The sequence below is a fragment of the Ylistrum balloti genome, unplaced genomic scaffold (genome assembly GCF_031769215.1).
Source record: "Ylistrum balloti isolate Yb309-2 unplaced genomic scaffold, AGI_CSIRO_Ybal_v1 Utg369646, whole genome shotgun sequence".
Taxonomy (NCBI): Eukaryota; Metazoa; Mollusca; class Bivalvia; order Pectinida; family Pectinidae; genus Ylistrum; species Ylistrum balloti.
In genome coordinates, this window is record NW_026781904.1 from 740,166 (window position 1) to 864,238 (window position 124,073).

The 124,073-nt window shown below is 34.5% G+C and overlaps 6 protein-coding genes and 1 non-coding gene across 9 annotated transcripts; 2 read left to right on the forward strand and 5 right to left on the reverse strand.

The window, feature by feature from the left end:
• Positions 1 to 2,218: 2,218 nt before the first annotated feature.
• LOC132555124 (chitin deacetylase 1-like) lies at positions 2,219 to 4,388 on the forward strand. Its single transcript, XM_060219471.1, has 2 exons — positions 2,219 to 2,224; positions 3,207 to 4,388. Exons 1-2 carry the CDS (start codon positions 2,219 to 2,221, stop codon positions 4,386 to 4,388), a joined length of 1,188 nt encoding a protein of 395 aa, XP_060075454.1.
• Positions 4,389 to 8,164: 3,776 nt separating this feature from the next.
• LOC132555020 (uncharacterized) lies at positions 8,165 to 31,885 on the reverse strand. 3 transcript variants are annotated; one of them, XM_060219358.1, is made up of 4 exons: positions 31,787 to 31,885; positions 17,842 to 17,903; positions 15,291 to 15,959; positions 8,165 to 14,866 (listed from the first exon to the last, which is right to left on the reverse strand). In XM_060219358.1, the coding sequence occupies exons 3-4, from the start codon at positions 15,949 to 15,951 to the stop codon at positions 14,730 to 14,732; spliced, it is 798 nt and encodes a 265-aa protein (XP_060075341.1). In that variant the 5' UTR covers positions 15,952 to 15,959; positions 17,842 to 17,903; positions 31,787 to 31,885; the 3' UTR covers positions 8,165 to 14,729. The 3 variants fall into 3 exon arrangements, with proteins under 3 accessions (XP_060075341.1, XP_060075356.1, XP_060075348.1); XM_060219373.1 differs by lacking the exon at positions 31,787 to 31,885 and adding an exon at positions 31,473 to 31,579; XM_060219365.1 differs by lacking the exon at positions 31,787 to 31,885 and adding an exon at positions 25,020 to 25,107.
• Positions 31,886 to 34,446: 2,561 nt separating this feature from the next.
• Trnal-uag (transfer RNA leucine (anticodon UAG)) lies at positions 34,447 to 34,527 on the reverse strand. Its single transcript has one exon. It is a non-coding gene; the product is annotated as a tRNA-Leu (tRNA).
• Positions 34,528 to 40,286: 5,759 nt separating this feature from the next.
• Positions 40,287 to 50,763, reverse strand: LOC132555131 (uncharacterized). The gene is made up of 4 exons (XM_060219483.1): positions 50,676 to 50,763; positions 43,798 to 44,063; positions 42,934 to 43,135; positions 40,287 to 40,381 (listed from the first exon to the last, which is right to left on the reverse strand). Exons 1-4 carry the CDS (start codon positions 50,761 to 50,763, stop codon positions 40,287 to 40,289), a joined length of 651 nt encoding a protein of 216 aa, XP_060075466.1.
• A 7,722-nt stretch (positions 50,764 to 58,485) lies between these two features.
• LOC132555141 (acanthoscurrin-2-like) lies at positions 58,486 to 61,398 on the reverse strand. The gene is made up of 2 exons (XM_060219493.1): positions 61,326 to 61,398; positions 58,486 to 59,090 (listed from the first exon to the last, which is right to left on the reverse strand). The coding sequence occupies exons 1-2, from the start codon at positions 61,396 to 61,398 to the stop codon at positions 58,486 to 58,488; spliced, it is 678 nt and encodes a 225-aa protein (XP_060075476.1).
• A 4,461-nt stretch (positions 61,399 to 65,859) lies between these two features.
• Positions 65,860 to 71,492, reverse strand: LOC132555152 (uncharacterized). Its single transcript, XM_060219503.1, has 4 exons — positions 71,429 to 71,492; positions 68,009 to 68,196; positions 67,063 to 67,176; positions 65,860 to 66,405 (listed from the first exon to the last, which is right to left on the reverse strand). The coding sequence occupies exons 1-4, from the start codon at positions 71,490 to 71,492 to the stop codon at positions 65,860 to 65,862; spliced, it is 912 nt and encodes a 303-aa protein (XP_060075486.1).
• A 34,569-nt stretch (positions 71,493 to 106,061) lies between these two features.
• On the forward strand, positions 106,062 to 117,668 carry LOC132555163 (uncharacterized). The gene is made up of 5 exons (XM_060219514.1): positions 106,062 to 106,130; positions 106,218 to 106,269; positions 109,799 to 109,932; positions 115,725 to 115,938; positions 116,489 to 117,668. Exons 1-5 carry the CDS (start codon positions 106,062 to 106,064, stop codon positions 117,634 to 117,636), a joined length of 1,617 nt encoding a protein of 538 aa, XP_060075497.1. The 3' UTR covers positions 117,637 to 117,668.
• Positions 117,669 to 124,073: the final 6,405 nt, after the last annotated feature.

Consider the following 124,073-nt stretch of genomic DNA (forward strand, 5'->3'; position numbering starts at 1 on the left):
ACGGTGAATTTTTATTTTGCATTACAAGTGAATATCAAATATTATAAACAAGAAACCATTATATTTTTTTCAGCCCATGTCTTCTGTGTTGCTTATCATCTCTAGTGTAGTGTACCTTGGATGAAAAATTTTATCCATGGTTAAAATAAAATGTTAGATGCAACCTTCAAAGTACCGAGGACGCCATTTTATTTAGCTTCTATCTGGATTTAAATGTTAAAACCTGTCTCGGTCAACTTATCCGGATTTTTGCACATACTAATAACAAATACAACTAAATTCCGGAATGGAGTTATTTCCCCTTATGCTGTAAAATATGATACTATTTGATATCTCACAGACCAGTATAACATTTGCATAACACTACTTAATTTTTTTTTTAATCCGGGAAATTATGCTATGCGACAACATATATATTCTATAATGTTTCTAAACAACTCAAAGTATTATTAAAAATTAATATTTTTGATAGCTAGATGACTGAGATTAACGAGACAGTAATTGAACTTTTATGAAACAAAGAAAAAAATATTCAACATTACAGGTATGCCTGTTATTTCTATAAATAAACATAATCCATTTTCGGTATCCTTACCTGTTGAACCTGGCATGTCTTGCTACGTTCTATTTATAGACACGCGCGCTGCTGACATGTAACCAAACCATGAAAAGAAAACTGAAGATATTTGTTTGTAAAATATCTCGAAAAGTGTAGGCTTCAAAAACACTGTAGAGATTTTATTTTTTTCTTGTAATAATTTCTTCAAAAAGAGTTCCAATTTGGGTAGCGTCACGTTGCTTATTGTTACAGTTCGTGGACAAATCAATTCAAGGTTTTAATTTACCTACTAAATCAATATAAATAAACACCCACGAAAATTAATAATTTTGCGGTAAGTATAATTCTATGACATATTACAGATCAGAACATGTGTATGAAAATGTATGTGAATTAATCTCAGTAATACGGGGGTACATTTATAACATGTACAATATTATTTTTTATATTAAATATTTTTTAATATTGTATCTCGAGCGCTCGCAATATTTAATATGAAATATAATATTTTGCCTGAATGTACACACCGTACCACTGTCATTACGACTTCAATAAGAAACTATTAATTATCTGATCATATATTTACATAGTTGTTGTATATTTCTGATAAACAAGTATTCATCATCACTTCCAATAAGATATATGTACAGCGAAAATGTAATTATATTTTTGTACGAAGTCATCGTTTCAGCTGTTACAATGTGTCTCTCTATGAATTGTTTCTATGGTGACACCGCGTGCACTATTTAAGTGGATGCATAATTCCGCTGTGACAGCGTAAAATGACTAAGAAAAGCAAGTCACACGTAAGTTGTGAACATCCATGTGTCTGATGCACATTGATGTCACTTTATTGAGACCGTTTAACTGGATTTCTTTTTATTAATCAATTTTATCATTTTCGAACACATTTCATTTAATACTGTATCAAATAAAAATTCAAAAACTAAGTCATGTTAACACACATTGTCCTTATCCATAGGCAACATGTACTTGGTGTTCGTACGTTGTCGACGGCACTCCAGCCAAGTACTTTCCAGGTTTACTCGAGGGCATATGTTTAGTTATGCGATCAGATGATAAAATCAGAGGCATTCCAGATGGTTTCATCTGAAATTCCTTATTCAAATATAGAATGTAGATAAAGGATTAAAACTGAAGGCTGGAAACGTATTTGCCTTTTTTCCAGATTTTCCAGACAACCCAAAGGAAAAAAAGAAGATTTAAAGGTGACGTGACTATAACTTCCTATTATGACGTTTGCACTCGGGAAATTCTTACATTGGGGTTACTTAGGACATGTATTGTGTAGCAGATCATATATAAAACAGAAAGTTGAGAGTACCGCTGTCATTTTAGGTTTTTTTCTCTACACAGACGACACGGCATGTTTATTGCTAACCCGATTCACCGTCCCACATATAAACGTTAGTGCGAAAGGACTCTGTTGTTAAACTTGGTCACGTGGTACCGTGTTGCCTCTGGCCAAATATTGCATTGTCAACAGGTCATCTGTATGTGTTGACCAGTGCGGAACACACAAATGTACTTTTTTCCGTAATAAGTAAGTAACAAGCTGGCACAACAGAGATGTGATCGCATCTATAGTGTAACCTGGACATTAGCCGATTCTAAAGCTAAGGGGATTGAAAAACTAAAATGGCGGTAAGTGTTTGTATTTTATGATCTAGCTATTTATTGCATATCATTAAAAAAAAGAGTAGAAAATGCTATATTTGACATCTGCATATAAACAAAAACTACAAACATTTTCAGAATCTACAAAAAATTGGGATTTGTATAACACTTAAATCGGCAATTCATCACTAACATTGTGTCTTTTCTCGAACAATGAGCATCCTTATTTGTTTGTAAAATGAACAGATGTGTACTTTGTTTCATGATATAACATACAAACTGATATGAGATCATGATATATGTTATATTTCGTTTGATGCCACAGAGTTCTGCATTACTTATAACTAAGGAGAAGTCAATATTTAAGTATCTGACTCCAGAACGTTATTTTGGATGGAATACAGTATTTGACTTCTCTGGTTCTCTGTAGATATTAAATGAGCTGTTCAGTTTAACTGGTTATGTGTATTTTATTACAAATGCAACAACTAAACATTACGACAACACCATAGGAAACACCTCCTTCAATAAGTCACAGTTTTCAGTTCCATCTATGATCACACAATGTGTTCACTCATTATAAACATATCTTCCGATACTAGTACAGACTTTACGTTTCACAATTTATTTACGTAATATGTTACCTGTTGTTTTCATAACTTGAACTTTATATATCAAACTTTTACTTACATTACCTTTATTTACCTTGACACTGATACTGATTACGGAAATAAAGGAATATGTTGTATAAAAAAGGAGTGGAGCACTAATAAATCGAATATATAATCCAATATTTATAATATATCTGTAGCCAGATCTAAGATAAATGTTTTATACAAACAGTGATTCGATTATTTTATTAAAACTATCATTTTCAGTTCAAATTACAGGATTTACGATATATTACACAATGATTCAAATGTAGGTGTACATCAAAATCGTTATACATGAACAACACGTGCGACCTAAATAACATGTATAAACGATTCAAAATTGTTGTTCATTTCAGACATTCCTGAAAAAAGTGGCAATCTTATTTGCTTCCCTCCACGTGATTTCCATGGTAACGTCAACTGAGGTATGTAACCAAGGCGTTAACTGCCATCTTCCGGATTGCTTCTGTGGTGGGAGCGGTGATCCGGGAAAGTTTTCCAAACCCTCGGATATCCCTCAGATGGTCCTGTTTTCTTTTGACGACGCTGTAACTGATGACATAAGGGACATGTATGATAAATTATTTGCCCCCAACAGGCTTAACCCGCATGGCTGTCCAATCAGCATGACCATGTTTGTATCTCATAATTTCACCAACTACGATAACGTGCGCGCCCTCTATCGACGGGGAATGGAAGTGGCGGTACACAGCGTCACACATAGAGTGCCTATAACTTACTGGAAACTAGCTACGTATGATGCGCTTACTTTTGAAATTCTCCAACAGAGGAAATATTTGTCGGAGAATGCGGGTATACCCCTTACACATATCAAGGGCTGGCGGAGTCCATTCTTGCAGCCTTCTGGGGACCAGCAGTTCTCCATTTTGAAAGAAGAGAATTTTGAGTACGATTCAACGTTTACATTGTCAACTAAAGACGGAAACAGCAGTAGAATCTGGCCTAATACACTTGACTTTGGCTGGAATTCTGAATGTAACATCCCCCCGTGTCCTCGCGGGAAGTATCCAGGATTCTGGGAAATCCCTGTACAGATGCTGGAAAACCCTTCTGGTACATCCGGGTGTCTATACACAGACTCCTGTCGACCAGCAACAGTTGACGAAACTTTCCAGCTCTTTTGGGCAAATTTCCATAGTCACTACACGACTTCTCGTTCTCCTCTCTTCTTCACAATGCACCCTGCATGGCTGGTAGATGAGAAGAACTTCCAGGCACTGGACTACTTTCTGTTAACGTTACTTCACTATTATGACGATGTGTATTTTATCAACTACCAGCAATTACTACGCTGGATCAAAAATCCTCAGAAACTTCAGAACATTTCTGACTTCTCGCCGTGGGATTGTAAGTGGGTTGACGACGATACGTGGTGGCCAGCGACAGCAGACCATAATGGAATTAATGGCGGGAATGTGACTAATCCTGGGATATTTATAATAATTTTGATAGCTTCTTATGCAGTTTTGTTTAACACATTCCGTAAACACATTTTGGATGATCGTACGATTATATGAAGATGTCAGTGTGTATCTTTAACCTCTTGATTTTACATCGTTAAGTAATTCGAAATATTTAAGTTATCATATGACTGACAAATGAAAAATAACTCGTAATGTATTCGTAAATTATCTTTTATTCTAATTTTAAGTGTTTAATTTAATGCGGTTGGCAGCCGACGGATTTGATAGAAAAAAATCAGCAGTAATCTTCTGCTATATTCAAATAGATGACTATACGGTTTGTCACACGGCATACGGTATAGTTATATAGTTAGATTAGTGTCATCATTGTGGGAAGTACTGTGTGGCCAAACTATGGGCTTACATTAAACGGCCAGTTAAACTTTCACTCAAACAGATACATTGATTGGTTTCCTAGTCTTAACAAATAACAAAAAACAAAAACTAAACCATGATATAATGATTTACGTTCCTGCTATCGATTTATTGATTTTAACCATGTCGATGTTTGATAACTTAAAGTGCGCGTGGATAATTCATAGCCTTTCGTTGTGTTGACCTCATTATTATCATGTAGGTTAATTTAATTTGTTTAAAAAAACTTGCCGTAAATCATGAAAGATATGTACACAGGCGATGCAGTAAAACGTGTTTATTTTGCAATTTTAACTTAAAGAAAGAAAAGTAAAGCCATCATTTGTATGTCAGGACGTGAGGCAAAGTATTTTTAATGTTTCGATAATCACATTTTTATTATATATAAGATAAAATTCATGATTGGGAAAGTACAAAAAGATGCATGTGTATTACGTAGCGTTACCTGTGGGTCTTGTTTTCTTTATTTTGTATTTGGAAATGTCTTATGATGTAATAGAAACCTTTGATTTGTATTTTGTAATGAGTATCAAACGCAATATATCGTTGTGTTACTTGATGAAGAATTATGAGTTAACATATACATATTTATGTATGAAATTATTACTTAAGTGCTATAAAACATTATTGGATGTTTAATATACTGGTATTATTTGTCTTTTGATCGCGTTCATGAATATTAGTCTTGTTCAGTGAAGAATCTTCGCAATGAAAGCATTGAAATACTTCACTGATGGAATATCTAATTTGTTTTTCCATTCACCTTCCTTTCATTCGATTTATCTTTATTCTTATTTATCTGTAGACACGGGAACCCCATCCAACGGACTGTTTCGTTTTTTTTTTTTTTTTTTGTTTATTATCATTTTCATGTTGACACGCAAAATACACTTAGTGTTGCTAATTTAACCTTTTAAATATCTAGTGAATGTCTTCCCGAATCAGGGATTGTTTAAATACATTTCAAAATCAATCAAATATCTTTCGATTTTTACATTTTTCATGACTTGAGCAGGTACCGATAGCTAATACCAGTGTGAGCTGTTGAGTTATTGTCCCGACAGCTTGTAAATCTAGATTTGTCATGATGTCACGTGGTACATTGATCTTTATCGATATATATAACATATGCGACCCCCTAGGCTCAAATACCTGGATGTAAGATTTCCCCGATATGCGATATTTGTTAATAAAACGACGATAAATATTTGTAAATATTTGAAATGATGTTGTAACGTTGTTATTGGGCGGTTAAACGCCAAACGCTTTACACGCGCGAGTTAATGATGTTATCGCTGATGGGAAAACAAAATAAAGATAAAAATTTTTAAAACATCTAGAATCAATATGTCCGATGATTGATGTATGCCACGGGCAAGACTAGTGCTTTCCATTCTATAGTTTTCCATGTAAGATATGGTCTATGTAATATACAGTGGATGTGTTTTGTTTCTATTTTGATATTGTTTGTATTTCACGAAAAAGACTGTATAATGACGTCACCAGATCACTGACGTCAGTCGGCGAAACGAAACCGGACACAGGAGTCTCGGAGAGGAAAAACCTGTCAACCAGCCAACAAAAAAAACAATAATTGTTTAACTATTGTTGAACGGGGGCGAAGGAACAAGTCTACAATTAATACTTTTTCTTATAGAAGGTTACAAATTATATTCATGCAACACTAGCTTTTGCTTTGATATTAAAATGTCCGATGTCTTCCGATGTTACTGGTCCAATACCATCAGGTTATAGACCTTTTGTTTGTTAAGTTCAGTTTATTCAAGAGATGTACAAATTTGACTTGTCTTTGAATTCCCAATCTGCTACTAACAGTATTCAACATTGTACAAGCCATAATACATTTAACGCTGGCCCTTTCTTTACTAGAAATAATTTGGAGGGTTAAATCAGGTCAGATCCTTGTGACATTGGAAGAGAATACTATTTTAAGGTCCCTCAGTTAAGATGGAAATCCTTCATGCATTCCAACTACTGGCCAAATGTATTTTTTCTCGGGGTTTCTTATTGACAATGGAGAATAATCCTTTAAAAGATGTTGATGCTGGACAAGACGCAACAGGGGCCTCTTTTTTGTGTCAGAGCGACTCCCCCCGCCAACGACAAATGAGATTTGTATTCACAACTCATGCAATGAAATTGACGTCCTGCCTGCTAAATATTGTAGTAAAAAATCTGACCCTGCCTTACAAGGACCGGAACCCACTGTTTATACACAACCTACTCCCCATTACTTCAGACCAAATTTGGGCAAAATTCCAACACACCTACCGTTGGAGTGGGATTTTATAGAGCCGGCCAAGACCCACCGTTTACCAAAAACTGATTCCTCTTCACCAACGAATGTTTCAGGCTAATATTTGGAAAATTCCATTAATTACAACTGGAGTAGAAGATTTTACTCTATTACCCATATTGGGCCCCGCCTCTCCTGCCTTTGAGGGGAGAAATCTAACGTTTATACAAAATCGATTTCTCCTTATCCAACAATACTTCTGACCAAATTTGGGCAATATCAATTCATTCCTACAGGAGAAGTAAATTTCAAAGAATTTACTTTATTTGCCCTATCAGGCTTAGCCCCTCCTGCGCCAGGAGCCCCAAAACCTTACATCTGTACGATATTGACTTGCATTTACCTGAGAATGCTTCAGACTGCATTTTGGCAATCCCCATTCATGCCTACAGGAGTAGGATTTTAAAGAATTTAATCTATTTCCCGTATGCTACCCCATCTCCACCTCCGTTCCCCAGGAGGCCGAGGCCTAACGTTTACAAGACTGATTCCCCTCCATCAATGAATCTTCAGACCACATTTGAGCAATATCCATTAAATCCTACAGGAAGACTAGGATTTTAAATAATTTACTGTATTTGCGCTATTGGGCTCCACTCCAGAGGTCAAGACCTTACGACTTTACAAGATTGATTCTCCCTTTCATCTAAGAATGCATCAGACCAATCCTTTAGACAAGATCCATGCATTCCTGGAGGAGTAGCATTTTAAAGAACCAGAAAAATTTCCACTTTTGGGCCTGGCCCTCCGACCCATGAAAACAAATATTTATTTCAACTTGTTAAACCTTCCCCAAAGGATGCTTCTGACCATATCGGGTTAAAATTGTTTTGGTAGTTCAGGACTAGTAGGGATTTTCAGTGAATTGTAGATTGGCGCCGAATGACGCACCATGGCATGGTCCTTCAGACCAGGTGAGCTGAAAATGCCGTAACCACATCAGAACGTGTCCTGCATATTATTAATACACAGCTAGATATTTCATATTTCTGTATCTGTATCCCTGAATAAATGAACAGAAATAATACCAGAATGACACACAAGGGAAGCAACCCTGTATGAATGACACACAAGGGAAGCAACCCTGTTTGACTCTGACCATAAAATGATGAGGGATCCTAAATAAAGGACAACAATGTTATGCACCATGTAATATTTTTTATTAGACGAAACCACAAAAATAGATAAAATATACACCACTTATAATAACGAACATACATTCTATAATACTATACATGTATATATTCTACCAACATAAGGAAAGGTGTTAAGGAGAAATTGGAACACCAGGTGTGCATATGTGCACTGACTAGATGGTAGAGATTGACTAGAAGTATCTGTGACACTGAACCACTGAAACACATGAAGAGGCAAATTATCAGGATCATTATCTCAAGAAAAATTAAAAACAAAATGTTTTTTGTAATGTACATGTAAACAGAAAGTAATGTTAAGGACTACGCAATAACAGATCCAAACATTGAGTTTAACATATCAAATGAAATGGATTAATACAAGCTACAAGTTTTTTCTTGACGCTGACAAGTAAAAATTATCATTTCAGAAAGATTTAGATTTCAGCTCAAGGAGACTTCCACAGGCTTTACAATATTTAGCAATCATCATATTGCTATGAAAAGCCTCTATGTAAAATGAAGTTTCTATGTTCAAGCTCTTAACTCGTGACAGAGACTATACAACACAATGTTATAAACATCTCTGACTGGGACAAGATAAGGTCATCCCTTGTCACACTAAAATTTATCTAAATAGGTAGAATCAACTGCAATAAGGTCAAAGGTCAACATTAAGTCTGATATAAGACTTTGTTGTCCATCAGGGTCTTGAAGACCAATGAAGCAAAACTACTCCACAATGAAATCTAATAGTAAACTTACTACTGACACTTAAACGTGCTGTAATTAATTCTACCAGTTTATATATTAATCATTTCATTCCACTAAACAACCAACCTTTAAACTCTATTTTCCTGTCTAAACGAAAATTCATTCTTGCATTCAACTATACATGGTTATGTTAGCCTATTTTCTTTACAAATATTTCTAAATGCTGACCTAATAACAAGATAATATTTATTACAGCACTATTATAAACAGTGATAAAGATCACTCCTCAATTAGGCTCCTCATAGAACATGTAGAACTTGTATAAATCAAATTGAACAAAATGATGTGGTGATTTGTTTCTGTATGCTTCACAGAAAAAGTCAACAGATATACTGAGTATATAATCCTGAACAAAATTCATGGTCAGTCTTATCACAACATCAAAAAGGGTTGTGGTCCTATACAGTAGACCTTGGCCCTGAAGTATTGTACACATGTTAAATATAGGACTGTGTACTGAAAATCCCACTGACTTTTAGAGAGTGGATATTCAAAATCCAAATTCCAAAGAAAATACAAATTGTTCACAGCCTTGGATAGCCATTGTCAATATAAAATTGACAGTCTAAATCTCACAATAAGTTGAATAGTTAAGGTTAGAAAGAATGAAACACCACAATGCAGTCTGTTCACAATACTTAGGATAATTGTTCTTGGATAGACAGTCCCAATTCACACAGTGACAGGAGCAATGAAAGGATTCTACAACTTGGAAATGATTTAATGCAAGGAAAAGTAATGACCAGTAAATCTTAAACTGGTTGCATTCTATTACAAAATTTCTCACATAATATCATCAGATTTGAAATCATAGCTATAGAAAATACTCAAATATTGCTTTTAATATTATATCAAACCACAAGGCATGACCAAACTTTACAGACACATAATAAATCTACATAATGTTGCCTTGTGTTTCAGTAAGTAGGCTTTTAAGATGCCCAGAGTCCCCTAAGGTGAAGAAATATTAGTCATACATAGCTGGTAACAGATGATATTAAACATTATCAACTCACAAAACTTTACGTCATTATACACATGCATCTATATCATTAAATAATTTCAAAATGAAGAATAATGTTTAAGAAATATAAAAAGATTTGTTTTAAAATTGTTATGTACATAAAAAAGTGATATGTACTTTATTCAAAGAATTTCTTCGTTGTAAGAAACATCCTGTCCATTTTTCCTTACCTACAGCACTTTTTGCTATTAAACATCCAAGAATAGTTGCCCTCTCATTGATAATCTGTACTTACAGACAAATTGATAAGATATGTAATGAAAAATTACATCATTTTTGATAAAACACATTCTGTGGACTCTAAGATAAAATATAAAAATCTGTTTGAAAAAAGAGTTACCTCCCTTCCCACTCTACAGATTGCGGGAATAGAACCTGCATAGCAGAAATTTAAGTACTTCTGAAGTTTTAAGAATAAATTTTCTAATTTTGAAGTTTAGATAAAATACACTTGTTAATTAAGCAGTAAATAAAACATTTTGTTTATTGTTATCAAAACAGAAGAAGAAAATTAAAATATGAAAATGGGCAGAGTTTCAGGTTTGTGGAACTGTGGTTTTGGGAGAAATTGGTAATGGATAAATTAAATTTTCATGCAAATGCTATGTTTTGTGTCATGACTTTATACATATTAAATGAATGGAAACTGAGTAAACACACTGCTCTTGAAGTGTTTTGTATTCCTGTTTGTGAAATAATATTACATATATGTACATCTGCATTGTGTCATATGAGTACAGCGATAGTGACCTATGATATATAGTGATGGTGAATTACACACACACATATATATATATATAAGAGAGATTAATGATCATCACGATTCTAGAATAATCAAAATCGAAAAAAAAAAGAAACATTTATAAACAATTTAACATATAAATGGAAGTGAATATATGTATATTGCACATAACAAGACAACACTATGTCCTATAAAACATAGATATACAAATTGTTGGTGATATTATATTGCAGAATCCTTGTTATTTGTATGGAATCTGGGATGGACATATAGAAGGCACTCAGTCACAATCAACAATGACAAAATTTCAACATTCAAAATTGCTTATTAGTCTAGATTGTTATACGTCCACATCAAAATACTTGATAATATTTTTTCCCCCATTCAGATGAGTCACCCATATCAATCAAAACAAAACAGATCTGGCGATTTATAGTCATCCATTGCTACACCCCTCTTGGTGAACCCTTACCCCAGGAAGACAAACCATCTTTTTTTTTAAAGGTGTAAATGAAGGTCAGAGAAACCTACAACTGATACATACTGCCTCACCAAGGTGAACCCTTACCCCAGGAAGACAAACCATCTTTTTTTTTAAAGGTGTAAATGAAGGTCAGAGAGACCTACAACTGATACATACTGCCTCACCAAGGTGAACCCTTACCCCAGGAAGACAAACCATCTTTTTTTTTAAAGGTGTAAATGAAGGTCAGAGAAACCTACAACTGATACATACTGCCTCACCAAGGTGAACCCTTACCCCATGAAGTTCCAGTGACACAAGGCAAAGCTAGAGTACCCCATACCCCTCCTCCCCGGTTCTTGGTGGGGTCTACTATCCAACATCATCTGATAAGTATATAGTTGTACATTAATGTCAGCACTGTAAATTGTCAACATTTTGAAACATTAACTATGCAATTTACCAAAAATGTTCAGAATTTGAACAAATCAATTTTTGGTATTGCACTTTGTCAACATTTGAAGTAAACAATGTACTTTGTCAACATTTTGAACCTTTCAACACTCAATAGTCAAACATATTCCTTCAATCTTTAAAAAGTTTTTGATTTTACAACCAATAAATATTTCATAAGAAATATCAATGCACTCAAAATCGTATCCCTAGAGACAAGCACGAGTCAGAACTGCTACACAGGTTACAAATCTCACCATGGTGATATCAACAGAGATATATTCAATATCACCAATCATCTCCAAAACCTGACACTTTCCATCACTATCAGAAAATCTCATCTCTACCACATGGAATACCATGCAAGATTTTAATTTGCCATATAGAAATTTCCCCATATGATATCAAAACCATGATAATGTATACACTGACATTTTAGTGGTCTTTTTATCTAGCATGTTTTATACTTAAAGTATAGGGCTAGAACATGATTGTGCTGATTGCTATTTTTGCAAGTTATTACAGTGGACATGAGAATTCAATGTTATCTTACATGCCAAAACATGATAAAAAGCTATAACTTTCAAAAAGTAAGCATGTTTTACAATTACAGTGCCTTATGTTGGCCTGTTTGCTATGTCTTACGGTATGTTTACAGTACCTAATGTTAACCATGTCTTACATTTACAGTAATTGTTTTAGCCAGGTCTTATTTTCTCCAATAACGAGGTGGAATTGAAATAACTTTTTCTCAACAAATTCAGCCAGATGATCAGCAAGCAATTAAAGGGCATAAATGGCAAAAAGTTTACAGGGAAAAATAGCATGTTACACAGTAAGTTACGGCCAAATATGTAACTCACACTAAGCCATTTGAAATTTATCAGAAATAGTAAACTGATCAATCAAATCTGTTGATACATGTCTTTGAATTTCAGAAAAAAGCCTATATCTAAATCAATGATATGCTTGCACTCTTTCCTCACAGTTACTAAACTATGATAGTCAACACATATCATTTGCAATCAGGCTACGGAATCAAGAGTAGAGCCTTTGAATTTTGTGATATAAACAAAACATTTTCAGTTGAGTGGGAACAAAATATATGACAATCAAGAATGAAGAACAAAAATATATGGTGGCTATCTGCCATCAAATCACAATCAATGTACATGAGTCAATCATACCAGATTTAACTGCTTCCTTGTGTCGCACACAAATAATATCAGTATTAAAAAAATCATGAACGGGAGTAAAATAGGTAAAAAAATGTATGAAATATACATGATAAAACAAGTAAAATATACAGAGAATTAAGTGGTGTTGAAAATACAGAATTCATGTTCAAGGAAATGAAAAGTTTTCACTCACACTATGTATTAATATTGTATTAGACGACAAATTTATCGTCTCAGTTGATACGATACTGTACAGTAAATATTCGTGGCATTCTACTCCATTCATACATGGAAGTTGCTACAGCTGAGAAAACAAAAAAGGATTTTGAATTAATTTGATCATACCCACTTAATACAGCGTATGATATTTGATACTTCCCTGTCTCTTGTTATTCAAACAAAACAGACTCATGGCTATAGAAAAACATAGCAATACATTATTTAACTGTATCTATCAGAGTGGAATATGACATCTAGTAATCTGAAGTGCAGCTAATCAACTAGTCTGCAATCCTGCTTAGTATATAGGGGAATATTGTTGTAACATCAGAAATACTGTTGAGTTCTACTGAAATGTCTAGTATGTGCATTATTTGATAAAAACTTTTTTTATGAATTCAATGCCATATTTCTTGCCAATTTTAACTATAAAATAAAAAAAAGAATTGAATAATAGCTTTTTTAATTGTAAAAACAAAATTGAGAATCACTAGTAAAATACAGATCCAAGTACAAGAAAATCTCCCTCTCATATCTTAAGATCTTAATTAAATATTTGTGTCTTGAAACTTTTAAATGATGAAAAGAAACCCTGCACAGTAAATTAATCAGTCTGTAAATCTGAAGATGAACTTCCTATCGAGCCTTGGTCCTCATAGTCACAGGGCAAAACTACCATATCTTAAGCTGTAAGCCAGTTATTCAAATTGCTTAATTTTGTATGAAGGTTTATCCCAATAAACTTTAAATGTTATACATGTGATACCATATACAACAGAAGAAAATAGATGTTATCACACTGGCGAGATGTAAAGTTTCCATCAGGCAGCAGCATATTAGTATTAAATTATTATTGATAATTATTGATATCCAACAGACAGAATTGTTAAAGAATCATTACAACATATTGGTTCATATTACATTTCAAATGTAATTGGCCTGGTGGAGTATGTTCCCCCTTGGTACATGTATCTAGAGATTGATAATGTTATGGTTTCATATGGCATACATATTTTGTATGAGTTACAAAACAAAGTACATATATATGACCCCTGACATTAAAGGGGTTACCAAGAACATCTATAAGACCTCTGGATATTACAGGGGTCACCTAGAACATCTATAAGACCTCTGGACATAACAGGGGTCAGTGATAACATCTATAAGACCTCCTGACATTACAGGGGTCACCTCGAATAACTATAAGACTTCCCAATCATATGGAGGTCATCAAGATCACCTTTGAGGTCATCAGGTACACAAATATGACCTGTTGAATGACCTTATTGAGGTCACCAAGTATACCTACATGATCATGAAACATACATTATGCAGAGGTCATCAACACCCAGTGAATACCACAGGATATTTGAAAACCTCTACTAAACAACAAAACACTATCGTGACTTCGTTTAAGGAACTTTAACTAAATGAGAATGAAGAATTGTCACAAAAGATTTAAGACTCTAAGTGACATATACTAATCATATTTGATTGATGACTTTGAGTGATGACCTTGACTTATGTCCTTGTTTTCTGACCTTGAGTGAAGACCTTGATAGATGACCTTAATACATGACCTTTATGATAACCTAGATTGATGACCTAGTGTCAAGTCCTTGTGTGACCTTAATTTATGGCCTGGAGTATATATACAATTAATGATTTTTGGGACTTATGAGTATAATTTTTTGCATTAGTAATTTTTGTGAGTATTCTAATTCCTCTTCTTCTGTCGAGTAGGTGTTTGGCCTGTTCTCTGCCACACATCAGATTGTGAAACACTCCGTACAAGTACCATGAAGATGAATATTGGAAATAAAAAGGGCAGGAAAAAAATAGATTTTGGATCATCTGAAAAGGAAAGTAATCAATATCATAAAACATCCATGTACACGGAGACAAAATAAGCATATACATTTATAAAAAATATGCAGGTGATAAAAAATTTGTCTTTGGAAGGAATATTTATGAAACAATAATATAAGAAGATGTAAGTTTATAAAAACATATTTTCATAGCCTGGGGCTGGGTGGTACCAATGTGTTTATATATGTTACTTTCACTGAATAAACATAGCGTAAAAATAACATAAATGTTATAAAGATAGTAAGCAGCACAGTACACAGGATATCTTTCCATAAACTCAAGACATTTTGTTTAAAGGCACCCAGAAATGAGGCACGCATATTCAAGGTGAGGAACCTTGAACGTTGCAAATTTGTTAAGTATTAACAATATAATTAATATAAAAGACATAAAATTATGTGGTACTTACTGAGATTAACAGCACCTAGGGCAGGGAGATTTTGTAAATAGTTTGGTGGATCAACCTCTTCCCTGTCAACAAGTTGTGTCTCTGTTGCCACAGTAACAGGAATTATCTCCCCTTTGTCTACCTCTTCATTATGTGATGTGTTTTTGGAAGAAATATCCAAGGGGGTATCACAGGTGCTTTGTTTGAGTTTATCCTTTGCCTTACATAACAATTCACGTGTGGGACTTTCTTTCTTTTTCGCCTTGAACAAATGAGCATATTTCCTACGTTCTGCTTCTTGCATAGCATGTATACGAATCTGTGACATTCTTTCCTCCATTTTTTCTAATCGTCTATTTTGTTCATTTTGTAACTTTGTTAGTGCTGGATGGTCGTCCACATTGAGCCGTTCGTAGCTATACGAGTCCTTCATGAGATTCAAGTCTTTTGTGACATTATTGTTTCTATTCAAAGACATGGTTTTCTGTTTGAAGTCTGACCCCAACAAAGAGTCACGAGAGTGATACCCACTGCTGAGAGAAAGACGTTCTAAGTCTGCTGACAGGCGATTAAACTTGATTTGATGAAGAGAATCCGCATCTCCTGAGATAATACCCTGTGAACTGTAGTTTACATCACCCACTTTCTTAGTTTTTTTCTTTTTGGACTGAACATGTCCCATTCTTAGGTCTGAAAATCAAAATAAATCAATTAACAATTTAATATATACTGATTGCTTTACATCTGATGTGCAATAACCAACAGTAAAGTTTGTATTATTTCCAAGTTATTTAAATTTAGATAATCTTTAATAAAGCCTCATGATGTACATGAACCCTAAATCCTCTCCTTGCTTGTAGATATAAAAGTCTATTCATCGATTTGAATGTAAATAAAATGCATCAATATATATTCTATCGCACTTCCATTTGACACTTGATGGACAATTATCAACAGCACTTCATGACATATTGTTTAACTTGTGCAGCGTATTAACGAACATGTAAATGTATGTACAGCTAGATCTCAATTAAAAAAAAAATCTGAGTGATGCTTTAAACACACAATGTTTGCCAGTGACTATAATAAGAATCATTAATTAACAATACTACAGCTAGAGTGTATGTAACGGCAACATCTATTGTACTGACTACGCAAGTGAGTTCATTCATCAGACGTACAGGAAATGTCTACTTTGGAAAGCACTATGTGGCGCCTGATAAAATTTAGGGAAATGTAGCACTTTAGTGACGCCTGCTCTCAAGTATGCATTGTACTCCAAGGGCCAGCATTTATATAAAAACTTCATTATCGAAGCAACTGCTTTATATTTTCAATTTTTAAAGATATTTTAAGATATATATTTAACAATTGAGAAATGAAGGGAGGTAACTCTTACAAGCCTACAATGTAGATAACCTAAAATAAATTTAAAGTACCCTTAACTTATTTTCAAAAAAAAAATAAATAAATAAATAAATGAAATACACACGTGATGTCATACTGAGCTATTCTTGGGCCACTTTTCAACCTATTTATCAACTATAATGGTTTGAAACAATGTTGACAAATTGACTTGAATGACAGAAAAAAATATTGTATTGGTGTTAAGTTGAAATATTTACACGTTAATTAATATTCACAATAAAATCTATATATAAGCTATATTTATATTCCAAAAAGTATGAAACAAGCTATCAGCTTACATTAATCACTCTTGCTGGCCTGGATGAAAGTGCGAGGGGTGAAGGTGTCTTACTCTGGGAGGAAACCAGAATACCCATCGAAAACCCATGTGGTCAAACAAGTGTCCCCATACTTATTCACATCCATTCTGGGAATCAAATGTGCCATCAGACCAACCATACCACTTGACCATCCAAAATGGCTTATGTGTATATAATATACATAAAGATAGAGACAAAGCCAACAGTGTTTCTGACTGCTATATACTCTGTATAGTTAGTGTTTATTCCAATGATATTCTACAATGGCCACATCAATCTAATTATATGTTTCCAAAGAGATCTTAATTGGCACCTTATCATTGTTACAATTAATGAATGCTATTTGTTTCATCAGTGAGATTTTTTACTTTCTTTTTTTTCCCCTCTCCCCCAAGGGACTAAGAGATATCTGCATGTGAAATTGACCAACGATCCATCTATAATTTTGAGAAAGACACATCCATTCTCTCTCAAGAAATACATTACCAAACTTTCATTGTCAACATTCAAGATGGCCACTTGTCAGCCATTTTTTTATCAGATTCTAAATTCATAGAGCACAACAAGGAAAGATCATCAAGGGAAACCTATATAAGAAATGAGAGCATCATCCGGTCTCCTTCAAGAAACAGTGATAACAAGAATTCTTTATTAGGGACTCACAACACATACAAAAGAATTCAAACAGCCTCCACACCTCCCCACTCCTAAATTCCATCAGATATTAGAGGGCTAAATTTAATCTTACATGTATCATGTTACATAAATCATTTACAAACAGTTGTCAATACATTATTGTATAGTAAACATGTATATAGTATATAGAAAACTCATTATGTACTTACTCCTAGGTTTTACTTCTAAGTGCTGTGGAAGTTTGACACGTACAGCTCTTCAGTCTATCCATCTGTAAAACAGCACACAGATTTGTTAACATCAGATTAATCTCAACTCACAGACACATACAAAACATCAGTTAATCTTATCTTACAGTCACATACAAAACATCAGTTAATCTTATCTTACAGCCACATACAAACATCAGTTAATCTTATCTTACAGCCACATACAAACATCAGTTAATCTTATCTTACAGTCACATACAAAACATTAATCTTATCAGTTACAAACATCAGTTAATCTTATCTGACAGTCACATACAAACATCAGTTACTCTTATCTTACAGCCACATACAAACATCAGTTAATCTTATCTTACAGTCACATACAAACATCAGTTAATCTTATCTTACAGCCACATCAGTTAATCTTATCTTACAGCCACATACAAACATCAGTTAATCTTATCTTACAGCCACATACAAAACATCAGTTAATCTTATCTGACAGTCACATACAAACATCAGTTAATCTTATCTTACAGTCACATACAAACATCAGTTAATCTTATCTTACAGCCACATACAAACATCAGTTAATCTTATCTTACAGTCACATACAAACATCAGTTAATCTTATCTTACAGCCACATACAAACATCAGTTAATCTTATCTTACAGCCACATACAAACATCAGTTAATCTTATCTTACAGCCACATACAAACATCAGTTAATCTTATCTTAAAGTCACATACAAACAGTTAATCTTATCTTACAGCCACATACAAACATCAGTTAATCTTATCTTACAGTCACATACAAACATCAGTTAATCTTATCTTACAGCCACATTATCAGTTAATCTTATCTTACAGCCACATACAAACATCAGTTAATCTTATCTTAAAGTCACATACAAACAGTTAATCTTATCTTACAGCCACATACAAACACAGCTAATCACAGTCACATACAAACATCAGTTAAATACAGCCACATACAAACATATCTTACAGCCACATACAAACATCAGCTAATCTTATCTTACAGTCACATACAAACATCAGCTAATCTTATCTTACAGTCACATACAAACATCAGCTAATCTAATCTTACAGTCACATACAAACATCAGTCCAAAGGCATATTAGATTTTTCCATTTGGAAAGGGTATTAAAACAAAATAATCTAATTATGTGCCTGCATCATGTACTTATTTTTTTGGTAAGTTACAGGGTTCCCAAAACTTTCATGCTACCTAACTTAAGTTTTTGGATGCCAAGGTGTAAGTAAACATGTAAATAGATTATATATGACATCCTAAAATTTGATAATAACCAGCATCAGTTGAAAGCATAATCCTGTTATACTGTACATTGTACAGTACGGCATCATTTAAGTCTTATATATAAACCTTAATAATCTTATATTCTTGTATTTTGGTTGCAGAAATATACTATCAAAAATGGATCAGGATTTGAGAGAACTTTTTCTTCCTGCACACATTCTAACAAATCCAAGACTGCAGTACAATGTTAATTCTATCAGTCTTTTTAATGTACAATCCATCAGAAGTAAATACACTGATATTATATTACGATATGCATAATGATATTCAATATTCTAGATAAAAATATAATAAATAAATAAGTTACAGTCAAATCTTAAAGTGATGTAATATTAATGGATATTGCCTTTCATATTAATTAAAATAATCAGAAACGAATTCATTAATCAATGCTGATTAATATCTATTTAATTATTGTAAGCTCATTTCTAACATCAGATGATTTCTACTTTCACTTTTGGTTTGATTTGCTGAAACTTTTAACTAGTTACTTTGTATTGATGTGAAAGAAAACATTGAGTATCATGAACATCTCGCAAAACAAATAAAATACAACACTGGTGTGAATATTGGGTGGTCGGGTGGCGCAGTAGTAACACACTCGTCTTTCACATCGGGTTTGATTCCCGGAATGGATGTGTAAAGTGTATGGGGTCATCTGCCCGACCATGTGGATTTTCCCCCGGATACTCCAGTTTCCTTCCACACTAAAACCCCTTGGGTTTCCATCCGAGCCAACAAAAGTGATTAAAATCAATTGGAAAAACCTTGCTTTGCAATTGTTGTAAAATAAATAAAGTTGATTATTATATTGAACCTAAATCAGAAACCATGCTCTTGCTGTTAATACAAAAACATTTCACATGTGATGTTTTAGGGTTTTTTTGACTGCTTATTTAAATTCGTAAAATTAGAGATAAATATTACTTTGACTTATTTGCTTGTAATTAATTAATTGTGATCTTGTAATTATGGTCTCTAATTGCCTAACACTGTCAATAAATTGTGATCTTGTAATTATGGTCTCTAATTGCCTAACACTGTCAATACCAGACACTTTTGTGTTGTCCAATATAGTATAATTGAAAACGTATCTTGTGAAAGGGTTGGCTAAACTGAAATTAGTAAAAAAAGAACAACAATTTCTCTATAAAGAAATATCATAGATGTGGCATTTAATATAGCATTGCTCCTTTCACATTCAATTGTTGCAGGGATTTTAAATATAGAAGACAATGTTTACAGAGTTCAGTTGAGTATACAATGTAGTAATATCTTTCAAACCATGTTGACATGAGTCACCATTTGGGATGGGATCCAAATAAACTATGAACTAAAGGAGGAATCTTATAAAAGCATTAATTGGTCTACCTCTCTCCAACCTGTCAGTGACATCATCCCTAATGGCTCATACCCAAGTCTCAAGCTGGCTAACACATGAAAGAAGGGAGATAATGCATTCAACATTAAATCTATTAATAAATTTCAGTTATAGGATAATGTCTTTCACTAGCTTTTCTTTTTTCTTCTTTTGTGAATATTTTTTTAAAAAAATAATTGCATTAATATATTGATGATGAATATGTATACATCTGAGAGCTTTGACAAAAATCTACTTATTTAATCACATGATGGATATGTTATGTTATTAAGCCATGTGTATATAAAGTGACATGCCATAAGTCTTTCACATTTTTTAAATTTTGGATTTTGACAATATTTGGCTATTTTGTACAATAATATTCAGAGTTTCCTCTTTTCATAATATTCATTTAATTTTCTACTGTTAATTTCAGGAGTAATACAAAATTGTCCACGCTCACTGCTGATTTTAATGTGACGCCATTTTCCTATAAACGCTTACCAAAATGAGATTCTGAAAATCACATGTTGCAAATGAAATATTTCTCTGGTAATGCACAATGGTAAACAATGGAAACAATATAAGATCGAGTAGGAAAGAATTCTCCAAAAGTGTAAAAAATAATCATTAACAATGTTCATGTACAACGCCAGGAAAATGCATTGATATAAAATTAGACACACAAAGAATACATAGAGTAAAATAATAAAACATGAGAGACTGATGGCACATCACTGTATATATAACCAGGGATGTTGTGGTGGTGTAATAGTTACACAGTTTTTCTCGGCTGAGCAATTTGGTGCTGCAGATCACTACTCCTAGGCCCAGTTTGGGTACAAGTCAAAAATTGTCTTCCTTCATTAGTGTAACAATGTCCCAACATATATAACCAGGTACATATATACATAGGTTTACTTTGATGTCTGTTAAAACTTCAAACAAATTGATAGCTCATTGTTAGATTACCATTACAGGTAATGGAATGCATGCTATGATATTATTACTGTCAGTGTAACGTTTTGACTTATTTTAGAAATATTCTGATCACACAGAGGGACTTCATACATCTATCAAATTGCATCTACTCCTACTTCAACAACTTTTGTTACTGAACTTCTTGAAAAGCTACAAACAAATTGAACACATGTTCGCAAGTTCAGATTGTACTGAATTTTCACTTTCATCTTGTATAGCATTTTCACTTTCATCTCATCATGATATCAAAGATGGCAACCAGTGGCCATTTTGAATTCAAATGTTTGATTAACACAAATTTTGTTACCGAATAGTTACAGCTGTATAAGGAACCTATATCTTCAATCGTATTATAATGTCATTGATGAATTTACGTTAAGTGAGACTTTATCACCAATTGTTATTTTAATAAAGTGTTTTTACATAAGTATCTATATCAATTCAGTTATAAATAGAATCTAACAAATGTTTCAATTCCATATGTGATTAAGTTCAAAATCATATCACATATTTACCTCACTGTTACCTGGTTGGGTGAAATGAAAATTTCTTATGACTTGATAACTTGTTTTATAAATTTTTATATTACTTAAGAAATTCAATATAATGTATGATGTAAACTGAATGCTGGCAAAAGAACATAAAGATTACAGTTTGTATGTAAGGTCTCCTGTTTCTCCTATGAGATTTATTGTCTACAACTCAATGTCTTACAGAATCTGAACTCTTATTTATATTGTGCAATATCTGACAATGCACTATAACCTCTGACGAATCTATGTCATTTATAGTATCCATAGTTGTCCATTATAAATGACATTTATTGTCCTGACTGTCTTTGCATACTCCAACCCCCCATGCAATGTATAAATGTGACAACGTTATCACAGAATTGCTTTTAGAAATGAACAACCTGTGAAGCCAAACCACTCTCCATAATTTGTGTCTGACACTATATGTTAAAATGACAATCAACGTTGATGGAATATTGGTCCTAAATACCCGATAACTGCTGGGCATCCACAATCAATTCATTGACAGACTATACAGCACTGACGTCCACTGAATCTAGGATTCAACGTAAATTCTCTTCAGGCTCCTGGTTTTTTCTGTCTGAGATTTATTATTCTTTTGGCTACATGCTGTGCGCCCTTCATGCTGAAATATAACTGCTCATTTATAGATTACTTACTAGAAGAAACATAAATCAGCTATATTTTCTATCCTATATAATGAAAGTGATTGGTTGGTTTTTGTTTGTTTGCTAGGTTTATCTCCCCTTGCATAGCCAGGGTCATTCTGAGTCAGGGTCTTGTAATGTAGCTAAGTTTGTTAATATTAATTTCAATAACCTTACTGAATGACATATGGGAGGCCCATCACATTCCATCCAATGCAATTCTAGTTTAATGACACAACAACAACAAAACAGACCAGTCTGTTCTTCTACCTTCCAAGAAAGTACCAAGGTAACAGAGAACCAAACCAGTGTCAAATCACACATCTCGCACCTAATTCACCTTAGGTTATCGGGGCAGTTACACTCTACTGACTATAGAATAGAACTTCCTCTAACACGATCAGTAGAAGATCAACAGTGTGATGTTTCGATGAATACACAGTCACCTTCAACTGACAAATGACCAGAGAAGAGTGTACTAGCACTGATGTACAAAGTGTATGAGATGGTAAGGAATCCACCAATTAAATCAGCTGTACTGCAATCCCATGTACACCATGGTCGGAAATAGTGTGATGGAATGGTGAACAGATTACACAGTGAAGTTATCAAAACATCACACTCTTAATCTTCTACTGGTTGTGTAATAAGAATTTCTATTCTAATGACATTACCAACTTGAAAAAAAACATTTGAAAAAAAAAACCCAAAAACCTCTACACTCCATCGATGTGAATTTTGCCATTGTCAAGGCTACATTCTGAAATGAAATCTCTGAGGCTGTATATCATCACTGATGAATGAAATACTCTGGACCAATGAAATAGAATCCCAAGACTACAAGATTATTGAGTTTGTTTAAAGAGTTTTACCCATTTGCCCACCACATTCACTGGAACAAATTTTCATAGCCCTTAATTCATTGATCAGTTGCCAACTTGCCAGTCAAAGTATATCTGTACACACAATTTGCCAAGTTTTTTAATTTCATTTGGTAAGACATCAACTTTAGAGTTTTATTGTAGGTATACCTGCAGTTCTACGTAAATGCATGCATTTATTTTTTTTAACCTAAAAGACCTAGTGATATCATCACTGTTCACAAGCCAGCATTACATAATTTTTCAATACAGCATATTACACCTGGTAAAATATTATCTATTTGGTTTTTTTTTTCTGATATGATTATTATATCAATAATTATCAACTGCCTTAAAAATAATACCAAACAACTGGGACTGTATAAAATTGTTTATAACAGCTGTCAAAACTGGAAATGAAATGTTAGATGTAGCTTCCAGATGTTCCCAGGTTTGTATGTGCGCATATCTATACATTAATCAATTGCATAAAAGAGCAAAGGTCAGAAAAATGGCTCAAGTACACATATAAAATACATCTGTCACACTCTGACATTTGTAGAAAACATCAGCAAATGAGGCACAATAGCATCTAGCAATAAGTTAACAACCCACATATATACTTTTCACAATGCAATTATTTATAATAACAGTTATATTAACATACAGATATGTCCGTATTGAATATATACAGTAATTGTTAAGTGAGAAATGTACATCACAAAATAACAAATACAATATATACCAAATACAATATATTTATTTGATAATAATACCATGCCTAATTGCCTGAGTAATTCATAAGACCAACCATTCCAGTCAGTCAATAGACTGTATAATAAACAAAACAAGATATTCAAATGCTCAGCCAGTGATTTCTGGGACTCAAATATCTGAGTCCTGGATGCAAGGTTTTTCCCCTAAGACTCACTCAAATTTTGAGAGCTATTTACTAGCACTGTATCTCTTTGTAACTAGAATTACCAAAATGTTTTTGGAAATGATGTTCTGGACTCACCAGAAAAAAATCCTACAAAAATGAATAGCCCATCCCATGAATTACAGTCAGAGGCGTCATGGTGTTGGCCCCTTGGGCTTGTTCCAAAATAAATAAGGCAATGAGCAATTTGGAAAAAAACTGGAGAAAGCTGCGTACTTACACTATAAGACATTTTATACATAGTTCCTGTCACCCTGTTTTGGTTAATTTCAATTTTTTTCATTTTTTAAATATGAATTCAAGACGTACATCACATGAAAACTTTTGAAACTATAAGTTCTACTAATGAATTTCACTTTGATAACATAATTTACTGTGTACTATATATACATGTTATAATGAACTTTTAGTTAAGTTACCAAAACACATACAATATAAGCTAATGACATCAGTGCTTCTGACACAACTATCGTAAGTTATATTTTAACACTACTAAACAGAACAAAGTCTCACCTTCACTGTATATTCCAGTGTTCACATTATAACAAAACACAGCGGGCCGTCTGATGCTATTTCCAGTCTGAATGTTAAGCACATACTGCACCCAACTACGCAATACCTTTAAATAAATACACCCCCAATGATGGCCCAGCCTCATCCTCCCCAGTGTAGCCCAGACTTGGTACAGTAGTTGTGAATGAAACTCTGGTATGTGTGTGCCTCCCGCCCACCTTCTCTTCTACGTAAGCACACACAAACAAACGCACTCAAGGAAAGTGGTACTACAATTTAGTATGCTACCAAACTTTGTTGATATTTTAGGACATTTGCTCACAGGTTTAAAGATAATATATGATCATCCTTTCAAGCTGAAACTTATTTACCCATAATTCAAAGCAAGAAACAGAGATTCTATATATCAAATAAGCATTTAAAGGGTCATATATTGTTAATATTACAAAATACAAACACAAGTCTGCAAAATTAAAGACTGATGTGTTTATGCTGTTCTTAAAAAAGTAATAAAAATTCAGCTTTTCTATATTTAATAATAATTTTTGTGAAGAAATATTTAGAGTCAATAAACTTTTGATTTTGCCACTGAATTTTGCCCATAAAAATTCGCCAAATACAAATTCAGCTCTAGATTCCTGTGTGATGCACAGTATTGTAATTAATCACAGATGAAAATTGGTCGAATTCTATAATCATTATTCAAAATCAGACAAGCTTTTCAATGCAGTTAATCAATTACATAAACGGCTGACTGTGTGTTCAATATCGATACAAAGTAAATGATTCCATGTGGTAGTAATATTTTCCTGTTTGTAAATTCAACCTAAAATACCTCACTTATCTATTATTTACATCGAAATGAATATTATTTGCAATTTGCATATTCATTATCCATAATAATGATTTTGTTTTTGCTAAAAGAAAATATTCTGGTACAGATAATTGATTATGAAAAATTATAATCGATCATGGCATCAAATGTGATTTATTATTAAATAATGAATTATATCCTAACATTGCTTCATCACTAATATTGATATGATTAGTACCATAGTATATTGTAGTCCATGTACTGTTATTTCAATTTGATTTCATCAGTATACAATGTACTTTGGATTAGCTGAAAATTACATATACTGTTGTTTTGGTTTAACTTGGCCTTTCATCACATTAATGATTGAGATATCTTCCCTTAAAATAACTTGTGATTTTCTTTGTTCAAAATTCAACATTACAAAATGTTTCAACTTGTTTTCTACTTTGGTATTTATAGACGTTAAAGTGGGAGAGGATCCTAAATCTCCACTCATTAACACATTCTGTACCATGAGGTTAGCTAACTACAATTGTAACAGCTTGTCAGGAATTTCAATGCTATGCGAGAGCAACACACCCACTTAAGAAAATATAAGATCATGCATAGCAAAATGGTTAACATCACTCAAAAAGAGATGCTATGATGTGAGATATTGAGAATTTACACACAAGTAGGAAATGTATGTACTTCAATCTCAGCTAGTTCACTATATACATGTACACTTGTTATCATCAAAATTGTCATCTTTCTCCACATAGCCAATTTTGTAAATTTGGCAATGTAAAAAATAAAATGTTGTCTTAAATCTATTTTTCTATCCAAAATCTTTGACCTTTAACAGCTTGCTGCGTAACTGATATAGCCTCTAGTTGTTGACTTTTGGGACTAATTGTCTCCCCTGGATCTTTACACTTTATATATATTTATTTATAGGGAAGATTATAAAATGTAAAAGCTCTTCATTATACTGTAATATTGACTTGGCTGGTTTTGGAATTGTTAATTTTACTGTCCCTGTATCTTAAGACAAAGAGATTTATGTATTATGGTAGTCATTTACCAGGCCCTATGCATGTGATGCATGTGACTGGCTTATAGTTGGTTTATCAGATATAAAATACTTGCTCACCTTTGTTCTTTTACAAGATATTGTACCAGATGAATTGGCTTTTGGGATAAAATCTAATATCTCTCCTAAATCTTGTATTTCATACAAAACAATATGAAACAGACATTTAACAGACATCTATTCCAGCTGGGTTTTGGAATTGAATTATCTCCCTTGAATCTCGTACAAGATTATCACAAACCCTTTCTATAAAGTACAAGTAATCTAGCCTAGAATTCATCATATAAGCTACACTTTTGTTCAAGTTTTTGTAGAAATTTCCACTGCATCCTAGCATGTTCAATCCAATCACTATGCACTCAGTCTTCAACATCTATTTATAGAAAGGTTTCAAACAAAATCTCTGAACAGTTGAAGATGAAATGTCACAAAAACACTGTTGTAGAAAATTACACAGATTTTACCGGTGTATGATTTCAATCAATACCACCCAACTCTTGAGTGCAAATGAGTACTGTACCTTTTATACTAGAATTTTCCTAAACTGATATTCTAAAACTTGGGTGTTGCCAGTAACATTATCTCTAGGGACAACACAACTTTGATTAGAAATATGGATTGGAATGCAGGGAAGTTACGTTCACTGCAATTTAATTCTGATGTGTATGATGAAATCAAATTCATGTAATGAATCCTCCACCCATATAAGATGTTAATCAATGTCATAATGCAACTTTACCCTGTATCCAAGTGCTAGTTACATGGAAATGTAACTTTATCCTGTATCCAAGTGCTAGTTACAGAAAAATATAACTTTATCCTGTATCCAAGTGCTAGTTACATGGAAATGTAACTTTATCCTGTATCCAAGTGCTAGTTACAGAAAAATATAACTTTATCCTGTATCCAAGTGCTAGTTACATGGAAATGTAACTTTATCCTGTATCCAAGTGCTAGTTACATGGAAATGTAACTATCCTGTATCCAGGTGCTAGTTACAGAAAAATATAACTTTATCCTGTATCCAAGTGCTAGTTACAGAAAAATGTAACTTTATCCTGTATCCAAGTGCTAGTTACATAAAAATGTAACTTTATCCTGTATCCAGGTGCTAGTTGCATGGAAATGTAACTTTACCCCGTATCCAGGTGCTAGTTACAGAAAAATGTAACTTTATCCTGTATCTTGGTGCTAGTTACATAAAAATGTAACTTTATCCTGTATCCAAGTGTGTTACATGGAAATGTAACTTTATCCTGTATCCAAGTGCTAGTTACATGGAAATTAACTATCCTGTATCCAGGTGCTAGTTACAGAAAAATATAACTTTATCCTGTATCCAAGTGCTAGTTACATAAAAATGTAACTTTATCCTGTATCTAGGTGCTAGTAGCAGTACATAAAAATGTAACTTCCCTCTAGGATATCAAAAACCAGGTGCTAGCTACATTTTGTATGTAAAATACAACTCCATCCTGTTATCCAGGTACTGGTGATAACTAAATATAGATAAAGCCAGGATATTCAACTATACTCGTCTCTACATCAAATTGCTAACAAACTTCACCTTCAAAGATTCCCTCATCTTGATAAGCTATTTTAAGACTAAATATCAGATTTTAATCTTGCCCTATTCTATATGGAGGGCAGCCAAGAAGTGTGAGTGTACTGTATGTATATTGCATCACTAGATTCCACTAGCCTGATCGTCATATGAATGTGAGTATCTGATATTTTAAAAGCTTCAGACTTGAGCAAGCTGTAAGTTTGGCAGACAAAAATCTGGTAATACCAATCCCCAACCTCCCACAGGGACGTGAGAATTGAACACGTACAGTTTGTTATCTATGAGCTTTCCTTATACATACAGTACAAAAACTATGACTATGTAGGTCATTGAAGACATCAGTGCAGCAGAAGCATCAATACTTTTACAATTTATCATACACTAGACTGTTATGACACAAAAATATCAAAATGTAAAAATCTTAATCTAAATATGTATAAAAAAAGTTCATGCAAGTGTAGATCAACTGTTCAGAGTGGACAGTGCTGACCACAACACTGTTTCATGTCATGCTTGTTCATGATCATTGGTTGATAAAAGACCTGAAGGTAAGCATTTTGCTCTGAAACTTAATTTGCTGACCTTGAATTCACATGAATTCAGTTCAGCGAAACTTCCCCAAACTGACCCTTTTCAAAACCAATTACCTCTTAAAAACCAAAGGAAATGGCATCTTCCTCATTACTAATTGAATAATGTTATTTTATCGCAAGCAGAATGGAAATATTCAAACTAATCAACAAACATTCATATTCAATAAAATACATTGCTTGGCAACACTTTCGGACAAGCCGACTATCTGACCGGTGCTATGTTGGTTCATATGTAGCGTTCTGAGATAGCTGGGCAATTTACAGATTTCTTTTCAACTAAAGCCAAATACAGTATACAAATATCACTGTTTTTTCACTTTATCAAAATATTTTTATCTATAAAGCATTTTTTCTGTATTCATTTGGACATGTGCAGTGTAAATGCTGAAAATATACAGAATTCATAACGTTAAGTTAAGAATGGAATCGATTTGATATATTTGGGTCCAGCCCAGTCAAGTTCTACAAAGCAAACCCTCCCTAAACCGGCGAAATATTCATGTCCCTCCCTAAACAAGCCAAATATTCATGTCCTAAGCATAGTCAGTGAGAAGAATTTCCACTGTACTAATAAAACAATACATATCAGCTATTTGGCACATTTTACTCTAACAAAACCTACACATTTCTAGCAATGTTATATTTATGAACTATCATATAGAGACACATACTGACATTATGTCACAGTAAGATTTAAATACATTAATGCCCCCACAGTACACTAGGTTCTGTAAATGGTTACATAATCACCAAAATTGTGAGTTAACACCAGCAATAGATGCTTTGTAACATTAAACTTGAAATTATATAACCAGCGTTGTAATTCAGTTAACCTCCTTCATGTTGAGTAATTCTGACGTAATTAATCACTTGAGCTTCAAATTATTGCAAACAAATGAATTTACTACGTCAGTATTTGTTTCAAGTATGCAGCTTCCTCTCAGGTTTTTATGCAGGCCTGATTGATTTGCATTGTGGTAACCCATACAAGTACCTTTGTGCAGGAACTTAGTGCAATAGGGCTTGAAATTTAGATTGAACGAATTCTGCATGTTAATGACAAACCAGTTTGTCAGACCTGCCACTATTTAACACCAAAGTGTACTACAACATGAAAGCAGATATTATCCACACCCTGAAATTCAAAGCAATGTTCTATTTTGCGGAAGTGAAGTTACAATTAGATCAACCTATTGTGTATCTTAGTGTATGCAAGCTCGTTTTATTGAAAGAAGACTGAACATTTTGTACTGCAATAGATTATACATGACTTAATTAGTACATAGTCAATGGTTTATACTGTGGACTGCGATAATCCAGATGCCGATAACTTGATAATTCACAATACACACAGAAATATTGGAAACAGATTTCCTCAAGATCATTTATATTCACAAGTCTGGAAATTTGAATTGCAGATTTGGGAACAAAATGGACGTTGTGTAAAAATAATTTTTTGAAATTCAGTCAAAGTCATGAAATATTACAATATAAAATGGGAACCTACTAAGGTCTTCTTATCACTTTCGTCTTTAGTGAATTCGAAAAAATTGAAATAAAACTTTAGCAACAATTTAAGAAATAATTTTTGCTGCTACTATTCGAAATTAATTCTTTTATAAATCATCTTTGTGTGACAATTATCCATATATACAGTTAGATAAAACAGTAAGCTTGAATGTCTGCCATCAATCATAGTAATTACTTGAAAGTCTTGAGTATTTTGAAGTTCAATGGAAAATGACAATCAGCCATACTGTGTGATAAGTTATAATTAAGCTTGGATATCTTCCTCAATCACAGTAATTACATAAAAGTCTTGCTGAATTCATATTTACTGTAATAATTGTAGTGTAATGAAATAGCTGTTGTATTTAGAACTTCTTTAAAGAACATGATTGACTGATCTCTGTTAAATTCATCTTTTGTTGCTAAAATTGTATAATCTTTTTTTTTTCAATTATGTTCGAATGATTGATTCAGCACTGTTTACATATTTTTTTTTTTTTTTTTGGGGGGGGTGGGGGGGGGGGGGGGGGGGAGGACAGAGAGGAGGAACAGAACACAGTTTCCAAAATTTTCATACATTGCATTTCTTACATTTGGATAAGTCCAAAAGGACACGCTTGCAACTCCTAAACAAATAAACCTTACTTGTCCTTAAAATTACTGAAATAAATAATAGTATATACAGTGTACGTCTAGTAACCACTCTCATTAACTGCTACTTGACTAATGTGATTCTGTATTACCATAGTGCGAGGATTTTGTGTAGATTAATATATGTGTACAAATATATATCTTCACAAAGTTTTGATATTCAACAATATATTGAGTTGGTCAGTCTCTAAATAAGGTCATGTTTACACGTTGTAGGTGTAAGTGGCATGCACACTTTCCTTACCTAACTATCGAACCTGGGGATATCCCCCACGGAATCTCCGGCATAACAAGCAGACGATGACAATCAAAATTTTAGATAGGGTTTCGTCGTTCAAAGTCTACAGTTGTACGATACGTCGACACTTCTCTTTGTTATTGAAACATAAACGCTTGGACTACATCATGAATGTAGAGACTAGAATGAATGAGTCATGAAATGTGCGCTTACACACAGCTATCATTGACGAACCAGGCCAGTCAGTCAGCCCAACTGGTGAATCATCATCGAGTCCTTGTTTACTACATCATTCTGCGTACTAGATAGAAATTTCTCACCTTATCCATCAACACGTAGACACCATGCGTTTCTTTGACATCTTTCATGAAGTACTTTGCCACATTGCAGCTTTTTGAAACTTCACAAGATACGCCGAAGTGCTTCTCGCATCCAGTGACGCCATTTTGGAAAATGTGTTTTGCAGTCTGTGACGTCATTTCGCGCGTAACTGGGGAGTCTGATAGGTTATTCAGCATCTGAAGCATTTCTCAGAAAAAAAAACATTCCTCTTCCTTTTCTGGTTTTTGATTATAAAATAGATAAATAAAGCTTTAATCTGATGATTCATCTTAAAATGAAATCACGGGGAAATTGTATAATATTTGTTACTAGAATAATTTGATTTCTTTCTTTATATTACGATATATTATTAAAATACACGCACGTATAATATGTTTGGGTTGCCTTGTTCTAGTGAGTGTCAGCGGTGCTTTACATATACGCGGCCAGTAGCAATCCAATTTCACCCACAGTTCATACACATGTGCACATTCACCTTTTGAATTTCAAATATATCCGGCATGTAATATATTAATTTAATCACACATCTGTAGATGTGTCCAACTTCTTTCTAAAGAAGTGAGAAAACTCTTACACGGGACCGCCCTCCTCCGTCTCCAGTGCAATAGCATCTATTTATTTATTTACTTATTTATTTATCGTGCGTGTTTTAAAAGATAACAAAAAGTTGCAGAAGAAGGGAGAGAACTCTTACAGAAAACCACCTCTCTTCCGTCTCCCGTGCATAGATTTATATTTATATACCAATCATGCGTGTAATAAAAGATAACAAAAAGTTACAAAAGAGGGGAGAAAACTTTTACAGAAGACCGCACTCCTTCGTCTCCTGTGCATTTATTGATTAATTAATAGATTGATAGATAGATAGATTGATTAATTTATCATGCTTGTAATAAAAGACAACCAAAAGTTACAGAAGAAGGGAGAAGACTCTTACAAAACCACCTCTCTTTCCTCTCCTGAGCATAATACTATTTATTTATTTATTTATTTATCATGAATGTTGTAAAAGACAAACAAACTCAAAAGTTGAAACAGGTGATGATCATTTACAGAAGAATTTTGGTAGGTTGCGTTTAGCCTTACTGGTTTTAAGTTGAAGGGAAAGAGAGAATCTGTGGCACTGCTATATACAAAGTACCAAGGACATATAATGTAATAAGTATTATTTATAACTGTATATTTACATAATTTTCTATATAAATATGTTAGATAATGTCATATAAATAGTTCCAGTTGATGATTACAATATTGACATTTACCACAATTCGTATTTGTTCATGAAAGTAAACATATACTCGCCAGTCTTTAACTTACACACATAGATTGATTTACGCATTGAGAGGCGGGATGGCCTTTATTCTCTTGGCCTGCCCACTCGTAACGTTTTCATACCCAGGTTGGAACTTAGAAAATGTGAAAATCTGATGGTTGTATTCGGATGGATGCATATGGTTTCTATGATATGGAAGGATAGTAAACCCAAAACACATATATTTCAGTAAGACAGTCACCAACCAAGATCATTCTTGTGTCCAATATTGAACTGTGAATTGACGATAGGGTTAATGAGACCTTGTTTAATTCCTTACCAAAACGAGTAAATCCGATCTTTATAGACACATTGTAGGTAAAAAAACCGCTGTAATTCTCCATATCTTTACCCAAACAGAGAAGTATTATGATAACTATTACGTCTAACTGCACATACACCTAGCCATATAATCTGAAAGGTACAAATCCATTGTAGAAACGAATTGTATTTTATGCTTATTTATCAGCATTATTCAGAGTTAGGTAAAATAGAAATAATTGAAAAAAAACTGAATTAAGAAACATTTCAGGATTAAGCTATCAGTTTGTAAAGTGATCAATCTTTTAAATCCACAAAATAAAAAAACAAACTTTTACTAAGAAAAATGTTGCGGAAATCTATAAACGCAGAATCGTGTGACTAAATCATTGCAATGATACTGTCTAATTGTACTGGTTATTGCGTATTTGTCTGTCTGTCTGTCTGTCTACCGTCCGACTCTGTCTAATTGTCCGTTCTTTACCATGGTAATTAGCCATGTATTAAGTCACTATCATTCCCACTATATATATATAACGTTTCCGTGATCTGTGCAGCGTACATATTAACTTTACTAGGCTAATCTACAAATCTACATTACCGATTTAACTGGGAAGCTCCACAAATCAACGGAAGGATTCACAAGAAGAAGTTGCCGCCATATTTTCATCCGCGTAGTCACAGACTATTATTGTTCAACTCTTTCTGAACGTTTTACAGTAGGTTTTGTCTGTTAGTGACATGAGTAAGTAATTGTTTCTGTGTGAGCATAAATATTGACATTGAAGTTTTTTTTCATGTGTATATAATTACTGATTTTTTTTATACAGACTATATTTTATGTAATTTGGCTATTTTGTTTGTGAAAATGTAATCAATAGAATATTTCAAACAGTAATGAATAGACTATTTCAAAGTGACAGGTATGGTAAGGGTACTATTTGTAAAGTCCAAATTCACCAGGCTGCATTTTGTAAAGCTCGCGTGTAATGGTGAATGTATTCTATTTATTATAGCCACAGAAATATTCAATAGCATAAAATAAGAAATAAAACATTATTTTAATGGCAGCGGTGGGATTCGAACCCACGCCTCAATGAGACTGGTGCCTAAAACCAGCGCCTTAGACCGCTCGGCCACGCTACCTATATAAGCAATATCATAATGATAAAATACGATGGATATTGTTTATTGCCTTTACATGATAATATATTTATATATTACCTTTAATTTGAAGTGTCTTGAATTATCAATGGATATGTTTATATCACTGATCATCTGTCAGTGTAACCATACTTTTTTGTCTCTGATCATCTGTCAGTATAACCATACTTTTTTGTCACTGATCATCTGTCAGTGTAACCATACTTTTTTGTCACTGATCATCTGTCAGTGTAACCATACTTTTTTGTCACTGATCATCGGTCAGTTTAACCTACTTTATATCACAAAATGTTTTAATTGTATTTATTGAAGTTGATCTTGGTGTCTCCGTGTGGATCCTAGACATGATACACTGGTATTATAACACGACGTCATGTTATAGGGTCGTAGAACACGTAGTATCCGATTTACTTGATGGAATAAATGTTTTTGAAAAGGTAGTGCCATTGTAAGCATTCCCCATGTTGTGTTTGTATGATTCTTGGCTTTGTTCCTTGCCTTAGACAGTGATGAAGTTTGTAAGGGTTTGATTTCAGTTGACCTTGTATTGGCTTTGTTCATTTCCTTGGACTTTTGGACAGTGACGTATTTTGTAAGGTTTTTTAGTTGACGTTGATCTTCTTGGTATCGTCAACATGTTTAAGGTTTGTTTTTTTTCCTGACGTGATTGTTATTTAGGTGTGGAGTTGGTTGATCTAGTGTCGTCCTTACACCTAGATTTACACTACCGCTCTCAATTTAACTTTATATATTTGTATTTAGTTTCTGTTTTATGCATGTGATGTAATTGATAAGATATATTGTGTCTTGAAAATTTGACAATTCACTTATTCGTACTGTTGCTATCACTTCATTGATCATATATCTATCCCAGTAATATGCACCCAACGAACATTTGTTTGTTAGGATCCATACCATTGATATTACTTACTAGATTCTCTCTCTATATATGGTCTAGACATTAGTTCCAGACCGTTATGTATTTCGGAACGGCAATTTTGTTGAAATGTATCGTGTGAACTAGTGACCCTTGTTACATCATACCTGGATGTTTTAATCACTGAAACATAATCTAGTAGCTAAAGTAAACAAAATGTTGAAAGTAAATCGATTGAAGGTAAAAAAAACCTCTTAGATATATCTAAAGGTCAAAAGCGTGTATTTCACCTTAATGCTGATGTTATGCACCTAACTGTCTCCCAAAATCTCCAAAATCTATTTTTGATTGCTTGTGGTTACATTGCCAGGTCGCTAAGATATTTTCGTATGTACGGAAACCTGCACCCACCTTTCTAATATCTGAGTACTTTTTCGTGTATAGTTTGTCTCTAAATTAATTTGTTACGAACAAGTACTGATTTTTTCCAATACTTAGAAAAAAACCATTGATTTTTGTTCAATCCTTGGGAAAACTAACATTACTTTTGATGGAACAAGAAACCAAACTTGCACATGACGTCACAACATTAGCTAATATTGGGTATGGTTAAACTAGCTCAGAACTTCGCAATCAGACAACCGAATTCGCTGTAAGTCTTTGTCTTCGTGATAAAGAGCATCCTCTTTCTCTCCAGTGGTATACGAATCTAATTACACGATGACCAAAATTAGTAGTAAAAAAGCCAAGATCTCTCGCTATTGCAAGAGCTTAAGGAACATCAGAGGTGAAAGTAACTGCTTATTTTGAGGAGCTAGAGAAAATACTCAACTTGAAGGGAAGACCTCAAAACATTTAAAATATTGATGAAAAGGGTATTTCTGACAACCATTGTCCTTCAAACGTTGTTTCAGACAAGAAGACAATCTTGTTGCAGTCAGTAGCGTAAATGTCCTATAGAATCAACGTTCTTGGTCCTGGTTATGCTCTAGGAACTTCCATCCTACATTATTTCATATTTCCAGGCATATGTATGAGGTCAGAATTGCTGGAAGGTGCAACACCGTGGCCAAATGGCATAGTGAGCAAGACAGGGTAGAGAAAGGGGGAGATTCTCAAACATTATCTTGAAACAAGCTTTATCAAAATTGTGTAAAATAGAGATCCACTGCTTCTGCGAAGGAATATAATACAATCACATACCAGTCATGTGCTCCAGTCACTAGACTTAGAATGCTTTGGTCATTTCCAAATGGTTTATACCAATCTGCGATCCAAAATTATGAGAGAGAACCCAATTTCCTCTATATCAATGCCAACCTTTGTGCTTACTTCATGAAATGTGGAATAAAGCTTTTTAATCCTCCTGCAGTTGACAGATTGGCGGTCATTCCTGTCACTGCCTTCCATAAGAAATCTTGTGATCATAATGAGACTAAAGTTGCCGACAATGGAATGTTAATCCATGGAATTAAAACTGTTGATTTACAAGGTCAAGTTACAACCTTTTTCCAAGATAAGAAGGACGTTCTTTTGAACAAATCTGCAGAAGTAATGAAGCCAAGGAAAATGTTATCCAAAGTTGTGGATCACAGCGGAAATCATTGTACAACAGATAAAAGTTCACCAGGAGAATGGATCAAAGAGGTAGAAAACAGGTTGCAGTATATTTACAAAGACCGAAGAATAGAAATCAACAGTTCCAGAAACAGATCCATCTTCAGTAAAAGCATTGCCAAAAGTATGTAAAATGTTGAAGAAGACAGTCAGGTTTACCCTACTTTATAAATCCAACAGTGATTCTGAAATAGCAAGGCTTTCAACTAAGAAAATAACAGAGTTTCTGAAATAGGGAGAATGCACATTTGAAGGATGGGCCCATTTGAAATACTGTACAAAGGTCAGAGTTCTTAGACGCCAAGATGTTTTTACTTCCCCTGTCATACATTAAATTTGACCTACAATGAAAATATTGAAGACAGATTTTCCATCAAATATCATTCCTAAACGTTTGACACAACTTGCAATGAAAATCAAATAAAATGAATAGAAGTTACAAACACACACACACACAAAAAAAAAAAAAAAACAAAAACAAAAACAAAACCAAAAAAACAAAAAAACAAAAAAAAATCATTTTCATGACTGAAATATTGATATTGAAGAATTAAATGTTATTCTTGATTTAACATCCGTGATTTTTTATTTTGTTTTTTTATTCTAATGAAATTTGGATGTAACATTATGTAAATTGCCTTACTGGGCCACCGTAGAACCAAATCAAATTACCCGACTTAAGTGACGTCTGTAAATAAATAAAAAAACAGAAACGGAAGTGCAATCATGGTCCCCGAACCCATGTCTTCCTATTCAGGTAAGCGATTTTGAGTTGTTTATGTCGGAGTTCTTTTTAAAGAAACGAATTCAACAGTGAGTAATTTGTTGCTTAAATCTTAACGCATAAACACATTTCAAAACATTTACGTATTTGTTTGGTGGCAATTCGACGACAGAGCGTATCTAGCGAGAAATTATTCTTAAGGGTTCGAAACCCATATATATATAATGTATATCTTGCGAAATAAGGATTGTTCAGAACCCATGACACCTCTGTTCCCAGTCAAGTCAATGATTAGTAAGAAGTGATCATTCTATAATTATTTTACAGATATAGCCTAAATAAGACATGTGAGATAGTTATACTGGAGGCCTAACTGATCAGAGGAGGCTAACTCAATGAAAATTAGATATAATTGGCAAACATTCTCGCACATTTTTTGAAAAAGAAAAAGTAATTTAAAAAAATCAAGAAATTGGTACATTAAAACTAAAGAACAATTCTTCGATTTGCTTTGTTGGATCTTTTTTTATTGAGTTAGCCCCTTGTCATGCAGGCGAGAAGTGTTACGTCTATGGCACAGTCTATAACAGATAACTCTGCTATTTCGTAAACAAATAGCGGAAAATGGCAATTTCTGTTAAAGTACCATATCTTCTTTTGCTTTCAACAATGGAATATCAAAATCCGAGAAAAAGAAGATGTTTCTTTTTAGAATAATTTTTTTACCAAGGAAAGAGTTATTGTCCGACGAAAAACCGTATACAACACTGCAATGAATAGCCACTTTTCAATCTTATTTATTTTTCGATGATAAGCAAAAACCAATCGATAGTATTTGATATAAACAGCGATATTCAACCCTTCCCACTACATGTATTGGAACTCTGATTAATATACCACCAGGTCACAGGAAGATAGTCTGACTATAATTTACGATAATTATGAATAATTTTATCAGGTGAAGTCCACAAGAAAATATGAGCAATCATATTTACCACGTTTTTAAAAAACTCAAGTCAGCTACTCGGAACACGTCAGCTTTCTTTATTTAATATTTTTTTTATCACCAGTCAGTGAAATACAATGAAATAACAAAACAATTATAACTAATACATCACAAAGAATCCTCTATATAAACACATAGTGTTTTTATCTTATTACTTCAAACATATTGTCTATATACTAGAAACTGTATATAAATAAGATATATAATAGATCTGGTATGTTGATATACATGTATATTAACATCACAGCTCATCAACAGGCCAACAATAACTAGAGAGATCCGAAAGGAGCCAACTTTACGGCATGTTCATCTCCAGGAAGTCAACAGCCAATCAACATGTTCGTTCCATAAGTTGCTCATCAGAAAGGATACATAATTTGTATATGCAATCATTTTCCAACATCCCTTTTCAAGACATTTTTAACAACTGTAAGCGGTTTGGGGGTAAATAAGGAGGAAAAGTGGTAGCGTCGATCTTTCTGCCTTTTATTTTTGTTCTTCCAACAAAATTCTAATAAACAAGACAGGGCCGGTGTGTCCGGAAAAGGAACATAGTTATATAAAGAAAAAAATAATAACAAAAGTCCGGAATAAGAGTTATCTTTCCTTAGATAGTTAGATTTCTGATGGCCAGGAACGCATGTAACATAACACGACATTCTATACCCACAACAGTTTGAACACCTTCTAGATGTTTCGAAAAAAGCAACGTGATAGGAGATTAATGTGTTCGTTGATACAACGCATGACTCTGTATCCTAAACTATTTTTAAAATAATGACATGACACGTTTTATTTTTGTCTATTTGTATTTTTAAAACAAATCTATGTTTACAAATATCTCATAAAGATTACGAACAAATAAATGTATTAACCCAATATGGACCAATACTCTATTTCCTACATTTGACAGCACAGGCAGGAAATAAACGATCACCGGAAGTGTTACATACACATGTAACGGATAAGTAGAATTCACATGTAATTTATATATTTTAATTTATCTCTGACTATCAGCTTACATTTAACAAGTCTCTGCAATTATCAGAACGTTATAGAAAAATTGTTAGCGTTCCAAAGAAATTTCACTTCCTCTGGTAAATTATGTTTCTAGTTATGAAGGATGAAGCCGTGTGATGTTTTATTGTAAAATACTGGTATCCTTATTTTAGTGATCGCTCTCACAGACATCTCGTGCATGACTCCGAGTTTTGGATCTGGGCGGGTACATCTAAAAATATATCAAAATCACACAAAAAAGATGTTGTTTCTTAATCCAAGTTGCCTTTGGGTATTTTGAAAGATGAGTCCATTAAAAAATGTTGAAATTATATAATCATATTTATCTAAATCAGATTGAGGTATTGGAGTCGACTGAAATATAAATGATCTATGATGTGAAAAAGGCAATATTAAAAAAAAGTATTCTCAAAGAGTTTCTGTACTTACTTGTTAACATATATATATATATATATATTACCTGTGTAGTAAGAACAGCATGGTTAGATGAAAGGTGGTCACATTTCAAAAACCTCCATCAGCATGGGTGTCATCATTGCCTGTTGAAGTGACATTTGACCTTGACTCTGTCTACCGCCAGTTGGCCTTGTCTCTGTAGAATATAACAAAAATGTACTTTACGTTAAAACATTTTAAAAACCTCCATCAGCATGGGCGTCATCATTGTCTGTTGAAGTGACAGTCGACCTTCACCTTGTCTACCACTACTTTGCCATGTCTGTATAATACTTTTAAGAAATGTAATTTACATCATGGTTAGACAGTTCTCCGGACTATCAACATTAACAATAGACCCATGTCAAACTCATTCAATAAAAACATACCATAAAACCCTTACTTATATCACCATTATTATTGTTTTCATTACCTACCAGCTTGTTCTTAAACTGTTACTCAAACATGTTATAGATTTCTTTTTGTTCTTCATATTATCTCTTCTTCATATCTATCTTACGTGTGTATAACGAAATAGTGATTAAATGTGTAAAGACGAGTGAAAAAATGTTGGATACATTTGTGATCTGTGGGTATATTAGCCACGCTAACGATAGATATTAATTATTTCCAGAAGGTACAATAACAGAACTAAAAAATGTCGTTCATTAGTGTAATGCCTCAGGGAGGTATTCTAGGTCAACCACTTTTCACATTTTGTATACATTTTTATCATTATGTGACAGATGTACTTCTCAGTGAATTGTTTTGTGTTTAAAAATGGAAAAGAAAAAAGCACATTCTAGAAAAAAATTACTTGGATGAACTAGTGTAAAACAGCTGAGGAAATCCCATTCACAAAATGTATCAAATACAATACAGAAAAAGTGGCAAATGATAAAAGATAAATATTACATTAGAGGAAGACCGCACAGCTGTAGTTGGTATGAATCCAAATCATATAACAGTATAAAACATATAAAGAAAATAAAGTTCGGAACACGAGATTGTTTTCTGTTAACTGGAGTGATTTTTATTTTCTAATATTGACAGTAAAGTTACATTTGTAGCTAAGGTTTAGAAAATATCGAAGGTGAACTATTTCGAATAGATAGAATAATTATAATAATGATAAACCCGCAAAATATTGAGATTTGCTAACTAAGCGAGAGAATAAGATTGCATATACTGAATGAGTCAGCTCTCATTGACGATTTAGGGAGGTATTATCGGTGTGCTCTGAACATCAGAAAACATGATTCTATGGGTTGGTTTATTAAAAGTATAGAAATGATGCATTCCCTGGTATATCGATTAATATATGGAACAATCACTCTCTGCTTATCAACTTCGGGAAACGTATGTATGAAACAGTCTCACTTATTTGATTATCGACTTTGGGAAGTTAATGTATGAAACATTCCCACACACTGAGTTATTGACTTTGGGAAGCAGTGTATGAAACATTCCCACACACTGGGATATTGACTATGAGACCTATGTATGAAACAGTCCCACACACTGGGATATTGACTATGAGACCTATGTATGAAACAGTCCCACACACTGGTATATTGACTATGGGACCTATGTATGAGAAAGACTCACAAACTTGGTTATCGACTTTGAGAAGTATTGCATGAAACAGTCTCACTGGATTATCGATTGTGATGAACTAATATTTACTTAATGGTTTACCGATTTTATAAAACTTATACTTAGATTATCTCACACAAGCTATTATCGGCATGGAGAAACTGCAGTATAAAACAGTAATACACAATTATTTATCGAAATTTAGAATTAATAAGATGCAATCATCAGTACACTGGAATTTACTTGTACCTTCAATTGTACAAATATGTACTTTTTTGTCCCCATTTTACCGACAAACGGCAATTATTTAACCTAAATTTAAGAAGTAAGACAAACGTAAGGCTACTTTCTTCCATACAAGTAATTAATATTGTTTCCATAACATTCACGTAACCCATGGCGACAACAAACGATATAGGTTTAATATATAGGACACTGTATATATCTTGACAACAAATCACATGGTCATGTCTAAAAGGTCAGGGCAAGAATTTCTGGTTCACAACCACGATCATAAAAAATACTGAAAAAAAAAAACAACCGCTGTTTAAGACTTGACAAGAAACACAAGTCTATAATACATCTTCACTAATGTGACTGTAAGTAATCAATTAGGATCTTAATTACACTTGTAATACTACTAGCGGTGACACATTTACTGGTAGGACGTAATCCTGTCTGCCACAGTGTCTTCATCTCAGCTATCACGATTTCCATGCAAGATGTCGACAACTGACAGAAAAAACTTGCAAATCAGGCTTTCAAGAGATGCAAGTTGATGGAAGTTAGCGGTCATCATGAAATATGATCTCATTGAGGAAATATTCCTTTTTGTGCGATTTTAAGCTTGGCTTGTGTAATGCTTGTTAGTTTGCTTTTTGGCGTTTTGACCATTTGGCGACATGCCATTATTTACTTGAATTGACCAAGATTTACATAGTGGGTGACTTTTACGAGGCAGAAGACGCATTCTCTTCCAAAATGCCTGGTTTTAATCTCCTTGTACTTTTTTCGGGAGTTTCATGAATTTTTTTATTTGTCCATAGTTATGTTGAATTTGAGTTTGGATTATGATTCTGTTGACATGTTTTTTTATTGTTCTCCTACACTTACCCGACATAAGCTCTGACATCATACATTTCATGGCCCACCATCGTTTACAACACCTCCTTCCAGTCCACATGAAGCCGCAAGGGAACGCTTGTATTTCGGTCTCAAGACAGTCCAATCTGGAACACCGGCAGTACAGCGACATTTGTGGGTCACATGTTTGTGCCCGTAGCCTGTAGTGCATGGCTGCTATTCTACGTCTGGCCTACGATAAACATATGAAGTTGATCATATCATGAAGAATATCAGTGAAGCTGATGAATGCTCCCGACTTAACTTGGATAAAATAAAAAATCAATGGTAATAATTCCGTATTTAAGAAGTTTCATGCCCTGAATTTGGTATACTGCACATTCTCTTAGCATGCTCTGTTAGTAATCATCAAATTTCATTAACTCAGTTATACAAAAGAGTTATGGTTCCTGTTCACTGCACTTGTCCTATCGAGATCCAGTTTAATGTATAATGTTGATACCTCCTACAGTTTTTGTGATATGCTCCGGACAAAATTATGACGGACTGACAAAGTCGCTGATTTATTTCTGTGCTATGATATTATGTATTACTAGCCAAATTAAAATAAAAGCCAAAAATACATTAACTGCAAAATCTTTTGTATATTTATGGGTGTCAAATTTCGTGGTTTTCCAAAAATAAACGTCTTTGTTGACATTTATTTTCATGGTTAAATCTTGCTTACGAAATATCCTGATTCTTTGATCCATGTCAACTTTTATTTGTTTATTATTTCTAGGACACATTTTGTCTATCAACAAATCAACAAAAATTAATTACCCATGAAAATTAATGATTTTTCAATAGTATCATGAATAGAGAACACAAAGAATTTAATGTTTGACTACCTACCATCATGGTTTCATAACGGCTTTGTCGGGCGGGAACTTTAGGCTTTCGCGCAGTAGTCTTTTTCATTGTTTTCGGATTGCGTGGTTTATTTGGCACTTTTTGTTTTGTGGTTCGTTGACTAGTTGACTTCTGGGCAGCTCTCTGTGAGAACCTTTTGTTGTTCTGATTGAAATTAGCACTGAAGCTTGCAGGTTGTACTAGTCTCGGTGTCATAGTTTGGCGGTATGTTTGTCTTTGGCTGTATACATCATTGTTGTTATATGGATCTGCGAACACTAACAACAGCCAGTAATTAGAGTACTGTAAGTATGGAGGACAAAACGATTTTAACTGTGATTGATGTGAATGCTGTATATGCTGTTACATAAAATAAAGAGTTCAAACATCATTTAAAACATTATGGATGCAAGAGTTACAAGGATGAAAATGATCTTATGTACATGTAACTGAATATTTGGAATATGCATCAAATATTCATCATATCATAAAAATTCATTTGCACTTGCTTAGACTATTGCGGTAAGATGATAATGACGACAAATATACTAGAACCAGTTGCTTTGATAACAGTTAAATGTGTGGAACTTTAAAGAAAATATGTTCCTGTATAAAGTTTTTTCTTTTATAAAATGGGGAAAGTCTTATCATTTGATCACAGTCTGGATACAATACCAGGTTGTAGGTTAATTGAACATTTTGTTCGTCATGCGTCATCCGTTCCGCATTTTCACATTTATATCTTCTTCTCAAGAACCACTGATCCGATTTAAACCAACGTGGTCACGGGTATGAATACCCGAAGGGAAAAAATGTTGCCTCCCATCCTCTGGGATTAGTGGCAAGGGGCAAATACAATGAAAACAGTACTGGTTGTGATATCAACGAGCAGCTCGAGCAAAATAACCAAATTTGTGGTCTCCTGATCTACCATTTAGCCTCCAGGGATGGAGGAAGTTTTGGACGAAGCATTAATACTGAAGCAACAATAAAATTTCAATTCGTTTGAAAACCGTAACCGTTTTGTAAAGTCATACACATTTGAACGTTTTAGGAAGTAATGCAAAGACTTTTTCGCCAAGTTGTAAGATTACCTGGTCAAACATCTTCAACACTCTTTTCTCTAAAATTCATCGTCGTAATATAGGCCGCAAATAAGAGTTCTAGATAATGATGTGAATATGGTTGTTTCAAAGTCACTGGTTCAAAGCTCGATGAAACATAGAAGTAGTAAACTGGCAATTTTCTCCGAATCCATTACTCTTTTGCATATTTAGCCAATTTAAAACATTGTCTTTTATCGCGAAAAACACCATATCCTTAATCAACACCTTTGTCCGAGTCCCACTTGCTGGTTATGAATGGGCATTCCAGTTTCAGGTCTTTAGGAAATCCGACTACCTTGATAAATATACCTGTAGACAACGATACTTGAACTATCTGCCTTTTCGTATTTTTATATTATAAAAGTTCGTCTTTTTGCCACCAAACAGTCTCCTTTAATTGGTTTTAGATAATAATCGTAAAACGGACTCATTCATTGCTTTCTGTAAATACAATTGCAATGTCAAATCAATATCAAAGATTTTTCTGCCAACCATCCTGTCCTTAAATAACAAGGGACCAAAGGTGCTTATACCATAAACAGTTTCTAAGAAAATTCCTTTTTTCCTTTTGAGTGTTGATAGAGGTATATTTACATCTTCATTACTGAACATGTTTCTTATGTAAAAAAAATATGAAAAGGTTTTGCAGGATGAAATCTTAATACTGCAAAATGCAATATAGCATGTTATTCCATAAACGATGCTTTCTATTTCATCAGTACCGACAATAATGTGTAGATGAAGTATGCAAGATGCATGCGTATATTCTAACTGCAAATATGTAACAAGTCATTAGTGTGTATAAGCTGTGGATTATTGACACAGGTACTTAATCAGACTAGACTTCTATATCTTCCGAAGAGCATTTAGAAATAATAAAAGAAATCATTAAAATATATTAAACATAGTTATGATGTCATTGAAAGTGTTGGATTAAATACAAAAAAAAAGAAGTCAAAGCTTATTGATAATTTCGATCTTGAGATGATAATTGTCTCTTGTAGTCCGGAAACAAATTGTAGTGAGTCCAGGCTGTGGCCAGGAGTTGCTGTTGCAGTTATGAACACTCAGCGTTCTGATATGTCAAATATGAGATATTTGATGAAAGAAATTTTATGAAAAAAGTAGCAGTTCCAAAATGTCTCGTTAGATGTCGCCATAACTCAAATCACGTAATAGAGGTAACAGCATAGAAAATAAACCAATGATTTGTATTGAGATTATGTCATTTATTAGATATCCTTTCCGATAATTGTTGCTAGATACCGGGAACAACCAAATATTGATTCCTTGGTTAAAAATTGAGTTCCTGTAAACAATTGTTTTAGTGACAGTCTTAGCGATTTAGACGTGAACGAGTATTGCGCAAATTGCCGTTAACTCATGCTGTTTATATAGTAATCATTGTCGATGCGTTGGTTTCCAGAAAATATGAGAATGCGCAAAAATTATATTGTTCCAAATTAAGAATGTTTACATAATATTATACATATTTGTTAACGAGGTTTAATTTTTTCGTAACAGTCAGAATTTAATCGCAAGTCTAAAATCAAACTATTTGAATCATCTTTGATCTTCTCAGTTTGTTGACAATATCAGTTAATTATTCAGACGAAACTTATCAACATAATCTTAGATATCCAGTGTTCGTACAGCTGTGATCTATTGAGTTCGTCTTTATCATACATATATATATTATACAAGTGTCATATTCTCTTACATGATAAACAGTATATTTGAAGGATAATACTAAAGCCCTTTTCACTAAGTTATATTTTAAACTGACTTTTACTTCATGTTTCCAAGGAGTTTACAGATGATAGCGAGTATTGTATTTGTTCAAAAGATAAACAAATTCTAATACATTAATCTAACTAATTGATTAATCATCTTATTTTTCTTACATAATTCTTTTTATATCTTTTCTACTCGTTTATTTATATAAAAGAGTAGTCATGTATGTTCTCTACTGAATTACAATTGATTTTTGGAAAATGATGTTTAGTGACCTATGAAAAATTACAATTCTGTATTTTTAAAAGTCAAATGTGCTGAAAACAAATAAAATTTGTTATTGCCTATTATGATAAAATTATGATAGATTCTTTATTTTTCTTATTATTATATAAATGAATATAAAAATTACCACCACGTCACCAGAATCAAAATCAATGAAACAAGAGCAAAACAATACGAACAAAAGAAACATTCACAAGGAGACAATTGAATATATAGGAGAATAAGACCAGGTGATATGGAAAAAAAAATTAGCGTTTTCCACGTCCTTGACGACACCCAAAATGTAGATCTTGGTCAATTAATGTCCCGTTCTCAAAACAAGAGAAACAATAATCAAATACACGATCGATGAGGAACATTTGGATGGGCATTGATCTATTTATATGATAATTTGTTGGTTACCACACGTAGCAAGTATTAATAACAGATATTCGTAAGGTGGATAATATACGTATATCAGCGTTTATGCAAAAAAGAGTAATCCTAGGTCATTCTCGATCGAGAATTATCCTCCGGCATGTTACTATATTTTAGCTTATGAATCACAATGTCAGCAAACGTGACAGGGACCTTAAAGTGAAATCTTGTTTGTATACGCACTTATCTTTTTTTTTTGATGTCGAAAACATTTAAATGTTGAATTATATTTCTGGAACTTCATGATCTATTATCGCAATTCTCGTGTAATATTATTGATTTTTTTCTCTTAAACAAAAGACTTTTTCCCTTGCGTACAAGAACAATTACTTCATGTAAGCGTATTTTGTTAAGATAAACAAAAATTAACAGCATCATAACGTACAGAAACAAGATGTGTTTATGAAACACTATGCCCCTGGTTGCAACCAAATTCTGAAGTGGGACATTAAACTTTCCTATGATGCATTAGTTATGGCCAATGTTAATGTTAACTTTTTTCCAAATGTAGGTCAAAGTTCACGATTTTTTTATCCGAGGACATAAAAAGGAAACTATATCTGATATCACATCGATAGTGCAATGTCTCATGATAACTTGCAATAGCGTCTTTTCAACTATATAATTACTTCCAGATAACAATATTACATAAACTGAGATTAAATTCGTGCAATACTATTGCTACTGTAACCAGGAAGTTTGGAGAATTGAGTTCATAAGATAAGTTTTAACATTCTTCGTATACTGGAAATGAAGATACATATGACATATTTTGGATCTATAAACTTATGAAATGATTCGGAGAATGCGGATTCAGGGGGTGGGTGGTGATCTTCATCATGTATGCTCATTTTAAACAGAAATTGAAAACAACAATAAATCATACCCTCCCCAACTTCTAAAATTATTGGAATAGCTGTGTTAATATTCACAAGAAATAAAGGATATCGATATTCTGTCTTAAAAAATAACTATCGCAGCAAGACAGAGTAACTTTTACCGGCTGAGGCTAGTTCTCAGGATACCAATCTATACTTAAGTCTGTTTTATGATCTCGAGGCAAGTCAATAGTGAGTTCGAGGGTATTGATTTAAAGCTTGCTGTAAACGTTCATGATTTAGAGTTCCTCTTATCTTAGCATTTTTCGTGCTTTTAGGTGTAATTTCACTAACTGTCGCTTTTCGATATTTTGGTTATAAGTTACAATTATTATTGTTGCGTGAAATGATCATTGCGCTAATTTGCCAAAAGGTGGTTAAGCGCTTAAGTTTCATTATGCTAAATTTATGATGTTGTCACAATAACATGTCTTTTGTTGCTGTTGTAACAACGTCACAATTTCCCTTGATGTCTCTGTACAATATGTTATGTCTGTTTGCGTGACCTCCAGGTTTGTAGCTTTTGACAGAATAATTAAGGGTTTGTTCTGTTACTGACCACATCATATCTAACTAAGATAGCCATAAATAATCCCGTGTCGTAAAACTGACATTGTTCTTTGATAAGCCAATATAACGAGGATGTATAAAGAGCTGTGTTATTTCGCAGAACAATGTGACACTACATTTGAAAAATTATTGTTAACTATTAAGAATTAATGTTCTGTAAGAAACATGCCGCACAATGTTTTTACCTCATCATAATACATACCGCAGAAACTAATCAAACTAAAACACTAAGATAATTATTCATCCAACTAAGCTGTCGCGAATATAAATAATCATGCCCCTCTCTCATCATCTCCTCTTAGTGAAGAATTTTAAAACTGAGAACTTTCCACATACTATCGACTAAATGTGACAAATATCTCGCACCATACGCCATTTACCCAGGCCTTCTACGAGTTGCTGGATTACGGAAAACCTTAATAGTTCTAATATTACCGTTAAGTGTATGCTTCCTCGAGTTACAACAATACTTTACATGATTTTCAAACATTACGATTCAAAATGAAGCATTATGATATAATATTTCGGGCCAATCAAACTAAATTAGACTGCATGCTTACTGGTTTTTAGAAAAAATCTGAACTGCTTAAAATAATAGCAATTCAACAAAATACAATGAGTTAAATGTACAGAAACCAGATACTGCTGTTCTCTTTAATCTTCGCGGAAATGTTATTTTAATTGATTTCGTCGGTTCTCTTTATCACCAAACTGATATGTTCATGGATTATCAAAGTTAGAATAAATTATAAGTATAAGTTTTGATGTATTTTATCTTTTTATCTTTTGTATTTTATGTTTAATCTCGACGAAAACAGGATTTCACAGAACTTTGTAATAACCGCCGTTACTTGGGGTCAAGACGACCTGCAGTAGTCATAACGTTTATACATTCACACATACGTGCTGTCATAATCAGTCCAGTATCATTCATAACGCATAATTTATTTGTCAAGAAATTTAAGTAGACAATATGTTACTTGAAAATTATGTTAAGTGTATTTTCACCAAACAAATTAGACATGTGATATGTGCATGTTGTATAGGGGGTTAACATAGACGTTTAAATAGTGTAAGTATATCCACTGTTTAAAGAAATTCAACATTCATGGGACAAATATTGATGTCAAATGAGGACAGAACTGTATTGCATGTTTATGGATTTTACAGCTGTTTCATTGATGCAGATAAACATGTAATATTTTTGAAATCGTATCGAAAAGTATAAAAGAAAATTTAAGTAACGGTAAATATGAATATTAATTATTATTTTATGGTTTAATTTACATGCTACATGACAGATATTGTCGATGAAACGGAGACCCTTAATCTTCTGAAACGTTTGCCGTATTCAGATTGTAGGTTTTAAGTTTCTGATTGTGAAAAAAGTTATTTATTTATATTTTGTCCTCTTTTTGAGTGTTTCTAGTGATTTGGTTCAAATGTTAGTATTCCCTAGATGCTATATTTCGTATTCTTATCTTTCAGATGATTAACTTTGGTTTGGTTTCAAAGTGTGATATGCCTACCACTATAAAGCTTAAAGATTACAATATAATTTTCTGTCATGCATCATGTCTTTAAATCTTTTGTGTTGGATTAACATCAAATTGGGAAACGGATTTGACTTTGTTTGTAGAAATAGCAAATGCGCATAACCTGATGTCTTATATCAATTTATGCTATATATTAAAATTCCTCGGTATAAGATAATAGTCTGTTCTGTTTCTATATGAAAGTTCATGACGTTGAATTCATATAGTTTTAACAAGTTTGAAAAGGAGAAAAGGCAATGCGAAAATGCTAAGACAGCAAGTTCTATCTTTACAAATGATTGACAATGATTGGTTTATATTTGATTTTGGACGTTATACGTACAAAGGAATCCTACCTTGTGTGTTTGGAAACATCTGGAAACCGGCCGTGGACGCGAGGCCTACCCATATTAGAGTGACCAATTGCACCACTTGTATCCACATGCCCGTGAATTCTGTAGAGTCCTGCTCCGCACCTGTGTTTAAGACCTGGGTTTCTTTAAACACTCACGGTGGATATAAAGGTGCCTGTCTGGACTAACACAGATACCGCTGTAAGAGGTGTACATCTGTGGCGGACAGACACGATTGATGTCAAAATGTGTGTGCTGTGTCACCTACAGTCTAAATGTATATTTGCTGAAGGGCAATGTTAGTTGCTGTTTATCAAACACTGCATCTAAATAGTTAAAAATAATTATTGACTCATTTAGTTGCCTCATTTCCTTGACTCATTAAGGTAATTTTTTTTTTTTTTTTTTTTTTTTATAATTTTCAAAACACAATTTTAAACGTGCATTATGCTGGGTATATTCCACAGCTACAATTACTGTAAATGGAAAATGTATTAAGCGAAAAGATCTCAATCACATGGAATGCGAACAGCTGACACACAAAGTTACAACAGGGGTTATTTCGGAGCTGACAAATAGAATTGCAATGACAACAGGAAGGTTTCAATGTCACCTTGTTTTAAACCAAGGGATATGAATTCCAAACACTTGGCCATACGTTTTTCTATTATAAAGATAAACCTTTGAATCTTTGCAACGTCTGTTTTTGTGTTTGGTGCCGTATGTCATCACCAAACGATACACATATCAAATAAACAATAAACCGGATTGAATTGGATACCCTTATTCTAACAAAGCACATGTTTTATAAAAGCAGTTTTGCATGTCTAATACTGATAAGTAATACAAGTCTCCTGCAGTATTTAAAAGCGTGGCACATAGAAAATTAGTATTTACTTAAGAAAAAATGCAAGCTTCTGAATTTTCACGAGGTCCCAGGACTGGCAGACCTCAAAAGCAGTTATCCTTTTGTGTTTGACAGAAGAGGACAGTTGAAAATCAATTTTCGCGTTAGCAAGCAAACCGTCAACATCCGTAAACTCTGATGTAGACTCTACGCTGTAAGTTTCACTTGTATGTCCTTGATGGAACTTAACTTGGACAAAAGACTAGATCCTCCAGTTCCGTATTTCGCTGCCAATCCATTCGCAGTTTGGCCTTTCCTCGTAGATGGCAATGTCAAACCACAGAACCCTCCCTTCAGCACGAAAAAATACAGAAGCTCTTATGGTCTGCAATGTCACCAGACATAGACCCAGTTGAGCATGTGTGGGAATATTTCGGATAAAAAGTCGATGCACAGAATCCTATTGCTAAATAATTTACGGTTTGCATAACAATCAGGAACGGCAGATTTTTATAAGAACTAACGTTTGTTCAATAAAAGGAGACGATGGACAAAATAACTATTAGACGCGCGGTGACTACACCCGGAACAGACATTTTCATACCCAATTAAACTCATTGGTTAGTTGAACTTCTTGATTTAGTAACATGTTTGGTAGTTGGCGCCATATCTGTGAATAAAGACAGACAAATAACAGCGTGTCCAATCGCCACATCGGGTCTCAAAAATGAATACACATGGGTGTACAAATCGAAGCGTGTAAAAACGAGGTCAGAAACGAACTTCATATCGTTCTGAATATATGATCATTTTGTACTTTTCGTATAGCGCACGGACCGTATTTTGGGTATCTTTTAAGGCCAGAACTAAGGTTAATTTTAGTATAGTTAATACTAAATTCTCGAAAAACATTGGCCGGTCTGAACAAATGTTTATGTTTCTCTTTTGAAGCTGGCTTTCCTCTCATTTCTAACAAATGCATCATTACAATCAAGTGTTGGGTATGAAGACTTTTTCATATAGAACACATCTGAATATAAATTTTGATTCCTTCGGCTGTAGACTTTCTGAACAATGATTATTTATTTATTAGATATCTCATGCGGACACAGGATTTCTAAAGGTGTGAACCAGAGGGTGTCTAAACACAATTGATATTTTACATTTTCTGACCAATATTGCCAATGAAAGTTATTTTTTATATTGTAAAATTCGGAATTGATGTAACTGAAGGAAGTTGACCTTATCCATATTTATCTTCACTAATCCAATTTGGAGAACTGGTAAATATTATTAACATAACTAAAGTAAGCTTCCGCAAAGCATACTGAACATAAATGCATACTATGCATATGTTTGTAAGTAGGACAACTTCTAAATGGGTGACATACATGTACGTCCATGTATTTGTGGACTTTGCTCTTACATCATTTATAATTATCAAAATGTTATCAAAATTACAAAGAATTACATGCTGACGTTGGAATAATTGCAAACGCCACGGTCACTGCTGTTCACCCATTTGATTATAAATATGGTAAACTTAATAATTATGATACCAAAATGTGTTTGATGAAGGGTATTTTGATTCAAAACATGTCGAGTAGAACTTCTAGTTATAAATCGGAACCCGGATCTTTTCCCGAAAGTTTGTTAGTAAGAGTAATGTCCCTTGTTTCAAAAGACTGGCCTTGGTTAACCGTGTTTGGTGAGCCTCGCCTACATTCGCCTCACTCGCTGAGCAAGGTATTCGTGTAATGAAATGAGACTAATTTTTAATACATATTTCGTCACAAACATATTTCGTTTCAAAGTTGATATGTTTCTCTCATCTTTGTCATTGGTTTTTGTCGATGAAGACTAAATTATTTCTTTTTTAAGAAAGTCTTTTTTAAATGATACAGCACTTCCGGTTCCGTAAGTTTATTTTCATATCGACTGTGTATGGTTCTAATGGATGTCTAAACAACAAATCCTATTGAGTTGTCATCGAATACTATAAGCCTATTGAGAAGTGCATATTTCCTAGTGTTCCATTAACCGATAAACAGTTTTTTACTAGACTGCATTGACCTTCCCTCTACTCGAGAATATTTTTATCGTAATGTCTAAAGACCCTTTTTGAAACTGATGAGGTTGGTAAAATTCTAGGTTATCTGAAAGATGTTGGTCTGTATGATAGACCATGACTAAACATTTTAATTTTAATCATGATAATATAACCATTTAAGATTTTTAGCATTTCCTTTTTACCTTTAGTTTGTTTGATGCTAGTTCTTTTTTTGATCGCTGTTTTTCACCGGTTGATGGCCATAATGACCTTTTATGGGTTGACGGCCCGTTAAAATTGTAATAATTATAATAGTGTAACATAAATTTGAAAGTATGCTTCTTATGGTATGATTTTGTTCTCTATGATTTTGTGATATTTTTCGGTGGACCTTCCTGAAGACTTGCATTACCACAGCAAGATTCTTGTATTTCAACGTCTTATTGACATTACGGGGATTGCAATACAGTCTTCCCATAACCATTGTAACTTTTGTACAATGTTTGAGATTGCAAGTGATAGACACTGCTGGCGAGCTTTTAGTCCTCGAGGTTTTGCAGCAAACTATATGCTAGTTTTCATTCATTCGAATAATGGCACATTTCATAATATACACATGTACTTGTTCTTAAATTGTTAGAAACATAAAATTTACAAAATTAATTGTATTATAAGGTAGTGCACCTCCCAATCTAGATTATGGCAATTTTTCGATCACTTTGGGGTTTCTTCAGTCGCCTCCTAGGCTTCAAAATTTAGGTCCTGGCATCACAACTGAATCTTTGACGGAATAGCTCTATGATAGTTTGTTTCGCTCTATCATATCTTACTCTAATGTTGTATTTTTCTTGTATGCTTTTCTTTTGTGTGTCGTTTGTACGATAGTTGTAAACTCTAAAGCACTATATATTATAAGTATGTCTATTTCATCTGTTAGTGATCATTTGCAAGACCCTTTTTGAAACTGTTGAGATTTATAAAGTTCTAGGTTTGTCTCTATTATAGAATATGACTTACCAATTTAATCTTTTGTGATAATCTAACCATTTAAGATTTTTAGCATTTATCTTTTACCTTTTAGTTTGTTTGATGTTATTTCCTTTCTGGATCGCCGTGTGTTTCACCAATTGATGGTCCTAATGACTTTTTTTCGTGTTGACGGTCCGTTAAGATTGTAATACTAATAAAATAATATTAATATTAATATGTAGTTGTAGCAAACAATAATATGATACCTTTTGTACTTTAAATTGTATGTGTATTATTAATGTTTGTCAGCAATTGAATCCAATTGTTATATTTGTATTTGCGACGATTAAAATTGATTTCTCTTTCTCTAATATGCTACATGTATTGTTTACATATACATACAAACATTACTTCATCATTTGTCACGATGTTTATGTTCGGCTATGATATAATATATGTTATGTGGATTTTATAAGCCATGCTATGTTTTCAGAAGCGCTTAAATTTGATAGAGGATATGAATTTATTCATGAAAAGCATTATGAGTAATAATCATTATGACAACTTTCCTTAGCTTCCTTGTAATGTTGTTAGCACCATGTCAACATCTACGTTATAAATGCCACGTTCTTCTAGATAAATGATGTACGTCATAGTGTTAGAACATATTCACCTAGGTCATATAGTAACATCCTAATCCACTTTGTCATTACAGTGTGTTCTAATTATGACGTTACCTGCATGCCCCGTTTTAATTCTGTCTAATAGTGACACGGTTCAGCATATGCATACGTATCTCATGCTACTCAAAATTGTCTGATATACGAAATTTATTTGATGATATGACTGCTGCATCTCTCCGACTACATTTTGACTTTTCTTTCGATCACTTTGGATTTTTTACAGTCGCCTTCTCGACTTAGGGCCTTAGCATCACTAACGAGTCATAGAAGGACGAGATAGCTGTACTATGCAGTATACTTCATTATATTGTTCTACTGAATCTAACTCTAAATCATTAAAAGGTGCTGTTCACTTATGTGCTTTTTGTACAATTCTTAAATCCTCTAGCGGATGTAATATTGCATGCCTGAATCCTATTGTCACACATGTTTCAATATTTCCAACTGTCTCATTTGTTATATTGTCTTCATAGTGTCTACGACAGTCATAATTAACGTCCACATCCGAATTGCCTTGATATGGAGGACAGTCTATACTCTTGTATCTCGTCTGTTCTAAATTCTTTTCATTCTCTTTATCGTTTTAGTTCAATAGCAACGACAGTTCAATCCGTCGAATGTTTCTTTCATTGCGTCCATATTTCAAAACCTTCGTGCTGCAGTATATGAAGGTTATATGAGAGTTCAAACTATTGACTGTTTTTTCATTGATATCAAAGCAGTATCTATGTTGATAGGTGATAAATGTTTGTGGATAAAAGGTTCACACTTATAGGAGATACGAGATAACTTTATTCCTCTGATATATTACGGCATATTGTTTCATGTAAATTTACGATAGAATGTTGAGGAAATATAAAAATGGAAATGTTTAGAGACATTAGAGAGGGAAGCATGTTCACTATTAGTCGTATACACTACAAAACAGGCATTTCTGAACACTTGTAAACGTAACGGAAAACTCTTGTGTATTTTTCGTTATGTGACAACCAAGAAGTGAAATATGAATCTAGAAAAATCTACTCAGAACGCACGGATGCATTTTGTACATAAATTAAACTTACTCCCTATTTTTCGTTAGAAATTCGTGCTCACTTGCCTTAATGTAACTGACGAAGTGTATTTAGTACACAGGTAAAACTAGATATTTTCCTGTTTCCTGGTGTTGTATGTGCACTTATGATACGAAACAGTGATGTCATATTGGCCTATCCCTGGACATCATAGTCTGACAAGGTTAGACGAGATCTGATGCCTAAAGCTATCATGATGCGAGGAGATCCCCTATAACCTTACGTCATTTTTTGGTTATTTTTTAATTTTTTCAAACGTTTGCACACTTGCGCATTTAGGTATTTTTTTATCTATTGCAATGCCACTTGTCTTGTTTCTACAACACGTATATCTAAAATTCCTAATTCAGTCTTCTATGGCACTTCATAGACATTTCCAAAATTAAAACAACTGGTAATTTTGTACTTTTCCATAAAAGAATGTACATTGTAAACAAGTTTGAAAACGTTATGATTGTAATATATTTGTACTTTTCAACGATCCGATTTCAGCATCAGTTTTGCAATATCTATGCCATATAAGGAAAACACAAATCGGTACAACAAACATATCATCATGTCATAATGGGCAAGCGCTTGTATAACATTTTGCACGTGGAAAGTTTTAGGTCCTCACCTGAAAAACGGAAAAAATGTGACGAAATGTAAATAGCAACGAAATGAAATTTACGTGGTCTCTTTTTATGCTAATTCTAAATTTGTATGGAGAGGTGGTATTCACCGACATATCTTCCGTACCGTCTTTAAGAACTATGACCCATTGAATGGGATTTCCGATGGTTTTTGCTCAATGGAGATTTTATCCAACATAGGTGATAGAGTGATGCTTGCTTAAATTTGTGTTCCTGATAATTTGTCTCACTTTTCACTTTAATATTAGGAATCTTATTTGTACCTAAAAGTGCGTATTCCATTTTAATTGATAAAGAAGTCATATCTTCGGCTGGGTTTGTTTCCGTCAGTCTCATTCGTCATGTAAACACTTAAAAAAGTATACTCCCTAATAATTTATGTGTTTTCCAAGTGATGTCACTAGTATAATAAACAACGAGCATCTTAATATATATTGACGACGCCTGTCAAAAATCGATTGTCATGCCATAATATTGACAATGACGTCACGTGTTTGGCGCAACAAAATTGCTTCTTACCTTTGTGTCTCTTCTTATTCTTCGTATCAAATTTGTAACATTTTTGAATTAAAAGGCTCACAAAAATAAAACTTCGTGAATTGCTGGTGATGAAGTCTCATAAAATGACCACCAAAATTAGGATCCTATATGTTTTCAAATATAAATTGTTTGCAAAAAATCTTCTTGTTCATGATTTTGTAATTAATAGGATGTTACATTTCCTTGAAGTGAAGTTTGGTTGAGGGAAATACTTTACTCTTCGCTACCTTAGTCAGGGTACAGTTTGCATGAGTGAATATTCTTTGCTATGACCGTTATTAAGACACAGACAAATTAAAAGTGTCAAGTACGTGCCAACGGATTAAATTTACGAGAGAAACAAACTTTTAAACATTTTAATTAATCTATTAAATACTGAGTTGTTTCGTACTCTGTTAGCTTATTTTCTTAATATAGACCGAGGGTTGTCATTAGGAAGACTTTCAAAACATTGTGGTTTCATAAAAAGGTAGATGATTGATTTATATAAATCCTCTTTTTTAATGGAGAGGGAAAAAATTCTCGAAAACAATTAATTAATGTTATATAAAACAGAGAAATGTAGAATAAATGTAGGAAACTAACTAGTGTTTTAGAGTTAGGAAAAGACAGAAGCAACACACTAGTAATGCATTGCACACATGTCACATATCATGTACATGTATATTGTAATATCGCTCTTTGCACAAAAGCAATATTTTCAAGCAGGTCAGTATGTGTGATATTGATTAATATCGGCTGTTTTTTCACGATCAGAACAAGACTTTTACATTATCATTTCAGGCATTATCAGTAACAAGGTGTAAATGTATATAGTTAAAACGAGAAGCCGAATCGAGTTGTATACCTTGATGGACATGTGCATGGCAGGTCGTATGCGAACTCGTGTATAATACTATCCAAGGAAATGTCACTGCATATCTCAATGTTTCTGTATTTTTGTTTTAACAGAGATTGCGTACAATAGGTAATTATATTAAATCCGAATTTATTACAAATTTCGCAGCAAAGGGAAAATATTAAAATTCAAATCCAACGCATGCGTAATGTACCGATTCTGGACAACACATGGTAGGCAGAAAAGAATTTTCCTTGTAATCTTCACAGTTTCCGTAGCTCACGTGTCCTCTCGGACACATGAAGTGACATTTGCAATACTTAAGCCACATTGGCGACATGCATTTTTTGGTAACTGGCTTTTTTTGTCCTTGGCCGAGTTGGCCAAACATACTCGCCATACCCGTGCCTCCCATATTAGTCCCCATTCCGCCTGAAAGTAAACTCCCCATTCCGCCCATTCCGCCCATTTCGGCTCCCATTGGTCCTCCGAACAAAGATTCCATTCCACCCATAGCATTTCCTGCGCCACCCATTCCTAACCCCATCATGCCTTCGAATCCACCCATGGTGCCTCCAGTTCCTCCTGTTCCACTTCCAAAGAAACTATCCATTCCACCCATGCCTCCTCCAGTCATTCCCATTCCACTTCCAAATACACCTTCCGTTCCACCCATAGCGAATCCTGCCGATCCGTCCATTGCTCCGCCCATTAAACCTCCCATGCCGCCCATCGATCCAGCTCCAGTGTCGGTAGCCATAAGACCACCGCCAAACAAATCAGGACCTATAATATAATATAATATAATATAATATAATATAATATAATACGAAACGCCAAAAAAGTCAATTAATTTACACCTGGACAAATGTTTTTAAAAACAACCCTCTATACGGGCATTTTTTCAGAGACCTTAACATGCATCTGTATGGTGCACTTCAGTCTTTTGGTTGGCGAAGGTATTTCTTATTATACGATTTACACTGAGAAGAATATACTTAGTTTTGTGTGTGTATGTTTAATTTCTTACCATTCTGCGAATGCTATCTGACACATTGCGATTATGACTCATACTGGTATTTCATGGTTGGTTGCATCTTGATTACACGTTTTTGGGTCAACGCGCAGAGACGTATGATATCATTATACTTTTATATTGTGAGAATATCAGCAAACATGTTGTAGTAACATGATCTAGAGAAAGTCATCTAAAGCAATTCCAAGACGTAACGAATCTAATCCAAAATCAAAGACATTTTGTCTTCTTTTACTTCTATGTAAGGTAGTTTTATTACCACATCTATACAAATCGACATCAATTTTCAAATGTCGCATTTCCAGGCAATTATTTGTATTTGAATTTAACCATAAGTCATATGATAGGTAACAAATATTATCTTGGTCAATCGAAGTAACATGCTCGGCAGCGAAGCTACGAGAATACCGTCTCCCAATATCTTGCAAATGCAGAACACATGGCAATTTGTCACAATCAGAATTACTGATAATGCCCTACATATTCCTCAACATAAGATGAAATTAATCGCTAATGTTAACAAAAATAATATATCTGTCACAAACATGGTATTCGGTTTATTCAGAATGGTGCCTACTAATGTAAGCATTCTATGAAATATAGTGTGTTCCTCAATTGACAACCAAAACCAACTGGTTTAGTTTTATGTTTACCAATGATAACCCTGTTGTTTGTTCTAAAAGGTCTCTATTTGCAGGTGAATCAGAATTAGCGTAACACTGTGCTCGAAAGACGTAACACTATAGCAGGAAGCTGTAACGCGTTGGTGGAGAAGGTGTAACGCGATGGTGAAGAAGTTGTAACGCAATGGATGGTGGAGGTGTAACGCGATGTTGGAGAAGGCGTAACGCGATGGTGGGGAAGGTGTAACGCAATGGTGGGGAAGGTGTAACGCGATGGTGGAGAAGGTGTAACGCGATGGTGGGGAAGGTTTAACGCGATGGTGGAGAAGGTGTAATGCGATGGTGGAGAAGGTGTAACGCAATGGTGGAGAAGGTGTAAGGGTGGAGAAGGTGTAACGGGATGGTGGGGAAGATGAAACGCGATGGTGGAGAAGGTGTAACGCGATGGTGGAAAAGGTGTAACGCAATGGTGGAGAAGGTGTAACGGTGGAGAAGGTGTAACGGGATGGTGGGGAAGATGAAACGTGATAGTGGAGAAGGGGTAACGTGATGGTGGGGAAGACGAAACGCGATGGTGGAGAAGGTGTAACGCGATGGTGGAAAAGGTGTAACGCAATGGTGAAGGTGTAACGCGATGGTAGATAAGGTATGACGTTATGGAGGGTAAAATGTGACGTTATGATAGGGAAGTTGTGACATTATGGTAGATAAGATGTGACATTATGGTAGATAAGTTGTGACGTTATGGAGGGTAAAATGTGACGTCCTGATAGGGAAGTTGTGACATTATGGTAGATAAAGGGTGACGTTATGGAGGGTAACATGTGACGTTATGGAGGGTAAAATGTGACGTTATAATAGGGAAGTTGTGACGTTATGGTAGATAAGGTGTGACATTATGGTATGTAAGATGTGACATTATGGTAGGGAAAAGATAATGATATTTTAGGAAAAGATGACAACGATATGATTTAGTTTGCTCGTCAAATTACGCTCTTCGGCTATAACAAGTGATTATGTAACAACGAAATATGAATTCTTTACATATTTACATAAAACACAGCTTAAAGTTTATTTAAGGATCCTCTAGTAAATTAAAATATCATTGTTTTCACAAAGGTTGGCTTAACAGTTGATATTTTAAACTGACATAAACAATGTTCAATCATTCTGTATGACATGAAAGCTTTTATATTAATAAATTAATGCACGTGCGGCAGAGAGTAGTATCATCAATATATAATGATAACTAACATTTTGCAAAAAATATTAAAAGGTTAGTCACAACGATAACTGTAAATATTTGAAATTAAGAATATGGTCGACTTTAACAAGTCAAACAGGCCAATAAAAAATACTCACCAAATATAAAGCCACGTGCAATGTGTAGGAGAGCAAAGACGATGAAGAGGATATTTAGCCTGGAAGACTGCATCTTGATGATAGTCGGCAAGCCGTCTGCTGAAAGGATATTTTATGCTCAGCATATAGAGTAAAAAGTTAGTGTTGTATTTGGGGCACCCACAGGAGAATTTAAATTCCAACTTTCAGAACCATCGTAACACACAGAAATGTTTATCTTCAAATTACATAGATAATGATTACTATTTTTATGTATAATATGTTTCAAAGTTATTGTAAAAACTTAAACACTTTTTGTTCTGCTAATCATATCAATACACCCTTCTTTTGAAATATCCTCTAAGGTGTAAAACAGTTGTAAAACGGTGTTCAACAATCAAAATAGACGACTTTTCTTTATTGCATGAGGTAAACATGAAACAATAATGATGATAAATACGTAGCCAGGGGAGGTGCTAGGCGACTGCTGTCGAGTCAGCTTGACATAACACACGAACATTAACCTTCAGTGTCTTTGCATGACAGTCTTAATTGGAAGGAGAGCACGATGGTTCCAAGAATATATACATTGCTTAAGTAAATGGACCAAAACAAGATACACATATGACCATTACATCATGATTTGTGTACATAACCTTTCATCTTTGCGTTATTGCCCTTCTAACTCTCTGCAAATTTAATTAAAATTAAGCATTTATTTTGCTAGTCTTACAGATGCTTTTCAGGAGACCTCAGATAAAAGGAAACTTCTTCATAATATTTTTTTTCATTTATCATTTATCGAACCTCTTCATGTTCAACTGAAATTGTTGGATATTTTTGTAAGTCCCCACTAGAACCAGTCATGTGTCAGGAGGCATTATTTACATATTTAGTATATAAGACATAAATACACAGCCTATAAATAGTGGTCCGTCTTACATATGTATTTCATAAATAGATTAATTGAAATCTAGTTAGTTATGTTGACCAAATACGCGTGAGCTTTCAAGCAAGACCACCCACCATACTGAGTCGTTGGGGATATCTCGTATATTCGTGCATTTACATATTCATCACATTAACGAGCATAAATGATTAGTTTAGACATAGCCACTGACCCCTTAGAAATAAGTAGTGGTCAGGTTATTTAAGAATGATAATGAATTTATCATTTTGAGATACACGTTACAAACTCGAGAGCTAGTTCAATGATTCAACTTTTACAGATCTATCCTATCAGAAATTAAAGTTTATTTGTTTTGTTGTTTATTGTGTTTCTTTAGATTGTTCGACTTTTTAATTCTTCAATAATAGGACATTACATGCCACGTTCTGGAACAAAGGGGGTTTCTTATGCTCCAACACAACAAATCACTGATGCATGACCAGGTATACATGCTAGAGACATATGAAAAATGCCCCAAACCCAGTAAAAAGATTAACTGGAAATATTTGTGACATATTAATATCCATTTTAAATATTCTAAGAAAACAATTCAGCGTTAAACTGTGATGACTTTCTCATTTTAGAGCTAATATACCATGAAATTGTAACGATATCTATCTAACTGGAATTAACAATATGGGACTTTTTGCTGCTTGTCCTCTGGCTCCTTGCAACAGACAATATTGCGCTTCGTCTTTGGGAGGAGTTTAACAGCATGTCGGTAGGATCTTGCTTTGTCACTTTCTCAAGCTTGAAACTGAAGCAGTTCTTTTTTATTTGTTCCGTAGACAGTGTATACAAAAACGTGCGCATTTTGTCCGCGGTGATGATTTACTTCACAGCTGGATCATTTGTTGAACGCGAATTCCGGACGTGTGGACCCATACTTAATCATCGATGCCAACCCATCTATTCACCAACTACTGCTATTAATATCAAATACTGATAAGGAATTTAATCACTGTCTGGGATCGTTCATATTACGGAAAATTCTGTTTTGAAGCTGCCATGACGTTTTCTGCTCTTTACGTGGGAGTTTCACAGGCGCCTGCTGTAGGGATTTAAATCCGTGTTCTTTTCTTTTTGACCGAATTATCAAATAGAGTTTCATCAGGACAAATTCCGCTACACGTAACGGGAGTTTGCAGTGAATATCTTAAACAAAAACCAAAGGTAACGTCATATATTCCTGTACTCTTCCCAGGAAAAATGTTTGGTGTGAATTTTGCAGGTCGTTAAGGCCAAATGCTCACTGAATTAGTTTACCTGAAGTGCACGAACAAAATTCACATAGGCGACATTAGGTGATTACCTAACCATCTTCCTGTATCATTCTTTGTTATAAATGAATCTTAATTCGAAAGTCAACGACTAGTTCAAAATTTCACTATTTTCGTTAAAGTCTTAGAATCTCGTTACACTGTGACGGGGCCATTTAACGGAAGAGATAATTTATGTGTGTTTAGTAACTTTATTTGTTTGTATATTTTACCATTTTCCTTCAAAAATATGTAACTATTTTCTTTTCGAAATGAATGGTGCCACGTCAGCAGCCTTTATGCAAGATAACAATTGTGGAGAGATTGTACACAGGATATGCAATATAATAGTACATTTATCATAAATTTAGAATTAGATATGAGGAAGCCGAATGATAGATGGATTAAACTGCATCATACTGTTTCATCCTTTAAAAATGATTACAAGTAATGTCAGAATCCAGATATGGAGTTACATTACCCTATAATTAAATATATATGAATAAATTTCGCTATGAATATGTATTACATTTTAGTCTATCTCTTGCAATTTCAAAAATACGCTCATGCCATATAAATGCTTACCATGTTTAGCATTAATCTAAGAGGAGAACGATGATGGTATTTTTACATCACTTTGTGTACAGTAGCAATAAATGGAAAAGATGACTTTGGTTTCCACCCTGATGTGTCTACCACTTTAAAATGGTACAGAATACGCCCTTTGATATATATTAAGAATTTAATATAGTAGATTCAAACGAAGGATTCCACCGCATCATCTAATTATTTCTAAGACTCGTCGGTGATGAAGATCTTTGATGACCTAGTTACCATACACGACGGGCATTACAAGAAAGCCTCCAGTGGTCCTTGTTTCCTATCACTGAAGTATACTTCCCTGATCCAGACTAAAATCAGCATTGCTAGTAAGGACAAAAGTGCTGCATTACCTGACAGCAGTAAGACAAATGTTTACATTATGTGTGTACAGGTATGAATTAAGTGACTGTAAAGTAGATCCATTATATATCATTTCCCTCAGTGTTTGTTAAGATTTGGAATATAGCACTCTTCAACAAATACCTATAAGTTCAAATTGGTATTCATATGAATTATGAGGTAGAAGATAGCTTATTACTGTCACTGTTAGTGCTGGTTTAAAAGACTGAAAAGTACTACTAGATATAGGGATGACATTTGTAACAATTACGGACACTTTTCATTATTTTTAAACATGTTTATTAGTTTTTCTTGTTTTTACAGGTAATTGGCTTCATTCAGCAGATAGAGTTATGCTCTACACTTAAGATTAAGCTCAGCAAGTCCACTTCACACACCATTCACAACAAATAAGTTTTGTATATTTAAGACGCCTATGTTTATTGTATTCATGGACTTATTATGGTACATGATTCAATTCATAGAACATTGTTTTAAAAATGCATGTATAGTTAAATTAAAAATATCTAACCTTTTTATTGTATAATTTGCAATGTTTTAGGTGATGACTTACTATTTTTACATTTAAATCACATGTGAATACATGAATCATTATGTTACATCGAAACATCAGTGATATGTATTACTACGCAATCATTAACATTTAGGAACAGGCGATACTATATGTATGATATCTTTTATTTCTAATAAATTGAATTGTAGTTGGTTACCTTTGTTCAAAGTTAAACGAGCACAAACTGTGTCATTCAATTTTCATTATATTAACACAAAACAAAGCACGGTACACATATTCGGATGAAAAATACATATCTATATATAACATAGTGGTGTTATTAATATCACAAATGCTAAAGCAGCATAGTATCAAACGATTGATAAAAAACAAACAAACAAAAACAAAAACAAAAAAAAACAAAAATGTAGCTTATTTTGGTAATGTAGTTGATAATATTCGCGGGGGTTTCATTTCTCTATATTTGGTGTTATTCAAGATAGCGCGAAATTTATTACCCAATCTTTTACATTGTATCAAAATCTTGGAAGTGTTTGCAATATTTGAAATCTAATATTCATGAATTTGACCAGGAACAACCGCGAAATAAATAATGGATATATTATATTGTGTATATCTGTATTATAGTATTATTATAGCAATTGATTAATATAACTTATATACATAAGTAAAACTATTTGATAACAAATATGAAGTACATATGTAAAGTAAGAAATGCTACATAATGTTCAAATTACAAACACATAAAGGTTACAGTTCCATGTAAACATTTTCTGTACAATATGTAGTGGTAAGTTTTTCTTGTGCTACATGTACATGTATTTGTTTAAGTATCTTATATAAACTTGGATATAAATACACAGATATATTTCACAGTTTCGACTCCACCGTCTCTACAGTAGCTTTGGTTTCGATATGTTCAGTTCCATTCTTCAAAATGCCTTTAACACTGTTATTCCCTGATTCATCCTTTACCGGGTCTTTCTGTAATATTTTGTTCAGCTGCAGTGAATTTACTTTCTCTTTGTCATCGATAGCAATGATATCATGTGTAAACTCGTATTTCTCTTTCTGTACCTCATCTTCATAGTTAAAAACTGTGTTGTGATACCAGTTTGGTTCTCGAGATTCCATTCGTGGTATTTCGCTAACTTCTTTGTCTTTTAAATTTGTCATAGATGGATGACTTCCCAGTTTAAATGGATGTTTTCCTTCCCTTAAACGTCGTTTAGCACGAATTACAAATGGAATCAGTAACGCCATAAATACTATAAATAGAACAAGCACTCCAGCAAAAATGGCGGCGCCCATGGAATAATCAGACTTGCTCTTGTCCTCCACACGCTTGTCTAGATGCACGGCTAACGGCAGGGCGTTAGAGATGATTTTATGGTCTCTATCCCTGATCAAAACTACCTAAAACAAGTTTTACAACCCATAAATAGTACATTATATCACATTGGTAATATAAATATTATAAACAGATGTACAAATTCTCATAATGTTTTAAGATATTTAAAATTTTAAAAAAAGTTTAGAAACAGAAATAAATGAGAATCATAGACCCTTCGAGGTTTCATTGAAAACCTTTATATAGAAAGTAATAACACACTAAATGATATGAAAAAGGAAAAGCATAACAAAAACGCGTTACCGAAAATGAAACTGGAAGATAAAAATTGAAATTTCAATTGCGATTAAAGTAAATAAAAATCAACGTCGTGTCGCGTTTTGGGAAAAAAATTTAAAAGTCGATTGTGTTATTAATAAGTTGATTTTATATTATACTTTTTCGAACCTTTATAAAAGGGAGGTAACTCAAATCTCGGTCTCAAACTCCCACTTGATCTTGTCAAAAAAAGGCAGAAAATGGTTGGGCAAGACCGTTTCTCCACTGGAGTAGAGTTTCTTGTTTTAGGACCATACGATTATCATTGTGGAAGGTAGACAACTTTGTTTAATGTACCATTTCCTAGTCTTTGATGAGCTTCGCTCGGGCACATATTGTGCCCGAAAGCTGTGGTCTTATTATTCATTTTCCAGAAATATACTAATTAACGTGTATATACTTACATTGAAGATAACTTCAGTAGATTCTTCTAAATCCTCAGAGTTATTTACTACCAGGAAATTATCTTCATCAATCATGAATGCGTCTGTACCAATAACAAAGAAGCTGGTGTTGACCTAAATATCAGAATGATGGGAAACGCTTTAAATCAATGCAGATTATACAGAAATCCAATCCATTTCCTTATAAGTAAATGTGAATGAGCGCCGAGTATAGTAACATAACAGCATAATTTAGTGCATTTGGCTACACTTAACAAACATAGATTGTATATATATTATATCTACTTCATCGGTTCTTATTTAGATAACCTTCCATTATTTTATTTATATCGAAAATTTGGAAATTACCGCTCCGTCGTCGTAAGATTTTAGAACAGAAGCCAATTCAAAGTCAAACCCTTTTTGATATCATTCACCTTTACGTCAATTACATTCTAGATCAATAATTTCTCCGCAACACTAATATCCCTGCCTGCAAGAGATAAACAGGTTCGAGCATTTGTATTACAAACTTTGTAGAGATATACTCTGAATTTCCAAATTTTCAAAACTTTCAAAATGACAAGGTAACGGCCGATGTTAGGTAATAGCCGATTTGATGGAAACAATACAACTGCTTATCAAATTTCGGTACTACATGTTATGATGGGTTTCTTTAGACCGGGACACTTAGAAAAAGGTAAGAGTTAAAAGCAAAGAAGAACTCTCGACCTGCATCTTCCCATTGTACAAGTGAAATTTCAGTTCAATGTCTCTTATAAATGTGACCTGAATTTTCTCATCGTATAATCATATGTCAAATTTCTGTTCAATATCTCATTCCGTCAACGGGGAATTAAGTTGTAGACATATTATTAAAAAATGATGGGAAAACGGCAATTGCCAACACTATATGTCCCGGTCATTTCATGTCCCGGACATAAAATATCAAAACATATTGACATACCCCGATGATATCTCCCTTTGTCACAGTCAATCGGATGAATTCGCTATTAACACCTTTCAGGATGTGTTCATCGACAGAGTGGAGCCGTACCATGGATCCATGCACGGCTTCTGGGTTTACATATCCCTCCTTTATGTCCGAGGGCTTTGTGTCGATACCATATTCATAGTTGGTATAGAGCATTTCTCCTGTTAAATAAAGGAGATATTACGTTTACGTTAGGAATCTGTTGAAGAACACCACCAGTGAAGGTTTTATGAAAGATACTCAACTGTAAGAGACAAATACTAATTTCGAAACTGTCGTTGTGTCATATTTTTTGTCTTTTGAGTTAATCAACAAGCTATAGAAAAATAATGGAATATTTTGTATTAATACTATTTATCTAATAAAGACAAGACATCGTGAAAATGTCCGCATCGCAAACGGTTTAACGATGATACCTATTCAAACTATGATGATATTCTCACTTTCTTTGATAGCATCACTATGTAAATGACGCCTAGTAGCTCACTGACGTCACAATGATGATCTTCAGCTAATGACAACTCCGCTAAGTTATATTTTACTGGTATGATAATAATAAAATTGATGGTTGTTACTACACGAAAGACCAAACTAACCATCCATCGCCAGATATACAGAGAACATTGTCGGGCAGTCAGTTCACTACTCATTCAACGTAAGAAGGATTATTATTCAGGAAAAATCACAGAATGTGGATCGGATACAAGACAGCTTTTTAGACTCACCAGAAACCTTATGGGACATACTGGTGAAATCGCCTTACCAAGCTGTTCTTCTGAAAAAATCTTGTCCAACAAGTTCAGTGATTTTTTCCAGGATAAAATCAATACAATCAGGCAAAAGATTGATGTTGTGAACTCAACTTCCGACACTGGCATCTCTGCCATGGATGCCGATATCCAATTCTCTGGTGAACCTTTGACGCAGTTCACTCCAACAACTGAAGAAGAATTGCGCAAGATCATTACAAACTCTCAATCGAAATCCTGTGAGCTGGACCCGCTTCCCACAGTTTTACTGAAGCAATGTCTTGATGCACTGCTCCCCTTGATCACCTTAATCATGAATAAATCATTAGCAGAGTCTAGGGTTCCATTGTGTTTCAAGAAGGCTACTGTAAGACCACTGCTGAAGAAGCCTGGACTGAACAAAGAAGAATTAAAGAACTACCGTCCGGTGTCAAATCTTCCTTTCTTATCTAAGATCTTGGAGAAGATTGTGTCCCAGCGACTTGAGGCTCATCTCAATGCTAACAGTCTTCATGACAACTGGCAATCAGCCTATCGCACAGGACATTCCACTGAGACGGCCCTACTCCGTGTCTACAGTGATATTGCTGCCGCTCTGGATAACAAGTGTAGAGCGGTTCTTATCATGCTTGATCTGTCTGCTGCATTTGATGTCATTGACCATGGCACACTGTTCAAGCGTCTGGAGTACTCTTATGGGGTGACTGGTGATGCATTACGCTGGACCCAGTCTTACTTGAATGAACGACGACAGTGCGTTGCCATTGGATCAACTGTTTCAGACAGCAAAACCTTAGACTTCGGAGTTCCTCAGGGGTCCGTTCTGGGACCTAGAAAATACTGTCTTTATTCGAAACCAGTCGGGGAGATTTGTCGTCGTCATAACCTTCAGTACCATTGTTATGCCGACGACACACAAATCTACATGGTTATCAGACCTCAAGACAACTGGGACATAATAGTAGCAAGTCTTGAAGCCTGTCTAAATGACATCAGTGCTTGGATGAATTCAAATATGCTCAAGCTCAATCAGGAAAAGACAGAACTGATCGTCTTTTCCCACAAGTATCAACACACTAAAGGTCTCCAGTTAAAGGTCGATGCCCAAACTATTGAGGCCGTCCAAGCTGTGAGAAACCTTGGTGTACACTTTGATAGCTCTCTGAACATGGAGAAACAGATAAACTCAATTGCCAGTTCCTGTTATCACCAAATCAGAAACATTGGGGGTATCCGTCAGTTCATCACCACAGATGCATGCAAGACATTGGTACATTCTCTTGTTACTTCTAGGTTAGACTATGGTAACGCGTTACTCGTTGGTGTAGCTGATACACTACTGAGCCGCCTGCAGAGGGTACAGAACACCGCAGCACGCCTAGTTACCCGTACTCGAAAGAGGGACCACATTACACCAGTCCTTTACTTATTGCATTGGCTGCCCGTGCGATTCCGGTTACAGTACAAGATTTTGATGTATACATACAAGGCAATAAATGGAACAGCTCCTGAATATTTGCAGGAACTTGTCACCGTTTATCGGCCGTCACGATCACTACGATCGGAGACAGAATCCTTGTTGTGCGTTCCGAACTCTCGGACTGTGACTTATGGTAACCGATGCTTTGGAAAGGTAGCGGCCACTTTGTGGAACAGCTTACCATCTGCTACTAGAAAGTCAAAATCCCTGGCCAAATTCAAGAGGGATATTAAAACCCACCTGTTTACGTCTGCATTTTAGACTCTCACGCAGACGTCCTGTATATACATACTTTCACCACTACTTACTTGATTTGGTTACTGTGTTACATATGTTGATTACTGTGTTATACATGTTCTGTAAATTTTGTAGTAAGATTATTATGTAATTGTGAAGCGCATTAGAGTATTTTGTCAAAATAGATAGTGCGCTATATAAATGTTGTATATTATTATTATTATTATTACACTCATGATAAGGCGTTTATGATAAAAATACAATACTGAAAATTTTATTATCGTAATCATGAACTTTGATAATTAAATCAATGATGTGCATGTTTGTTGTCTGTGTACAGGTTAGCTCACATAATACGTAAGTTTCCCTCTAATTCATCCAATGAGGTTATCGAATACTAGTAACGCTGACTGTGTGCTTTTGTATAACCTTTAAGATAGCAAGTGGTAAACATAGCTGTTGGTCCTCGTGGTTGCCCGTTACGTAAATGACTCGTTTTCAGTCATGCGAATAGTGACACGGTTCATAACATACATGTTTTCTTTACGCTGATCTGATATTGTCCGATTTACTAAAACAAGGAAAAACATTAAATCATGGGGCTGTTGCACCTCCACGTTTAGGTTTTGAATTTTCTTTCGGTCACTTTGGAGTTTCCTCATTCGCCTCCTCGACTTCAAAATTTAGGTCCTTAACATCACTGACAGGTCCTAGAAGGACGGAAAAGCTGTATGATGCAGTTTAATTCATTGTTTGGCTCTACGGTAACTACCTATAAATCACTAAAAGTGTTATTCACTTGCTTGTCTTTTGCACAATTTCACCCTAGGTGAACAAACAAAGAGACACAGTTGTCAATTAATTGTAAACAAGACATGCAAATGAGTCACAGCTGACCGGATACGAGCAGAGAAGCACAATACTCACCCGATACGAACAGGTGTATACACATGGTTAAAGATGTCAGGATCAAGAATTGATGACGAGCCATTTTGCCGACTGGAAATTAAGAGATGCTTGTTACAATGTGATATTCGATTACGCCAGCATTTACTTTTGCTGTATTTGCAATTTGCGTTTGTCCATCTTTTCACTTCTTGATGTTATAGCGAGATGATATCGATTATCACATCTGTTTCGATCATTTTCCTTGATTCTGTGCCTTCAATAAAACGATATTTTCCCCTTTTTTCTATTTGAGATTTAAGATACTACATAATGAGATTGATTTTTTAATTAAGTATCGAAGATTCGAAATTTAAAATCATGAAATAGGGGTTTAGTATTTCATATCAATGGAAACACTATTTAATATAAATATATATATATATATATATATATCAAGGCGATAAATTTCGGACAAACGATGTATCAATCGGGTCTTTAGGCTTTTCAACGAGCTTTAATGAAATTTAATCTCAAAGAAACAATCTTTTTAGCTAAACCTGAAAATATGTCTCCTATGAAAGTCAATTTACATCTTATTCATATTATTCGTAAAGAGAAAATGTCCACGCTTTCAAACATAATGCAATAAAAACGATAAGGTAAAGTTGTGTTAGCATTTATGTGTAAAGTGGCCCAGAAGTATAAACGCAAATAACAGACAAAAAAAAATAGATTTTTACATAAATTCATTTTCGTTATATTAAAGTATTACTTACACGTCAACTTCATCTGTCAATGTACCCAGCTGGTGATATCTAGAAAACATAAAAATATTTATAAGTCATGTCAGTTCCGGGAGTTTAATTTTACAATATTTACTAGACGTGTTATTAGATCGGGTCTTACATAGAAAACGTCACAGTCGTAATCTATTGGAGCACAGACAAACTTTTCATCCAACCATTTTGCTCTCTGTTTCCGGATGGTCTTCAGTAACTACTGCACTCAATCCTGATAGGCTCAATACACGCGGTATCTCAAACCAAGATAATTTAATTCATAATGATCCTTGATTGCTTGGTACACTTATATATATATAGGTATTTATATATTAAAAAAAGACAAAAACAAAACTAAAAAATTAACTAAAAACCCCATTGTGATATAGAAATTTAAAAAAAGCCAACATGCCAACATAATCAAAACTCAAACTTTCATTCAATTAAACCAGGGTTAAATATGAACAAAAGAAAGATTTACACGGAGACTCTTGAAAAAACACAAGGAGAATAAGATCAGGTGTTCAGGAAGAGTAAGCGTCTTCTTCATAGATGACACCCGCCATGTAAAGTTTGGTCAATCCAAGTAAGTAATGGCACATTCACAAATGAGAACAAGGTTCACAGCAACGGAACCAACAGACAAACCAACGAGCATGAAGAATTAAAATATTATTCAATGATATCACTTTATAATACAAACCCTTACAAAGTACTATTTAGTACAATGGCCTGTATATAATCATCGAAAAATAGAGTACTGTATAAACCGATTTCACGTCCAAATGAAGACACTGATAAAGCATCGGAAAACATTTATTGAATATTAAATGATGTCGGCAGGAAGGTATGTCTCCAAGAAGTCCGCTAGGTTACCGGAATTGTAATGCTAACTTTGTATAATATCATTAACGAGTGTGATCGAATTAGGGAGCCAAGAAAAACACCGAATGAAGTTAGGCCTAGACGTTATAAGATAAGAAATGGAAATAAAACAATAAATCAACGCTTTCGTTGATATATCACCTACGTATATAGATCTTCTCTTTGTTACACTGTCGTTTTATATTCACTAGGAAAGGATGCTTGTTTTAACCGGACTGATGTTCGTCACTGGACACCATAGAATATCGCATTGTTTTCGGGGATTCTGTAGCTAAAGTCGGGTTGACTGTTCACAGTAAAAACACGCTGTACCAAGTGAGACTAGAGTCGTTGAAGTCATAGTCAAATTTGATTTGTTGTCCTTATTTTGTCCAAAGTCATGTATTTTTTTGATATTATCGCACGAAAGGTCGTTAGGTAATACATGAATCTCTGAATCATGTAGAAGAAGAATGATTAACTACATTACGTTTGTATGTAAATGTTTTCTATGATAATAACATCCTAGATATTCCGGGAGTTATGATCACTTTCACTCTCTGCACCCCTGAAACATATGGCAAAATTTAAGACACAAGCGAAGTAATTTGATTGGTTCAAGAAGAAAAAACTGACCAATCACAGGCTGATATAATCATGTTGAAGACTGCAAAAGAGCGACCCCGAGATAATTTCGTCTTGTTCACAAGGTATCACATATAGACATTAAATACTGTCATGACAAGTTCCGAGGGTGCAGAGAGCGAAAGTGGTCGTAACTCATAGAGTATCGAGGATACGATAATATCACTTTTTTTGTATTACCTTGCATCAGATTTCCCATTTAATAGATAATAAGTAATTAGTCAACTCATGTCTGCGCTTTTAACTATGAAAAGACGTCTGTTTAAAGAATGGTCTCTTTAATGAATACATCACAATCAATGATATATTGTGTCAGAACTTGACCTTAAAAGTTGACCTAGTTAGATAACACAAAATAAATCTTTCTTAACGTATCTTTACCTCCGAAACTTTATTGTGAATGACTTTCCAAAATCCATCAAGTGATATATTTAATCTGACAACGTCTCTTTATAAGTCTCCGGGTATTTCATTATTGTTGTGAAGGAATGCCAGTACAAAAGACTATTCGTGCCGTACAGAAGTAGGCCAAACGGGACCACCGAATAACCTATCACTGCTGTCCTATTTAGAATGATATGAAGGCCATCTTGTCGTGTTGAAGAAGTTAACTACAGCCAAACTTCGGTATTTCGAATTTCTCGATATTTCGAACTTTTTAAAAAGTCCCGAATTTTTTTACTATATAACTATAGTAATTTTACCATACTTATTTTGAACTTTTACATATCTAATTTCTCGCTATTTCGAACTTTTTTCTAGTATGATGCAGGATACTACTGAAGACGTGTTATAACTGTGCTATTTTGTTGTTTGACATGAGATGACCGTTATTGACTTAGATGCTGTTATGCAGTTTACAATGTATAAATCTAACAGGCACAAACAACCTTTTTTTTCTAAAAGCAGAAGTCTTTTGAAATGGCATAGAAATTCTAACTCCACAAAAGAATCGTGTTAGCGAGGAATAAACTAAAAGAGGACAACACCATAGATCACTCATATCAATAATACAATACCATAGTCTTTACAAAGAACTCTTTTCGTGTGAAAACAATGTATTCATTTCAAAGATTCCTTTTGGAAGGAACCAAATTGCTTAGCAAGTCGCAATACCTAATACACCTCTACAGAGAGTATGAATGTGAAACAATTTTTAATTTATCTCTAGAAGCAATTTTTTTTAACATACACCCATTGTTTATAAGAAAACATTGCTTTAACAAATCCTTTTACACGATATCTTTATTAGGTAACATAAGAGCTAATATCATCAACAGTTCAGCGTATCTACAGGACAATTGACTGAAATATACTACGAGACAGTTATTTCGTTACTGACCCCTGTTTACCACTTCACTTATGATGTCACTGATCAGCAGGCATGACGTCCTTGACATGAGATAGCCCCTACTTATATCCCCATATCAAGCACTATGATAAGTATCTTCATCACATAAGAATGCCAGTGAGGTTGTCAAGAGAAATAGTTTTGCCTTACTTATATATCAGCGGCAGGACAATGACGCACTTCGGGTCAAATTACATGTGAAAATCATTCCCTTGTACTTTCTGTATGTAAAATATCTTTGCAAACTTTATAAACTTTCTAGAATTAAAGGAATGATATGATATTGGTTCGTTAATAAAGACTTGGTAATTTAAGGATTAAATTTAATTGTATTTTATGTTAATAAGCCAAAAAAACTGCAGAACTGTTAATGCTAAATATACACTCTGGTTTTTGTGGTATGTATAAATTACATAAAATGAGTAAAAATTATCGTTACATTTTAATCCAAGATTGCAATACGTTTATTTTTTGTTGTTAACACATTCGTTGATAATTCTTTACACCGCCGCCATTGGCCAATTAAACGTGACGTAGCAAAACGACGTCAATATCTTATGTAATGAGGTGATGTCCAATGTAAATGCTTGTTTCACACAGGATTTAATGATACATAGTAACAGAGAGGTAAACAACAGGTAAACGATTAACAAGATTCACGTGACCCATTCAAGCTGAACTCCTGACAACAGTAATATTTATAGTAGACGTCGAGTGTTTATGTAAATGTTGAAAACAGATTATAATCTACCTGTAAAGAGATGTAAACAGGTATATCAAAGATTATACAAAAGACACTTAAGTGAATATCACTTTTACTGCAAAGTTAGAGCTAGCTACATTAGCGTCAAACATTGAATCAAACTTCATCATACAGCTCTTTCGTTCTTTAAGGATTTGTCAAGATGATAGGGGTTTAAAGTATTAAAGTAATACTACAGTTAAAGTGGTTTTTTTATTCATAACAGCTAACAAAATTCCAGTTTTACTAAACTCCAAACACTGGTTGGTTACAGTCAACACAACATCGCCATATAATACCAGAAACATACAAAACATAACGCTTTTACATCACACAAATGTAATATGAATGAATTTAGAACTAAGTATTGTACAAAACTGAAAAGCGCCTTTCAAAACAAATTCAGAATTACGTTCAAATTAATCATGGCATGAAACTACATCATACAGCGGTTTCGTCCTTCTTGGACTCGTTAGCGATGCAATAGGCCAAAATTGTTGAAACTTTGGAGGCGAATGAAAAAAACAAAACCGGATAAGGAGGTGAATTGAATCATTGGATTGTATGTATGTTTAAGTCCGGCAATTCTAATTAATTTTAAACGTCACATGCAGGTTACGATAAACCTCCGGGTTGAAAGGTCAACTTACAGTCTACCACCTGCAAACTCAATAATATACCCATGACATAGATATGCTAAACATGCCATGCATAAATGTCGATGTTGATGTCAAAATTAGGGTAATATATACATAACAAGAATGGTATTTTCACGTGATTTTGTGACAAATAAATCTGATGTGTTTGGCGATCTAACGATTGTTAAAGAAAAATATGTTTTCACTCGAATATTCTAAATATATATTGTAATGAATTCATAGTTTGGCCCTATCAGATTTAATTATTCTAATTTTGTATTGAAATGTGTTATTCACGTGTGTGTCTTTTGTACAATCTTAGCAGGTGGTAGACACTGGTTGCGGACGGTAAATTCACGAGGTTTACAGTAACTTTCATGTGACATGGTGATTCATTCGAAAATTGGCACGTTCTAGAATATACACCTGTACTTGACGTTGTTCTAACACTGTCAATAGTATGAACATTACGATATTGCATTATCGCCTATACTTTAAATGAGTTGTATTTATACTGGATTAATGTTCACTGCCTAAGTATAGTATGTAACTCACCATGTGAGGATAAAATAGATTTACTCTGGAACCAACAATAAAATAAGAATAAAAGGATAAAATATTAATATTTATTATCAAAAATACTTCTTAATAGACACATTAGGGTAAAGATACCTCTTAATAGACACATTAGGGTAAAGATACCTCTTAATAGACACATTAGGATAAAGATACCTCTAAACAGACACATTAGGATAAAGATACCTCTCAATAGACACATTAGGGTAAAGATACCTCTCAATAGACACACTAGGATAAAGATACCTCTCAATAGACACATTAGGGTAAAGATACCTCTCAATAGACACATTAGGGTAAAGATACCTCTCAATAGACACGCTGGGGTAAAGATACCACTCAATAGACACATTAGGATAAAGATACCTCTCAATAGACACATTAGGGTAAAGATACCTCTCAATAGACACATTAGGGTAAAGATACCTCTCAATAGACACGCTGGGGTAAAGATACCACTTAATAGACACATTAGGATAAAGATACCTCTCAATAGACACACTAGGGTAAAGATACCTCTCAATAGTCACACTAGGGTAAAGATACCTCTCAATAGACACATTAGGAAAAAGATACCTTTCAACAGACACACAAGAGTAAAGATACATATCGATAGCCTCACTAGGGTAAATATACCTCTCACTAGACACACTAGGGTAAAGATACCTCTAAATAGACACATTAGGATAAAGATACCTCTCAATAGACACATTAGGGTAAAGATACCTCTCAATAGACACACTAGGGTAAAGATACCTCTCAATAGACACATTAGGGTAAAGATACCTCTCAATAGACACATTAGGGTAAAGATACCTCTCAATAGACACGCTGGGGTAAAGATACCACTCAATAGACACATTAGTATAAAGATACCTCTCAATAGACACATTAGGGTAAAGATACCTCTCAATAGACACATTAGGGTAAAGATACCTCTCAATAGACACGCTGGGGTAAAGATACCACTTAACAGACACATTAGGATAAAGATACCTCTCAATAGACACACTAGGGTTAAGATACCTCTCAATAGTCACACTAGGGTAAAGATACCTCTCAATAGACACATTAGGAAAAAGATACCTTTCAACAGACACACAAGAGTAAAGATACATCTCGATAGCCTCACTAGGGTAAATATACCTCTCACTAGACACACTAGGGTAAAGATACCTCTAAATAGACACATTAGGATAAAGATACCTCTCAATAGACACATTAGGGTAAAGATACCTCTCAATAGACACACTAGGGTAAAGATACCTCTCAATAGACACATTAGGGTAAAGATACCTCTCAATAGACACATTAGGGTAAAGATACCTCTCAATAGACACGCTGGGGTAAAGATACCACTCAATAGACACATTAGGATAAAGATACCTCTCAATAGACACATTAGGGTAAAGATACCTCTCAATAGACACATTAGGGTAAAGATACCTCTCAATAGACACGCTGGGGTAAAGATACCACTTAATAGACACATTAGGATAAAGATACCTCTCAATAGACACACTAGGGTAAAGATACCTCTCAATAGTCACACTAGGGTAAAGATACCTCTCAATAGACACATTAGGAAAAAGATACCTTTCAACAGACACACAAGAGTAAAGATACATCTCGATAGCCTCACTAGGGTAAATATACCTCTCATTAGACACACTAGGGTAAAGATACCTCTAAATAGACACATTAGGATAAAGATACCTCTCAATAGACACATTAGGGTAAAGATACCTCTCAATAGACACATTAGGGTAAAGATACCTCTCAATAGTCACATTAGTGTAAAGATACCTCTCAATAGACACATTAAGGTAAAGATACATCTCAATAGACACACTAGGGTAAAGATACCTCTCAATAGACACACTAGGGTAAAGATACCTCTCAATAGACACATTAGGGTCAATATACCTCTCAATAGACACACTGGGGTAAAGATGCCTCTCAATAGACACATTAGGATAAAGATATCTCTCAATAGACACATGAGGGTAAAGATACCTCTCAATAGACACATTAGGGACAATATACCTCTCAATAGACACACTGGGGTGAAGATGCCTCTCAATAGACACACTAGAGTAAAGATACCTCTCAATAGACACATGAGGGTAAAAATACCTCTCAATAGACACATTAGGGTAAATATACCTCTCAATAGACACATTAGGATAAAGATACCTCTCAACAGACATACCAGGATAAATATACATCTCAATAGACACATTAGGGTAAAGATACCTCTCAATAGACACACTGGTGTAAAATACATCTCAATAGACACACTAGGGTAAATATACATCTCAATAGACACACTAGGGTAAATATACATCTCAATAGACACACTAGGGTAAATATACCTCTCAATCGACACACTGGCGTAAAGATACCTCTCAATAGACACATTAGGGTAAAGATACCTCTCAATAGACACACTAGGGTAAAGATACCTCTCAATAGACACATTAGAGTAAAGATACCTCTCAATAGACACACTAGGGTAAAGATACCTCTCAATAGACACATTAGGGTAAAGATGTTTCTCAATAGACACATTAGGATAAAGATACAACTCAATAGACACACTAGGATAAATTTACCTCTCAATAGACACATTAGGATAAAGATACAACTCAATAGACACACTAGGGTAAAGATACCTCTCAATAGACACATTAGGATAAAGATACCTCTCAATAGACACATTAGGATAAAGATGCCTCTTAATAGACACATTAGGATAAAGATACAACTCAATAGACACACTAGGGTAAATATACCTCTCAATAGACACACTGGGGTGAAGATACCTCTCACTAGACACATTAGGCTAAATATACCTCTCAATAGACTCATTAGGGTAAATATACCTCTCAATAGACACACTGGGTAAATATACCTCTCAATAGACACATTAGGATAAAGATACCTCTCAATAGACACACTAGGGTAAAGATACCTCTCAATAGACACATTAGGGTAAAGATGCCTCTCAATAGACACACTAGGGTAAAGATACCTCTCAATAGACACATTAGGGTAAAGATACCTCTCAATAGACACATTAGGGTAAAGATGCCTCTCAATAGACACGCTGGGGTAAAGATACCTCTCAATAGACACATTAGGGTAAAGATGCCTCTCAATAGACACACTAGGGTAAAGATACTTCTCAATAGACACACTAGGGTAAAGATACCTCTCAATAGACACACTAGGGTAAAGATACCTCTCAATAGACACGCTGGGGTAAAGATACCTCTCAATAGACACGCTGGGGTAAAGATACAATTCAATAGACACACTAGGGTAAAGATACCTCTTAATAGACACATTAGGATAAATATACCTCTCAATAGACACACTAGGGTAAATATACCTCTCAATAGACACATTAGGGTAAAGATACCTCTCAATAGACACGCTGGGGTAAAGATACCTCTCAATAGACACATTAGGGTAAAGATGCCTCTCAATAGACACACTAGGGTAAAGATACCTCTCAATAGACACATTAGGGTAAAGATACCTCTCAATAGACACACTGGGGTAAAGATGCCTCTCAATAGACACATTAGGATAAAGATATCTCTCAATAGACACATGAGGGTAAAGATACCTCTCAATAGACACATTAGGGTAAAGATGCCTCTCAATAGACACACTAGGGTAAAGATTCCTCTCAATAGACACACTAGAGTAAAGATACCTCTCAATAGACACATGAGGGTAAAAATACCTCTCAATAGACACATTAGGGTAAATATACCTCTCAATAGACACATTAGGATAAAGATACCTCTCAACAGACATACCAGGATAAATATACATCTCAATAGACACATTAGGGTAAAGATACCTCTCAATAGACACATTGGTGTAAAATACATCTCAATAGACACACTAGGGTAAATATACATCTCAATAGACACACTAGGGTAAATATACATCTCAATAGACACAATAGGGTAAATATACCTCTCAATCGACACACTGGCGTAAAGATACCTCTCAATAGACACACTAGGGTAAAGATACCTCTCAATAGACACACTAGGGTAAAGATACCTCTCAATAGACACATTAGAGTAAAGATACCTCTCAATAGACACACTAGGGTAAAGATACCTCTCAATAGACACATTAGGGTAAAGACGTTTCTCAATAGACACATTAGGATAAAGATACAACTCAATAGACACACTAGGGTAAATTTACCTCTCAATAGACACATTAGGATAAAGATACAACTCAATAGACACACTAGGATAAAGATACCTCTCAATAGACACATTAGGATAAAGATACCTCTCAATAGACACATTAGGATAAAGATGCCTCTTAATAGACACACATTAGGATAAAGATACAACTCAATAGACACACTAGGGTAAATATACCTCTCAATAGACACACTGGGGTGAAGATACCTCTCACTAGACACATTAGGCTAAATATACCTCTCAATAGACACATTAGGGTAAATATACCTCTCAATAGACACACTGGGTAAATATACCTCTCAATAGACACATTAGGATAAAGATACCTCTCAATAGACACACTAGGGTAAAGATACCTCTCAATAGACACATTAGGGTAAAGATGCCTCTCAATAGACACACTAGGGTAAAGATACCTCTCAATAGACACATGAGGGTAAAGATACCTCTCAATAGACACATTAGGGTAAAGATGCCTCTCAATAGACACACTAGGGTAAAGATTCCTCTCAATAGACACACTAGAGTAAAGATACCTCTCAATAGACACATGAGGGTAAAAATACCTCTCAATAGACACATTAGGGTAAATATACCTCTCAATAGACACATTAGGATAAAGATACCTCTCAACAGACATACCAGGATAAATATACATCTCAATAGACACATTAGGGTAAAGATACCTCTCAATAGACACACTGGTGTAAAATACATCTCAATAGACACACTAGGGTAAATATACATCTCAATAGACACACTAGGGTAAATATACATCTCAATAGACACAATAGGGTAAATATACCTCTCAATCGACACACTGGCGTAAAGATACCTCTCAATAGACACACTAGGGTAAAGATACCTCTCAATAGACACACTAGGGTAAAGATACCTCTCAATAGACACATTAGAGTAAAGATACCTCTCAATAGACACACTAGGGTAAAGATACCTCTCAATAGACACATTAGGGTAAAGACGTTTCTCAATAGACACATTAGGATAAAGATACAACTCAATAGACACACTAGGGTAAATTTACCTCTCAATAGACACATTAGGATAAAGATACAACTCAATAGACACACTAGGATAAAGATACCTCTCAATAGACACATTAGGATAAAGATACCTCTCAATAGACACATTAGGATAAAGATGCCTCTTAATAGACACATTAGGATAAAGATACAACTCAATAGACACACTAGGGTAAATATACCTCTCAATAGACACACTGGGGTGAAGATACCTCTCACTAGACACATTAGGCTAAATATACCTCTCAATAGACACATTAGGGTAAATATACCTCTCAATAGACACACTGGGGTAAATATACCTCTCAATAGACACATTAGGATAAAGATACCTCTCAATAGACACACTAGGGTAAAGATACCTCTCAATAGACACATTAGGGTAAAGATGCCTCTCAATAGACACACTAGGGTAAAGATACCTCTCAATAGACACATTAGGGTAAAGATACCTCTCAATAGACACGCTGGGTTAAATATACCTCTCAATAGACACATTAGGGTAAAGATGCCTCTCAATAGACACACTAGGGTAAAGATACCTCTCAATAGACACACTAGGGTAAAGATACCTCTCAATAGACACACTAGGGTAAAGATACCTCTCAATAGACACGCTGGGGTAAAGATACCTCTCAATAGACACACTGTGGAAAAGATACAATTCAATAGACACACTAGGGTAAAGATACCTCTTAATAGACACATTAGGGTAAATATACCTCTCAATAGACACACTAGGGTAAATATACCTCTCAATAGACACATTAGGGTAAAGATACCTCTCAATAGACACGCTGGGGTAAAGATACCTCTCAATAGACACATTAGGGTAAAGATGCCTCTCAATAGACACACTAGGGTAAAGATACCTCTCAATAGACACACTAGGGTAAATATACCTCTCAATAGACACACTGGGGTAAAGACACCTCTCAATAGACACACTGGGGTAAAGATACAATTCAATAGACACACTAGGGTAAAGATACCTCTCAATAGACACATTAGGATAAAGATACCTCTCAATAGACACATTAGGGTAAAGATACCTCTCAATAGACATACTAGGATAAAGATACCTCTCAATAGACACATTAGGATAAAGATACCTCTCAATAGACACATTAGGATAAAGATGCCTCTTAATAGACACATTAGGATAAAGATACAACTCAATAGACACACTAGGGTAAATATACCTCTCAATAGACACACTGGGGTGAAGATACCTCTCACTAGACACATTAGGCTAAATATACCTCTCAATAGACACATTAGGGTAAATATACCTCTCAATAGACACACTGGGGTAAATATACCTCTCAATAGACACATTAGGATAAAGATACCTCTCAATAGACACACTAGGGTAAAGATACCTCTCAATAGACACATTAGGGTAAAGATGCCTCTCAATAGACACACTAGGGTAAAGATACCTCTCAATAGACACATTAGGGTAAAGATACCTCTCAATAGACACGCTGGGGTAAATATACCTCTCAATAGACACATTAGGGTAAAGATGCCTCTCAATAGACACACTAGGGTAAAGATACCTCTCAATAGACACACTAGGGTAAAGATACCTCTCAATAGACACACTAGGGTAAAGATACCTCTCAATAGACACGCTGGGGTAAAGATACCTCTTAATAGACACACTGTGGAAAAGATACAATTCAATAGACACACTAGGGTAAAGATACCTCTTAATAGACACATTAGGGTAAATATACCTCTCAATAGACACACTAGGGTAAATATACCTCTCAATAGACACATTAGGGTAAAGATACCTCTCAATAGACACGCTGGGGTAAAGATACCTCTCAATAGACACATTAGGGTAAAGATGCCTCTCAATAGACACACTAGGGTAAAGATACCTCTCAATAGACACACTAGGGTAAATATACCTCTCAATAGACACACTGGGGTAAAGACACCTCTCAATAGACACACTGGGGTAAAGATACAATTCAATAGACACACTAGGGTAAAGATACCTCTCAATAGACACATTAGGATAAAGATACCTCTCAATAGACACATTAGGGTAAAGATACCTCTCAATAGACATACTAGGATAAAGATACCTCTCAATAGACACGCTAGCGAAAAACTACCTGTCACAAAGAACATTAAGTTTAGATATATCTCAATAGACACACTTGGTTGTAATACTCCTCTTTAAGACGAAGCACGATCTATATAGTTCGGTATCAAAGCACTGAAACAGTGTCAACATATGATGACTTATTATACGACTCAATGTAACAAATTCAGAAAATAAATCTGAGAGGTACCGTTTCCTTAATTACAATTACGTTCTAAATATCTTATGAGGTGGAACACTTGAAATGATTTAATGCTCGGCTGTCCGGGTTATTCTGTGTTCTGTTGACCAATGGTCAGTTGTATAATGTGTGTACACTGATTTATCGGTCACATACCAGTGTTGTTTAGGATATCATCAACATAGATTGAACTCGACCTTTCACTAAAGATCAAATACGTCTGACTTTCGTTAAAATTAAGCATCATGGGTAGGAAAACACACAACGGTGATATCGTTAGTAGAGCTCACTTATTTGATATGCGTTAAATCGTGTAAAGAGATGTGACCGTTTTGTTATTGGCCGTAAGCTTGATGTTGCTAGTGTCACTTCTTTCTATTGAACATGCTTGTTCAGAAAATGCCATATTTCCATATAGAACAGATTCATAAAAGAAACAAATAACGAATGAAGATATGTGGTTAATTATAAACACTAAGACTAAACATTGCCGCAAGTTGTTATCTTTATTTAGTTTCGCTGTCGTTTATTTGGAGGGGTTCATTTGTATACAGACTCCTCTAGTTATCGTTTTACCCCAACACTTGCTAAAAAATCATTTTGCTTTGGTCTTGAAATATATGCTTTAATTAATACTGAGATTATACATTGAAAAATAAAAGTTATAAACTTTTCTTTGGGTTGGATTTCTGGTTTTATCTATTGGTCATCGCTTTGATTTCAAGATGTTGTTTATCCATGCATATCCACGTGTTGAATTCCGTGACGCAATAATGTACGTTATATAACTATTAGTCAAGGCATTCTGTGACATTTGCTAACACCTAATTATACATTTTGAAAAAATCCAAATTATAGTAACAAATAACAGTAATTATTTTATATATAGGCTATGAATCATCTCTTTAAGAGTCGTTCATGAAACTATGTATAGTTATGTACGACTGTAATTTCCGCCAGATGGAGAGAAAAGAAAAATTACACTTTATATTCCATCATTATGTAAACATAATGTTATATAGGAAGCTGAGATTCCTTTCAAAACGACTCCAAACGATTGTAAATTAATATAGATCTGTGAAGTAGTATCTTATTAGAAACACTTTAACGTCACACGTCACGTGACCTCATTTCGCGTTCAAAATATGCATATTCGGAACGCGGCCAGTGAGACGGAATATAGCGGAGTTTACACATTATTGCATCATTTTAGGCTGAAATATGGAAAATATGAAAAAAAAATCGTGACCAAAATTCCTTAAGACTTCCAGTTTGCCATAGTGATTCCACTTTGTGACCAAATGATGTCGCTTTAATATTCTGAAATACGAAACAGCTGTTCGATCGGTAAAATCTATAATGAAAGGTCAGGTGGTTACTGTGTGCTTCGATTTTCCGATTCTAGATAAGTTCTTTTAAACAGCCAGTGCTATTATGTAACAATCTGATCGTATTGACCAATACAACCCCCACCACTTTCGTCAGGTCTATGTCTAATAAAACCTAGGTATATTTAAGTACATAATGTGTACTAGATAACTTCCAAGATAATTGTTCACAACATGGCACAATCTATCGAGAGAGGTAGATTTAATCAGGGAAACGTGACGGGACACTTCGTGCGAGTTGGTGTCAAGTCATACTCTGTATTAAGGTATGAAATCGTAATAATTTTATCACCAATGTAAATTTAATCTTTATATAACATTTTATGTCTGGAACCCTGAAAAAATAAAGCCAAAGATAGCAACATCTGATCAGTCAACAAACCTCAGGCGATCGTTTTTATCATTCAGTAAAAAGTACTGTTCGCTTGAAGTACCATAAGCAGTGAACGTGTTTTGATTTCCCGATGCCGGTCTCGAAAATTAGTTTTTAATGATATATAAGAACGAGATCATGTGAGTGAATCGGACATTAAAACACGCTATATTTCTGAGTTTATAATACAACATACTGATATTTCAACATATGCAAAAGGTTACATTGAGCTTATTATACGGGAATCGAAATAACGATTTACGAAAGCCTAGAAAGGTCAAATTCCGAAGGTAAAAAAATATAAAATCGCGTTATTACCCGATTAAAGTCGTAATAACGCCTTTATGTGCGTTATTACGACTTTTGAAAAGGCGTTATTACGACTTTTGAAAAGCCGTTATTACGACTTTTTTCGCGTTATAACGACTTTTGATAGGCGTTTTACCCATTTATTCGCGTAATAACGCGATTTTTTTCCCTTCGAAATTTGATCTTTCTAGGCTTTCGTAACGATGTCTGGTGTATATGCACTTAGAGCTGCTCTCGTTACAGGATACTGACAATGCTATTTTTCTCTTATCGTAATCCATTTACTCTCAGAAGGCAAGGTTATATGACAGGTGTAGTTCGGTTTTATAGTGTTCATTAAGGACGGCCTATCGAGGTATGCTATATGAGTGCATGTGTTGAGTGAATGTGATTGTGGAGGATGCGGTGTGTTAAGTCCGTGTGTTTGTGGAGGATGCGGTGTGCTTAATGCGTGTGTTAAGGAGGTTGAGATATATTGAGTGCATGTGTTTAAGGAGGTTACGATGTGTTGAGTGAATGTGTTTGTGGAGGTTTCGATGTGATGAGTACGTGACGTCACCTCACTAACATCGACAGCATGTCAATACAACACGACAATGACGTCACCTCACTAACATCGTCAGCATGTCAATAGAACACGACAATGACGTCATCTCACTAACATCGTCAGCATGTCAATACAACACGACAATGACGTCACCTCACTAACATCGTCAGCATGTCAATACAACACGACAATGACGTCATCTCACTAACACCGTCAGCATGTAAATACAACACGACAATGACGTCACCTCACTAAAATCGTCAGTATGTAAATACAACGCGATAATGACGTGATCTCAATCCTCAGTATGTAAATACAACACGACAATGACGTCATCTCAATCGTCAGTATGTAAATACATCACGACAATGACGTCACCTCACTAACATCGTCAGTATGTAAATACAACACGACAATGACGTCACCTCACTAACATCGTCAGTATGTAAATACAACACGACAATGACGTTACCTCAATAACATCATCAGTATGTTAATACAACACCACAATGACGTCATCTCACTAACATCGCCAGCATATAAATACAACACGACAATGACGTCACCTCACTAACATCATCAGTATGTAAATACAACACCACAATGACGTTACCTCACTTACACCGCCAGCATATAAATACAACACGACAATGACGGTTATCTCATCTTAAATTCATTAACATTACTAAAAGTTTGACATCATTAGTTAACTGAATAATAAAAGATGTACGCTGATGAAGATCAAAGTAAGATTTTATGATCGCCATCAAGACATCTGTATATATTACCCAGTGTGATATGAAAAGGTCTAGGATTTCGTCTTTGATTTCCGTACTCAATATACTTATTCTCCTTTTGAAAAACTGACAAAGTCATTGATTTTAATCTTACTGCGGTTGCCATTCATAAAACTAAGAAAACTGTTCGCCTATCTGTTTTTTTTCTTTTGCCTTCAGTCAAGTGCCCACTCCAACACCTACATGCATATTTTGAACTTATGTTTTATTATAAAATCACGACATCCTGCTAAACACGTGTTTACAGCTCGACTTCTATAGAATTGCTATCTCATCATTACACTGTTGGCGGAATTGGTTTCATCCTGAATCATCTCATGAGTTCCGTCAGACATGTTCAAATTTTAAAAAAAATTGTGTCCTGTATATTCTGTCTGATGGTCTTACATGTGTACTGATCCATCTATTTATCTGATTGCTTATATTTGAGTACAAGAAAAAAAGTTACAAAGACTAGATTTCTGCACTATTCTGAATGCTTCTGAAAACCCACGAGACTATGAAATCACTTTTTTGTGGAGTTTAAACTCGTTCTCATATATATATATTGCAGCTATAACACAAAACTTGAAACCATAATTGTCAATCACTCTCTTTGTGAACGTTTAGCTCCGTCAAACGTTTTCCTGTATAAAGTACTTTTAACAATACATATTTTCTTATGCATTTTCTAGTACATAAAATTCATTATCATTCCCCGCTCTTTTTTGGATTATCAAATGGAAACAGTGTTGATGGATTGTACACAGAAACACAACTGAATATCACCTTACTATACAATTTAAAATACAATACAGTAAAGACAAACAACGCATTAAACTGCATGATAAAGTTGCTCCATCTTTCTCGGACGTGTTGCTGACGATCTAACTTTTGAAACCTTGTAAGCGAATGAAGAGATTAAATAATAAAAAAAATGTCAAAATCTAGAAGGGAGGCAGGATGGAGTACGGGGATGGGATGGGGCTGTAGCGCTAACCAGATAATTAGATAAGATAATATACTACAACAGTTGTTGATAGCGCAATCACACTGCAATGTCCAAAACCTACACATATCATACAGGTGACGTTGTCTAGTCCTCCAGTGAAGGCCATTGCAATAAACATGAATATGTAAAATATTAATGTACCTAAATAGGGAATTGAAACGCTTTAATCGATTTTATTTTATTTCTTTCACGACAGAGATATAAAGATTATGATATACTGTGGGTAGGGGCTGTGAGATGAGGGGAAATTCGTGTAACTACTGAGTCGGGGCTGGGTTGGAGGAGATTTTGAGTATGGACCACGGAGTACAACCAATTTACTCATTCATCTGGTTCTATACACATTAAACATCTGTGGTGGTCCAAAATCCTTCGATACTCAGTGTAATTCTTCAATTTTTTGATGTTTAATTAAAAGCTGAGTATGAAAATTCCTCGATAACTTGTTTGTTTATTTTTTTTTGTTTGTTTTTTTTTCCGTTTTGGGTTTTTCATTTTTTTCGGTGTTTGTTTGGTTTCGTTGGTTTTTGTTTTAGTTTGATTTGATTTTTTTGTGGGTTTTTTTTTAATTTTTGTTTATTTTGTTTATTTCTTTTTTTAAAGTTCACAAATATTTTAAATTCCTAAATCAATCATCAGGCAGAAGACTATACAAGTCCTCTCTTTATGTCATTATATTCTGTTTAAAACACCCAGTAAACAACACCTTTGTGTTCCTTATCACTGTAAACCGCAGAATGTGACCAACCTTTCCCCCCTCTCCATATCCCTAATACACAAACTCGAATATAAATAGCACAGCTAGAGCCAAAAAACGTGCATATGCTGTATTGATTTAGCAGGCAAATCGTCCTTGTGGATTTTTTTCGCAAGAGAAATCGATTAATTTAAGGACAAATCGGGCATTTTAACATGCAGAGATTGTGAAAACGAGTCGACCATTTCTGAAAGGTTTGACAAAAAGCCAAAACAAAAGTGGATAAAATTTGATCAGAACCAAAAGAAAGAATAGATTGTAACTCTTGTTGTGTTACGTGGATAAAACTCACCTTCATGGTTAATACATGTACGACTCTACCTGAAATATTTGCCCGTGCACTTGCAATACCAATCATACAGAGAGAAACCAACGGAAAGCATGCACATATATATGATAATTTCTTTCACTACATACAAAAAAATAGGAGATAGTTTTCACGCAGATTGAAGACTGATATTCACTCCAACCCTCATTAATTTTTTCTCTTTTTCAACTTTGTTTTTCTATTTTACTTTCTTAAGTTATTAAATATATTACATAAACATATGTGTGAGTTGACGTTTTACATTTGCTAACGTTATCTCAGAATTTTCACGCAGTAATCAAGACTCGTATTTCACTTTTGAAAATAATACCAACATGACAGGTTGCTCTCTGTGTACGCGAGGACTGGATTTTTTGACCAAATGAAGCAATGTTTTACATAACTTTTTTTGTGTAGGAGGAAATTAGATATATTTGGCGAACTTTCAATGTAAATAAGGATCATCAAAAATGTAAACATGTAAATGTATACGTACGTATTAAGCAAACTAATATAAGTCAAAATGCGTTTCGATGATAAAAAATATGATTGTGTGTACATCGATCAGTATCTTTCAAAAACAGTCGCAAAATAGGAAAAAACTGTAATACCTTTTCGATATATCCTTAATAAACTTACGTTCTGGACCCCTAGCTCTCTTCTCTCCGGAATACTGCGAACTCGGATTGACGCGGAATTGCTTTAAAAATTAGATAAACCCTTGACGGCGTGTTTAGGTCTCCACGATATGGTGTTTACCCGGGGTCGGAAGTGTACACTGCTATCTCGGCCGCCTGTCACAGCAATACTTATATAAGTATATATTACATTGAAGTCCACAACAATACGGGTGTATGCTTAGTATGATATATATGTATATACAAACATAGGCTCGAAAATGAATGTTGATATGAACCACATAAAGCCTTTATTTCCAAGAAAGGTCAAACATATATTGTATCATAGTCATAGTTTCGTTGTCATAATTCAGGAACACAGAGTGTTTATAATGTCGTATGTTAAGAATATACAAACGATAAAAAAACACGTGATTTATTTATTTATCATTTTAAAATAATTTATTGTTCAGTACAGAAAGAAATACAATGTTTAAACACTTAATATTGTGTACAAATATTACATATGAAAAAAAAACTTTTGTGATGATAGTTCTTAAGACAGAAGATATAACGAAGTTATTTTAGCATGTTCAGAACTTTGTTGTTGATAGTAAAAGATTTCACCATATACAGGTCAATATATAGTGTCATCTGCCTAGTTGTCGACTCCTAAATGTTTCTTTTTAATTTCTGACTCCCTTTTCTTTTTTTCTGTTTATTCTTTAACTCTGAAAGTTCTAAAACATTGCGAAATATATCATGAACTGATTATTGTAGTCATGGCTATGCTTTGCGTCTGTATTCTTGTATTATGGAGAGGACATTGATAAGTTTTGACAACTTGCGTCCGATCCATTTGTATATTATTAATTGGTTTAAATTGAAATTAAATTCAAACATCATTTGGTGTGTTTCGCTATTGTTGCAAATGAAGTTTAAAGTAAACGATTAATCTCAAATGTATTTCCTTATAAGGTAAACTTATTTCGAGATCAGACGAGACAATCATGTGACGTCATCACTGTGTGCCTGTGATTTATTTACGGCGTCATAATAGTGCTATTTACGGTATTTATGACAAGGCCGTATGACACAACAGGCCGGCTTTGTGATAATTGGGGTCAGAGAATTGCTTTGCGGATGTTGGAAATTAAATCAGGTTATTCAATTTTAGAAGTTTACCTAGTCTACAGGTAAAGTCATTACAGTGTGTTAGTACTATAAAGTCGCATTATGGAATAAACCAAACATCATATACAATACTTTCAGCGAGAAGTCCCAATTTTTTGTGAAATAAATCGACTATTTTCTTAATTACAGTCACATACTAAAAGTTCCATTATTCCAACTTCAGAAGACAAAGCGCCGGTCTATAATATCCGGAAGAAAGCGATTGTCTCTATTCGGCTGATCTATACTTAGTATTGGTGTGTTACATGTGCCTGCAGGGTGTTTCCGACCTCCCCAGTTATCTAAAAGGTCAAAGTTTTCACAGATCGACCGAGATAACACACCTCAATTGAAAACAAAACAAACTACGTAGATATATAGTTTTACATCAACGAATTACTAATACAGCGTGCTACATAAAAAAAAGTAGTGTAGATGTTAAATGTACAAATGTATATATCCCCAAAACTTATCATCTTAACATAAATGACACGAACTTCGAACTTTTGCTCAATTAAGATATTTAAGTTTACACATTTTATTTCCACTGACGTCATTCTCCCGAAGAGCATCCCCCATACCCGCCCGAAGAGTCATTATGCATTTCGTCAATTACCATTGAGAAGACAAGTCATGTTGCTTTTTTATAAGTAGCATTTCCGGAGAACATATTTACCCGTCGAAATCACATTATATTTTTATCGTGTATGTGTACTTACTAGACAAACAGGAATGTCGCTGACACAGCATGGTGTAATGTTCAAGATGAACAAGGGCCTCAGTTAATTCGCCCGTATGATATTTCGAAGTGTGGTTAAATTTTGGCTGTCTTTTCTGTAATGGAATGCTGGTGACAATAGTCAACTTCAGCCAGTCTTGTATCCATTCCATTGTATATACATTTTCTTAAAGACTGCTTTTTGTGTAGAGTACAAAAAGTATGGGAACATAGGGATTTGATATTGTCCTCAATCCACGTTGAAGGGAGCTAACTCCTACGTCACTACACTGACAGGCGATTCTGCAATCCACGTTGAAGGGAGCTAACTCCTACGTCACTACACTGACAGGCGATTCTGGCGCAAGAACACAAGACGAAGTCTTTTCCAAGGAGTATCAACGCAGTTTATCTGTTTTATTTACTTTTTTTATGTTTAATTTTTCACTCTTCTCGGTCCGCTTTTATAAACGCACGTATGATTAGCAGACTATCCAAGTAGTTGTCAGCAGAAAGTTCCGGTTTAGCTAAAAACGAAAAAAACCAACTTATTTTCGTTGTACAAAATTGCATATAAATAAGAAAGGATTATACACAATACTATCTTTATTTCAAGGTATTACTCTCGGTACAGTATGTATACTGAGAGGAAAAAGAAACGCAATGAGCAGAAAGTTAATATTGTAAATTAAATCCTTAACGTACACCCTTGGTGGTCGGGTGGCGCAGTGGTAACGCACTCGCCTTTCACCGAGGTTCGATTCCCGGAACGGACATGAAAAGGTAAGGGGTCATCCGACCACGTGGGTTTTCCCCGGGTACTCCGGTTTTCTCCCACAATAAGACCTCTCGCGCGCGTACATCCGGGCCAACAAGAGTGATAAGTATAAGTTGACATGTTGTTAAATAATATATAGATCTGAATGACATCAACTTCAGTCTATGTACAACAAAAAGGTGGGGTACAAATTATCGGCTTACAAACAATTTTGAGTAACACAAAAAAAAAAAAACATGGATATTTAGGCTGGCTCAAGACAAAATGTGGGAGTGTGGTAAGGGTGGGACTTCGAAAGATATTAAACGTAATGACAGCAGCAGAAAAAAATATGAGGGTGATGAAAATATGACGCGGTCAAAATCACGAAGAGGTGCGCGCCTCACTGATTGGTCAATCCCTGACCACATAGCATCACGACTACTGCCGCTGGTCACATGAACAGCCCCCTGCTGACTGGTCAAGCTAAAACCGTGACCGCATAGCGTGTTGCCCTACACGGCCCTCGTTAACACGTGCACACATAACATCCAAATAACAAGAGATACAAAGTACATAGTTTAACAAATGGTCACCAGGTGGTCAGAGTTCAAGATCTTAATCCAACTAACTAAATTATGCAAGATCTAACTTACATACCATTATAATGTGAAGAACATCTGTAGGATTATGACAAGAATAAGAGACAAAGGCACGATGTCTCGAACTCAGTATAAAGAATTGATTCAAAATCTGTGTGTGCGAATCTTCAGACATATCCGTCTTGATTTCCCACATTGTAAGCATACACAGTTCACCGTAAAAATGCCACGACTGTCCGAAGTTGACAGGGGTCTTTCCATTGCACTTCTTATGAAAGGTACCCTGCAAAATCAGGTCGCTAATGAATTTGGAGTCCATCCATCGAACATTTGCAGTCTCATCCAAAGACTACATGCCATCGGAAGGGTTGCAGACCGTCCCCGAAGCGATTATCGCCACGGAAACAGCAAGGAATACAATTGGGCGTCATCATGTTCCAATTGATCCAAAGACAGTGCGAACTCAACTGCGTGCCTTCGGTCTAAGACCGCGGCAGCCATATGTTGGACCACAGCTTAATGCGCGGCGACGTGCCAGAGGAATGCAATGGCTGAACGAACATTCCGTATGACGCTTCCCAATGCAATGGGTCCTGTTCTCAGATGAGTCCAAGTTTTCGCTTTACCGGGCAGACGGCCGACGTCGTGTCTATAGACGTACCAACGAGCGCTAAGCAGATGCTTGCGTGATAAAGAATGACCGCTTTGGAGGAGGATCGGCCATGGTATGGGGAGGGATTGCGCATGGTATCAAGACTCCTCTGGTCGTTAATCAGGGAAATCTCACGGCCGTCCGCTATAGAGATCAAGTCATAGCGCCGTATGTTGTTCCTCTAGTACAGCCGCGTCAGCTGACGTTTCAGCAGGACAACGCCCGGCCGCATGTAGCGAGGGTTTGCCGTAAATCAGGGAAATCTCACGGCCGTCCGCTATAGAGATCAAGTCATAGCGCCGTATGTTGTTCCTATAGTACAGCAGCGTCAACTGACGTTACAGCATGACAACGCCCGGCCGCATGTAGCGAGGGTTTGCCGTGGTTATCTCGCAGCAAACAATGTCCCAACCCTAAACTGGCCCGCATACAGCCCTGATCTCTCCCCAATAGAACATTTATGGGACGAGTTGGACAGAAGGATAAGACGTAGGCCGAATCTTCAAATCAACGTCGCTCAGTTGGCGTTGGCGCTGGGTGAGGAATGGAATCGTACACCAATGCGTTCATGCAGTTACTGCAGCTCGCGGGGAGCGGGGGGAACACACGATATTGATGGGTCCAGAGCACACTTCATTTTCAGTGGGGTAATATTGAATCAACGTCAAATTTGAAAGGTTTATTTAATGTACAAGAATGAAATTCTCGTTGCTGACAGAGTGGTCAACTATCTTCCAGTTAAACCATAATGACATTCTAAAACCCTTGTCTATTTCCCGTAGTTGACCTGGAAATTCCTAATTGCGTTTCTTTTTCCTCTCAGTATATAATGATATATAATTTACGTAATCTATGTAAATAGATAGGATGGTGCTAATATGTACTTAAGTGTCATCCGTTTGTTTATCTATTTCTTATATTTCAAATCGCAAAGATGATCCACATTAGATTCCATCACATTTTAGTCACACCAAAGAGGTGCTATTTTACGGGGAAATGATGGGGAAATCACTGCTTATATTTTTTTTTAAATATTGCCTCTTTAACTTCAAACATATTTGATCTATATCAATGATTATCAATCGTTCCTACCTTTAACGGGCATTTTCGTGGTAAAAAAAGAAATAATAAACATGTTTGCTTAAAAAGTCATGAAGCCTAACTTGTGAAACGATATATATATACAGTATTTAATCATGAAATATTTTACATTGATTTCGTTATCGGCCTAGGTTAGTCTAGTATCTTTCAAAGCCTGATAAACATTGAGATCAGATAATGAGTTTTTGATGTGTCAGATTGGATATAGGGATGATAGTGTCATGGATAATTCGGAAATGCCCTGACTCACACATCATCAGGTAGGTAAGTTTTTGTTTGTTTGGGTGTGGGGGACATTTGTTTTACGTTGACTGTGTCCGTCTCAGTAGCAACGTAGCATTTAGTCACAGCAGGAAATGGGTCTAATCTGAAATGTCGAGTTTAACAATGTTTCCAGACGATAAAGACCTGTATGGTATACTTAAAGTAGTAAAGATATGATGGTTGATTTCTGCCATTTCGTTGTTTCGTTCTGTCGCCCCGACATAACGATAATTATCGTCTTTTCGCCCACGCTAAAATTCGACTGCTAAAAAAACGATATATAATTAGCGGGGTGATTAACTTCGCCCTGCTAAATAGCGACTTCAAGTTTTCGTTATTTCGCGTTGAGTTTTGTCGTATTTTCGTTATGTCGGTGCGAAAAGACGAAATTTAGTGTGGGCGACAAAACGAAACAACGAAATGGCAGAAATTAGCCACCATACTATTGCCATTGTCCCTTCTCAAAAGGCTGGTGTAGCTGCTCAGCTCCACCAACTTAAATGTTTAGGTTCTATTCTCCTTCTAACCGGAAGACAAGAAGACGATAATTAGTGGGGCGAAATGACGATAATTAGCGGGGCGAAAAGACGATAACAAGCGGGTTGAATAACTTCGCCCCGCTAAATAGTGACTTCAAGTTTTCATTATTTCGCGTTGAGTTTTGTCGTCTTTTCATTATGTCGCTGCGAAAAGACGAAAATTAGCATGAGCGAAAAGACAATTATTATCGTTCTGTTGGGGCAACAAAACGAAACAACGAAATGGCAGAAATCAGCCATCATATAAAGGGGACCAACGAAATACCTCACGTCGCCAGAACACTAACGTTCGTCGGTGAGACGATACCCAGTAACGGAAAGAGTCGCGGAGACACAAAACATGTCAACCAACGAAATACCAGAGAGAAATTCATCACCCTCAGAAAAGTTGTCGGTATTTGGCCAATTATTGGTCAATATTTACATCTCTGGTACCGAAATAATCACAAATAAATTACCTACAAGGAAAACAAGACATTATTTATAACAGGCTAAGATGAGATGCACCAACTTTGATGTTGCATGGATAACACTCAATATTGCTCTCAATTTATCATACACATCGATGCGTGTACCATTTTTTAAAATCCGTCCAAACAGATGAAAAATAAAAATGCATTCTTAATATATATTCTCCTATCAGTTAATTAAAAAATATTGCCATCTTTCTTGTGTTTCATTTAAGCTTTTAAGGAATGAAGTTATGCTAATCTGAAACATTTTTTTTATACATATTCTCTTGGAATTCACAAATTCACACATGCATACATTAGTATGGTGACATGAATTTTGATACGTTTGATAAGAGATCTTACAGTATGTACATTCAGACTAAATATGTACGTCTGGAACATAAACCAGGTTTATGAATATAATCATTGAAAACTTATCGGTGTTTTATTTATTATAATTGCTAACATCGAGATTTGATATCACAGATGAATCACATTTTTCCCTAAAATAGTTTATTGGTATTTTGTCCACATCTTTCCCTACTTAATTGTGGAGATATGAATAAGATAAGTTTAAGATTTGATTGAAAAAAAAATACAACTGCTGGCTGTTAGAAAAGTAAGAATCAAAGAAAGAAAGAATTATCAGAAATGCCGTCGTTTAAACTTGAAACAAGAAAATCAGTGAAACAGATTAATTCTACCCGAAGATATCCTTATTGGACACAAAACTGTATTAAAGAACTATAATTTTGTAATTAAGGAGATTTTGACCCTGAATTTGGTACACAGCATATCCTCTTAGTATGACCAGTATATTAACCAAGTGTCATTATCCTGATTTAAATGAAAGCAATTTAAAATCATACATCGAACACGAAAGTTTAACAAAGGGCAATAACTCTATACTTAGTGGGTTGTGAACCTTCAATTTGATACACTGCAAATTGACTAAGTATGGTCAATGTACATACCTAGTTATCCTAGTTTAAACACAAACAACGTTATGCCTCAAGACATGGAAGTTTAAGAAAGAACAATAACTAATTGAGGGATCGCGGACACTGACACACTGCCCATTGTCTTAGTGATACCAATGTGTACTCCAAATTTCATCATCCTTTCTTGTTGACAATGTCATGCTCCGGACACGACAGGACAAATGCGCGAATGGACAGATAAAGCTGTTACTATATTCTCCCCCGAAAATTTTAGGAGGGCATAAAGAATGAGGACACGAAAAAGATTTACAAAACTTCTGTCTTTATTATATCAACGACGCACCCTTCTCTTCTATCGACGGCGTCCTCTTCTGTTCTATCGACGACGCCCTCTTCTGTTCTATCGACGACGCCCTCTTCTGTTCTATCAACGACGCCCTCTTTTGTTCTATCTTGGTACCCTCTTGTGTTCTATCGACGACGCACCCTTCTGTTCTATCGACGGCGCCCTCTTGTGTTCTATCGACGGCGCCCTCTTCTGTTCTATCAACGACGCCCTCTTCTGTTCTTTCGACGACGCCCTCTTCTGTTCTATCGACGACGCCCTCTTTTGTTCTATCAACGACGCCCTCTTTTGTTCTATCTTGGTACCCTCTTGTGTTCTATCGACGACGCACCCTTCTGTTCTATCGACGGCGCCCTCCTTTGTTCTATCTTGGTACCCTCTTGTGTTCTTTCGACGACGTCCTCTTCTGTTCTATCGACGACGCCTTCTTCTGTTCTATCCACGACGCCCTCTTCTGTTCTATCAACGACGCCCTCTTATGTTCTATCAACGACGTCCGCTGCTTTCTATCCTGGTACCCTCTTCTGCTCTGTCAACGAAACCTTCTTTTCTTCTATCGACGACGCCCTCTTCTGTTCTATCGACGAGGCCCTTTTGTGTTCAAATGACGACGTCCTCTTGTGTTCTGCCGACGACGCCATCCTGAGTTCTATCAACAACGCCTTCTATAAAATTGACTGCGACATATTTATACCTTACGTTAAGGCAGCATGCCTCTATCTAGAAACAGAAAATAAACAATAACGAAAACAAAGTGGTCAGGCTGGTTAGATGTGTGTTGGTTGTATCGTAAGGGAAGATAGTGTTAAGCTGATGTTTACGTTATAAGTCTTACGTTTTTAACGTATTCGTTTCTTTTGGAATTTATCAAAGCAGTAATCCATCGGACTTATCAGATATCGTCAATGAATCAGAAGACACCCCCGGGATATCTGATATCATTCCTATTGTAATTTCATCATCAATTCTATTTCATTTATTCTTGTTCATATCTTACTCTCGTTTGTTCAATTTTGTGTTTGCTCTAGTTATGTGTACATGTCGATATTTTTTTCCATGTGTCAACAAAAAAGTATTTAGGTACAATGAAAGAATGTGTAGTCTGACGTAAATATGCCTTATCAGACAAACAATCGACCCGCCTCCTGGTTTGTGGCGCGTCTGACGTGGTAACTTATGACGCGATCAACCACACCACTTACCTTACATGTCTGTGCACTTTAAGAACACTGTGCGCTTTATGTTGTTGTCACCTGTTTATACAGACTCATTCTCAAGGAGCATGTTTTAAATAATTCAGTGTTTGTTAGATAATTAATCAAGTTTCCTCGTACATGTGTTTCGTGCTCTAGGACGCACCTCTAACGACAACAACAGAAAGGTAAACAATACAAATTAGTAAATAGCACATTTCAATTCATATAATGATTTAAATTTTATCGTACAGGTGATTCGCCCTTCTTTGACGCACCTCTTATGACAGCCATGGAAAGGTTAACAAAATATCAAAAGAGTGAATAGCATATTTCATTTCAAATGGTGAATTAAAATGGCATCGTACAGCTGTTTCGTCCTTCTAGTACGATTCTGTGATGACAGTCACTGAAAGGTGAACAAAACACAGACGAGTGAATAGCACATTTCAATCCAAATTATAAATAAGATTACATCGTTCATGTGTTTCATCCTTCTAGGACTTGCCTCTTTTGACAGCGGCTGAAAGAGATGGACATGCAAAAGATCGGTCAGGAAAAGCAATCTTGACTGACACGGAAGTTGAAATACAAAGAAGGACGTTTTAAAACCACATTTTGATACATTACTCTTTTGATTATTGAGCGATGTTAAAATAACACGAAGAAATATCTTTATATCTTATTTAATCATCTAATATATGTACTAGAAGACGCTTACTCTTCCGGAACACCTGGTCTGATTTTCCTCACACGTTGTCCGTGTAAATCTTTCTATTGTTCACATTTTGCCCTAGTTTTATTGAATTAGAGTTTGGATTATGAATACGTTGACATGTTGATATTTTCTTGTTGTTTTTGTGTCTCGGCAATGAAGCACCAATCACTGGCAAATTCCACTTTGCGCTAAAAATAGCTTAGTTTGATAAAAAAAAAACAGTTTGGGTAAAGTCAAGTTGACTATACCTTTATATCTTGCATTCTTGTTCCAAGTATACACGTGTATCTGACGTTCTTTCGATTTTTCTATATATAGGAAATTATAACATTAATTGCTTGTTTTTTGCGTTAGTTTACCTTACCATCTGGTGTTAGATATGACTAATTTGATTTCCGTCAGTTTCCTATGCGGTCTGCGTGCTTTAAGAAAATACAAAATTATCATATTTTTAGAACGATGTGAAGTTCGTTTCTCTCCTGGCCTCGTTTTTACACGCTTCGATTTGTACGCCTCTGTGTATACTTTTGGAGATCCCGAAGTGGCTATTGGAAACAGCGGGAAACAGTCATACTTATTTCTAGACGTTATCAACGTATGTACCACCAGTCCATATATGGTAAGCCACTTTTAAAAAAATGTTTTCAGTGAACTTACGAGCACCCATCAAGACACGGAATAATAAAAATCGATTTAGGACCTACATAAATATTGATGACGGATTTCTGTTTACATTCTAAACTCACTCAGGAAATAAATCACGGAAATGTGGAAAACCCGAGTAAAGAACGCACATAATGATTTCCCTTTATTTTTTTCAACTTTCATTTTCGTTTCTGACACTTCAATTTATTTCAACATCAGTAAAATAAACACAAGATGATTAATTCTCAGAATACACAATTCCGTGTCACTCAGTAATATGTGTGTACGGGATTTAGAGGTAGGCACGGGATTTACCTGGAATGTACAAACGTCATCCTCGGTATTCCATTGGTCTCTTTTTTTTACACTATGCTCGATGGTGGCAAATGATCGCACATATATGACCTTATCTGAATGTTAAACATTGTAAATAAAAAGAGACATTGTTTACCGGAAGTGACATTTTCCTATGAACATTATTTAACGTATAATGACATCTGCTGTTATGGACAATTTCAATAACACGGTTAATTGTATCATATTGGTAACATATAAGAATTATTTATTTTTTTCAGAAAATGAAAGCTAATGTAGAGTTTAATCAACATATTAACACATTGCAATATCTCTAGTTAGATATATCACAAATATTCCCCATATACAGACGAACCCGGTTATATTCGAAATTCTCGGGAATGAAAAAAATACTTCAAATTAAACAGGTTTCAAATTAACCAGTATAAGCCTTTTCTAGCACCCAGGCCTATCAGACACGTTTAATGATGAAACAATGCATATATATATACGTTCTGTCTACAGTTTAGTGGTATTTCATTAGAAACAGCTTAGTAGTCTATCTACAGCATGAATGCTCATAATATTCATCAGTTGTCAGTTTTTTACGTTTCTTGTCTGATGAACACATTGTAAAACGCCTGTCGCTCTCATCTACATAAAATGTTACAGTAACAAAAAACAATGGTTTATTGCTGATAATATATTTCTTTCGTATCATATTTTTACGTTGGCATTGAACTCGGAGATACAGACACATAAAGCGTGATGACACTGCTCACGGGCGCCGGGGTGGCCTTCAACTTAAGCGAAGTGAAAACAGTACATTGAGACTCTCTCGGACCAGTATTTACCTTTAAAATAATGAGGGATTTCAAATTTACCGATTTCAAATTAAGCGAAGTGAAAACACTTAAATAAAAGAAGACAAGTTGACGGGGATTCTTTTCTTATTTCAAATTAACCGGTTTTTCAATATAACCAAGTTCAAGTGGTGCGTATACCGTTTGTTTATTCAATGGGACTAAAGTGTCGTTACTTGTTACCCTTATCAAGAAAGGACAATAACAGTGATGAAAACGAACATAACTCACATGTCATAGTATCATACCTTCTATCTCGCAATGCTGTTTAGGTTCAGTGAACTTTGTTTTACTATTTACGATTTTCATTTATTTTCCAACTATTGCGAAACAAGCTACCACAGCGTGTAATGATCACTATGGTTGGCCCAGATATAAGCGTGCGGGCGTCTAACTGTGGGAGGAAACCTAGGGAAAACCGGGACAGGTGACCCAATACCATTTCACAACCATTCCAGGAATCGAACCCCCAGTGTGTTGCCTCGACGCCACTCGACCATCCACTCATTTCTATTTTCACGATTTACTACCCATAGCAAAATTATCCAAATTTAACTTTTGTTTTTTTTCTTCTTACGCCGATTTATTTTGTTGCGATGCATTTTTTGTCATATTATTTCCTTATTTTTGTATCATTACCGATTTTCTTTAAACTCTCCCAGGGATAACACATGGGTCCGTATCGTTCAATATATAACAATATATATGTTATGGAGCCTAAGATCGATCGAGCTGTAGCTGTGATCAAGAATCTGACACTCAGCTGTTACATGACATTAAATCATCCTAAAATAATTGTATATTTCCACAAGCTATTTTTTTTCAGAAAAATCAGTGAGCCATTATGAACATGTATGTGATATACATAAACAATTGTGACGTTCGCTGTATATTTACTTTGAACTTTCGCTTTTCCTCTCGGACGGCCTCGGTTTTTCTCCAGGTGTTTGTCACGCTCGTCACATTAAAAATGAACCAAAACAATATCAAAATAAATGTTCAGAAGTGATAAAAATTATACTTCTCGATTTTCTTACCGTTGGATATGAGTCGAATAAGGAAACTGCGCCATGCAATTATTTCGTCCTTTCAGGACTCAAGCCTCAACATGGATTGACGAAAGTCAATATGGTCGAATGAATATATATATATATAAAATGACACGGAAAAGTGCATTAGACGAAGGATTCAACATATTGTTGAACCAAATGAATACCGTAAGCTGGTGTTAAGGTTCCTATATTTTCTAAGGGACAACCGTAACACAATGTATACTGTTTCTTATTTAAAACACTTTCTTTTTCTCTTTCATCGTAGTGTAGTGCTACAAGAAACGATTCCGTTTTGTTGTGTTAAGACATTATTCAAAAAGGGTTTCCCATTGTGACGAAAACTTCTTTGATATTCATCTTTTAAAAAATGAAAGAAGATATTTTTGTACCTTGATCGAACATGTGCATGAGAATTTTTTGGAGCGGAATTTCTTTTTTGAAAAGAAGAAAGGGGCTTCAACGGATCGAAAATTAAAGAAAAAAATCTCCCTGAAGAGGGGATTTTGTTTTTTGTTTCCTCCCAATGAACACAATAGGCGACACTCACCACCACTTTCAGAATTTATAGCGAAACTTTAAAGCCCCAATATACGTAAAAATCACTATAAAAAACAAACTTTATCTTATTTTCCCCGTAATATATGTAACAAAACAAATACTTTCCTTTAATTAAAGAAAATAAAACTGACTGTTTTCAATTTAAATAAAAAGTGAAAAAATTGGAAAATAAACAATGTGGGACCCACAATAATTCATACATTACCGCTTGTAGCGATGACATTGCGCATGCGCATATTCCGCGTGTGTAAACATGGCAGACACAGTACAGACGTTCACCAGTCGCTTCCTTTTTTGTCAATCATACATCAGGCCAGTTCTGAATTCTTACGTTATAATTGTGCGTCGTATCGTTTCTAAACTAATTATTTTTTCTAATAATTTCCCAAGAACTGAATGTTTATCACAGGAATACCTCAAGTCTACGACAAGACTTCGCAAACAATGTTTGTAAACAAAAACTTACCGTAGACATATCTGCATGTGCTTCCTCTATAAGTAGAAACCTCAACTCTCGCGAGATCAGGTCATGAACTTTCCGACGTGGTTCGGCAACAATCGTAATTTCGATGGCGGCGTGTTTAAAATGGAGGTGTGTTTACAAATAGCGAGTTTCAACTGCTCATATATCAATATTTTATGCACAAAGTCATGGTAACTATTGTTTGAATAACTTAATTTTAAACTACATCTCAGAGAATATCTCAATAGTTATGTGTGATTCTACACTAAATTTTTGGTGAATGGTACGTATATTGGGGCTTTAACTGTTATCTACAAGTTTCGATAAAACATGATGAGACAAGTACAAGTAGCAATTGTCCTTTTAGCAGTTTTCTCAGTAAGTACCATAATGTCATTTTCTGTTACATACAAAATGTACCTCACTGTGTCGCTGACACATCGTGTCAATAGTTCACCACCATGTACATATAATTCAACAGTAAGCTGATATTTGCACAGAAACGTTATCAGTCATGTGACAATTTGCTTTCAAAATAACTCAAATGTATATATGTCATTTTGACAGTAGAATAAAAAGAAATAATGAAAAAGACTTTTTTCATCACATATGAATCACTGTGCCACGGAAACATATGTAGGCCGACATTCTCCACCCAACCATCAAGGAGAAGGGTTAAATTTCAATTTAAAAAAAATTTGTTCCGCCAATTCAATAGATTAGCATTTACATCGCCGCCCGACTCAAACACCACCCACCCATACTTATGATGATCGCTGAGAAAGTGAAAGTGGAGTGTAGTATCGAAATGTGACATGACTTGATATACTGAGCTGAAATTACTATAGTATCGAAATGTGTCATGAAATGACATACTTGGCTGAATGATGTAAAAATGGGGTTTAATGTAACACAGCTGGATTTTCATATGGGATTGGTTGAAATAAGTTAGCTAAAAACAATAGTTCGTTTAATGTTCAATAGTATATCAATAAAACACATAAAGGTAGTTCACAGGGGTGTGGGTAATTACTTGCATATATACACTTAGGTTGGTATAGTCTGGGTCCCGAGAATCTTATCAGTGGGTGTACAGCTTTGGCCAGGTAATTAATTAGAGACTATCCCCACTTCCTTGATAATTAAACTTATGTAATTTACCGTTCGGTCAGTGGCCACCTAGTGGTGGAGTAATTATTAGGGTCTATTTCAAGTAACAAATTAGCAGGAATCTCAACCTTGCACCTCGAGTACAGGTAGCTATACTTCAACAACTGTATCCTCTAACAACAAGTGAAGTCAATATTAGGGGATGGCCGAACAAGCTTGGTCTAGAGTAGGATAAAAGGGGGTAATCTTTAGGTTAGAAGTACTAGTATGAGTATATGAACTCTGTATGTTGATGAGATGTTGGGTTTGTACATGTAACATTATTATTATTCAACATGTAATAAGCATGGCTATTACCAACAAGTACATGTGTTTACGCCTACTGTGTTACAGTGACTGTAGGATCAAAATGTAACATAGCTGGATATGCTGGGCTGAAATGACGCACAGTATGATGATACAGTGTACAACGCAATGAAAAGTCAGAATAAAGAGGAATTTTCTGAGTAAGTTATCATCAGTTACACGGAATCCATCTGGTTACACGTTTACTATTACAACGAAACATAAGCACCATCAGAATAATGAAAAAATTATAAAATTGGTCCTGACAATACTGAATACAAACAAGTTACCCGAGTCTCCAATATCACACCCACACATCATAATACTGAGATAAACGGTATCTAAACAAACAAACTGGATTTACTATAAATAACTTTTTTTAGAAACCTTGGTATCTTAGGACGTGTCAGTGTTTATTAGACCTTATTATATGAAATTTATCAAAGCGTGTTATTTAAAATACCTGTCAAGGTAATTTAACTTTATACCGACGTATGCAATGCAATTGACGCATAGGCGTGACTACACATATGTATCTCCCACACTCTGTGAGTGTGTGTTTGTGAATGTAGATATATATATAAAGAGAGAATTACTAGTCAGCACGGAACACTAAAGGTAATGGTACGCAGAGAGATGGACAACCTGTCGACAGCCGTTGTTTCTCTTACAATATTGTGTTTGGTACATGTAAGTATGGTGACACTACCAAATCAAGAACACACTAAAATGTAAAATTTCGAGAACACAATAGATAATTATTGTTTTCCTTTTCAGGTCGTTTCTGTTATTGGATTCTCATCGGAGGACGAAACAAGATCATTGTTAGGTAAGTCTGATTTTTTTTAACAAAAAATTGTCAAAGTATACCACAATAATGTTTACTATAAATAACAACACGTGCAACAGACCTAAACAAACAGTTAGAATATTGATTTCGTTGTAAAGATTGGTGAATCGAGGACGAGACTGTTTTTAAGGCCAAGAATTAAAACAAAATTAACCAACCGTTTATTGAGGTTACGAAGATGACAAGACGACAGATTTGTAAATAAGGTCGACACTTAAAGAAAAATATATGAATAGATAACGATAGTTTGATATAACTCAAAGTTCATCGATGCGTTTACAGACTTCTTGTCACAGAGTAAGACGTGTTTTAACAACAGCTGGAGACTTTTATGTTGCTGTTGGAATACGGGCCTGAGTGAAAACATCAACAACATCACTATTGCCATAAATAAAATGTGAATCACAGTGTTGATAAACGAATCACAATACCTACATAAAATATAGGCTAAAAGAGTTTACATTACATTCCCGGGTTGTAAAAAATCATTAAACTCGCTTATACACATACTGTAAAAGTCAGTAATTTTTGTGGGTGACGCATTTCCTTTGAATTCAGTGGAACTCTTAATCCACGAATTTATATGTTCACGAAATGATAAACGATAAAATTTGACATGGATTAACTGATTTTCAGGAGTAGGATTTATCAATGGCATCAACAGTCAACGAAGACGTTTATTTTGAAGGAAAAAATAAACGAATTTTAAGCCTCTCGAAAGTAGCATTCCATTTCGTTTCATTGCTATTTCGTTTTCGATCATTTAACGCAGTTTAAAGATATAGCTGGAAATTACTGGGTATTTGCAAAAAGGTTCATATTTCTTTGACCAGGTATTAAGTTTGTATTTATGTTATTAATCCTCAAAATCTTATTTGTTGATATTACGGTAAATAACATAAAAATAAACAGCCCTTAAGTCGTGTTAGCTTTATGTCAACAGAATAAAATGAGAGTAAAAGTTTTAGACATTTACCGCACAAATGCAGGCTTTTTAAAAAATATATACTTAAGCTGTACAGGTCAGATTGTATCTTATTTTCTGTAGCTGCAGCGAATTGTATCTACATTGGGTAAGTACATATTGCGCGCACCAAGTTAAATATGTACTTACCCCAATGTAAATACAATTCGATACAGCTACAGAAAATAAGAAACAATCCTTATATTTACACTTGCCCACTTTGAAATTAAAAATAAAAATAAAAACAAAACCATCTTATACACATTGTTCGCACAGCCGCCCGCTTTACAGAACAGCCAAGTAAATCCAAAAACACTAGGTGGCGCTGCCGTGGACCTGTACAGTAAACAAAATAGTTCTCAAAGATAAGAGTACAATCAACATGTTTTATAATATTTATTTAAATATTTAGACATCCTCTTTTAGTTTTAAGAATCAATAGTTCATAATTTACACAATATTCCTTTCTCATAGTACACAATGTCATTATTTAACACCGCGCAGGTATATATCTATAAATACGTGATGAGGCCGCCCGATCAGCTGATCGAAAGAGCGGGAAAACGATTAACATGACACGCCATTTTTTCCACGTTGATAATGCTAGTGAGTGTTGTTGAATGTGAACGTGCGTCCATGGAAGAATTAATTAGATAAAAGTTCTGATGACATGTTTGACTGAAAGGCTGCAGCAGAATAATTCATACTGAGGTTAGGTTGTGTATTTTCTGAGGGCATCGGTACAACCTGGCGACATTCGGTTGGGACATTACAAATAGCACGTGCTTTTACAGGTTTTACAACATTTTTACCGGCCGCGATCTCGGAGAGTGAGATGGACATACTTTTCTTTTAATGCCATATGTTTTAAAGTTATTTTTGTAAGGATTGACATTTTCCTTTACTTTTCCGAACGACATAAACTATAATCTCGTTTTGTAGCGTTCGCAACTTGGACAAGTAGTTCTTACATTTTATTTGATATCTATGCGCAAGCCTAATCACCGTACGTAAATATCGAAAATTATTAACATTGGGTTGGGCTTTCTTCATCTAGAGAGATTGCAGCGCAAATGTAAACATTTCTATTTGTGGTCAACATTCCAAAACAACGCTAAGATTTACAAGAGGTATAATTATAGAAATATGATTAAGCAGGGAATGTGTATATATCTGTAGAAGTGGGTTGTAATTCTCAAAGCTATATACTATTTCAGCAGCTGAATAATTACCCACAACCCACCTTTAGTAACAACTGCACAATGATATGACTGACTAATTCTAATTCCACATTCCGTTCGGTATCCGAAGTGGCGGGGATAATGGGAATAGATTTGTTCTAAATTAACATCTGTCCGTAAAGCAATAAAGTATATCAACTAATAAAGATAAGCACAAAAATACTGCACTCAGACACACTGTTGTTTTATGGTACAAATAATGAAGAGATGGTCATAATCAACGAGATTAACTTCATTGGCCTTCCTATACGTGCCCTTTAGCATGAAATAAAAACTAGGCTAATTCAGCAACACTCCGTTGTATGACTCATGTCACGTGAATAAAGGTTTTTATTGGTCTGTTTTTTCCAGGAGTTAAAATTACCCTTATCGTTTTATTGTACAATTTGATACGACTGTTATACGGATTCATATTGGAACGTTACCAAGAGATTTATTTATGGAAAAAAAAATCAGATTTTACATCACAAAAGGAAAAACAGTTCAAGAAGTAAATTTTGATTATGTTGAAGTTCTGCAGTACCAGTTGCCACTAATCGGCATCATTGTCGTTAGAATATTGATGTTCTACAATATGTTACATTTAGAGTAAATTAACTGTAAAATGGAATAATTCTCATCAATATAACGTCACAGCAAGCTGTTTTGAACATATACCTTTAGGGTAATTTATACACGTATATTACGTAATGAACCGAAAACATTTATACATTATGAAGTACGAGTTTCGTCTTAATTTGTCAGGGGGATGAATATTGTTTCACCATAAAACGCCAAACAGATAGAAACAACAAGTAAATACCGAAACGTTGTTACAATTGTTGAAACGAGAGTAAAACATAAACGTCAGAGAGAAAAACCTTTGTAAAGTACAATAATCACCAGAATAGGTGTTCCGGAAGGGAAAACAAATTCTACTAAACCATTATTTGAATCTTTGGCAGTCGAAAAATGTAATATGACGTACTCCAACATTATTGACAACAATAAACCACCTGGCGTATTCATAAGAAGGAAATGAGATATTTTACAGGAAGATTACGGTATCGAACACACAAATGATTTTGTAGTCTTTATCATCCACCATCTCTCGAATCTCTTTGTTGTAAGTTTGAAATTAGATATTGTCACAGACGGTTAGCATGTCAAACGGACGGAAAAAGAACCTTGGAATTTTAACTTAAATTTTAAATTGAAGGAAAACTAGGTGGCAGATAGAATGACAACTTGACAATATATCTTTTGACAGGTTTTTAGGTTACAGTCAATACGTCAGTATCTTATGTTGTTTTTCTTTCTACAGAACAATACAATGTGGTAGACGAAACATTACTATCAACTCCTTTCCCGAAAATTCAAGGCCCGAAATCTAAACAGGACCGAATAGCAATCATTGGTGCTGGACCCGCTGGGATCCACATGGCTTATAAACTAAAGGTTGGCTTAAATAAACATTTGTCATACGAACATAGACACTCACTAGATAATGAACATAGGGACATACATTAGATAACTGAACATAAGGACATACATTAGACAACTGAACATAAAGACATGCATTAGATAACTGAACATAAAGACATGTATTAGATAACTGAACATAAGGACATACATTAGATATTGAACATAAAGACATACATTAGACAACTGAACATAAAGACATGTATTAGATAACTGAACATAAAGACATGTATTAGATAACTGAACATAAAGACATGTATTAGATAACTGAACATAAAGACATACATTAGATAACTGAACATAAAGACATGTATTAGATAACTGAACATAAAGACATGTATTAGATAACTGAACATAAAGACATACATTAGACAACTGAACATAAAGACATACATTAGATAACTGAACATAAGGACATACATTAGATAACAGAACATAAAGACATACATTAGATAACTGAACATAAGGACATACATTAGATAACTGAACATAGGGACATACATTAGATAACTGAACATAAGGACATACATTAGATAACTGAACATAAAGACATGTATTAGATAACTGAACATAAAGACATACATTAGATAACAGAACATAAAGACATACATTAGATAACTGAACATAAAGACATGTATTAGATAACTGAACATAAAGACATGTATTAGATAACTGAACACAAGGACATACATTAGATAACTGAACATAGGGACATACATTAGATAACTGAACATAAAGACATGTATTAGATAACTGAACATAGGGACATACATTAGATAACTGAACATAAAGACATGCACTAGATAACTGAACATAAGGACATGCATTAGATAACTGAACATAAAGACATGTATTAGATAACTGAACATAAGGACATGTATTAGATAACTGAACATAAAGACATACATTAGATAACTGAACATAGGGACATACATTAGATAACTGAACATAAAGACATGTATTAGATAACTGAACATAGGGACATACATTAGATAACTGAACATAAAGACATGCACTAGATAACTGAACATAGGGACATACATTAGATAACAGAACATAAAGACATACATTAGATAACTGAACATAAGGACATACATTAGATAACTGAACATAGGGACATACATTAGATAACTGAACATAAAGACATGTATTAGATAACTGAACATAAAGACATGTATTAGATAACTGAACATAAAGACATACATTAGATAACTGAACATAAAGACATACATTAGATAACTGAACATAAAGACATACATTAGATAACTGAACATAAAGACATGTATTAGATAACTGAACATAAAGACATACATTAGATAACTGAACATAAAGACATACATTAGATAACTGAACATAAAGACATGTATTAGATAACTGAACATAAAGACATGTATTAGATAACTGAACATAAAGACATGTATTAGATAACTGAACATAAAGACATGTATTAGATAACTGAACATAAAGACATACATTAGATAACTGAACATAAAGACATACATTAGATAACTGAACATAAAGACATACATTAGATAACTGAACATAAAGACATACATTAGATAACTGAACATAAGGACATACATTAGATAACTGAACATAAAGACATACATTAGATAACTGAACATAAAGACATACATTAGATAACTGAACATAAAGACATGTATTAGATTAGATAACTGAACATAAAGACATACATTAGATAACAGAACATAAAGACATACATTAGATAACTGAACATAAAGACATGTATTAGATAACTGAACATAAAGACATGTATTAGATAACTGAACACAAGGACATGTATTAGATAACTGAACATAAAGACATGTATTAGATAACATAAAGAACATAAAGACATGTATTAGATAACTGAACATAAAGACATGTATTAGATAACTGAACATAAAGACATGTATTAGATAACTGAACATAAAGACATACATTAGATAACTGAACATAAGGACATGTTTAGATAACTGAACATAAAGACATGTATTAGATAACTGAACATAAAGACATACATTAGATAACTAACATAAAGACAACATTAGATAACTGAACATAAAGACATGTATTAGATAACTGAACACAAGGACATGTATTAGATAACTGAACATAAAGACATGTATTAGATAACTGAACATAAAGATAACTGAACATAAAGACATACACTAGATAACTGAACATAAAGACATACATTAGATAACTGAACATAAGGACATGTATTAGATAACTGAACATAAAGACATACATTAGATAACTGAACATAAGGACATGTATTAGATAACTGAACATAAAGACATACATTAGAACATAACTGATAACTGAACATAAAGACATAAGATAACTGACATAAAGTACATTAGATAACTGAACATAAAGACATGTATTAGATAACATGAACATAAAGACATGTATTAGATAACTGAACATAAAGACATGCATTAGATAACTGAACATGTATTAGATAACTGAACATAAAGACATGTATTAGATAACTGAACATAAAGACATGTATTAGATAACTGAACATAGATAACTGAACATAAGGACATGCATTAGATAACTGAACATAAAGACAAATTAGATAATGAACATAAGGACACATTAGATAACTGACACATAGATAACTGAACATAAAGACATACATTAGATAACTGAACATAAAGACATGTATTAGATAACTGAACATAAAGACATTAGATAACTGAACAACATAAGGAACATAAAGATAACATACATTAGATAACTGATAGATAACTGAACAACATTAGATAACTGAACATAAAGACATACATTAGATAACTGAACATAAGGACATGTATTAGATAACTGAACATAAAGACATGTATTAGATAACTGAACACATAAAGACATATTAGATAACTGAACATAAAGACATGTATTAGATAACTGAACATAAAGACATGTATTAGATAACTGAACATAAAGACATGTATTAGATAACTGAACTTAATGACATGTATTAGATAACTGAACATAAAGTAGATAACTGAACATAAAGACATGTATTAGATAACTGAACATAAAGACATGTATTAGATAACTGAACATAAAGACATATATTAGATAACTGAACATAAGGACATGTATTAGATAACTGAACATAAAGACATGTATTAGATAACTGAACATAAAGACATGTATTAGATAACTGAACATAAAGACATGTATTAGATAACTGAACATAAAGACATGTATTAGATAACTGAACATAGATAACTGAACATAAAGACATGTATTAGATAACTGAACACAAGGACATGTATTAGATAACTGAACATAAAGACATACATTAGATAACTGAACATAAAGACATGAACATAAAGACATTAGATAACTGAACATAAGGACATGTATTAGATAACTGAACATAAAGACATACATTAGATAACTGAACATAAAGACATACATTAGATAACTGAACATAAGGACATGTATTAGATAACTGAACATAAAGACATGTATTAGATAACTGAACATAAAGACATACACTAGATAACTGACATGTATTAGATAACTGAACATAAGGACATTTATTAGATAACTGAACATAAAGACATGTATTAGATAACTGAACATAAAGACATACACTAGATAACTGAACATAAAGACATGTATTAGATAACTGAACATAAGGACATGTATTAGATAACTGAACATAAAGACATACATTAGATAACTGAACATAAAGACATGTATTAGATAACTGAACATAAAGACATGTATTAGATAACTGAACATAAGGACATGTATTAGATAACTGAACATAAAGACATGTATTAGATAACTGAACATAAAGACATACATTAGATAACTGAACATAAAGACATACATTAGATAACTGAACATAAAGACATGTATTAGATAACTGAACATAAGGACATGTATTAGATAACTGAACATAAGGACATACACTAGATAACTGAACATAAAGACATGTATTAGATAACAGAACATAAAGACATGCACTAGATAACTAAACATAGGGACATACATTAGATAACTGAACATAAAGACATGTATTAGATAACTGAACATAAAGACATGTATTAGATAACTGAACATAAGGACATGCATTAGATAACTGAACATAAGGACATGCATTAGATAACTGAACATAAAGACATGTATTAGATAACTGAACATAAGGACATGCATTAGATAACAGAACATAAAGACATGCACTAAATAACTAAACATAGGGACATATATTAGATAACTGAACATATTCCCAATTCCGGCTTTACACATTGATGTTTCCTTTGTTATTTTCAACGACATTTTTTGTACGTGAATAGCCACAGTTTCCAAATGGTTACACTGACAATAGACATCATCGCTAGTGCGATTTCTGTAATGCTGAATGGTTTTGTATTTTTATGACACAATTAGAAGTATGCCTAGAGTAATTATATACCTAAGTCATTAGTTTCCGTTCTGTGTTGTGACCACATAAATAATTAGTGTTAATAACGAATGATTCAGCTGTTGATAAAAACAACAGCACGTTGTACATTTCTGTTATTCATTATAAAAAATTGTACAATATGAATTCTTGTATTCCGCGAACATTTTACCATGAATGGCATACATGACATATAGGACAGATGAAAAATCATGTGACTGATATTTATGTTTTTATCATTTTACGCGCAGACGCAAACAAAAATATAAGAAAGAGGACTACCTAGTTTTATAATAGTAATAAAGGTATCAGCTTTCCCTAATAAACCTGTATGTCATTGTAAATTTATTTCATTCGAATAGTGGCAACGTTCAGAATATACACAAACACTTTACATTCATGTAGGATATTCATTCTTATGACAAGTTTTTCTATCAATATCACGACAATCTATTTTTCTGGAGTATATACATTTATATACAATACACGAAAATTAATAGTGTGTAAAGTCTGAGCATACGTGAGACAAAATTGATATTACCGTCAACCACATACAGGTTAGAGATAAAGAAAACTGCATACATACAACTACATAATTGATCGTCCCAGCATTGTAACATTAACATATTAGACTAGCTTTTCCACATCCCGAGTGCTTCAACGCGACATCACATTTTTCATTACCTTTTGGTTATAGCCCTCCAAACATTGATATTGTTTTTTTTTTTCGTTTTCTGTAATAATATCGCCTCCTAGGCTTCAAAATTTAGGCCCTTAGCATCACTGACGAGACCTAGAAGGACGAAACATCTATATGATGCAGTTTAATTTATTGTTTGAATCCATTGTATCTAACTCTAAATCATAAAAATGTGCTGCTCACTTGCGTGTCTTTTGCATAAACGTTTATATAATTTAACAATTATTTAACATAAATTAGAAATAAGGATTTTTTTCTTGCGTGGAATGAGATAAATCATTAAACAAATTATACTAGTGTAAGAAAGAGATATGTTTGATTTTTTCCAAATTATTGATAAGTGAAAGAAATGGAGAAAAGTAACACAGGTCATGTATTTTATCTTTAACCTGTAAAACTGACATAGTTTGTAACTGATCGGCAAACAGGTTAGGTTAATATATTCCAATTAGCGTAGAGTTTCAACCGACAAAACATGTTTGTACAAACTCACTGACAGAGACAAACAAAACAATGACATAATGCATAATCTAAATCCGAATCGATCAGCAAGTGGTTTGCTTGGACGCCATTAATAATTTGTATGTGCTTGATTATATACATAGACTGTATATATGTACCTTTCTATGATGTTGACAGGTAGCTGGTTATACAAACATAACTGTGTTTGAGAAGTCAAACTATATTGGTGGGAAGTCAAGAACAATTTATCATCGTCAAGTGCCTCATGAAATGGGTACAGTTTACACTCAGCCAGATTATACAGAAATTTACAGATTGGTAAACGAATTCGACGCAGGGCATCTCCTACCAATGCCGAGTCCAACAATTTGGGTCAATAAACAACAACCAGGTAGGGTATCAACTATTTACCAAATAAGGTATCAGTTATTTATTAGGTAGGATATCATTTAATTCCAAAAAGATTTAACCTTTGACATCTTGTGACTCATCTAGTAGTAGTCCTTCTTCGGTGTAATGTAGAGCCTTAACCTATGACCTTTGATGAATATAGTGCCATAACATATGACCTTTGGTGACATAGAGACGTAACCTATGACCTTTGCTTGGTGACATATAGAGAAATTATCTTTTGTTGACATATACAAACTTAACGTAACATTCGGTGGCATAGAGAATTAACCTTTGACATTTTGTTACATATGGAGCCCATTTACCTTTGACCTTTGGCGACACATGCAGCCTTGTAATTTGATTCTTCGAGACATTTAGAGCCTTAACTTTTGTATTTTGGTGAATTACTCAGTTCTGACCTTTGACCCCTCATATAAACAAACACGTAAATAAACATTGTTTATTAATTTGTAAAGTGCATTTGAAATATATTGTTTTATTAAAAAAAACAAAAGTATGTTCATTCATAAAGATGATTTTTATTACAGTTCCAATGACAAATTTACAGAACATTCTACGAGTTTTGGTTGAGCTTCATCCACATATCACTAATACAACAGAAGCCATGAGCATTCTACAACAAGCCATCGGTAAATATATAGGACTTCACACTAAAATGTTTGGAAATTATGAAGGGGAATTGATGCCCAGGCCTATTAAAGCCATAATGTCCCAAGTTAACATGACATTTCTTGAGTTTCTAAAGATTCATGATATAGAAGTGTTGAAAGCAACATTCATGAGTGCTCTGACAGCTCAAGGATATGGACACGTAGACGAAATTTCAACTTTGTACGGAATGATGTGGATGACACCTAGGCTCCTGGCTGAAATATCCAAACCGCCATTACCGGAAGTAAAAAGCGTCGTCAAAATCTTAAGCAAAGGATTTCAATTTCTGTGGGCTGAAATTGCAAGACAATCTAATATCAATGTCAGATTGTCGAGCGATGTTAAAAAGATTTTTCGCTTAAAACCTAGCAACAAGTTCCGCGTTATGTATCAGAGATGTCGGAGATGGCGCAGAGAAACATTTGATTTTCTGATCATCAGTCCGACGATGAAATTTATGTCAGATGTCATTACATTTGAACCACATGTCCAGGAGATGTTTAGTAGGACATTTAATTACTACTATACGACAACATTGGTAGATACTAATTACGGATTAAACAGGGGGTTGACTCCCCAGGATTACTACGCTTACAACATTAACAATAAAGAAGAAAGTTCTATCTGGGTTCACCGAGATTCCTACTCCTCTCTTAATTACATTACAGGAGAAAATTACACACGAGGAGAGTTTCCGGACGGTCCGGACAACAAATACGTCCAATCGTCCGTATATTATCAATTCTCAAAACAAAATCCAGACAGGACAACACTTACCAAAAAATTGAAAGATCATATAATGAATGTAGAACAAGCAACCATTGAGAATGTAATAAGCAGAAAAACTTGGAACTACTTTCCTAGGTATTCCGTCTCCGACATGGCATCTGGGATATTATGGGATATATTTGATATCCAGGGAGAACATAATATGTGGTATATTGGGTCATCTGTGAGCTTTGAGTCGGTTAAAAGTGTTGTAGAGTATAATAATCTATTACTCAGGCAGTTTTGTGGTATTTGAACGTAAAAAACCCTATTCAATGAAAAAACTATCGTCCCTAATGTAAAATGTATTTGAGAATATAAGTTACATTTATTGAAATATATTCCTTGCCATTTTTATTTAATAACTTATTTGATTGTTTGTGTATGAGAGAGAGAAAGGAGGGAGAGAGAGAGAGAGAGAGAGAGAGAGAGAGAGAGAGAGAGAGAGAGAGAGAGAGAGAGAGAGAGAGAGAGAGAGAGAGAGAGAGAGAGAGAGAGAGAGAGAGAGAGAGAGAGAGAGAGAGAGAGAGAGAGAGAGAGAGAGAGAGAGAGAGGGAGAGAGAGAGAGGGGGGGAGAGAGAGAGAGAGAGAGAGAGGGAGGGAGGGAGGGAGAGAGAGAGGGGAGGGAGAGAGAGAGAGAGAGAGAGAGAGAGAGAGAGAACGTGTGTGTGTGTGTGTGTGTGTGTGTGTGTGTGTGTGAGAGAGAGAGAGAGAGAGAGAGAGAGAGAGAGAGAGAGAGAGAGAGAGAGAGAGAGAGGGGTATGGGGGTCTATTTATGCTATTTTATGTAAATATTCATTAAAACTTCTCTTCCTTAGGTTTTAACGGTATATGACCAAGTGCCATTCAAGCTTCCCTTCTAATGTTTTTTTTCATCAAGAATTAGAGCTGTATGGCATGTTTATTGTATAACTTTCAAGTTTTTTTTTTCTTAACGAATTTATTTCTTGAGAAGTTCATTTCGTTTATTTCATTACAATATATACTGATAACAAAGGGTGTGTTGTATTGATGTTGCAATTTGAAAACTGATTTGTCCACAAACGATTTCGGAGGCTAGAACATTGATATAAGGTATCCTATTTATGTTTCGGTTGAAATTTGAGTTTATTTCTAGGTGTTATTGTATCATATCTTATATTATTCAAATTCGGGATTTTACTTGTTTTGTTTTTATTTTACATTTTTATGTTTGTTGCTTTCTAGGAGGGCGAGAAAATATGTGTTAGTAATTTTTTGACCGATTAAATTGATGAATAATTGATACATGTTTTAGATTTATTTCAATATCGAACTGGGACCACATTCTCAATATTTGTGTACTTTTAATCTACTATATAATATAATATATACGAATATGTTGTGTTAGGTATTAAAAGATACATGTGTAGGTGTATATATGTATTTATTATTTATTGACAAGGAGACACATGACATTAACAACCAATTATTCAATGTTTTATTATAGAATAATATGTATGTAAATTAAAAACCCAAATATAACATTATAACAAAATGACGGCGAGTAGTTGTTTTTTTTTTCAAACATGGACGCCGATGAGGAGAGATAGTTGTTCACTTATTCGGCGTCAGAAATTGTGTTGGGTCACATAGGTATTTGGACAAGATTGTTACAGGTAACTACATATATTAATTACCTAATGCTTAAAGGGAGTGACCATGTTAAAAACGTTTTAAATGACAGATAAAGTTTTGAACACAATCAAACCTGGTTTCGTTATAAAGGTATTTCTGGACTACCATGTAATATGATGTCATGATTTGGAGGAAGGCTCCTGAAACATTGGGTTCTGACCTGCTGGTAGTTAGGACACTGAAGAAGGAAGTGGTCGGTAGTTTAATGAGATTGATTTACAGGTTCGTAATTGACGGATTGCATTTCAAGTCAGCGGGCAGTGCGTTCCATCGGTCAATAGAGGAGGGTAGGAAAGAATCTCTATAGAAATTAGTTCAACAGCTAATCGTTGGCTCTTCTAGTGTAAATGTAAATTAGAATGTCGAACATCCTCGAAACACCAGGGATTGCGCTCACAAGGTACACGTGAAGTAATTTGATTGGTTCCAGCAGAAAAAAAACAACCAATCATAGGTCGATGCGCTCCTTTTGAAGATTACAAAGGAGCGAAACCAAACTTCAAAGTCATTACAATATATACCATTCGTTTGATTCGTTTGATGTACATCAAAGGATCAAACAAGTCTTGTCCACAAGGTGTCGCACATGGAAACTTCAATATTGCCATGACATGTTCCTGCGAAAATGATCGTAACTCCTAAAGTATCGAGGATGCAAGAAAAGAGGAACGCAAATTCGTAAAGAAAGTAGGATTGACGACGCTTTGCGTAAGGTTGTAAGTGGTTTGTAAGTTACGAAGGTGACGAGATTGCTTATTATTATTTGATTGGTTTCCATTGAAATCGCCGGCTTGTTATGCATCTCTGCGTTAAAAGCAAGTTTGACTGCAAGAGAGATGTTAACCAGAGGGCCTATAGAACTTATATAGTATTTTGTCCGAAAATAATGACTTGAAGTCATACTCACTCAACTGAGAGTAGTTCTAGATCAGATCGACGCATGGATATTAAAATGTTACATACATATACCGATACACAACTCCTCCTTGTCTATTTGGTCTACAACAACAGCAAGGGGGATAATCAGGAAAGTCTTAATTTGAAGTTATATTATCAGGGCTAAGCCAGGATGGGGTAAAGGATAGGATATTATGCTTATATAGTTCACTGAAAAGAATGTCATTTTTTAATTTATGCTTTGTAAGTTTAAATGAACAAATATATATAGTTCGCCACATCAAGCAAAGTTGCAATATTGGAAGAGCATCTGAAAACTTTTGATAAATTAGATTTAGACTCATATAGTCTAGGATTACGTTCAATATCTCCATACAACGGGAACACTATTCGGAGAAACACATAATGATAGAACGAGAGACAACATATTTTCAAAATTAACTACAATGCGCAAAATACGGTTAACACTATTGAAATGTTAACAAGTACAGATCCGGTGATGTTCGTTTGATTGGTGACAATAACATATATAAATAAATACCTTTCCGGATACAGTATAGATAAAGACAGGTCACAAACGATAATATAAATATTTATGTCTATGTTGAGTACAAAATGAAGGAATCGATATGTCCAGCAAAGCTATGGACCGTGAGATAACATGTAGTTTGTTCACGTCGGTAAAACACATGATATGATGTTGGCAGTATTTGCCTACAATTATATATAATCACATGTACAGATTGAAGAAATTCTTAAGAATATAAAGCATATTTGATAGTTTCTTAAATAATAACAAATATCTTTCATAAGTGTGTTTAATATCCAGGGCTCACCCTGAACCAAAATTATCAGTAGCCCAAAAAATAGCCAAGTGTGATTTTTAGTAGCCAATTTCTTCAGAGAGTAGTCTTGGCATATTGGCACGTAACGTTTGATTGAAGCCCTTTCGAGAAATTGAATCAACTATGTCTAATTAATCTTACATTATGGAAAACTATACACACAAAAAATTTAATTTCAAACTTTTTTTATTACAAAGCACTTTTCTGTATTGACGCTTGTTTGAAATACACTAGCTGTCCTTGAATTCATTTCTATATTGCATTGTTCTTGTACTGAAATCACTAGAGTTACTTTTTGTATTGTAAACGAATGTCACTGTAGTACACCTGTCAGGGTAAAAATGTTCACTCAACAATGTCTTTAAAAAGTCTACTACTTGGAAGGGAAAATAATCCACCTCCTTTTGCCGGCACTCCTGTGTTGGAAGGCTGCTTCATACAAGTCAGTGCTGCTGCAAACCTTGTATGTTCCAGTGAAATCCTCATCAGGTTCTCCAGGCTTTGGATGCTGAGTCTGGTCCTTAGATCTGTCTTGATGAGGTTCTGGCGACTGAAGCCTCGCTCACAATCTACTGTGGACACTGGAACTACTAGCAGCCTCTCAGCAACCCTTGCTACAACTGGAAAGCTATCTCTATGTTTAAAGCACAACACTGAAACACATCCTGCACCTTACAATACACCTTCCTATTTCCTAACACCTGAACTTAAATGTACTCCAGAAAACTGAGAAACTTCTGTCTTACAACTGATACTGACCCTGACCCTACAACTGTGCCTAAGTATTTGGCAACTACCTCTACAGAATCGATAAGCGCCTCACTGTGACGATCAACTAGAGAAGGATCAGAAAGCCTGGTCAGGACTGACAACACAACAGCATCCCCTTTGTCAGTAAACCTTTCTCTAATTCCCTCAACCAAGAATGTGACAAACTGTGCACAAGCTGACTCTGCCTCTGACCTCTGACTAGCACCATCTCTGACTGTATAACCTTCATACTCAAATGTCTGTAGTCCACAACTATCTACTTGAGATGACTCTGGAACCTGACTCAGAAACCTGTGTAAGTTCTCACCTGACCTATTGTCTGACAACTTCTCTAAGAACATCCGAAAGGAAATGTGCCACATACAAGAACTTGTAACAAGTGATAGGCTTATGCAAAGACAGAGCTTTAGCACTTTTGTCCTCCAGGAAAACACTGACTATGCTAGGATAGTTCTCAACAACTGCCTGCACACTGCCATCAAAACTTAACCATCTAGTGTGGAACACCTGCTTCAACCTACTACCTTTGCTACTTTCCAACACTGCCTGCACTTTTTCTAACCTAGCCATATTCTTTAGTGAATTCTCAAAGTATTTGTAGATGGCATTAAGCACCTTCTGAAACTAAACCAAATACCTGACCTTGTCTGCTGCTCCACCACAACCTAACGCCAACCTATGAGCAATGCAATGAGTAGCTAGCAGACCTGGACTAACCTCCCTAAGCCTAGTGACCACACCTGACTTACACCCTGTCATGACTGATGCCCCATCAGTAGCAACACCAACTAGCCCTTCAACCTCAATGCCTTTAGACTCAACAAATCTAACATCTGACTCGTAATAGACCCTGTATCTGCAACAGACAACTGACAAATACCAAGAAACCTAGTTGCTAGCTCTAACCGACCACAGACAGACTCCAAAAACCTAACATACACTATCATGTTCTGATGAACTGAGATGTCTGTGGACTCATCTACCATCAAACTATAAACCTTAGACTCCATAACCTGACTGACCAACCTATCCTCTAATGCCTAAGACAGGGACTGCTGGAGATCCTAGATACTGCTGTTGTGGGTGCAGTTGGTGTACTGGTCTACAACAAGGTCCTTCAGTTGGTTACATCCCTGAATAAAAAAGTACCTTCATGAAAGATTAAAAATCAAGAGAATTAAAACTGTGTGAATTAAGATGTCAAATAAATTTGATATTACTATAAAAAAACAATTAACTTTTAAAGAATCTGAAATACAGATTAAAAAGTATTACTGTTTTTGTAGTTCAAGAGTTTTATCTGAACACAATGTCCTTATGAAATTGTGATTTAGTTTCCAAAAATCTATCAAGACATTGTAAATCGCTGATCAGGCTCTACCATGTTAAAAGTCGGCTGTTTTCTGTGCTAACACACACATGTACCTGTGTGATGCAGAGCTGGTGCAGCTTGGGGACAACTGCATTAGGAAGGTCGTTAATAGCTGCAAAGTGGACGTTCCTCAAGGCTGATATGATGGCATTCTTAGATTTGGAAACTGCAGCTTCTCTGGCTTTGTACATGTTGTTCCCCTCCTTTCTCATACTCAAGGCGGCTCCATGGCTGTTATCATCTATAAAAAAGGACAAATTATTGTTGTCTAATATCGTTGCATCAGAAGTCAGATATAATATACACATGTACTTTATCATCCGATTCAGTCTCTCACAGTCTCAACAGGTAAATTAAATCATAAAAATGTATATATTATGGGAAATCTTATTACCCGTCTCCTCTCCTCATGATTAATTCATTCCATGCCTCAGTAATTTTAGCATTAAATTTATTGAGATTCTTTTTTACAAAATTTTCAGTCTAAAGTATAGTTTACACTAAAATGCTGTGAATCCTTCCACTTATTAACTGCTATTAAAGCATCTATGAGAAAGTTATAAAATTTTTATTCGAAACTACAGTAGACCAAAATGTCGTAATCCTTACAGTGTATATATACATATATATCTACATATATACTGTACCTTTTGTTCCTTCATGCTTGATTACTTGGTGTTTCTTGAGAATGCTACACCCTACTGTGGAAGTATTCCTAACTTGAGACTCACAACAAATAGTGCAAAACATAAGTTTTGATGAAGGTTCATAATTTAACCACGACCTGCCAAATTTCCAGCTGTCTTGGAACTTGCGCCTAGATGGTGTTACAGGTTTGATTTTTGGACTCTGAATAGAAGATTCATCTGACTTAACTGTCTCTACATCAGGCTTATCAGAACTAGATTTAGAACAAATAAATGACAACGATGCAAGTTTTGATGGTGTGCTAGTAGAACTGTCAATTTTACGTTTCACCATGATGCCTACAGATCATCTGCTGCCGGATGGTAAATGATTCAATCAATAATACATGAACCCTGGATTCTACAAGTTTAGTTATAAACAAATGTAAATCAGCCAATGGGTTTACATTCCTTGTTTTTTTTCACCCCGATTGTTTTTATATTTATATCTTAATATGTTTCACGA

Bases quoted from the DNA above. Each gene is read 5' to 3' on its own strand.
- LOC132555020 (XM_060219358.1), bottom strand. From the start codon at position 15,951: ATGGGACATGTTCAGTCCAAAAAGAAAAAAACTAAGAAAGTGGGTGAT. The intron at 14,867-15,290 runs GTAAGTACCACA...TTTCCTTTTCAG, and splicing joins CCTAGGTGCTGTTAATCTCA to ATGATCCAAAATCTATTTTT.
- LOC132555131 (XM_060219483.1), bottom strand. From the start codon at position 50,763: ATGTGGATACAAGTGGTGCAATTGGTCACTCTAATATGGGTAGGCCTC. The intron at 44,064-50,675 runs GTAGGATTCCTT...TAGTGTTCGCAG, and splicing joins GATGTTTCCAAACACACAAG to ATCCATATAACAACAATGAT. The intron at 40,382-42,933 runs GTAAGTGTAGGA...TATATTCTACAG, and splicing joins GATGTCAGAGCTTATGTCGG to AGACAAGGCCAACTGGCGGT.
- LOC132555141 (XM_060219493.1), bottom strand. From the start codon at position 61,398: ATGCAGTCTTCCAGGCTAAATATCCTCTTCATCGTCTTTGCTCTCCTA. The intron at 59,091-61,325 runs GTGAGTATTTTT...ATTATATTATAG, and splicing joins TGCACGTGGCTTTATATTTG to GTCCTGATTTGTTTGGCGGT.
- LOC132555152 (XM_060219503.1), bottom strand. From the start codon at position 71,492: ATGGCTCGTCATCAATTCTTGATCCTGACATCTTTAACCATGTGTATA. The intron at 68,197-71,428 runs GTGAGTATTGTG...TTTATTTAACAG, and splicing joins TATACACCTGTTCGTATCGG to GAGAAATGCTCTATACCAAC. The intron at 67,177-68,008 runs GTATGTCAATAT...TCTGATATTTAG, and splicing joins CAAAGGGAGATATCATCGGG to GTCAACACCAGCTTCTTTGT.
- LOC132555163 (XM_060219514.1), top strand. From the start codon at position 106,062: ATGGTACGCAGAGAGATGGACAACCTGTCGACAGCCGTTGTTTCTCTT. The intron at 106,270-109,798 runs GTAAGTCTGATT...TTCTTTCTACAG, and splicing joins CGAAACAAGATCATTGTTAG to AACAATACAATGTGGTAGAC. The intron at 115,939-116,488 runs GTAGGGTATCAA...TTTTTATTACAG, and splicing joins GGTCAATAAACAACAACCAG to TTCCAATGACAAATTTACAG.